Source organism: Passer montanus, unplaced genomic scaffold (assembly GCF_014805655.1).
Source record: "Passer montanus isolate IOZ18808 unplaced genomic scaffold, ASM1480565v1 scaffold9, whole genome shotgun sequence".
Classification (NCBI taxonomy): domain Eukaryota; kingdom Metazoa; phylum Chordata; class Aves; order Passeriformes; family Passeridae; genus Passer; species Passer montanus.
In genome coordinates, this window is record NW_024374367.1 from 10,461,071 (window position 1) to 10,567,585 (window position 106,515).

Here is a 106,515-nt window from a genome sequence, read left to right on the forward strand (position 1 = left end):
GCCCAGCTTCAGGCTTAGAGCAACCTCACCTACATATGAAGCTGGCTCTACTCTGGGCAGGAGGTGGGACTGGAGACCTCCAAAATTTCTTTTCAGCTGAAATAATTGCATGATCCTACCAGGCCAGTTTAGGTACCTTACTTTCACATGTGAGCTAAGAGAAGCAAAGAGGAGCAGATGCAGGAGGGGATGTGGGGACGTGCAGCATCCACACAGCAAGTGTGGGAGCTGGCAGGAGCCAGGAGCTGCTGTGGAGCCCCAGGAGCAGACAGCTCAGTGTGACTCAGTGTCTTTCTGGCTGGAGCACACCATCCACGGAGCTTTACAGCTTTTAGCAAACAAACAAAACCTGCTGCCATTTCACGCCCTGGGGACGGCTGCTGGAATTAATGAGCAGGAGGAGGACGGGGTGCTGAACCCAGCCTGCTGAGTCTGACGTGGTTAATCACAGGCACGGGGACTGGCAGGGAGCAATTTGGAAATGACACAACTGGGGATGTTTCTTGCCTCATTTGCGCTGATGCATCCATGCAATCAGAACATTTCGGTCGGGTGCTATTATTTCTCAGCGAAATTGCAGCTCTCTGCTCCACGTGCCCAGTCTCCCTCCCGCTGCTCCTCCAGGGGATGAGCAATTGTAAAGCAAACAGGAGGAGGAAGTTTGACAATGGGTGGTAACAGGGCAATGTGAAACAGCAAGGTAGCTGAACTTTCCAGTGCTTCCCCAAGTGTCAAGACAAACAATACCAAGTATTTACTCCTCCACAGTGGCTCTGTGTTTCTATTGTTGGTGGGAGCGTGGGAGTGGAGGCAGCAGAGGGGACTCTGGGCTGGCTGGATTGAGAAGCTGTGGTAGTGATGGGTGTGTGTGAGGCTGTGAGCTACTGTCAGAGAAACTGGGAGTCACTGAGACGTGTGTTGATTTAATCAATTTAAGCTTTCAGATGTGCTTTGTACAGTGTACCCAGCAATCTGCAAGGTTTCCAGTTGCAGGAGGTGTGTGTGTTTGGAAATGCACACATATTGTCTGCATATATTCACACAGAGAGGATGTAGATGTTGTCCTGGAGCGGGAACAAGGAATGGACAACCAGCTCACACTTAATTGGCTTTGCTTTTCCTTTCTTTTTCCTTCCTTTCTGCTCTTCCAAGACAACCAGCCTGCTGCTCACATCCCTTCCATGGTCACTCCCTGCAGGCAGCTCGGTGGTTTGATGCTGCAGCCTGTCTTTGAGCACTCTGCCCTGAGCATTTGTTGTGCTCTAGCTGCTTGTCCCTGTGGCGCTGTATCCCGTGGTTTCTGCTTGCCCCCAGCCAGACTTGGTCTGCAGCTGACTACATGCAGGTTACAAGGGTTTTGAAATCCTCTGCTTGCTACTTGTATTAGCAGGAGAAAGTAAATATTCCCACTGCTTTTTAGCAATTCCCCTCCTCAGGCACTGTTAGTGGCATAAACCATCTATCAGCTGGCACCAGGCTGCAGCAGCAACTGGCACACTTGAGAAGCCCGTGACATTGGATTTAAAAGGATCCACAGGCCAAGTAAACACTGTCAGGGCCTGGGCCTGTGGGAGCAGGGAGCAGGCAGCCCTGGGCAGAGCCTGCAGTCCCTGGCTGTGTCACCAAGGCTGGGCTTGCACAGCACAGCCTCGCTGCTGCTCCTGCAGCCCAAACTGAGCTGCCAAACAACCCTGCTGCTTCCCTCAGGATTTTGGTCTCTAACTATGCCGTGATGTTTTTCTTCTTTCTTACTTTTTTTTTTTTTTTTTTAATCTGAATAGTTTTGCAAACTCCCTGCACCATTTTCTGCACAGCCCCTTACCCAGATTGCAGGAGATGTGTGATTTCCTTCCTAAAACATTGTTGGGTGATGGCTGCAGCCCTTACATGTTATCTAGCAAATTAGCATCATGTGAGAGGCCTGAGATAGAGGTGAACAGTTTTGTGTCATTGATTTGGTGTAGGATGGCACAGTGTTAGCTGATGTTCTTGTAGGATTAGGGTCTGGGTTTAGTCCTGACAAGCTTAGGGAATGTCTCTACCTGCATCTTGAGAGATGATGCAGTGGAGCACAAATCCCCTTTTTACCTTTCTACATTCGGTAAATATGCTGGCTATTTATTGTATTGGAACAAGATTTCACAAGGGTTTTCCCCCTGTGCCTTGAGATCCTTTGCCATCCCTTGGTGTGCTTAGTGCAGCAGCTGGCAGGTTTGGTGGGTTAGGCAGTAAAGAAGAGAAAGGGAGAGAAACCATCACAAGGTAAATACAAATATAAGCTGTCTTTTCAAAGAGGGATTTGACTATTATGCCATCATTCTGAATAGGTAGTACTGGCAAGTCAAACCCAAACACATCCCAAATGTGCCTCTCTGCTCCCCCAGCTCCTCAGCACTGCTGTGCTGCTCAGGCAGGTCTTGCAGAGCAGTGCCCACCTGGCCAGGGCAGTTCCTGTCCCCCCTCACTGCCACCCTGTCTACACAAGCAAAGGCACCCACGGGCATTGCCAGAGCCCACACAGAAAAAGATTTCCTTCACTTTGCTGAGTGTTGTGGGCTGGGAAAGGTTGGTTGAAGTGCTGGGAAGAACCTGTTTTTCTGTATAAGATATTGAATGAATATGTGCCCCTGACAAGCTGAATCCTGAGGTGCAGAAGTTCTCTCACTGCTCCAGTGAATCCTGCTGCTGTTACACACCAGCAAATAATTTTGCTGCTCATGTTTTATTTGACTGAGGCACAGCTCTCCCAAGGAAGGTTTCTGTCATCAAAACCACCAGTTTGCCTTCAATCACTCCCCAAGTCACCTCAATAACATGACATGCCAGTATGTCAGAAGGGCACAAATCTCACACAGATGTGCAAGCTTTGAAAAATAACCAGCACGTGTCAGCCAGTGAGGGAAAATCTCCAGCACAACGAGTCTCCTGACACCAGGGCATTCGTGGTGTGTGGGCAGGTACTGAGTATGCTCCCACTGCAGGAGATGTCCCCACTCTAGGTTTGCACCTTGCTGGGCACAGGGGACACTGATAACAGTGTCCAGTACTCCATGACCCTTCCCACCCCTTGCAGCCACAATAACAGAGCAGAAGAGAATTGATCTGAAAGCTCTCAGTTAACTCATGCAGAGTGAGTCTGAAGATACTGACATCAATGGGAACTAAGAAAAAAACAAACAAGACTTTTTTCCCCCATGTTTTCTCTCATATAAGTTAAAACATCCTCACCTCTGAATTTCCAGTAGGTTGTCCAAGTTTGCTTACTGTAACTGGGAGAAGCTGCACTGGGCAGTGGTGGTTGTTTCCATGTGTTGTGTCTAAATTTGTGTCTTATGCTTGGTAATCTACCAGAGGCTTCTCTTTTCAGCTTTGAAGCTTAGTGTTGTTTGAGCGATTTTAGTAACAATACAGCACTTTTGGGAAGATACATGGTTTGAAATAGGAGCTCATGGACAAGATTTTGGTGCAGCAAATGTAAATGTGAATTTCATTTAAGCTCCTGGAAGATTTAAGTGTAGTAATATTTTATGTAAGTCTTTGGGAAGGTGTCTACAGTCAGCTTGCCCTGCCATATCATAAATTATATGTTTTGTTTTTATTCCAAATGGGCTCCTAGTGGGGCCTATTTGTTACATGCAGCACACACTGTTATTTCCAGCATACACTTCTGATGAAACTTTTATGTTGAGAACCAAATCCTTTCCTCCTTGGAGATAAATCATCCTTTTAAATTCTCCTGATGGTGAATTTTCATGGTCAGCAAACTGACAAAACATGAAAAAAACTTGTTTAGGTAGTTTACTTTTTATTTTCCCTTTATTGTGAAAGCAATTTAAAAACACGTCTTTGCTGTTAAATATTTTAGGAACTCTTATGCATTATACTGCTTTTAGCAAACTTTTGCCAAGTTTCTCACTATGATGATGCAAATTCAGCACAAATCAGTATGTAATGATCCTGAAACAACTCTTGCCCTGGTTTCAGAGTGATGGGGCTGGATGTGCTGGAGGCAGCAGAATCTTGCATGCCAGAGGTGCTTTGTTGCTGCTGCAAACACTGCCAGACTGCTCTTCCAGCCCTTGCATGGGGGAGGCAGTGTGGAGGGTTTGGGATCTGTCACCAGCAGCAGCAAAATGAAGTATTGGATACACTTGTGTTGCATCACGTGGTATCCTAAAGAGTGGAGGTTTTGGGATTGCACCTTCTGCTCCTTGGCAGTATTTTATGTGTTCTGGGACATTTTAGAGAGAGGCTTTGAGAATCAGGGTAGTTCAGCAAGACAATGAAAACCAAGTGTGGGGGTGAGCAGGGAAAACCCTCTTGGGGCTGTGCTGTGCAGGCCCAGGACTCGGGCTCCATGAACATTGTGGTTCACTCCAACTCAGGATATTCCATGATTCTCCAAGGTTTTAACCCCTCCAGACAGTGGCAGGACTGGCTGCTCATGGAAAACAGTAGCAAAATGAAAAAGAAAATGTCTGAAAAGGGCTCACAAGGCCCCCAGGACTCGGGCTCCATGAACATTGTGGTTCACTCCAACTCAGGATATTCCATGATTCTCCAGACAGTGGTAGAACTGGCTGTGCGTGGAAAACAGCAGCAAAATGGAAAAGGAAATGTCTGAAAAGGGCTCACAAGCCTGGGAAGCACTGGGAACAGGGCCAGTGGGATGGATGGATCCTGGAAAAGGATGGGTAGGATAGGATGGGATGTATGGATTCCAGGAACGGTCCGGTGGGATGTATGGATCCCAGGAATGGGCTGGTGGGATGCAGGAATGGATGCAGGGATCCTGGGAAAGGACTGATGGGATGCAGGGATGTTCGCAGGGATGGATGATGGATCCAGGGATGGATGTTTGCAGGGATGGATGTTTGAAAGGGCTCACAAGCCTGGGAAGCACTGGGAACAGGGCCAGTGGGATGGATGGATCCTGGAAAACGATGGGTAGGATGAGATGGGATGTATGGATCCCAGGAACGGTCCAGTGGGATGGGATGGGATGGGGTGCGTGGATGGATGCACGGATCCCAGGAAAGGACCGATGGGATGCAGGGATGGATTATGGATGCAGGGATGGGACGCAGGGATGGATGATGTTTGCAGGGATGGATGGATGATGGATGCAGGGATGTTTGCAGGGATGTTTGCTGGGATGGATGATGGATACAGGGATGGATGTTTGCAGGGATGGATACAGGGTTGGATACAGGGATTGATGATGTTTGCAGGGATGTTTGCAGGGATGGATGTTCGCAGGGATGGTTGCAGGGATGTTTGCAGGGATGGATCCAGGGATGGATATTTGCAGGGATGTTCGCAGGGATGGTTTGCATGGGTGGATGTTTGCAGGGATGTTCGCAGGGATGTTCGCAGGGATGGATGATGGATACAGGGATGTTTGCAGGGATGGATCCAGGGATGGATATTTGCAGGGATGTTCGCAGGGATGGATGATGGATGCAGGGATATTTGCAGGGATGTTCTCTGGGATGTTTGTTTGCAGGGATATTCGCAGGGATGTTCGCAGGGATGGATGATGGATACAGGGATATCTGCAGGGATATTCGCAGGGATGTTCTCAGGGATGGATGATGGATGCAGGGATGTTTGCAGGGATATTTGCAGGGATATTTGCAGGGATATTCGCAGGGATGTTCTCAGGGATGGATGATGGATGCAGGGATATTTGCAGGGATATTTACAGGGATGTTCTCAGGGATGCCCGCGCGGATCCCGGCCCGGCCTCTGCTGCCCCCTGCCGGCCCCGCCGCCGCTCGCGGCCCCTCACAAAAGCCACACGGACACAAACCTAACAACTGTGGAAAAACGAGTCTGTTCCCAAGCTCTTTCCTCGTGGGTTCTTTGAGTAAGTCCAGTTCCTGCCCCTCAGCCAGCAATGGCTGCCCAACACAGGCAGCGCAGCCCCTGGCCAGGACAGGTCCAGAGGTGCTCTTGCCGTTGAACAAGCCCTGCACCATTTCACCTGGCACAGAGCTGTAAGCACTCATCCTTCCCTTCAGGACTCTGCTAGCCCAGGCAAAGTCCATGTCATACTGCATCCCTGGCTTTAGGGTTACTCTTGAATATCTGGGAAGCTCCTTGTTACAGGGATGCTGAGCTTCCTTGGCTGGGATGTCCTGGTGTCCCATTCCCCAGGTGCCTTTGGCACATCGCTGAACAGCCTCACACTGCCGTGCCGTGCCATGCCAGCTCCTGCTGGATACTTTCCTGCTGCCAGGTGAATCAAAAGAAGCCAGAAGGACACAAGCCAAAGCCAAACCTGGCTTTGCCTCCTGGCTGCTGTGGCACTGCCCAGCACACAGAACACTTTCTCTTCTACATTTGCACAGTGCCCAGCAACACACAGCTCTGGGTTGTGTTGCATAGCTCTGGGCTGTGAGTGCAGGCAATTCTGCAGCAGTGCTAACAACCTTTATCAAAACAGACTTGGGAAATGAAGGCTGAGGTAACCCAAGAACACATTTGACAATTGGAGTGAAGCAGAAAAGGTGGAGCACTTCTCTGTTGCTAAATTGCTTTCCCCCAGGGTCTGTTGCATACAGATCTATAAAGTGGTTCATACACTGGATGTGTCCCTAATGCAGCTAGTCTAGAAAGAAAAAGCCACACAGGTTCCCAGAGCAGAACTATCAGTACTTGCCTGCATTTCTGAATTTTTTTCTTAGCTTTTTTAACTCATGTGAAAAGGTAACCCACCTGAGCCTTGAGTAAAGGAAGGAAAGCATGGTGCAAGCCAGCTGTGGCATCTGAAAAACAAGTATCTCAAATAACTCATAATTTCTAGCTCATAAATCTTTGGGATTCTTTTTTTTCTCAAAAAAAATTTCTTTGCTGGCAACAACTTTCTTCAAATTAACATGGTTTCAGAGATATCCCATCATTTGACAGTGTGACATTCTTTCTCCTCCTTCTTCCATCCCTTCATGAAGCTTGCCAAATATGTCTTAGCAAGTCCTGCCCAAGCTGCCAATTCTGTCCAATGTTCCACTCTCCCTCTGCTGCTCTCCTTTGGACAGGACAGAAAAACAAGTCCTGGCACTGAAAATGTCAGTTTATCACTTCAGCAACTCTCTTTCTGCTTGCATTTTTGCATCCACATGACAAGGGCACTGAGATGGACCACTTAGGCATATAATAATTTTTCAGCTTAGATAGGGTCAAGGAAAATCATAAACCCAGGAAACAGCTTTTTGAAATAGTGTGGTTGTTGAGATTCTGAATTTATGTACCTAGGTTTTTATACATGTACATTTGGAGTCAATGCAGGTAAGCAGCATGACAGAGGAGAGCTTTCTAGGCAGGGATGTAACAGTGACCATCATGTGTGCCCTGCAAAAATGACACACAAAAAACTTCTGGAACAGAAGATTAAAGGACATGCAGAATTATACATTTCCAGCATATGCAGGGCAGATTCAAAGCTGGAACCTGAGTCTTAGTAATAAAGCAGGTTAAATAACGGCTGGTATATGAATTGCATTTGGTTTTCTTTTTTGGTACAAATCTAATGTTCAAGAGGTTAGAGGTATAAATATTGATGAAATAGGAGCAAATATTGTGGATGTTGCACTGGGGCTGTGTTTGCAATGAATTGATGTTACTTTTTTCTTTGATTGGCCTGGTGACATAATTTTCTTCCTGCCACATTGACTAGGGCAACTTGATTTTCCAGGGCAGTAATTTATTTTCAAGATTGTATCACTGTAATTTGAACTAGAATATATTCCTTTGCCATGCATTTGTATTGCTTCTCTGGTGTACAACTCTTACTTCTCTGTAAATATTCCTTACCAGAGGGACAGACTTAGACTGATCCAAGTAATTTCCAAAGGATTATGTAAAACAATGAATGGAAAAATGTGAGATTCTCACTGTTACAGAGACGGTTTTTAACTGGTAAATACTTCATCAAAATACAGTCCAGATAGCTCATGGAGGCCAATTTAACCACAAAAAAAATAATATGCTTTAAAATTGTCCTTGAGTCCTTGTCACTTATGATCTTCATAATTCATACATTCATGACCATGACTCCTCCCTGATTTGGCAATAATTCAGTGTTGCTGCTTTACAAAATATCTTACCATTCCCTGTTGTTATGAGGGGGAAAATGCTGTACAGTTAATACTTTTTGGTGGTGTACTTCTACTAAATGCCTGTTGTTTGCTTAGCCACCCCTCAAGCTGCCAAATTCAGAGAATGAGAAGCACTGCATGTCTGTACAGGCTCCATCAGACAAACCTGAGCTTCCCCTGTGTTCTGAGCTGACCAGCTGTGAACTAGAAGACTTTTGACAGCTTTGTGTACAACCCTTATTTCTCTGTAAATATTCCTTCCCAGGACAGACTTAGGTGTTGGCATGTTTCTGGTCAGCTTCTATACAGAGCAGTGCAAGTTCTGAGATAAGATACTTGATGATCCAAATAATTTCCAAATGCTTATGTAAAACAATGAATGGAAAAATTTGAGATTCTCACTGTTACAAACTGTTTTTAACTGGTGAATATTGCATCAAAATAGTCCAGAGAGCTCATGGAGGCCATTTTGACCACAAAAAAAATTAATATGCTTTAAAATTGTCCTTGAGTCCTTGTCACTTATGATCTTCATAATTCATACATTCACGACCATGACTCCTCCCTGATTTGGCAATAATTCAGTGTTGCTGCTTTACAAAATATCTTACCATTCCCTGTTGTTATGAGGGGAAAAATGCTGTACAGTTAATACTTTTTGGTGGTGTACTTCTACTAAATGCCTGTTGTTTGCTTAGCCACCCCTCCAGCTGCCAAATTCAGAGTGCACGAGAAGCACTGCATGTCTGTACAGGCTCCATCAGACAAACCTGAGCTTCCCCTGTGTTCTGAGCTGACCAGCTGTGAACTAGAAGACTTTTGACAGCTTATTAGTTCAGGGCTGCACTGTGCTACTGAAGCTGTGTGACTTCTTATTCAGCTGGCTTGCCTTTAGCAAACTTGGAATGTGAACAAAACAAGCTCAGATTTGTCTGCTCAGCCCAATCCACACAGATCCACAGCCACTGAGAGTGGGAATTACACAGCATCTAGGTTATACATGTCTGAAGTGGAAATCCCCCTCAGCTGTCACCCAGTGAGACAGCAGCTCTGTTCCATGTGACACTGTTATTTCACCTGAACCAGGTATGCTTATGGCACAGCCCGAGTGAGATCCAAAGTGTTTTCCTTTACCCAGATCATTGGAAGGCTCCATTTTAGTGAGTGTTTTCAGAACACGACTTACTACTGCCCCTTGTTCCTTCCTCCCTGCCTTACAAAAGCACAGAGCATATTCCATTCTCTTCTCTTTTGGGAAGGTTGAAACTTTTCTTACTTCCCAACAGATTGCTCAGACAGCAGGATGATCCAGGTGGATGGATAGATTCCACTTTGACTACTAATAACAAAAGTATCTCTGCTTCTTTAACATCATGATTATTGCTCTACTGCTTCAGTTTTTCATCATGAGAAAAGAAGGGTTCACCATCTGTTTCAGAAATTATGATGTATTTTGATAATAGTCAATTGACAGATAAAATTCAGAAGCAGATTATAAATGGTACTGGGATTAGATTCCTGGTTCTTCAAGAACAAAGCTTTTAAATTGAAGTTTTAAATGTGCCATTTGAAAATGTGACTTTTGATGTGGTACAACAAACACAGCAGAGCAAGGCTGGGATCACTGCAGTTCTCTGCATCACTTAGAAAAAAAAATTAAAGCTAGTACAGTATCAGTTTTGGTTTTTTATAAGGCTTAACAAGCATTAATTCTATAGAAGTAGTTTATTTTATATGAAATGATCAAATTCTAGTCTAGTCACAGTGAGTTGTAAATGGCAGCTACTTTAAAAAACTAAGAGCCTACTTAGCTCAGATTTAGGTCCCATCTAGAACAGGGTATGGAAGCTGGGACTTATGAAAAAATGCACTGCCCTCAGTCTGACGTCATGTAAGAAAAGGAGTCCTTATTATAAGGTTCAATCCCTACTAAAAATAGGAAAATCTGTGAAAACACCTTTTATTGGCAAAGTTTTACAAACACCTCAGTTCACAAGTATGGTGTAAAAGCTTCATCCTTTGTGAAACAAAGTATATTTGTCACAAATTACAAAGTTTGTGGATTAACACTGAGTGCCTGCCTGCAAACATCTGCAACTCTTTTCCCCTGAAACATATGCAAAACACGTACTTTTGTATAAAAATTCACAGAAGCAGTAGAAAACTATTTCCAGCTTCCTCTCTCTTACTGTTGATTTCAACAGAAAGTGAAGATACTTGGACTTTCTTAAGTAGTAATTCAGTCTTCATATGACATCTACTGCTTGGCCTCTGCTTCCATCTGAGTTTCTTGTGATTCCTCAGCTTCTGAAAGTTTTTCATCATCTAAAATTCAATATTACTGTTAGTCAGACATGCTTGGTCATATATACAGACTATATTGCAGAACTTTGTCCCACTGAAATATTTTATTTTGATTGCCTTAAGTGTGTAGTTGAGTATCTCATTCTAAAAAATGCTATGTTCAAACAAACAAAATAATCCTTCAGTTTGTCAGGATGTTATCTCTAACAGCTGTTACTGGAAATATGGGGTAAATTCTATAGTGTCAATTGAACCAAATTGTACCAGATTGCTTCTAACCCCTTCTTTCTCTTTGTCTACTAATGGTTTATTTATTTTATCCTGAAGCTGTGCTTTTGACTAAACTGCTACTTCCTTCACAAAATCCTGAAGATTAATCTATATATTCATATGAAAATGCACTTTCAAGACTAATACTTAAGCAAGTGTTAGTAACACATATTAACAATAACCTTCTGCTAAAGTGCACCTAGGATTAACAGTTCATTCTGCTTAAGAAGATCTAGATGGCCTTAGAGAATGAGAGTCTGCTCTTAGAGCCATCTCTGCATTTAATCAGGTCATGCTCAAAGGCTGTACCAATTGTTCTGTCTTTGAAAGACAGGCAAATACACAGCAAATATTTAAAACAATATTACCCATATTAGAGCACAAAACGTTAGTGCTGATTTGAAAATATTAAGTACTTGTATGAGAAAAGATGAGTACGACTAATTCCTGAATTTAGTTCTCGTGTCTGACAGTTTTAGTCTCTGCTCTACCACAGCTTCACAGTCTGAGTAGGTTGTCATTTACCTTCCTTGTATTTAAATTATTTTTTAGTAAAGCCTCAAATGATACCATGGTAGCAGTGACATGTTCAAAACTACTGAAATAGGAATTATAAAATGAAATTCAGAAATAAGCACAAGAATAACTTTCTGTAAGAAATACTTTGTTAAAAAAAACCAAACCTCAAATGATTATTCTCTATCCTCACATTTTAAAGAATTCTTCTGCCTACAAATTAACCTGAAGCTAGTAAGGAAATGGCACAGTGGGTAGCTTGTAGAAGAAAAAAAACTTGGAGCAGTCTCAGGCTCTGGACTACTACTGGGAAAAAATTCTGCCAATGCAAGAGGTCACCAGCCTCAGTTGCACAGAGCTATCCCCCTGCTGGAAGTTGTGATTCCTTTTGATCTGCTGAAACACAACCCAGTTATACCTATTAGCAAAGAACAGCACTTACTCTCCAGGGTTTGCTGAAGTTCATGGATGGTGCTCAGGAGAACATGGAACTGCTTCCTTCTCAGCTCCAACTGGAACGATAAAATACATGTTGTAGGAAACAGAGAGCACATACAGCCAAACAACCCATAGCAGACTCTACATTAACTGTATTCCTAATAAATTATTATATAACCATCTCTATGAAAAACCTACCTTATCTTCAACGTTTTCTTTAATGTGAGAAAGATTTTGCAGCTCTTTTCCCAAAGCTTCTAGCTGCCTGAAAAGAGATTGTCAGAGCATTCTTTAAAAATTCTGTAAAATTCTTGCAAAACAGATTTGCCCTAAGTAAAGGAGAAACAGTATATAAAACATACCATTTATGTAAACAAAACAAATGAAACAATTTAGAGGTAAGGTCACTTCATGTAATTTTAAACTATTATGTTCTAGACTTGTAATTTCAGGACTTTGACAAAAAATTAGGCCTCCAAGCTGGAATACAGTTGTACCCTGGGCATTTGTAACAATTCAGTGCTGACACAACATGTTATTTACTTGACCCTACAATACAAGTCAAAGAAGCAGATTCATAGAATCTTAGAATATCCTGAGCCAGAACAGACCCACAAGGAATATCAACTCCAATTCCTGGCCCTGCACAGGACACCCCAAGAGTAATGCCCTGTGCCTGACAGCATTGTCCAAATGCTCCTTGAACTCTGTCAGGATTGTGCTGTGACCACTTCCTGGGGAGTCTCTTCAGTGCCCAACCACCCTCAGGGGGAAGAACTTTCTGCTCTCACTTGAGCTCACCATGGACCACCACAATCCTTTTTGAGGCCAAGAACAGCAGGTACCATAATATACCTTTCAAATGAGGATGGAGCACCAACTCTTACAGCCAAACCTCCAGTTTGGTCCTTCTACTTCTAATGCCTATCATAATTTATGCACCATGCAATGAGAGCAAACTGCTCCTTTAAAGGTGAAGTGGATTGAGGCTGATCACCCCTGATTAATTAGCAGGCAGAGTCATAGAGGGGTCAGCAAGGAAACCAACCTTTTTTCCTGAAGCCATTGACAGCTGGTGCAACTAGTCTGGGTAGGGAACCACAAAAAGCCCTCCAGTCCTAAGTACCTCCCTGTGGATGGGAAAAGGTCTATTTTAATGCTACCTGAGGGCTTTGTCTTTTTTTGAGCCAGCATGCTTGGCACCTCAATGGGAATACCTGAGAGAGTTGTGTGTGACATTACCCCTTTCTTCAGCTTATAGGCTCATACACTGATTCTGGAAGCACTTGGTTTCTAGTTTCTGAAAAACTTGCAAAGATTTGGCCAAATCTTGCTGTTAACATTGTGCTGTCAGGTGTAAGCAGACTGTGAGAGGACAGACTTTTTTTTCTAGTAACATCCGAGCTACATCTGGAATTTTGCTCCTTTTACTTTACATTCCAGATAATCTTTGCTTAGCCTTCTTACCTTCATATCTCCTTTTCTAAGGCTGTGTCATTTCTTGGTTCTCTGAACAGCTCTTCTGATACTGCATCTAATTACACTGTGGGCACTGTTGTTCAGTACTTCTGCTCCTATCATTTCCTGAATTGGCTCCTGTGCACTACTTGTGACTAAGCTGTTAACAGCTTCTTTTGTGCTCTATGACTCGTTGTTCCAAGAAACAGACTCTTAAAAGCACAAAGAAAGTATTTTTCTAAACTTTGTCCTATTGTGCCAGATATCCTGCAAAAGCTACTCTTGCAATAAAACCCTTCTCTTTCTTCTCACAAGAAGTTTTCTAGAGTGTTTTTAGTGATTAAGAGTTTCATGAAAAGATTGACATTGTTAGTGAGGCTTCCTCTATTATGAATTAAGGGTGGCCTTTGGTTCATTGTATCATTTTCTGTGTACTTTCCTACAGACTGCATTCTTACCAGCTATAACTTAACACTCTTTCTAGCTTTGCTTAAGAAACTTATGCTTGGATGTGTTAAGCAAAACTAGAATAATTCCTCCAAACCTAAACAATGCAGCATCCTCTAAGATAAAAAGTATCATTTATCACAGAATTATAGAATAGTTTGGGTTAGAAAGACCACAAAGATCATCTAGTTCCAGCCCTCTGCCAAGGGGAGGGACATCTTTCACTTAGACCAGATTGCTCAGAGCCCCATCCAAACTGGCCTTGAACACTTCCAGGGATGGGACAGTCACAAGTTCTCTCATTTAGTTGTTTCTATTATTAACTGACTTATCTGAAAAACTGCATTTTTGGTAGCTCTTTACTAAAGCCTCACTTGATAAATATCACATGCTGACTAATGAAGTAAGTAGTCAAGCCTCATGAGAATTGCCTGTAATTATCAAAGCTGGGGTATTGAAATCAAGGCACAGAAAAACAACGTACAAGAAAGAAATGTGTGAAATATTGTCAGTGGCTTATAGCTACAAAAATGCTATTATTAGGGTAATAGTATAACCAAATCACTTCCATTTGCTATGAAAGACTATGGAATATGAAAAGACAGCCTCCCCTGGCAATTTCACTGAAAGTGGGAAGAGGATAAATGTACAGCTGCACTTATATGGGAACAGTAATCCCACACCACATCTTTAATCAGTTTAAGAACAACAAACTCATAGATGCAACAAATCCTGGAATGTTTGTATGGCTCAATAGAGTTAATCTCCCCACAACTGCCCCAAAAGCACAGACAGTGATGCAAACCCAGAATGTGACAAGCAGCACTGTGAGTTACACACAAGACAGGTTGGACAACAGGGAGGTCTGCCCTGCATGCCAGGGCAGGTTACGTGTGGCACACCACACAGCCATTTATAACTGGGCATGCAGGAACAACAACCAGAAGGAAAACATAAAAAAGAACCCTCGGAGCTTTCTCCTGTTCTCTCTCATTCCACCTTACTTGCTTGTGTGTTATACATTTTGAGTGCCTACTGAATCTGGCTGGTGCCAAGTTAAAGGACTTCCCACCATCTCCCTTTTCTGAGCAACTCACTGACATCAGATGTGCATTTACATCTCAGTTCACTTATTCACCTTAACGATGGGAAAATTTCAACTACAGAACAATTAACAATGATTCTGACCCTAATAGATGGGAGATAAAGGAAAGCTCATAAGGGTACAGAAATACAAGTTTTTATTGTGTCAAAGAAATTCTATAAATGTGAGGAAAAGTCAAACTAAAATCAAGGAAATGTCAAGTCTGGGGACTTCAAGTTTACTGCTCTTTTATAATTTAATGTTGTTTTATACTTACTTCAGTGTTTCATGTCTGTCTGGGTGATGCTGTATGACTTTGGCCAATGCATCATATTCTGAAAGACATTTCAATAGTTAATCTAAATACTTCTGAAAATACGGATTCAAGAACCCAAACTCAGGTATCATAGAATGGCAGATTCTTTTTCCTTGAAAATGTTTTTGAAATCTTTCTGTTTCAATGTTTTTCAAAACCTCTTGAGATAGCTTGGCATTGCTGCACACTTAGTCTTTTGTGTCTGATTCATAAACGTTTGGTTTAGATAAAATCAAATATATATGTACAGAAAACGGTGCTGATGTTACACATGAACATTAAAGATTTTTAGAAAAAAGCATAAAATGATGCATGGATTTTTTTTCATTTTTAGGATTTTTAAAAAAACTATTACACATTAAGAATAATATTATGGTTATGCAGGCAACTAACACAGCCATTTCCTGATAGTAAGACTATACATATGACAACTACTTCATTCACCTGGAAAAATTTGTGCTGCAGACTGGACAGAACATACTAAAAAAGCAAACACTTCAGACCTATGTTTGTGAAGATGTAAGAACTCCACATTCCTACTGGTTAAGGTTATTCTAATTTCCAGTTGAGTTCAAAATTATCCACAGCATTGTTCAAACAGTTGTACTTAAAACCTTTCACGTAATATTTCTAAAATTTCTTTTTGGCATTTCATTTATCATGAAAAAAACATTTTTTGATCCTTCTCAACTGTTCTTCAATGAATTATGAGTGTACAATTTTAAAAGTAGGGTAAAAAAACACCTCTTAAAACAGGTGTTCAGAAAGAACACTGTTTTAGGTTTTCCTGATGTTGCATGTCATTGAGAGCTGGTTCAATCTTGCCTGTGTCACCACCCAAAACTTTCAGTAGTCACTGGAACCCACCAGGCTGAATATGGTAATCATGATGCCTTGCACTTTCAAAAAATTAGAATCTATTTTCCAATACAATGTATTCTAAAAGATAACAAACCAATGAAGCCCACCACTGTAAATACAGATATGGCACCTTACCCTGGCGATTTTTTCGAATCCTTTTTGCTTGCAGGATTTGTTTTTTGCATTCAGAGATCTTCTCATGGGCTGCAGCTATACTGTTTTCTTTAGGAAAAAAATAATAAGAAAGATATAGAGTTACATTGATACATGTCAATAAGCTATTATCCTAAACTATAAAAGAGCTGCTTGTGACATGGTGGCTTGTTAGCTCCATCACCTTAAAAACTATATACACATCAATAGGTTAAAAAAGCTCTTGTTTGTATGTAATCTACATAATTACAAGATGCTCATAGCACATATGTAAGTGCTGTCTAGTAAGGAAAAAAAAAACAACCCCAAAAAACCTCCACATCACTCATCAGATGTGTATATTACGCTCACCAGAACTGGCTTGAGCTTGTTCATAAGAGAAACTGTCAAACAGAAACCAGTAACATTTTCTCATGTTTACCTATATCCTTATAGATTTTTTCGTAATTTTCCATCTCTCTCAGGTTCATGTCATACACCAGCAGAGTCTTTCCCATTGAAAATTCACACTGGGATAAAGTACTCAGCATCCGTTGGTACTGGCTGTATCTGAAAACAGACAAGACATTTGCTCTCAAGCAGCATAAAAACAGTTCCTCACTTCACAGAGCAAGCAAACAAAGGTTCAGGTAGCTTAAGGGACAGCTAAACAGCAATTATTCAATAAAGAAAACACTTCAAAGAGTCAGTGTGTAATTTTTTGGAGGCGCAGTTAAAAACACTACACATTAATTCCAGCATCATGCCCTTATCAGTGTAAAGTGAGTATTAAAGCAGTGAGCAGTTTGACACAGGGCTTATAAATTTTCCAGCTCGGGTTGGCTCTGTGACCACCAAATTAGTATTTTAATAGTGCAGTGCTTCTCTGTATACACACTGGTAGTATTGTGATTTATATCCATTACTAACAGAGACCCCACAGAAGGCTGTCACTCGTACCTTACTAATTTAGACTTAAAAAAAAAAAAAGAAAAAGAGAGAACGACAGCAACAGAAATACCAGCAGTATTTCCCTTCCGTAACAGAACAAAGGCAGAACTGCCAAGTAAAATATCCGAGCCGTGATGTGTTACAAGAGCGGGGCTCCCGGCTGGATCACGCAGCAGGCACAGCAATCCTGGGGGCATTGGAGCGGTGCTGGCAGATTTCACGAGCCAGCCCGCAGCCCTCAGTGATTCCTGACCCGTCTGCAGCCCTCCTCTCCCTGCACAGCGCTTGTCCTGGAAGCACCACAGAGCCAAGGAAAGGCAGCTGTGCACATTTTAACGCGGATCTCTTCCAAATGGATAGAGCCCCGCTTTCCACTGAAACGCCAGCTAAGCAGTTCCAAGACTTAATAAACCAAAGCAAAACAACAAGATACCCTTCCTCCTGAGATCCGGAATTACACCACTTAATGAAACTCTTCACCAACAAATTGATCCGCCTGTCGTCGCCAGCTCCATCGCCATCGATCAGCAGCCGCTTGCGGATAACTTCATCTGAGGAAAAACTCCGGTTAAAGCCTCACGCCATGGCAGCCGCCGCCCGGCGCCGCGCGCGGCTCTCTCCGGGCCCGTCAGGGAGCCATTCCCGGAGCCACAGCGGGCGGATCCGCTGAGCCGCGGGGCCGGGGCCGCGATGGAGGCCCGGCTGCGGGGTGAGCGGCCCCGGGCGCCGCTGCGGGCAGCCCCGGCGGGGGTCGCGGCGCGGGGCGGGAGGAAGGAGAGGAGGATGGAGAAAGGGAGGGAGGGAGGTCTCACCGTCGGTCACGGCCCCCATGGCGGCGAGTGCCGGAGCCGGCGGGGCGGCGGCAGCAGCGAGTGAGGTCAGCTTCCCACAATGCAGCCGGCGAGAGCGGCGGCCATGGAGGGGGAGGCGGCGGCTGCTGGGGCCTGAGCCGGCGGGCGGCGGACGCGCGGCCCGGGGAGGGCCGGCACATGGTGCCGCGCCATCGAGGCCGCTGGGGCCGGGGGCGCCTCGCCTGCGCTCCCGCCACGGCCCTGGCTCGGGGTGTCCTCCCCGGGGTGCCATCACCATCGCCCTCGGGGGTCCCGAGCTGCCCTGCGGGGCACCGCGGCGGTGTTTGCCAGGCGCAGCGATGGCGGTGACGGCACAAGGCAGCGGGCGGGCGTTCCCGCCGCGGTGGCGGTGACCCAGCGGGCAGGGGGACGGTCCCGTCGCGGTGCCCGGTGTCACTGGCACGGCACCACGGGGGTGGTGGGATCCCCCGTGGGAGGATGGAGCGGCAGCGCTGGCTCCTCGGTGCCTTTCCCTGGTGAGGGTGTGGAGGACGTGCCCGTGGCGCGGCTGGAGGGAGCTGGGCTGGCCTCCCCTGGCTGCCCTTGGGCTCATCCCCACTCGATGCTGGCAGGACAAGCGGCAGGGCCTGGGGCGTGCCAAAAATTATTCCGATGTTTCCTGGTGCGTTTGACAATGATCAGCAGATAGGAACAATAGTTGTTTCTTCCTGTCCTGGCAAACTAAGCTGGTGATGGAAAAAGTGGCTGGAGGGGTCTGGAGAAAAGAGATGTTAAGGTGTTACCATGTGTTGAGTTTTAGGCTTTTGGTCCATAGGCTTGGATGCTTGGGCAGTGCTGGTGATGCTACTGTAGTGTATATTACGGAGCTTGACACCTTTCTATTCCCTCTTCATTTTGGTTTGGACAGTTAAGTGGCTCACTGTCTTGTTCTGCTTAGCACTATTCATTGACAGTTTTAGGGTGGTGGGGAAAATCAGGGTGAGAAGAGAACGAAGTTAATATGTGCAGTAATCTGTTAGTTCCTGGTTTCAGTGCTGTGAGAGATTAAAAGGCGCTTTTTTGTTCTGGATAGAGGCATTTAACAGCTCTTTACGGATTTGTAGATTGTTTCAAGTCAGTACTTTGTCTTCAATAGGCAACTGATCAGGCCCTTTGGAAGGTGCTATTAGGGAAGAATTACTGGGAGTGGTCATTAAAATTCCGCCAGAACTCTTAGGAATAAAGCGTTTCCAACATGGGAAACTTGGATAAGTGGCTTCTGTTCTTGAAGTTTTTATGGACTTTTATGTGATATCATTTTATATGAAAACATAACGATCTATCCAGTTACCCACGTTTGGGCCAAAGAATGGGCCATGCATTCATGAACTATGTAAGCTGTACTGAAGGTGCTCACTTCTATGAACTCTGATATGTTGCCATTTAGTTGGTTTGACCAAAAACTTTGTTTTTCCAAAGGCTTTGGTCACTATGGTGCAGCCTAGTATTTTGCCAAAGGGTGAGAAGAAGAGCTAGCTGAACTTCTCTATGCAAATTTTGTAGAGTTACTGCCTTTCTCTCTTCATCCACTTATTTCCTTTTGGAAGTCTTAAGAATCTTGAAACATCCCATTTAATCAAGACTTAATATTTTTTCTTACACCTCTCTGAGCTCTTTCCATTTTCTGAGCCATTTGGTTTTTATCACAAGGAGAAGTTGGTCAGAACTGAAGACTATTTTAGGTGAAAATCCACAATTATTTATTTAATCATCTCAGAACTTCTGTGTAATTTTCTGCCATTTAATCCAATACAATCTTTTCTCACTTTTTGTTCATCATTCCACTCTTGGTCAGATAGTCTTATTAAGCTCTCCAAAATGACAAATAGATAGTCCTTGAGTAATTAATTTAGAATACAGCAGTACATATGACTAGTTAATAATATTTAATGACTTTTGTTCCATTCTTCATATAAGCTACTAATTAGGAGCTTCTCTGAATTTTTTTATTCTGGGTCTTAAGCTCATAAGAACAACTTTGAGAACAAAGCCATTATTTTTCTTTTTAAGACAGGGCTTTCAGGCACCATCAATGTTCATTAACTTTTCTCCTTTAGAATGGAAGTTGAACTTGGTAAATACACCATCAAGAATCTCACTAAGGCTAGGTATTGATGCAACAGCCTGTTCTCTCTCCTGTTCTAATTTGACATATTAAATATCCATGGGGTTTTTGCTTGGGAAGGCAGTTCCAGCTTGCTGGGTTCCTGTATGTGTTTGAGAATTCACTGTGTCTTAGGAGTTTTTGTTTTGCTTTGCTCCATTACCAAGCAGAATTCTTCATCCTGTAAGTGTGAAAAAACCCTCGGTTCTCGTGTGTGGAGGGTGTTGCACTGGGCTGTATACCCAAAGCCATGTCTTTGCCTTTAATTCAGTGTGATGTATGGTGTAGATCTCTGGAACAGGGTTGACTTACTCTTATTTATTTGTCCTTCACCACTTTGGGTACTCTGTGCAGATTTTATCAGCTACGGTCTTTTATGTAATCCTTCAACTGAGTAGCACTGAACCTTCCCTAAAACATCAGCAGTGAAGATTCACACAGTAGGAAAAAGTTCTTGCACAGGGGATGGCACCTTACTCTGCCAGTTCTTTTGGAATCAGTACCTGTGTGTGCTTTCAACCAAGCTAAAATGTCATGCAGTTTTCCCTCTTTCCTTGAATTCTTTTATGTGTGCCATATGGTAAGACCCTGGAGCAGCTTATACGTAATAATTTGTTGCACATCTGTCCTTGTCAAAAGTGTTAAATAATCCTCTGTAATGTTTCCAGGTGACTCTGGATGCAAGAAGTATCGCCTAGGTAAGTTTAGTGCTGCAAGATGTTACACGTGTGTGGAGCTGGCTTTGATTTTTCATAAGTATACCTTTTTTTTTTGTTCCTGAAAATATGGCTTTTAAGTGCACTGATGGTTTTTTTATTGAGGAAATCTGTTAATGCTGAAGTTTTCTCTCCTGAGAAACAATCTATGAGAGCAAAAGTTTAAAGTGACTGTATACCTCCTCCCTTTTTCTTTAACTGTGTGTGTATATGATTTTTTTTCCCAACCACACAAAAAGTTAAATAGGAAGAAGCTTTTTATAGTATTGCAGCCTATAATGAGCTATGATTTTTAAGAGCTAAGAAAACAGCTTTAACTATTGACAAGGTGGATTTAAAATATTTTTCTTTAGCCTCGCTAATAATTTATGAGGTGGTTTTAGATTCCAGGTTTTCTTCATGTTGACTAACTTCTAAATCAGACTTTTGTGTAGCACTAAATCTTACAGAGATCTAAGTATAGTAGGTCAGAAACTGCAGGGTATTTTTATCCAGTCCAACCTATATTCTTGTCAGAAAGCCATACCAAATTTATTTAGCGAGACCTATTTTCTGTAAGTCTATGTTTAGCATTACTTTTTACCATCATCCTTTATTTTCCTGTTGATTATATACCAGGATTCTGTGCAAGGCTGATACCAAGCTAACCTATCAGACTGATGTTCTCATTTTAAATTATGTTAGAGTTTTATTATGTTCTCATTTTAAATTATGTTAGAGTTTTATTTTCTTTGCAGTCTTCTGTAGCCTCAGCATTTACTGAAAATTAGCATCAGTGTTCCAAGAGCTTGTCATCTCGTTCTGTAAAAATTCTAATACATTGGCTGTCTAATTCTGCAGATATTAAAATAGTCATTCTTGGCAGATAAACCAGAAATCTTTCAACCCACTGATTGAGGTATAAAAAGTGAGTGGTTCTTAGCCTCTAAGTAAAAAGCTTTCCTGACACGGACCCTTGTATTTCTGCAGAGCCAGCCCATTTTCACAGAATTACAGCAGAATGGGCGAAGGGAGGAAAATACTTGTTGTGACTGTACTGATAATACCAATAGTTTTAAAATGCAACATTTTATTATCTGAACAGTAATCAATTTTGCTGTCTACTCCCTGTGTTACCAAGATTGATTAAATGCACTGTTAATCCCATACATTAAAAACCTGGCTCCTATCAGGTAATAGTGTAACCACAAGTTGTGGTCTACAGTACTAGTTTTATTTGTTATTTTTTATTTTGTAACTGAAAGAAGCCTGTAAAATTCCAGAAGTTTTGATGGAAGCACCTTGCAAAATATTAGTCCTGGAAATATTTTGTTCATTGGAAAGATATTTAATTACTGCTACTTTTCTCCTGAAGGGAGAAAACCTTATTTTAGTCAAACAAAAAATAGTGCTGCATGGTCCTTTGAAATATTTTTTTTCCTAAGTAAGGGCTCTGTGTCTTAGTTAATCTCAATTACACAGGTGGCATTCTGATATTGTCCTCTTTCAGCAATCTTCACAGGAATTATGTAACAGCTTTCCAGATTTCATATCCAGATCCTACTGAATATTTATGCAGCTTGAGGATCAATTATTGTACATTTTAGGATGATCTGTGACTAATTTATTAAAGCTTGTCAAACTCAGCTTGAAATTTCATGATACTGGAGGTATCGAGTGTAGGAGCCAGAGCTTTCAGGTGCAGGGATGAAAGGAAATTGTGCCTTGTGTGTGTGCCAAAAGGGGCTCTGTTTGAGGACTGGGATCAGCAGGAGTGGCACCCTGGGTCATGATACCCATTCCCAGGGACTTGGTAGGTTCCCACTTAGCAAGAAAGTCAAGGTGTTTTAACAGGTGTCTCAAGAAACTCTGTGTCATGAAGATTAGCTGGTTAGAATTTTCTTTTAATCTAAAAATCATTAACACTGTTGACTGCCTGTGCAGTGGCTCAGAGATGCCACATGATGTCTGCATTCTGTGATTTAAAGTGACTCAGGTAATTTTGGGGTGGCATTTCATGTGTTCTGTGATTCTGTTTCATGTGTTTTGTAAGAAAGCAGACATTTAGTATTTTGGAGGGTTTTTGACAGGATTAGTCAGTTGTCTAGCATTCTGTTAATTTGTTGGTAGGATGTTTTCACTTTATTTTATTTTACTAAGGAAAGAGAGCATATTTTTGGTTTTTCCTTCCTCAGTCCTTCAGTTCATGGCTGTGGTAGTGATCAGTGTTGTGCCAGGACTTTCAGAGGAAGAGGTGGATGTTTAATGAGGTTTTACCACTGACTTAGAAGAATTTGTCTTCACTGGCATCGGGCCAGGTGGTAAATATTTTTATTTAACTGTGGTTTGAAACATTGCATGAACAATAAGAGAGCTGTGAATATCATATTTACTTGTATCAAGTTTAAATAAATAACTGTTAGTGCTACCAAGGAAGCTTTGCACAACACTTACAAGGAAAGGCAGGCATTTCCTCCTTTGGAAAGAGCTCTTGCCCGACTTCAGAGCGGTGTTTTCTGAATCACGTGGCCAGATGCTTTGACTCAGCTAAGAAAGCTGAATCAGAGCTATTGCACAGCTTCTGAGTCAGCTTTTTGAAGTTTAAAAAAATTGGTTGGTTAAGTTTGTTTTCTTTATTTTTTAAAAGCAGTCCCAAACTGTAAAAGAAGACATAAAAATATTACAAGGCTTTGAGCTTGGCCACATCATGGGGAGATGTTGAAAGAAAGGCTTCTGTCTCAGGAGATGGAGAAAGAGTATCAGGTCTATTGATAAACATCTGCTTCTTGTTTTAAATTGGGTTTATATTTTGCTTTGGATTATTTAATGGTTTATTTTCTTGTAATAGAGAAACTCTGCCAGTGGGTAGTGTTCAAACACAGCTACAATTTGCAGTTCCCATTGAACATGATACACTGGCACACGTTCTCACCCCTGATTTCTGAAGTACAAGCCTGAGCAGAGAAATAGAAATAATTGGAGGCATGAGTACGTGCTTGGGTGATGCCTGCTCAGGTTTTCATTTGTAAAATGTTGAATGAAGTACAGGTGGCACTGGCTGGGCACTGGAGCAGGGAATGGTCATGGCTCTAAACCTGCCAGGGCTCAAGGAGTGTTTGGACAATGCTCTCAGGCACAGGGGGGATTGTTGGGGTGTCCTGAGCAGGGCCTGGAGTTGGGGTTCAGTGATCCTTATGGGTTTCTTCCAGCTCATAATATTCCGTGGTTCTAAGATTCCATAATCCTGTGAAAACACTGAACTTTGTTGTCTTACCAATAAGGACTGGAAACAGTGTAAAACCCCAAAGTGAAGTTGTGGCCTTGGGAAGATGGCACATTGTCTTCACTTTCTTTTTCTGGTGTGCCAAATGCAGCTTCTAAACTTGCCTCAAATGCTGTCTAAACAGATGGTTTAAACAAATATTTCAAGAGAAATGTGATGAGAGGATAACTGGGCATTTCCAGCAGAGACTGTCAGACCCAGCAGGGGCAGATCCAGGTTGTGGCTCAAGCTGGTCAAAAAGGGAAGGCTGGTCTGCCTGAGGCCAGTTGGGTCATGTTTCCATGAAGGTGGGGGAGCCAAATTCTTTAGTGTTTGTTGGTGTTTTGTTAAAATTATACCAGCCAGAAAGGCTTGAAGGAGATGATGAATCTGCACATTTTCTATGCAGCAGCTGAAGTAGGAGTGTGCTTAAATCCTGCCTCTTGCTAGGGCTAAGCACCTTTCTCCAGGGAGCATTTTGGATTCATGCTCTCTTGAAATTAGGATCATAAGCCCTTTCTTTCAAAAAGGGAGCAAAGGTCAATCTTTGCTTTCAAAACCCAGGAGGAGGTGGTGGTTCTGGTTCCCTTTTCATCATTAGCAGAGCTGTTATCTGCTGGACTGCTCGCCACATGTGTGGGAGACTTCAACCCAGCTATCCTCCTTCCTGAGGGGATTAATTCTTTCCATCAGAGTGAATTTTGTAATCACCAGACTGTTGACTAGTACGAGGTGGTGTTGCTGTCAGAATGATAGACTGAACACAGCAGTGAAACCAAACACAAAAGATATTCAGTGACTGAGGACTAAGGTGTTTAGGGGAGTAATTCATAAAAGCAAACCAGTAATTTCAGAAGTGCAAGAAAAGAACAATCAAGATAATTTCTGCATTGCAAGTCAGATTTTATTTGAAGATGTATGAGTGCCTCCCTGGTGATTTCTGTACTTTATTTCCACCAGGGATAGAATTTGAGCTTGAAAAGTATAAGGAACAGGAAAAAAAACCCCAACAAATTGTGGAATAAAATAATCTGCTTCATAAAATGTTTTGGTGAGTTATAAAAGGTAAATAGACAAGCTAATGTCAAACATCAGGAAATAGAGGAATTGGACACAAAATGCATTATCTGTAAAGTATGTGTGTATCCATATGTGTGTATACATACATGTACATTTTCAGTTGAGATATGGAAGTGGCTATAGGTATACCCAAAACATTAAGCCCAAAATGTTATTTATTTTAGTAATAGTTATGAAAGGAGGTAACAATGTATCTATTCTTGCAATGTTTTATTTCATGCAGGTTACAAGGTAACCTTTTCTTATAATGTTTTATAAACAAGCATCCAGATTCGCTTGTTGCGTGCTTTGGGTTTTTTTTTTTTTTTGCAAAATATTAGTGCAGAATGCTTGAAAATCACAAGTTCTTTTTGATCCAGTGCTTTTCACTTTTATTTTAATAAAAAAATTAAATTTTGATTATACATAGAGAGAATTGAACTAATAAAACAGGCAAGGCAGATAAACTGGATTTTATAACTTAGATTAATAAAGATTGGCTTGTAGGAGATCAGAGTGAAACAAAGCCATGCTATTAATAAGTATGCACCTGTGATTTTGTGGCTCATGGTAAATATTTTCACTTCAGTTTCATTCCAGTGTCACTTTGGCAGTTATGGGTTGGTGGTTTGGGGTTTTTTTTTCATTTTTGAGAACTGCTTGTGGTTTTTGCTCTCTCTGTGTGTATATATATAAAGTTAGGATGATGTTGAACAATAACATATCCTGAAATAAAATTGGGCACACACATATTAAAATGAAACATATGAGATTTTTTTTTTAATGTCATTAGTTTGAAATTTAATTTTAGATGTACCCAAATTGCACTTGAGCTGCAGCCACTTTGTCTGGATTGGAATAGGAGGATATTTATTGTCAGATTTTCTGGTGGAGCTTTTCTATCCTGTTGTTATGTGAAAAGCTTGCACAAGGAGTGACTGACTGTAACTGTAGTTCATGTCATCAAACAAATGGAAGGAAATAGCTCAAGAGCTGTTGTTTTCAAATGTTTCAAGAAGTCTTTCCTGGTCTTGCAAGCCCTTGAAGGGATTTTGAACTTTAATCATCTTCTTAAATGTTGGTGTTGACTTATGATGGTAATACAGGTAACAAATTTCCCAATGGCTGGATTGTTCTTATCAAATCTTAATTTGTAACTGCCTCCCAGTCTTTCTAGGACTAGCCTACTAAATTTGGCCCAGAGTTTAAACTCTAAGACAGCCATTTTGCAACCTACATTTTCTTCTCTTTCTGCTAGTAGCAGTGAGTGAAATTGCTGCTCTGTATCTTCTTTTGAGATGGATGCTATGAGAATGTGTTGCTTTTTTACAAAGGCCTCTAAAAGTTAAGTTGTCTTTGAATAAGCAGTTGTTCTCTGCTGGCTTCTGTGCAGGTGGTGTCTTTTAGGCAGCTGCAATAACTGTCATGGCTTGGAGAAAAACAGGTAACAGGCAGCCCCAGCACAGGGCACCTTCTGGGAGGTGTGGGTAGGATACAGCACCGTGTGTTGTGGTTAAGAAATGTACAGCAATTCACAACAAAATGTAATTTTTTTTACAAAGAAATAGAAAAATATCACCTTAACTATGTATCAGTGCAGTTAAAGGAATGGTTTGTGCTAATCCAGTTGTCAGCAGGGCCCAAATTTGGCTATGCTCCATTATCCCTTGGTTGAGGAAGGAGTAACTGGAAATTCCATGATCTCTGGAGTCAAAGATCTTCCCAGGCAAGTGTCTCATCGAGAGCAATGTTGATATGAGATACAGTTGTCTGTTGTCATCAGAGAATTTAAAGTTTAAGAGTGATATTTGCCTTAGAAAAAGAAATACTTCAAAAAGAGAAAACATAACTGTTGAGATTTTGCATACATAAATATAGTACTGGAAGATATATAAAAGAAAAACCTTGCTTTCATGTGGTCATATTTTGCGAAGATTTACTTTGAAGCTTTCAGATCAATTTATGACTTTTTATTTTTCTTGCCATTTGATGAGTATTTTTCTGTGTTCCTGGTTTTTCACAGCTTTTCTTTGAGCACCATCTTTGATAGCAAAGGGGAACTGCATAGTTTTGTTGCAGGGCAATGGGGCCAACCTTTTTTTTATATTTGTGCTCCCACTATAATAGTGACATTTTATTAACTCATGAACAGGTCTTGAATTGTTTAAGTGATAGGAATATCATCTATGCTTTTATTTGTTTTACTTATATGTAAATCCCTGCATAGAGTAGAGGTGCATGCTGTGTTCTAGCTGAGCTTCCTAAACTTCCTTAGACAAAAAACCCAAAGTAAATCTATATAATATTAAGGATCCTGATTTTGTGAAAATAAGTCTGCTTGATCAGCTTTAGTTTTGAAATAAAGTATTCATTAACTGCACACATGGGGGACATCAGGTCTGTATTGAATGAAATTAGGAAAGAGGAGGTGTGGAGATGCCAGTGCAGTTGCTTGAAGATTTAAAAAACCACGATGCATGAACAATATGTGCCTGCCACAAGAATGCAATTCCTTACAGTAAAAAAGAGGAGAATAGAGGGTGAGAACACAGATCTGTTGAAGGGCATTGCAAAGCAGGGGGCTTGTGGCAGGTGGAGAAATAAATAGGTCACATTCGAGCAATGAAGATTGATCATGGACAAACACAATTCTCTAGTGGAAGTATTGAAAGGCTGGAATAATCACCCGTGGGACAGCGGCTTATCCATTGCCCCAGGTCTTTAAGAACAGGTTTGATTACTTGTATTGTTCCCACCAGGTAGCTTAGTTATCATGCCTTGGGGCTGAGGGATGGACTGGCTGACCTTTGGAGGTTCCTTCTATCTCTCCTTTGGATAATAGATCTCTAACTGGAGACATTTTTACTGGATCATGCTGAAAGCTATTCTCCAGCTCTGTAACCTGTTCATCAGTTCTATTTCAAGTGGAATTTGTTTTATCTGTGAGAAAAGCTGTGGTAGTTGTCAAGGAAAGATTGTTTTTTCAACAGGTTTGGGTTTTTTGCCAGTGTTTCTTTCATGTCATCTTCCAGGACAATTCTACAGTGAGTCCCTGTCATCCTTCTGTTTAAATATTCTTTGCTGCAGTGTTGCATCTAGGCCAGTTGCAGAATTGTTATTCTGCTTGGAAAAATGATGGGGATTCGTGGAGTGCCTCGTGGGGGAAAGCATGTCCTGAGTGTGGATCAGAATGAGCAATTTTTCCAGCTGGCTGCATTCAAACTGTTGCTTTCAGTAACTACAGCTTGACATTTAGTTCATATGTAGGTAGCTGTGTTCAACAGTGAGATTTGTAATTCCATTTAATTTCATTTTATCTGTGAACATGTATCCCCTTGGGAAAAATTAATTTCTTCATGGGACTAGCAGTAAAGGGAGGGATAGTGTGGAACCTGGAGGTTGTGTATCTAATGGAATGATAAATGTGAGAAGAAATCTGGTTTTCTAATGCTCTGTTACCAGTCTGCCTATCCATGAGCAGAAGAGTGAGAAAACTGGAGAACTGATTTCTTCACAAGGCATTATTAGTCATAGCTAATAAATTATTTTAATAGCTTAAGAATATGCTAACACTCACATAGCTTTGGCTTTGCAGAATGTATAGTTTGCAGAGAAGGGAACTGCTACTGGGAATATTTTAAAATGCAAATTATTATATTCTCCAGGTAAATGATAACAAAAAAATCCTTTTATTCTGTTAAAGAGTATCTAGTGATTGTTTGACTAATGCTTGGGAATTAGGCACCTTATTAATAGTTACATAAGTAGTAGTTAGAAAAAGATATGATTTTATACAGTCAGCAGCTGTGAATTAATACAATTTATAAATATGTGTTAAGCTTATAGTGTGTCAGAAGTGCTGTTTGCTTGGGTGGGCCTTTGTAGACATTTAAGCCACTGGTGTATTTGGGTCAGTGTGAGTATGTTTCTTAAATTGAAAATATTAGGGTTTTTTAATTAAGTTTCATGCCACTAAAAAGACATTTCTTGTCTTATTAATATCACTGATGTCATGAATGTTAAAGCCTTGTCAGCATTTTAACACAGGTCGTCTTTGAAATGTCACTGTTGCATGTTCAGCTGATGATGAGATTCTGTAGTCAGTTTCCTAGCGTGGGCCAGCACATTTATTCCCAAACAAACTGAAACACAGGATTTACTTGAAAAGCAGTATAGTGCTATTTTATATATATTTTCCCACATATGTGACTTAAATATGTATAAAACAGCAGTTTTCAGAGAAAAACAGGGAGACATGGGCCAAATGCTTATTATTCAGAAGGCATGTTAAGAAGAGAAACGTAACTATTTTAATCTTTTCAGTTGGATGTAACTTTCTAGAGTGTGAGTTCTTGGTTTGTTTTTTATTTTGGCTGGGGCTGACGTTTCTGTTGTTGCTGTAACATTTCTGTCCTGCTTGGTGCACTCTGGCTCTAGGTGGCAGTCACTGGTAGGCAAAGGGAAGAGTCGTTCTGGGATGGATGCTGGGCTTGCTGCCTGCACTGATTGGCTTCTCCAGCTGAAATTTTTATGGTGTTGGACAGCAATAAAAGTGCCACTTCTGCTTCTTTCCCTTCTTAACTGCGACAGAGATACCATGAAGAAAGGAAAAAAGGATAGAAAATATTGAATTGAAAGATTCACAAAAGAGAGCTTTAGTAATGCTGACAATATGGAAGAGATTTCTATGTCCTAGATTAGCATAAATAAGTTTGTTTGTAATGGAAGAAATACCAGTTTTTCACTAAATTCAGTTTCAAAGACTAAAATAGATTGACCAAAGTGCAGTCAGGGTTAATAGAAGTGGAGAAATGTGTGATTGTAATTTCATTTAATTGAGTGAGGATTTCTCCACAGTCTTATGGGCAAGTGTTGAAGGAGAAATAATTCTCTTTTTTGCTTAAGACCTTGTGTCTTCCACACTACCCCCTGCACCTCATCCTCCCTTTGCAGTGTCCATCCTTTCTCAATTTCCAAGCTTTTTCCCATCATGTTACAGGTATTTCCTTCATATTTGGTAGCTATCTGTCTCTTGATTCTCCACTGTCTCTTCTCTGTAAATCAGGATGGGCTTTAAGGTTTTTCTTTCTCACTCTTGGTTCAGGTGCTGTTTGCCTCCCTAACTCCTCACTGCTAAACAGTTTGATGGAAAGTTGCTGTTGGAAAAGGCAGAAGCACTCGAGCAAATGAGCAACAGTTTCTCACCCCTTGCTGTGTAGGGCTGATTGCACTTCATGAGATGAATGCTGCTTGATAAGAAAGCTGCTGTTATCATAAAATCACAGCTCAAACCCGGGATTAGTCTATACATTTTATTGATCTCTGGTTTCAAATACCATGCCAAATTATAGTCTTGTTTATCTGTGTGCAAATCCCAAGAATCTCTCTGGAAAGATCTGAAGTAATTCTGGATGTACAGAGATATACTTAAGATCATGTTTTGGCTTTCAGTTTTAAAGATAAAGAAATTACTTACTATTATTTTGCATATTTTATTAACTACAATATGTGCTTTGCAGATATTCTGCAGGATATTCTTGCCCTAAAGAAGAATAACCAAAACCCAAAATATCTTGATTTTTGTTTAATACAAACCTAGCAACAAGCTTTTAATCTATTAAATACTAGTTTTAACTGTGGAAAACTACAGATTTTTGAAAAGAAAGTTGCTTTAGCTGCAGAATAATAAAAAACCCAAACCACCAAAAAAACACCCAAAGATTTAATTAGTTCTATATTTTCACATGTTTATAATGAAAAAGACCATTAACATTTCCAGAGCTGATTTTTACAGCTCAGTCAAGCACATTTCTAGAGCCAGTTTGAGAAATGTGGACCATCATTTGTGAGGGAAAGCTTTCTGAGAGTTAGGATTATTAATAATAATTTAGTACAGATTTCTGTGTGAAGTTCATGTGCGAGAAATACAAGATAGAGATAATTCTGGTATTATGTCAAGATTATATATTAGGGTGACAGGTATCACAGTCCCTAATAGATTGCAGAGGACAGAGATAATGAAGAGTGATGCTTTGTGTTCCCAAGCCTGCCTTAGGCCTGGTATGTAACTGTAGGCAAATCACTCCTTCTTCAATTCCTCTCTCTGTAAAAATGATGATAATGATGTGGATTATTTTGTGTTTTGTTTCGACATCTTAAGGGAATACATGGAAATGAAGTGGTAGGGAACATGAGAGGAAATGCAAGGTAGTAAAATATGCATCTGTATTGCAGACAGCTTTGTTCTGGTAATTGATTATAAAATTATTGATTCTGCTGTTCTTTCCTATTGAGGGTGTCACTATGTACTTGTTCACAGGATTGAGGAAAAAATCTTGCTGTTTCTTACACTTGCCTATCTTTCAGCTTCTCATTCAGAATTTGTGATAAGGTTATTCTGCTTTTATTCTTGCACATTACTACCCCCATGAGGGCCAGTTAAAGCTGTAGTTGGTAGGGGATAAGGACAGCAAAGGTCTGTCTGTCTTTATTTTCTCTATCTCCTCCCTTTCTATCTCTCTGTCTCTCTTTGGCCGTTGAAAATGTAGGTCATATTGCATCACCATAAAATGGAACAGTCAGAAAGGTGTCTGAAAAATGCTGACATCCTTAGCCTGGGGTGCATGCCAGTGTCCTTTGTTTACATTGGGAATAGTGTTGTACCTGGGTAGGAACCAGCATCTCTCTTCAGGTTAGTGGTATGGGACCTGAATTATGAGTCAGATTTTAGGATGACTTTCATCTGCCTGCAGTAATTTAAAATTAGACAGATAAAATGCAGCTACTCAAAATAATGATATACACAAGGAGCTAATTTGAAATCCTTAATCTGCAATAACTGTGACGGTGTCATTTGAATAATGTTACCTTTAACAGAGAAGCTCAGTAATAAATTTTGCAAATCTTATTATTCATGTACTCTCAATTGCCTTGATTAGCTGTGCCTTTCTGTCTTAAAAAGTGTGTTTATATTATATGTTTGTATATTCTTTGTAGGTTTTTTACTTCATTATTGTTTTACTTCATGCACCCTTTTAAATGATCCAATCAGGGTTTTTTTAATTTTAAAAATGGAAAATCCTGATGTCCAGTGCCTTACTGCTAGCTACCAGGCTTTCATTGTTTGTGTTTCTGATGTAATACAAGTTGTAATTGGTATGAAATATTCCTGTGTTGTGGCTTAAAGTGCATATCTTTTTCTTCTCTAGAGACATATATAAATACCATTTTTAAGGAAATGTATAAATAGAATTTCAACTATCCATATTTATCTTAGTTTGCTGCAACAAGATAATGTGTTTTAGAGATTGAACTTTGAAATAAATAATGGCATAAATAATGCTGCAAGATGTGGGTGTTTTGAAATATAGGACAAAATACTTGCTTGTAGAAAATCTTGCGTTATTTCTAAAATGAGGTATGTTTTTTGCCTTTCTGTTCAATGCTTTGTGTGGTTTTACTTAAATTGCTGAGGTGGAATATGCAAAGGTTTCTTATGACTTTGTGAATCTTGATGCTGAAGAAGACTTCTAAGTTAAAAGAGAAATTGTTGGAAGATAAAATCAGTGATGACATGATTTGTTGAGGAAGATAATGAATGCTGGTCTTTGCCTGTTGTCATTAGACAAAGGAAAATTACAGTAGTCAAAGTTAAGACCCATCAAGTGCACTTTGCTGTGCATAATCATTTTGCAATTTTTGTCAATTATCCAAAAGATGTTATTGCTTCTCCATTGATTAAGGTATTAGTTATGTAGTAACTAAAAGATTAGTTATTAAATTTGATCCTCCTCATTATTGATTAAGACACCTATGTTTGAAATAGTTTCAGAATAACTTGTATCATTATTATATTTTCCACCAAATATTCTGTTACATTTGCACAAATGATAGTAAGTATTTAGGTAATTCTGAGAAGCACTTGCTATTGGTATACATAGGAAATACATGAAATCTTGAGAAGCTGTAATTTTGTAATTGGTGTTTACGGAAGTTTGGTATTTAATCTCTGAATGGAGCTGATAGTTCTTTCTCAGTCTGTGAGGACGTGAAGCATTGTGTCTCCTGCAGAGCCTAGCAGGGCCAATTATGCAACTGGTGGTTCTGATAGCATCTTTGACCCCCTGAGATTCTGCACTTGCTGGGTTCAGAGTCAGTCTCCAGCACAGGCAGGATGAGCCTGGGAGCTGCTGGGCTTTGCCCTTGGATTCCAGCTGGCCATGAGAGCAGCCCCTGGCCTGCTGCTGCCCTGCTCCTGCCTCTCCAAGGGGCACACTGACACCTCCTGAGGTTATCCTCAGACTTTTACAGCTTGGTGTAGTTATACCCTGCATGTCCACATCTTTGTTTATATAAATATAGCCTTTGTGTTTTCTCTTAAATGTGAATATTTAGTAGGTAACATAGGGGAAAGAGTGTTCCAAAATTTTGGCACATTCTTTGGTGGATATTTCTGGCACCTGAAAAGAAAGAGAGTTAAAGGACCTTGGGTAGCTGAGACATTAGTTTTGATGCTTTCAAAAGTTAGGGATGCTCTATCACATACATTTCCATTTTCTGTATTTTAGTGAGTTGATTTGCAATTACAATTTTCATGTAAATGTGTTTCCCCTTAAATGGATAATATGCATTTGTAATTGTAACTCTGCCTATATTATATGTAATCTGTGTAGATACAGTTTTGGCTGGGATATATAGCTTTTGCTCTGCCAGGCTGTGGTTCCCTGCCTTGCATATCAGTAACTCCCCAAAATATCAAACAGCAATTTTGTCCAAGTTTCTTTGATAGTCAGGCAACCAGAGTGACATAATGCTTCACTGGTTTGGAAATGCAGGCCTTTTGCTGGATGGCTGCTTTGGCTTTTTTTGTCATTTTTCCACCTTTCAAGTAGCTCTCCCTTTTCCAGGGTACCAAGGAGAGAGCTCCACCTGGCTTGTTCTCAATCATCCCATGACTTCCTTGTGTTACTCTCTGCTGACAGTTGTGGTTGTAATTGACCTGCTGTAAATTCTCAGCAAGAATCATTCCTGTTCTCTGCCACCCATTATCCAGAGAAAGAGTTCTCTTTAAAGGGTCATTAAGCTGTCATTTTATTCTTTTGAGATTTACTCTTTTAACTTCTTTCAAATTCAACTGCAGGTGTAATCCCTACAGCAAAATTCACAGGTGGTGGCATAGTGTGCTCTGATCTTTCATACACAGGAATAAAATTTTTGCTGTTCCTTCCTTCACCCTTGTCTTGTCCATTTCTTTGCTACCCTATTTTTAGATTTGTAAGTGTTTGGAGATGTCTTCTGCTTTATAGTTTTTGTTTTCAGTTTTGCATGAAGCAACAGAACTTTTTTGATAAAGTAACATTTACATAAGGATAAAAGAATGTTTTGCATGCAAAGCTCTCATATAAAAAAAAATTGGACTTGCTCTGAAGTCTTGTCCATTGAAAACAAGAGAAATTTAGATTTCCCCTAAAGAAAATGGGGTAGAAATGGAGGAGTGAATTACTTCTGCAGCAGGTAGGTCAGATGCTCAAAGGGCTTGGGACTTTGAGGCTAAACATTGAATGGTCTGCTGGGAAGGGAATGATCCATATCAATTCAGAGTCTCCTGTCCTAAACTACTAAAGGACAAAAAGGATTTTTGCTAAACACTGCATTGCATTTTCCTAGTTAGCAGCAGCAGGAGTTGAGGAGAAAGTTTTATACTGTAGTATTCAGTGAGATTTGTATGTGTAACATACACACATTGTATGTGTTTCATTTTCTGAGACTTCTACTAGTGTAGAAATTTACTAAGAAGCACTTCTCTTAAGCATAAAGCAAAACAGTGCCTGCAGAGGGGAGAAAAAAATATTGGACTTGCTCTGAAGTCTTGTCCATTGAAAACAAGAGAAATTTAGATTTTATGCAGTAACTAGAATATAATTAAGTTAGGATGTTCTTCTTAGGATCAGCTATGTCACTGAGCAGAGTCAATCTCAGAAATAGCAAATATATCTCTAGAGGATCTTAGTCAAGGTAATATTAGCTGCTTTGTTGCAGTTTAAAGGAAAAGATGAAAAAAGGTTTTATCCTCAGTGCATAAAAAGACTTTAAAGATATAAACTTGGTTGGCAGACATCTTCCCAGAGGAGCAGCCAGAAGGCAGGAAAAGCTTCATTTGGCACCTTCCACTGGAGCAGAGCCCTGCAGGCTGGGGACAGCTTGGGTGCCCTCGTGGACTGCATTCCTCTTGTCTGTACTTTACTCCTTTGAGAGGAAAAAAATAGTTTTCTCTGAAGTGTCATCCAGTCCCAGTGCTAGGTTGGCTAATTAATATGTATCTTCATGGCTTTTTAGACATGAAAAAAAAATCACCAGTTTAATTTCAAAGCACTTGTAAAAATCAATTAATTGATATTAAATATAACCTGTGCACAAAAATAGTTGTACTTTTTTCTGTGTTTTAACAGGGCTTTGGTTTAGCTTTAACCAGTTTGGCATTGATTTATGCTAAACCAAAGCAAACTGGGATTAAGTTTAGTTTATATAAACAAGTTTATAAGCATTGAATGAAAGGATCTTAAAAACCTGAGCTTGAGATGATAAAGGTCCTGTTTGTGGGAAGGCCTCAGTCTGTACATTTCTCTGAATTCTTCATCAGTGGTGCAGTGACAGTCCCTGATGTGAGGGATCATTTTTACCTCTCCATGCTCTGTGGCATGGTGGTGAAGCTGCCAGTGGCTGCATGCTGAGAGCCCCTGTTGTTGGAGTCGTGCTGTATTTTAGAAAAACCCCGTGCAGAAACCCCAGCCCTGTTGCATTTCCAGTGTGTGGCACAGACACAGCCACGTGCTCGGGACCTGCTCAGCGAGCGTCGGTGCGAGTGCGGTAACTGGGCTGAAGATTGAGGTTTCATCCGATGCATGCCTTTGTGCTAATGTCAGGCTGCCATTTAGAGAGCTGCTCTGTGCAGAACACACCATAACAGCTCCCTGCTTACCTTTCAGTTTGAAATCCATTGCACAAACTCTGTTTGTAAAATTGATAAAGTGGTTCGTATTTGTTTTTAAATAGACACGCTCATCGTAAGGAAACGGAGTTAAGGTTTCAAATGCTTTAGTGCTGTACTCTTTTCCTTTTCTTTTCTTTCAGAATTAATCAGGTACAAGTTAGGAAAAGCTTCCAAAATCTGAACAGATGAAGATCAATTGATAAATCAACCCAGCGATTCACCATACTTTCAAGGTACTGTGACATGCTTAACCAATATTTTCCTTAAGCATAAGATTCTCAATCTCTAGATGTGAGAAACGTAGAAAGCAGAATTTAGCAGGGTTGCAGAGCAAGTCTGAAGTGTTACCAGATGCAGTGGGGAGACTTTTTTAAAATGCGGGTGTTTAATGTATGTTTCAGTGGGAAATGAAGTGATGTTGCAGTCAGCCTAGGAGGAGTTCAACTTGGCGTGCAACTGCCAAACTTAAAAACATAATCTAAGCTGGATTATATCTTTCAATCAATTAGGTGATTTGGAAAAGGAAATTGTGGCAGATAAGGAGTATAGTAGAATCAATATTTTAAATTAATATATTTTTTATATTTTAGAAGAAGTAATCTTCCTTTTCTGTATAACTATTATTTTTTTTATTTACATGTTTCCATGATATATTAAAGCATTGGAAGGCTGTTTAGGCTCTGGTATATGCCGTAGCCTACCAGCTGCATCAGTCCTATTATTTTACAAGTTCAGAAAGTGGAATTGTAATCTGAGATTAAACTGTACAGTTGTCTACCACAGTGGGTTTATTCTGCATGACTAGTGTTCATTGCAGAATGTTGGAAAAAAGAGAAAATTATGATAATAAATGGAAATTTTGTCTGAAGGGCTGCTAGTGCAGATTATTATATCAGGTACTGCTAATTCATTGAAAGATTATCTGTTTCTTTCTCTGTTTCCCTTACATTTATCTTTACTCTTTGTCATCACGTGCATTTCACCATTTTGTATATTTTTGCTTAACTCCATGAAGAAAAAGACTTCAATCTTATGCACAGATATGAAGAATCCAGACTATTACAGCCTGGCCAGTATTTGCTGGCCAAATCATCTTTTAATGAACTTTAAAATAGATTGCAGCAGAAAGGGCCATTATGGCTAGCATGGATCTGGCCTGCAGAACGTATTTAAGTGGGAGAGTTAACCCGGGCTCAAGAGTTGTGAGGAATGTTTGTTACTGTCTGGATCTTGCAAGAGGTAACATTTGAAGTTGTAATACCTGAAGGTTTTATAGCAAAATGCTTCCCTGGATTTTCCTGCAACCTGAGAGGTGGCTGTCTTAGTGAACCCAGAGTGTCTGGGTGCAAAAACTGGCTTTGTTCTTTCTACTTCCTTGCTCCTCATCACTGAATAGGGTCACAACATCTATCAGGCTTTCATATAATCCTGGGAAAGTCTAGATTGGAACAATCCTCAGGACATCATCTGGTCCAACCTTCTGTTTAAGGCACGTTATCTGAGGCCTGGTCAAGCTAAGGATTAAATATTTTTGGCAAGAGAAAGTTCACAATTTCTCTGGGCAGCCTGTTCCAATATGAAATTGTCCTGACAGTAGATATTTTGTTGTTGCATCTAGACAGAACTTCAGAACCAACTTGTGCCTGTTGCCTCTTGCACTGACACCTTGTTCCTTGTGAAGAGAGTTACCTCCATCTACAATTATCTTTTATTTCTTGGAAGACTGTGGTTACATCTCACCTGAATCTTCTCTTCTTTAGGTTGAACCCAATTCCTTTAATTTTTTTCACAAAGTTTTCCAACCTTCTGATCACTTTGTTGTCTCTCTGCTGGACCCTGTCCAGTTTTTTAATGTGTCTCTTGAAGTGGCTCAGTCTTCCAGGCTGTCACAATCTCTGTGCATAGGAACACTTTGGTTGCATCTATTTGTTTTCCAAGTTTTTATGTCACCTACAAACTTGACAATGTATTTATTCCAATAATCCAGATAATTCTAAAAGATACTGGATAGTAATGAGCCCAATATTGATCCCCAAGGATCTGTTTGTGACTGACTGCCATTTGATTTGGAGCCATTCCCACCCTTTGAGCACAGCAGTTTGGGCAGATTGCTGGCAATGTCATGATCCCCTGTGACCTTTCAAACTAATTCTCTTAGCACCCTCATGTGCATCCTGTCAAGTCCCACAGACCTGCCCATGTCCAATTTGTGTAATATTTTGTTATTGACTTACTGAGCATGTGGTCAGAGCAGGTAGCATCAGCAAAGCATCAGCAGCCAGCAGTCAAACATGAGAAGAAAGTTTAAATTTAAATTTTCTTGTGCCAGGGTTCTTAGGATCCTTGGTTTGATGTTTAAAGCACATCAGAGGTTATGGGGTCGGCAGCTTCCCTTCAAGAAACTCAAGTCCTGTGAGCTGTGCTTGGACCCAGAGTCATGAACTGGCAAGAAACCAGGCAGGGTTATGAAACCTTGCATGGCAGTTCGCTTCCAGCAGATCAGTAGTACCAAGTTGTGCTTTGGTTTCAATAAATGGAAATTCAGCACTGATGTTTTGTTGCAATTGGCCTGAACAGCTGTGTGCTTGAGTAATTCTAAGTTGTAATATCATATTCTCTGTGTATAAACGAGAATCTAAAAGGTCATACCTGCTTGATTCCTCTGAATAAAATGATTCATCTGCACAGTTATGTTGCTGAAATAGTTTTAACATTTCCAAACTCAAAAGGTAATTGCAATACCTTCTGTAAAATTAGTAAACATTAGTTTGATTTCCAGATCATTAACTGGGTGTATTTTGTGCAGTTTTGCCTATTTACCTTTAACACTTGGAAACTTTGTATCACTACAGAGTGTTTTCTCTGTAAATTTCCCTTCACGAATTGACAGTATGTGGTGTCATTAAGCAGGGCAAAGATCTGTGCTCTTCTATTCATTATTCTGCTTTAGATCACTGTGTCGTCAATTCTTGCAGACATATTTGAAAGTTAACTAAAGAAGGAAGTGGTTGTAGTCTTTTGCTAAGTTCTTAATGCATGATAATAACATTGTTTGATAATTGGGGTGTAAAAGTGTTATTGTGATGTTTGGATAAACATATAAGGGCATCTGTTGCATTCTCACCCTAATGCAGAATTCTTTGCAGATATACTTATTAACCTCCATTCCCCAATTCTTCCTTCTCAGAAAAGGATACCTTAAGTTAGTCTTCTAATCTTAATCATATTGTTCTTTCCCCTGGTACAGGTGGTTTATAGTCGATGCACAATAATTTATATTCCAGCATTTAAAGTAGCTGTATTCCAATGCTTCTGAGCACCTCCAGTTTGATCTTTGAAGTGTTACTCATAAATAAAATTATACACATCAACCTGTTCCCGGGATCTGTGGGAAAAAGGATAATAAACTAGCATAATTCCTTATATAATTTTTTTATTGTGTGCTGCTTATGATTAGTATTATTTTGCAGGATCACAATCCTGTGAGTAGTAAAGGGAGAAGCTGCTGATTTCCTGGATGTCAGGGTGAACTACAGATAACCATAATGTGTTTTTCTTAGTGTATTAATATTTTGCCATAATGGGGCTTAAATTAAATGGCTATTTGTTATGGCTAGGTAGTTCTGTCTTCATCTGGATGTTCTGATTTATGTGAACTTTTTATCTCTTGCTTCCATACTTGCCCAATTATAATCTTACATTTCTCATACTGGAGATACATTTTAAAATGAATAGAATGTGCTCCCCATTCCAGCGTTTTCAGCAGGAGGTGATGGGAGGGTCAGGACTTCAGCATGTCAGCTTCTTGAGTTGTCACTTCATCCTGAATCCCACCTACCAACAAATATTGACATTTCTTCTTAGTTTTTATGCCCTTCTTGGTCATGTCATACCTTTGGCTAGAATTAACTTACTTGATTTCGTTTAGTGCCATAATGCCCCTCAGAGCTTCTCCTTGACAGACTTTTTGTGAATTCACTATTTTCCTTTCTTCTGAGTACTGACAAAGTGACACCCCCGTGGATTCTCCCTGTCTCTCCCTTTGCACTTCAGCTCTCACATCCTTTCACTTCCATTGTGGAAAATCATCGGTGAATCCTATCATTGTACTTCTGCTCTTAAAAGAGTTCGGCTGCAGATTCATCCTTCCTTTTTCATTCCAGTTGAGAGTTGTCATATCTCAGGTCCTATACAGAGGCTGTCATACAGATTCTAACTGAACAGCTGAAGTAGGTGTTCCCTGTTTGAACGGCTTTCCTGGACCACCTGGCTAAAGAATGAAACCTGCTGGTACAGGTGAAAAAATGCCTGCAGTGTCATGCCATGAAACAACCATCCGCTGCAGTTTCCAGCAGTTGCATGCTGTTTGTAGGCATACATTTAATCACAGTGTTGCCAGCCATGTTTAATCTGTTGTTAAATCTACTTAGTGAGCTTTAAAACTGTAAGTTTTCCTTTTCTGTATGTTTTGTTTCCTATTTTACTCTCCTTTCTTTGCTTTTGCAGGCTGTGTTATATGTTTTGTTTATGCTTTCTTCACATCGTTATTTGACTGTTTTCTCTACATCATATCATCCACTGTTTTCTGCTGTTTTCCTGCCTCGTATTTTTCCTTCTCTACTTTCTCTTTGAGCTTAACTTAACTCCTCTTTGTGCTTTCTCTCTGTTCTCCCAATACTTGTTCTCATTCACAGGTATGAGCAGTTCATGGTTTTTCACACATTGTCTGATTCCCAATGCTACTGCTTGGGCTATTTTGCTTCCTCAGATAAGTCCTTAGAACCAGTGGCATTTCCAAGCTCCATTTTGTTCTGTTAAAGAGAAGTATTGGCTTCTAGGCAGTTTTACACACTTAAATAAATGTTCTCCCCTCTCCTGGCCAGGTTCACCCCACTTAACCCTGGATGTCTAATGCAGGTGCCTAATTTATGTGTGTGGTCATCCATGGCTACTTCTGTGGTCGGTGGGAAGAGAAGGGCTTCTTCAAGTAGTGGTTTGCACCAGGAGGGACCAAACTGATCCCAGAAGTATTCCTTCCTCTCTGCTGACCACCAAGGGAGCTTTGGATTGCTGCTCTTCTAGCCGGATGTCTCAGATTTGTAACAGTCACCTCTGTTAAAGTCTGCTGCTTGTACATGTGTTTTCAATTCTGATCTCCTTCTAACATGATGGATTTTCAGGGGTTTCCCTATTTTTACTTAAAATAATCAATGCATCCATGTACAGCATTATGGAAACAATGTAAGAAAATTGAACTAGTGTGCTTTAAAGAGCCCAAACAATGTATTCAGCCTAACGACTTTGTGGGGAAAGAAAGTTCTCACCATTTCCAGCCCCTGTAAAGCGAGTTTTTCATCTGCCCCTATTCCTGCTGTCTGACTAATCGGTCTTGTGCACTTGAACTGATGAACTGATCCTTCTGCTGCCACTTCCCTCCCTCTGCTGGAATACTGATGCACTCACGGCACAGTGAGAAAATATTGCAGCAGCGGAAGGTTTACTAAAGGACAGCCTGGGGCCCAGACTGCAGAATTAGATCTTGAGTGGGAATATATAGGCAGAGAAGAAAAGCTGTGAAAGAGGGAGGCTAAAAATGCAACAGCCAGATTGAAAGAGCAGAGAAGAGCCATAAAGGGGATAATCAGAGCTGTATGAAATAACAGTGGCATGTGCTTTTACCTGTGTGGCTGGCACTTCTGAAGCAAGAGGCACTCCTGAGTGTCAGCTTTAGAAACTAAGAAGTTGATAATCTATTTGCTTGTTAATGTAGTTAGTTAATTGATGTAATTTTGCCAATTTTTGCATAATTTGACAAATACAGTGGTAATGTTTAAAGAAAGGAATCATGTGATGTGTGAACATGAAATTGATCTGCCATGGTAAATTCTGTCGCTGTTAAAGGGTAGGTGATGGTGTTCTATGACTCTGTTCTATGACTCTGTTTATGAAAGTAAATAATAGAAAAACCCTTTATGAATTTGAGGGACACTTGGACATATCAAGGTTTCTTTTTCAATCTGCAGCTGAGGCAGCTTTCTGACAGCTTACTCCAGGACAAAGGAAAGCTGCATGAAAAGTTTGTAATATAAATGAGAATATTTGACACAGAGAATATAGATCTGTAACTTGCTTTATCCTGTGCCTGGAGTCTGCATTCAGCTATGGATAATGTCTTAGACTCCATTTGTGAAGCACTGTTGAAGAACTAAGTTGAAAGAAATCAGGCATAGGCTTTTTTCCTATCTGGCTTTTACACCACAAAAAAAGCTGAGGTTCTGTTCAGAAGCTGTTCAGCACCTGACAGACATTTTTCTTCCAGTGATGTTCTTAGCTTTAATTATCAGTAGTGTTCTATGTTATAAAGCATGCTAATTGATAATTAATCAAACAATAATGCACTCCATTCATCTTTAGACTCTGGTTCCATGAACACCTTTCTTCATGCTCAGACTAAGATGAAGAGTTTTGGGAGGCTACAGGCAGAGCAGTGTAACTGTCTGAAACATCTGGGCCCAGCTCAAGAGGCTGATGGCCTTTGATAATTAATCCTGCTGCAAATGTCTGCAGTAGAAGTCAGTGTAGCTCTCTTTACCTAAATTTTATGGTGTTGGCCTTTTATGAGGGAGCTAAGTTAGACTTCAAGTTGATCAGGAGAGAAAAATCATGCTAGCTGCTCTGTATTAGATCTGCAATTTTACGAGATACGTTCTGAGTGTGACATAAATTATCAGTTGGGTGGAACACTGAAACTATTCTTATAATTACAGCCTATGCTATTCCATGTGATGAGCTTGAATTTATAGGTCTTTTATATGCATAAATTTAGAAAGAAACATCTCTAGCTTGTATAGTCCCACACTTCAAATAGAAAATGAAAATTGCGTGTATATGCACCTCTGCAGGTTAAACAAATTTATTTACAGTTCTGCTTTCTGCTGTGTGGTTTTGCAAATACATGTATGGGATCTGTCAGCAGTTCCACTGACAGTGCCAGTCCCGTGCTCTCGAGCACCTGTAGAGGAGGCAGCACATCAGATTTACATATTTTTAGCTGTTCTTCAAGGATGTTGTTGTTGACAGTGACATCAAGCATGGCCAGAAATTGTTGCAGATCATGGCCTGACAGTTTGACATTGGTACTTGAACACTAGTGGAGAAAACTTTGTAAATAAATTAATTCTAAACCCAGGGCTTGATTTTGCGAAGCTTAGACTTTATTACTTGGAGTTAGCAGGTACGACAGCATCCTTTAATCCTCGCTTTTGACACGGCACGACGTCATCGCAAAGTTTAGGCAAGGGGAAAAAAAAATTTAAAAAAGGCAAAAAAAAAAAAAAAGCTGTTTAAGAAAGAAATGTGGAATAACACTGAGAAGGGCCTCTCGCTGGGAGACAGGTTACGGGTGTGACGAACCTCGCTCGGTGTCCCCCCTGTGCCGCGGGCGAGGGGCGGAGGGCGCCGGGCACGGGGGCGCGCCCGCCCGGAGCGCGCTTCCTGCTCGCCGCTGCCTTTAAGGAGGCGCCGGGTTTAAGGTGGACCGGCGCTGAGGGCGGGGCGCGCCCGCCCGGCTCCGCCCGCCGCGTCGCCCTCCGGTCCGCCCCCCTCGCCGGGGCAGCGGGTGCCAGGCGGGGTTGTGATGCGGCCGTTGTTTTCGTAGGGTCGCGGGGCCGCGGTGCGGAGGTAGCCAGGCGGCCCATGGAGCTGGGGTACGCCGGGCAGGCGGCGTAGCCCTGCTCGCCCCCGCTCCCTTCCGCCGCTTTGTTAGCGCCAACACAAGCGCGCCTCACCTACACGGTGGAGAGGAAGGCAGCGCTCCCCGCACAATAATGGGCAGCCGGGCGCTGCCCCCCGGGCCGCCGCAGAGGTGAGTCGGCGCCGCCGCAGGGCCGCAGGTTCCCCGCGGGGAGGAAGCCGAGCGAGCGGGGCGGGCTGACAGCGCCGCGGCGCTGCCTTAAGAGCGGGGCGCCACCTTAAGCGGCCGCTGACTTTTCTCGTTACATTGTAGCAGCGGAAAGAATGTCGGCGCGGGCCGCGGGTGACGTCAGGAGGGAGCAGCGCGGCGCGGCCGCCAGGCAGCGGCAGCGGCGGCCCCGCCACGGCGAGGGAGGAGGCGGAGGAGGCGGGAGCGGCGCCGGCCCCGCCGCCACCGCAGCGGCAATGGCGGCCGTCGGGGAGCGCAGGTCCCTGCCCAGCCCCGAGGCGATGTTGGGGCAGCCCTGGAGCCACTGGGTCGACGCTGCTAAACTTCACGGGAACGACGGTGAGTGGCCGCCACCCCCTCCCCCCCGCTCGTCCCCAGCGCGCCCCGCGGCTGCCCCGGGACGGCACGGCACGGCACGGCGCGGTGCCGGGCTTGGCGGGCGGCTCGGGTCCGCTCGCAGCCCCAGCTCGGCGGCCGAGTTCGTTGTGCGGTGCGCGCCCCCGGCCGCGCTCGGGAGCGGCAGCGCCTGCCCCAGTTCTGTAATCCGGGACACGGAGCCAGCGGCCGGTCCCCGGAGCCCGGCACCTCCCGCCCTGGATTCAGCCTGGGCGTGGGGCGGGCAGCTCCCGCCGCAGGTGAGGCATCCCCGGCGCTGACAGCGGGGCTCGGTGCCGCTGCCCCGTGTGCGCTGCCGTGACCCCGCGGCGGAGCCGGCGCAGGGCACGGGCGGGGGGCACGCCTCCCCTCTGCCCCTGCCCTGCATTCAAATCGTGTGGCTTTTCGGTTTCAGGAACAGCATTAGAAGAAAGTTTCAAGGAATACGGGAGAAACCGAGAAGCAATGCGACTTTGCCGAGAAGGTGAGTGCGATTCATTCCTGAAGAAAAGTTTTCTTCTTCACAGCTACTTAGCAGAGGAGCAGGCATGGGAAAGAGAAAGGATCAAAGTTTCTTCTCGGTTTGCATTTAGGACTGGTGGCCTGTCAGTGACTGGTGTATTAGCATTATTATTAAATTATTACGTATTTTGAAAACTACAACTTAGGGCATAGACTGTTCTTACTGTGTTTCTATATGTTGTTGTTGTTTTTTTTTTTCTTTAGACTATAAATAGTCCTAAAGAAGCTCTGTGACCAGCACTGATAAAATCTTCTCTTGAGTTACGATATTTTTTGTTCTTGGTATAATCCATGTCAGTATTTCAATACCAATCCCTTCCTCTGTCATGTCATTGTGTTATGTTTATTGCTTGTTACTCTGCTAAATGAGAGTGACCTTTCACCTGTGATTAGCAAAAGCCCATTACGGCCTAGTTTCTTGCAAGAGTAGCAATGCTACTTGGAGTTGTAAGCAGATGATGAATGAAAGCTATAGATTATTATTATTTACTTTTTAACAGGCAGTGAAAAAAGGAAGCGATGAGTGTGATTTGCTATGTTAATTTTTGTTTATTTGTTTTTCTAGTTTAGTGATAGGTTCTAAAACTTTCTCTGTTCTAAATCATTCTTAATATTGCTGGTTCTTGGTTCCCTCTGAGTACCTGAGACGTGTGCCAGAGAACAGGCCCAGCTGTTTTAAACACTAGAGCAGTTAGACCCAAGTCATTTATTTGATGTTGTTAGAAATGGAAGGCTGAGTTTGTAGACATGGTTTACAATCATGGGAAGCAGAACTTGCCAGAGACCTTAGGAGATGATCTGATTCAGCACCTGCTGACTTGTGAGCTGCAAGCAGCAAATGAAACCTAAAGCAAGGTGGCACAGGCTGGCAGGATTGGGAGGCAGGGATCCATACTGAGTCTGGCTATATTTTGTACAGTTCTCAATGTTGCTAAAATTTGGAAAATACAGTTTCTAGGGTCAGAGTCAGTGGCATGGAAGAAAGATGAAATAGGCAGCTGTGCTGTGGCGTGCAGATTCACTTGTGGTGTTTTTCCATCTTCTTAAGTGTATCTGTGAGTTCTTAGGCACTTGAAAAAGCACTTCATTACTTCATTGCCAAGTTCCAGTCTAATCATTGTGCTGGATATGTAATTCATTTTTCTGAATAAGCAAATCATTCAAATGCTAAAAAAGCATTTACAACAATAAATACACACATTATCTTTGTCAAGATTTTACCAATAAGGATTTTCAAACATTTGCTCTTATTTCTACTTCTTAAAATGCAAGCATCTAAGGTTTCCAGATTCTAAAGATTAGCTGGCAGGGTAAAGAATAATCCATCCTATTTTTTTCCCCACTGGAGAGAGATCATGAAACTGGTTTTGTGCAGGCTGATCACTGAGACACGGTGACTGCACTGACTCCAACCATGTGAATGATTTGCAGGGTTGTGAGTTGAAGGAATTTCATAAAATACTTTGAGAATTAAAAGTGAAACTTAGTAGCCCTGTCAGGCTCCAGAAGTCTGTTTATTTTGTTTGCTTTATGACATACGAATGAGACACTGACTTGGCATATACCTGTGGCTGGCCTGTAGGGAGCTTGGCCTGCTGCAAAATAGACCTAAAATAGTACTAATTAAGTTTAGATTAACTTAAGGAACTAGGGGAGCAGCAAACACGCCAGCATACGTATGTGTTATCAAATAAAACTTCGAAAATGCTGTAAATTCATTTTCCCAGGAAGAATTTTGCATTCAAAACTGAGGAACAAACATGTATAAAGTAATTGGACTTTCTAAACCTTGGTTCTTACCAGAGAAAGGTGAACCAAAAGTATAAATTTTGTTAAATCCACTTTAACCTCAAGACTTTTGTCGTGGTACCCCACAGTATTTTAAATACAAGTAACAACAGAACTCCTTGTGTAAGAAAGTTATTTCTCTACAGATTGGGAGTTGACTCTGAGGCCCAACTTCTTAAAAGGATTTCAAGGTTATTTAGGCTAATTTAACCTTGCATTGCAACTCTTCCAGTTTGCATAAAATAATTAAATATTCATGCCTTGGAGAGGGAGCAAAAGAAGGAACATGACTTTACAGCCCACATATTAGGATTGGGTTCAAAACCAAGAACCATTTTCTTTATTTAACAATTGTCAGGCTCCCACTGGCCTGTGTCCCCACTGGGCTGTGGGTGGTAGTTGTTCCTTTTCCCACGTGCTGTTCTCTGCATCTCCTGGTGGGAATGGCCTCATCCTCAGCATGCCTGCTGGCAGGAGGTGGATTTCAGCCTCACAGGCAGTTGAGTTTGAGGCTCATGAATGAAGGGTGAGTGTTCCTCTTGTTGTAACACTGTATTAGAAGAGGGGCTTCACATTGCCAGCTTTCTTTTTTAACATTCTCCTTTCGTTAAACTTTAAAGGTAAAGAATGATGTATGCTATTTTAAAGGAATAAAGGAGGATGTAACTCTGTAATTCCAGGACAATATTTGCAAGCAGCGGAGAGAGGGAGGATTTCAGACACACCTTTGTCAGTGGCACTTTCTATTTGCTGATCAGGCAGCTCCTCTCTCAGCATTTTAGTGGTTGTGAAGCCTGATGAGTCCTTAATACCTGTTAATGGTGCTAGTTCCATGCAGGGATCAGGAAACATGTTTTTTTCTGTATCTAACCCTCCTTGGTCATAACCAAGCTCACACTGAAATAAGAAGTAGAATTTGAGTTTGGGCTGCCCAAACTCCCAGTGTTTGTGTCTCATACTTCCACGTTTCTTTTTCACTGCTCTTACATGCCTTCTGTTCTGCCAATACATAATATTAAATCATTCCTGCTGGGATCCTCACTGACCTTCATCAAAGTGAGAAACTCGCTGGATACTTCCCTATATGTTGCTTTTTGAGACAGTAACAGTCTACACTGAGCTTTGATGTAGAAATCAGCTGCAGGAATAAGGTATGGGCCAAATGAACTGGACTTGCTCTTGGTATGGAAAATCCCCAGGAGATGGAAGTGAGGGAGGGATACCCAATGGGATGGGAAGATTTTACTTTAAAATAAGTCTTAAACTTTACTTTGACTTTGTACACTGAAACCTTCCTCTGCTGAGCAATCCTATCAAGGTAAGAACATGTTAGAAGCAATTGTGCTCATTAGTTATTTTCATATGTAATTGATGTGACAGAATCTTTTGGCTCATGCAGTCACTTAATTACTTACTGCTTTGTGAACGAGCTAAAGGTGTGAATCCCCTGCCACTCACTTGTGCTGTGATGAAGCAAGGATAGCATGTTGCATTGTAATATGTAGATGAATTCCAAAACAGCGAGGCAGAAAATCTCATCCTCTTCTTGCATTTTTCCTGTATTTTCAAATGAAACTTTGCTGAGGTGCATCTTCCAAACTTGTGTGATAGTGGGAGTGAGTGCCATCAGATGCAGCCAGAATGTTTTCAGTCACTCAGTTCATCTTGGAGGTGCAGTAGATCTTAAAAGGAGTTTGATGTGTCTGTAGTACCTGACACTGTTTGATTTGGAAAAAAATGATTCTTCATATCAAACCTCATAATAAGTGCTTGAAACGGTTTTTCAGGAGATCCTTGCTAACTTGTGCTGAATTTAGTTGCTTTTAAGGATTTTTCTAGCCCATTGTTGCAAAGAGGATCTTGAAATAGAACTGTGCCTGTGAGTGTAGAGTTCATGCGTGGTACCTTTGACAAGCTTCAACAGAGGCAACTGTTGCTTCTTGCAAAATTTAACAACAGGTTGGCTCATTTTGCTCTGTGGAAGAGTGGAGAAGCTGTCAATAGAAACAGTGAGACCAAAGTTGTTTATTGGGGCTGAGGGCCTAACCCTCTCTCACCACCAAAGAACTCTTGACTCTCTCCACAGTAAATTTTCAATTGCTAAAGGTTGTCATGTTCCTTTAAATAAAGCAAACACATGGGGAAAAATCCAAAATGAGAAACCCAAAACCAAGCCATCCCCACCCCCAAATCTATATTTGAGAGTCAGAGAGATACAACCTATGTACATCATCATTGAATACACCATTACTTATTAATTTGTGCAACCCTTTTGAAGTGGTTGGGATAAAAGTCTCTTATATTCTCATACTGACTCATAAAATAAATTTGAAATACTTAAAATTATAAAGAAGTTAACTATGACATCTCAGATAGGAAAATAAAAGCATGGGGAGCAGAAAAAGAGATTTGGCTAGATAATTTAAAATTGAATGGGTTTTTTGAAGTGTATTTGGTGCATGGTGTCTTTACTAGAGCTTAAGCACCTCATTCTTTCAGTTACACATACAGCCCCTTTTTTTAGTTTGTTTGGGTATTTTTGTGTGTGTTACATCCTTTGAGAGGTGAATCCCTTGCTGTTGTCTATTTCAGGCACTTCACTCATACTGCCACCATAGCTCAGAGTTAACTGCCAGCAAAGTGGAGGAGGAGGACAGAACATCTGTAACTTGTGTCCCAGTCTGAATTGGTGTTGGCTGTGGGGTGATGTAGCACAGCACCAGTCTTACAGCTTTTAGAATATTTTGTCTTAGTAAAGCAAGCAGTGAGTTTTCTGTCTGAATGCAGATTGTCAGTTTTTGGTGGGCACCTTCAGAAGACACTCTGGAAGGTTTAGTGACAGCAGGAATTAGTCAGGAGAGCAGGTGGGAGCAAACTCTGCTCAGTGTTGTGTCACCTGGTAACAGCTGAACTTCTGGTCTTTGACAGTTAATATATAATAAAAAAAAAAGGCTCTGTGAACCTCCAGGGCATTCAGCAGAAGCTTTGAGGTTTGATTATATTAATTGCTATTAATGGAAGGTACCAGAGCTGTGACAGTATTAAGAGCCATGTGATGAACTCTTTTTCTTCTTGAGCTCTTTCTGGGCAGGGTTGAGCATTAAAATCCAGGCCTGGGAGGCTCAATAGATGCATCTTTATCACACAGACCCAAGGTCTAGAATTTTCCCAGCAGCAGGTTCCATAAATAATTAAAGCACTGCTGAAACTTCTGTTCCAATATTAAGTTGTAAATACAAGTAAGAGACAGCATCTTATTTCAAATTTAAATTTGTTTTTATTCAGCCTTGGGAGGTGCTTAGTTGAGTTGATTTTTTTTGTTGTGTCAGATCATATCACAGAGATGCTTAGAGGACTCTGTAATCCTTGACTACCTGCAAATACATTTGTGAGAATTTTTAATAATTTGAAATAAATATTTTAAGGTAGCAGTACAAGGTGCTATGCTTCTTTTTTTACATTCTGCATAGCTGTTCACAGTCTGTAATCAGATAAATCTCTTCTTCATTTCATTGCATTTTAATTAACTATTTACACAAATTGTTTTAAAGTTTTGTGGACTGGTTATTGTAAAACAATTACAGGGAGACTTTAAAATTGCATTGAACTGTTTAGGAAAACTGTTGAGGTTTTATGAGATTGCTTGAAAAACATGCAGTTTGAAAGGATGTTACTTCTGAAATTGTCTGCAGTGATTGGCCCTAATTTTTTTGGTTTTTTTCCTTTAAATTCAAGTTCTGTTTACAATATTTAATTATTTCTGATAGGATGAGTCAGGTGTTATAAATAGAATTTTGTGATGTTAGACTGCAAGTTAGAACTGTGTCATATGTTTTAAAGATACTTGGCAGGTTTTAGGTATTACCATAATATTAGCATGGTATTGCAAGGCCTTGGGGACTTTGGCTGGAAGTGCAGCCACAAGACTGTCTTGATCTGTCCATAATATGTGAGGAGGCAGGATATTTTCTTTTTTATAAGAACCTTTTGAAATAGTTGTCTGTACACATACATAACAGTCAGGAATTCACTTTATCTAATCCTTCTTAAGTGGTATGTATGATTAGCTAGGTTATCCCTGTGAGGAAGAGGTGATGTCTTGATAATACTTAGGTAAAGGTTGGTTTTTGTAGTGTTTCTGTGCTATATTTGACAACAAAAACTCAGTGAGAGAAGAACAATGCAATAAATATGTAGAAATGTGACTTTCATACAAGGTGGTAACTTTGTCATCTAAGTAGAGCAGGAAAGACAAAAAGGCTTAGTGAAGGATACTTTTAAATAAATTGGGTTAAGAGGATGCAGATTACTCTCTCTAAGGTAACTATTTTAAAAGGTATTTCTTCCATTGCAGCAGATCTATAAAAGTGAATATCTGTAGTTATTACAGCTCTCCTGGCTAGGCTGGAACTGCTGAAGGTTGTCTGGGAATAGGTGTGGTCTCTTGTCTCTTACAAGACAGAAAAGATTTCATCTTTCACAAACCATTGTAATATTTGACTTGTAATTAACTACTCTAAATAATCTCTAGGATGCTTGAAAATTGTTTTTCTTCCTGTATAATGAATGAAATAATCCACAGCTGTGGAACTTGCCCATATGTATAATATTCAACGTTATTTCCTAGGCATTCTCACAATGTAGGTGACAGCACAGAGATGAATAGAGCTTTGTACTTACACTTCAAGATTTTTAGCAGCAAGTGTTAAAATCTGACAAAGGGAATTCAAAGTCTAATGTAGCAGAGAAGCATGATTATAAAAGCAGTTGTCACAGAAGGCAGTAAATTTATTGTAATCTGTGTTCCCACTGCTAGAAGGCTTTGCTCAGTGAAAATCTTTCCCTGCTTGGGCAGGCTGTGTGCAGCTGTGAGCCAGGACTGGTGCTGGTGGCTCTCACCCTGGTTCTTGTGGCCAGTCAAACACCGTGGTAAGCCCAGGTACTACAGGGTATGACAGGATGTGACTTCATCAGAGTAAACTGCACACACAGCTGCTCCCACATTGCTTGGAGTCATGATTGCTGGGTTTGGAAATGGCAAATACTCTGGGCTCTTGGCTCAGGTAGATTAGAAATACTCAAATGCTCAGTTAGTTGTGTGTGCACGTGCCCATCAGCTCTGTGGAATAAGCTGGTTTGTGGTGTTCCAAATGAGGAAGATGGTTTATTTACAAGCTCACTCCCACCCTGATCTCCACTTCTGGTACCTTTGGCAAAGCCCATGGATAAACTTCATTGATAACATAAGGGGAAAAGGATAATTGGTTATGCCTTGTTTTTCTGCTGGGGGGATTATAATAGGCAGAAAACATGCAGTGTTCTTGATCTGCTCTTCCTTCTGTTGCTAAGCAGGACTTGAATCTTCATCAACTGTCTGTAATGCAACAGCAAATGCAGCTTTCTCAACTGGCACTGAAAAAAATATGTACAAAGGAGCTGAAGGACTAAAATCCTGTAGGGAGCAATTTTGAGGTTAAGTTCATATTACTTTGGTTCTGAAATCTAGAGCTCTCATTGTTTTCTTTGCAAGCAATATGGTTGGATGCTTTCTCATTGATACAGTTGCCTGGAAGTCCTATAGCAACTTGCCTTAAAATGAAGAGTGGAGGCTTTAAAGAGTTAAATTTTAAAATCAACTCCTATGATGAATACACAGTAAATTGAATGTTTCCTTTCCACGGACATCAAATTCTGTTGTATTTTACCCTTCATAAATTTAACTTTCAGTCTATAGTTCTGTTCATTGACTGCATAAGTGGCATAGTAGATGCTGTGAGTAGGAAGATGAGAGTTCTGGTGGTTTATTAAGTGTTACCTGGGGATGTGGGGTCCTGCTGTGAGCCACTGAAATCAGCAGAGCTTTTCTTGTGACTGGAAGGAGAATGTAGGACCAGGTTGAGGGGCTCAGTGGGTGAGAGAGGAGACAGCCATATTCAGTGCAACCTCACAATCAGACACCAGAGGTACTTCACTTTGCAAACATTTAATTGTCAGTCCCTACATATTACAGCCATGGCTTTGTCAAGGTGTATATACCCTAAATTACACCCTCTGGCTATTGTTTCAGGCAAAACTACAGAGGAAAATCTGTATCAGTTTACACCTAGGGTGTGGTTCTACAATCTTTTTTTTTTCCTCCTAGTAATGCTGGATTAAGCAGCTCCTGTCTCTGCTGAGTGAAACACTTGTGAAATAATAGTTGTAGTCTAACTGTAAAGTTGTTTCCAAAACAAGGTGATGGCTGATTAAAGGAGAACCTTAATCTAGAATCCATTGGACTGTGCTTGATTATGTATCTTTTCAGAGTGAACCTGATCTGATTTTTGCATGTTTGCCTACAAGACTGTATAGCATAATAGATCTTGAGTCTTGGATATCTTTGAGTGTTAAAGATGCCATATCAGTGAATAACCAAGGTGTAAATCAGGACCAGTTTAAGTGGTGTATTGTGAAAACTAAACAAGTAAGAGCTAGTTGTTGTTGTTACTATTATTGTTTAGTATTATTTTACAAAACTCCTTTATCATGATTAGTTATGTCAGAAGACCAGGTAATAGAAATTGGAAGTTTTTCTAACATTCTTGAGGTGGTTCCCAGTAACTTTGTGAACTGGAGAAAATGCCATTTGAATTTGTGTTGCTATGCTGAACAAGACATACAGCATCATTTATCTTCATCTTTTACTGGAGATCTGCATCCCCATGGATCTCTGCATCCCCTGTGGATCCCCACGGGCTGTGAGTGGATCTCTGCATTCCCCAGGGATCTCTGCATCCTCCATGGATCCCCAGGGGCTGTGAGTGGATCTCTGCATCCCCATGGATCTCTGCATTCCCTGTGGATCCCCACGGGCTGTGAGTGGATCTCTGCATTCCCCAGGGATCTCTGCATCCCCCATGGATCCCCACGGGCTGGGAGTGGATCCCTCCATCCCCCCATAGCCCCATGGGCTGCAGGGGCTCAGCTGCTCCACCCTGGTCTCACCATGGCTGCAGAGGAATCTCAGCTCTGGCACCTGCAGCACCTCCTCCCCCTCCTTCTCCACTGGCCGTGGGGTCTCCATGTTGTTTCCCTCACATGTTCTCACCTCCTCCTCTTCTCTGGCAGGGAAAAAACTGTGTCCCACTTTGTTTTGATTTTCTTCTCAAATCTGTTATCACAGAGGCATTACCATCCTCTGTAACTGGCCCAGCTTTGGCCAGCAGCTGTCCATCCTCAGAGCCATCAGGGACTGGCTCTGCTGGGCATGGGGGAAGCTTCCAGCAGCTTCTCACAGGAGTCACCTCTGTGGGCCCCCCACTACCATAACCAGGCTGTGCAAAGCCAACACAGATATTCAGATAATTTGTTTTTTAAAACAGAATCTGTGTTTGAATGTGTCTGTTCTGCTCAGCTAAGAGAGAAGGCAGTCATCCTGCTCTCACTGGTACTAAATAAAAGTATTTGAGAGGAAAGGCCTAAATTAATTTCCTGATAGGCAGCATTTACTTCATGAAAGTACTTAAAGATGAATTCCCAAAAGCAGTTTTGTTTTTCACTTCTGTGAAGTTGTGTTACTCAAATCAACTGTCTAGAATTCCTGCTTGTTCAGGAGCTTCTGTTCCATGTTGTAGTTTGTAATTTATAGAGAAGTTTTGAGCCAAATTCAATACATCTGTGTCACCTACCAAAAGCAGTGTAATGTGTGCTTATGGTTCTTGTCCTAAATACAGGGTTGGGGCTTTTTGTGGCCATTTGATTGAGGGAAGACTTTTTCTGCCAGTTGTGTTGTGACATTTTAGGGGAAGTAGTCTGAGCTGTACCTGATATGGTTTGATTATGGTTTGTATCTAGGCTGGACAGAGCCCTCTCCTTGTCTGATATTTCTTCTGTAGAAGCTGCTTTGACAGCCAGCTGACTGTGCCTGGCTGTTTCAGCACCACTATTTCCATGGGATGTTTGGAGAAGTCCTAAACACATCAGTCCTTGTTTGAGAAGTTTCCTTTTGGTTCTGCCTGACTCCCACCTTGTGCCCTGAAATGTAGGGGCACAGACCATTGTGTCATTTGCTGGAATAAAACTTGTACGTTTATTTTCTTGTTTTTATGGCCTGAATTTAATGATCTGAAGTGTTAGCTTGATAGTCTTGGAGATAAGAATACTATTTTTATCCTCAGAGTAGAGCACAGGAGTAAAATCTTCAGTGTGCTGTCAACATGTCTCATCTGAGGCTTGTTTACAACTGCTTGGGATGCAAAAGGGGTTCCCTGTGCAACAGTGCAATTCCCTGTCTCCTGCTGACACCATCCAAAATTCTCATGGATAACCAAAACAATGTGAGGAAAGGCCCCCTGTCCCAGGAAAGGACAAAAATCACAGCCTGGGTAGATGGTGCTCTTCATTATGAAATAGGCAGACATGATGGCAAGGTGCAGCATCAGCTGTTTTATTTATAATTTAATCCCTGCAGGATTTTTCCTGCACTTGGTGACCGAGGTCTTGCAGGAAGGCGTCGTTTGTCACCGGGGTGATGTCACTGACTCACGGGAGCATTTGGGGTGTCCCTGCTGTTATGGTGGCCTGGCACTACCCTTTCTTGGACTCCTTTGGCATTTTTCCCCACGTGTTCCACACTGTTGCTGGAAGCAAAAGCTTTTGAGCCATTTCCAAGCCCAAAGCAGTGCATTGTGGGCCAGCACTGGGAGGACTGGATCAACAAGTTTGGCAGCAGCAGCTTTGGCTTCCTGCCTACCCTGGATAGGCACCAGTAGGGATTGCCTAAGTCTCCCAGTGAGTTTGAGCTGAAGATCCCAGCCTAGGTCCTGAAAGTCATGTGTGTACAACTGCTGTGCCTGGCAGAGGAGCTGCCTCTGTTGTAAACCGTGGTTTTGTTATCCTGGATGTGTTTGCAGTAGTTATCTTTTATCTGCTTTAGGAAGGTGAATGTTCTATTTGTTTTCAGTGTACTGGAGGGTGGTAAACTCTACAAATTCGTTAAAATATCAGAGGATCCTGTTTACCTTTCAGTTTTCTGTTGTCTATTTAATCCTACTGTTTTCATCCTGAGTCATCCAGGGGCAGTTAAATGGTGCTCTGAAGTGTCTTTTTCTGTGTGTTTTTGAAATACCAACTCCGTGTTCTTTGTTGTGCCTGTTCCTTAAACCCCGTGTGTCTTCTGTGACTTCCCCTTTACAGATAGGCTTCATCTTGTAACACAATACATCAGGAGCACCACTTGAGGTCTGGGGGTTTTCTGGGGGAGCAGGACACCACTTGCCTGTGTCTCATTGCACAGTTGTGCTCTGAATATGTCTAATCTTGAATCTGCATAAGGATGACTTTGTCGTGCTGCTTATATAATCAGGTTTATTGGTTTTATGTCCTTTTTGACATGAGATGTCTAAAAATTAAAGCTGGTGCCTATTTCAGTACTTTTTCCTTAGAGTAGAGCATTTTGCTCCCTAGCTGGTCTAAGAAAGGGAGAAAAGTTCTTTTTTTCACCTCCTACTGTGTGTTTAGGTCTGTTCATACATATCCAATATCTTCTTCCCAAGAGTGATGTTATCTGGAGAGAGACCAGAGGAGGGAAGTAGTCTTAGAAGTATCTGTCAAAAATGTGAGTAGGACCAAACCAACCAAATCAAAACATTAAGTAGTCTGAGCAAATTCTTTCTCCTTCCTTTTTATTGTGTTCTGCTGAAGGTGTTACTTTCTGTGTACATCACAAGTGGGCTGGTGTTCTGGTTATGTTAAAGAGGCCCAGACCATGAAAGAGCAGAAAAACTACTTTAAAACAGTTCATTCCTTTCAGATCTTCTGCATGTATAATATAATCTAAATTATCTAAATTTTTAATACATTTTAATTTGAAAATATTACAAGTTGCAGTCCTTCCCAACCCATTTCTGCTGAAGAGTGAAGTGAGTGATTTCAGTAGTGGAGAGCTAGTGCTAGATATGTTGAAGAATAATACCTGATGCAGATTTGTTCACCCAGTGTTTTCAAAATATCTTTTTTTTTTCTTTCTCTGAACACACGTATCGTGTATTTTATGTGTAATGTTTGGAGATGGAATTCTGGAAGATTTTGTGAAGACAGGCTCCGAAAATAAGGCAAATATCTCCTAACAGTGAAGAAATACATCTTGGAATGAGAATAGCAATGGGTTTATTCTAAAGAGGAGGTGACATGCAAAGGCAAAACCTAAATTTCTTCTTTAGAGCAATTCAAAATTCCATAACAATAAAAAAAATTCACTTCCATAAAGATTTTTTTAGGTGGAACTGTGTTTGTATTATATCACAAATAACCAGCAGTGAAATTACTGACCTTGTTCTGTGAATGGGTAGCCTGATTTTCCTTCCCTGTTTGCCTATTTAATTCATATAACTGTGTGTCAGAGGGCAGCTAGCACAGGTTTAAAGCCTAACCCTTCTGAACAGGTGGGTCCCCTCTTGGAAGGAAATCTCTGATGACAGTAGCTCTGTATGTGCTGGAATATGTCCACTGTAAGAAGTAAAGACTCAGGCTTTACCAGTTCTCAGCTAGATAATTGAAATAGTCATATTTCTTTGTCTAAAGGTATGCAATAGCCAAGTTCAAAATACTTTGTGTAACTACATGTGTGTTCAAATACATAACAAGTAGGTTAGCCCTTTTACTGCACTATAACAACAAAAACACTGGTTTATTTTACATTTTATCTTCTGAACTTATGAACTATCACAGTGTTGTTGGGTTTTTTTCCTATAGTACATTTATATGCCTGTTGCTGTGCAACTTACTATTTTTTTAATTGTATCAAATCAAGTCCCAGTAAATCTGCAAAGCAAAGGAAGTAAATTTTACTGGGAAAACTAATAGTGCCTGCCAGATTGAGAGAAGTGAAGAAGTGTAAGCTGGTATGTGAAAATCAACAGGCATCAGTTTCTTTATGGCTACATGAGGCATGATTGAAACAGTCTTATTTTTGAGGTGGATGTTCCAGTGCATGGAGAAGATGGGAGTGGCAGGGGTGGGGTGGTTTTAGGTAGTTGGCTTGCCTAATAAAAGAAAATATTGATATACAATTCAGTTGACAGGTCTTGTGTATTGTTTTCTTAGGTTTTTTTTTGAATATGCTGATTTGCTCCCTCAGGTATCAGATGCATGGTGTGAAAACCCAGAGTGTTCTTTGCACAATTAAGGAATTAACACCACGCTGCTGTCACACAGGAGTTGGGGCTGTGGTCAGCAGGGAGGTGGTGGAAAGATAAACACTGTGCATGTCCCAGGTAGCAGGAAGATGTGTTGTCTTTGCACAATTAAGGAGTTAACACCATGCTGCTGTCACACAGGAGTTGGGGCTGTGGTCAGCAGGGAGGTGGTGGAAAGATAAACACTGTGCATGTCCCAGGTAGCAGGAAAAAGGTGCCCTTCATTATTGCTAAATTTTGGGGTGTTCTATCACAAGAGATGGAGTCACTGGCACATTGTGTTCCTCCAGCTCCCACTAGAAAGAAAATGTGCAAATGGAAGTGGCTGTTACTGCTGTGCTCTGTCACTGAGGACAGCCAGCACCCAGTCACAAGGCTGCATGTGGACAGTCACACAGCAAAGTGGCAAAAACGCCACACGTACGCCAGGTTTGTTTTCCCTTAAAAGCGTGTCTAGGTAGGAGATGGGCGAGGCTGAGAAGCCTGGAACATGTTCACCATTTGTAGTCACGTCGTATCAAAATACTTCTGCTGCGTGGAGCAGCTTTATGTAAACTGTGAGTTTAGGTTTAAATAAAACAAACTTCCTTTTTCCTACTCCAGAAGTACAGCTGCTGCAGAGTACACGGAGTGCTGTGTGTAAAACAGGAGAAAAATACCAAACCTGTTGATGTTAGAACAATTCATAATTGCAGTGTGCTTCAGGCTGTGACTTAAGATACATTTTAGAATATTCTATGGGTGATTTATTTCAGTTTAATTGAGGGTGTGTTTGACTAGTGGCTTATCCAGAACTTTTCTCCCCCCTCATGGTAGGTTTTCTGTATAATAATTGAAGTGTTTCTGTGTACACTTTCATATTAGCTTAATCCAGATTTTAATTTTACTGTTCAAATTATAGGGTTTTTATTCCCTGAATCCAGTTTCATTTTTGTGTCATAATTGCAAAACTCAATTAATTTTTGAGGATTCCTTAAGCTATTTTAGAATTATTTGAGTTTTTTTACAGAAAAACATAAATAATAGTTTGCTGGCTTTCCCAAAACAGCAGTGGCACTATGAGATCATGCCAACTAAAAATAATGCGTGACTTTGAGTGAAGATATCTTACATGACAAATTATGTGTTCAACATTTGTGTAATATACAAATTGGTTAGAGAAATTAAAAATATCCTTAGGTCTGAAAACTCATTAAAAAGTAAATGGGAATGGTTTTTGTAGATGACTGACTTGAATCAAGTTGCCGATGAAAAATTGATGTAACAGGATACGATGTGAGTGGGGAGACTTAGAAAGCTTTTCAGATTAAAATATGCTACTTGTGTTTCATTGAGAAATTTACTCATCAGTCTTTCTACAGACAATCTTCTGTAAGCTTCTTCACTGAAATTATTTATTATTCTGTACAATCAACTTAGAAAACCTGTTTAATAGCTTGAATGAAGAATGTGATGTGTTTTGCATTAGATTTTCAAAGAAATTAATTGTGTGTAGATGAATTCATATAGAAAGAATTTAACTAAATACTTAGATGTCTACTTTAATATGCTTTATATATAATTACAGGAACACTGAAATCTTGGGAGCCTAAAATTAGAACTCCCAGCTGTGCAGTGGTGCAGGTGCACGAGTGCATGACATGCTTCTCTTTGGTATCTGTTGCTCAGTTTTTATCCTTGGGTAGAAGACACAGACATTTCCCAGAGCTGTTAAATTTTAGAGAACTAAAATTTAGTGTTTCATTCTGCATCCTGGCGGAGAGAGGGAGGGAGGGCTCTGGGGGAGCTGCTGTGCCTGTAGCCTTGCACAAGGAGGGCTGTTTGGATTTGTGTGTGCGCAGAGGAGTGCTGCTGCCTGCAGCAAACCTTCCTGCTGGAGGTGAAGCTCAAGGGGATGCTGCAGGGGATGGGGTTTTGGGAATGCAACACAGCTGCACCCGTGGAAAAGAGGTAGGTCATCCTTTGCCCCTTCAGCAGGGCAATCTGAATTTGGGAAAAGCCAAGTAAAATATAAGGAGCTGTAGCTTTGAAAAGACAGACTGTCCTGAGTTTTGAAAGGACACCAAACAGGATGGTTCATCCCTTTTAGAGATGAACCAAATATTCTAACACTAGTAGAGATCTATGACAGTGATCAAATCGTGTAATGCAGCTCCTGTGCCTAGTTAAACCAGATTGTGGGGTTTTTTGGTCTTGAACTGGAAGTCATTTCTCTGAGCCAAAACTCTGAGGTTTGAGTATTCAATAAAATGCTGGGTAATTGCTGTATTTGCTGAAGTGGAAAACACAGTCAAAACAGTTAATCAAGTCTTCAGCTGTTCTGCCTTCAGCTGATCAATCAGCAGCTACTCAGTGAAACAAAGTTCATGCACTGTGCTCAGAACCCAAGGAGAGCTCTGCCTTTCAAATGTCCCCTCAAGTACAGCTGGACTTCCAAAGCTGTATGTGCAGGAAATGCAAGTTATTTAATGTACAGAGTGGAGCTGGCAGGAATTTTCAAGATGGGAAACCTTGAAGAAAATAGTTCAGCAATGCTTCCCTCTGAACCTAAATGAAACAGCTCAGATATGGGAATGTGCATTTGGTTTGTTTTATTTTGTATTAAAAGGCTGTTTTGTAGCTGAGGCAACATGAGCATAAACCTTATGGGTGAGATTTTTTTTTAAAAACAGTGTTTCTGAGTGTATATTTGATCATTTTATGTTTTGTTCATTTGATTATATGTATGTTCTCTGCAGTCACAAATTGGTTAGGCCTGCACATATGGTTCATAAAATACTTGTGTTCTATTAATACCTAAGTGTTCATTACTTGAAATTTTGCAGAATACCCTCAAGTATATTTTGCTAGAATCTCTTACTTTGGTTCCACACTTGTGTAAACCAGAGCACTCTAATTTCTATATGGGTTTAGTTATTTTGTTCACAATATCTGTTTAGAAATATTCTTTTGTTATCATCTTGCATGGTACACAGTAAAAAAAGTGCAGTAGTTTAATTTTACGTCAGCATTGATAAGTATACAAAAACACATCTGTTCCTGAATGATAAGCACTTGAGTGTTTCTCCAAAATAGTTTGGAAGATATTGTTTAGAAAATAATGGTTTAGTTGCAGAAAATGAAGTATCTGTGTATAAAAGGGACTTTGACTTTTTGAAGCCTTAACTTGGATCACTTAATTTTTTTAATGAAACGTTTATATCAGTTAACTAAGGACCTATATTACTTTAAATAGATGGAAGCTTTACTTAAGATAACCAGGTTAGTTAAGATACATTGCAGTGCTGTTTGTAGCTGCCTCAGTTTGCAGCCAAGATTCTCCTTCTGCCTGCAGAGCACTTGGTATTGACAATTACTGTCAGCACCAGACTCAGCAGTGAATCCATTGCTTACCTGCTGTGCAGATTTCTTGGCAGAAATCTCATTTTTTGGGCTGATTGCAAGTCTGGTGGTAAAAGAGCTGAGCTTTCTGTCTGAAGTTTGCCTGGTTTTGGTACAGTCTGTTTCATGTGGTTCTCAGGGCTGGTTAGTTGCCTTCCTTTCCCTCCTTGTGCCTCTTCCTCAGATCACAAGCTCTTAAAAACAGTAATTTGGGAGGTTTTGTCTGTCACATACTAAATGACATGTTCACCACAGCCATAAAGGGTAAAACAATATAAATATTTTTATTACTTTATCAGGATCTGACAGTACCTGAGACACGAGTTACAAGCAAAATATGGGAGTTATCACAAAATTTATTTTCCTCCAAGATGTCAACTACTTTGTTACTACAACTGTGCTGTTTTCTCCCCTTTTCAAAAATTTTTCAGATATTAGTGGAGAGTTGTGTTGTCTTAAATAAAAGTTCTACTACAAGTCTGCTTGTAGAGAAAGAGATCTACCAGTTAAGTTAAAACAAGGTGCACTTGCATATTTTTTACCTTAGTGTGATCAAGACTAATTACCTTCTAATGAGAAGACAAAACCCAGCTAGTACAGAGCAAATGTATTCAAGATAGCTGTTGGTGGACATAATTTAAACTTAGTTGGTCCGTGAAGTAAATAGTTCAAGCAATCCATATTTTGTCAACATTTCAAAATAATGGGCTTTATTTACAATTTCCTTATATAGTACTAGAAGCAGTTCCCTGATGTCTTAATGTAAAACGTAGTAAATTGATAAGTTGGTGCATTTACTTAAGGTGGATTTGGATCAGACTCCACTAAAAACAAATTCGGTGTTTGGGAGGTTGTAGAGATAATAGGAAATTATATCTGGACTGTCAGTGTAAATTTGATAGTGTAGGGCACTGTAATTTTAATACCTCTAATATTAACTATAGTGATTAAAATTTTTCAAGAAGTATAACCAGGTTGGTGTAGTGTTGAAGACATGTTATGCTGTTCTGTGGAATCTTTGTATACAAAACATTTTACTGTTCACATCAGGCATCAGCCTACAATGTCCGTTGTCAAATTACACTTAGTGGTGAGTAGTATGTACATCCTTGTTGTAAATCAGGCTTGGACTTTAAAAACTAATCTTAATAAGCAGATGCTTATGCTGAGAATGGATAGGGGAGAATGAGCATTAGCAATGTCCTGGCTTTAAAATGTTTCTGCAGAGCTTTCACATATTCCTTTGCTCTTTTTGATCAAGCTTTCTGTTCTTTTGTCATAACCTTGATAGTTTGTTCTTTGCCCTTTCACGTCTTGGTAGTTTTGCTTTCTCTTTCTCTGATTAAGTTTTCATTCTCCTCCTCCTTTGAATTGCAATAAGCAGACTTCTGGCAAATAGGAAACTGCTGTTCTGGTCTCTGCACACAGGCTGCCTTTACTCTTTTCCTCCAGCAGCTGCTGTTCTGGGGATGATCTTAACCTCACTTTTTTTTTTTGTTGATATTTAATTTCATTTCTAGAAGGGATGTTGTCTTATTAGATACTGGAATAGGTGGACTGTGCAATGGTCCCAGTCTGAAAAGATACAGGATTTGTAGGACATTTGATACATTTGGGGAGTTAGAAAAGAAAAATCCAATTAAAATACATAGCTGTGGTAGTCACTGAAATCTAGTGGGTAATTAAATGGAAGCTGCTGGCCTGTTCTCTGAGGTAGTTTTGGCCTGTTTTATGTGTTCTGTTATGTGTGATATTAAGTAATAGAAATGAGGGATTGAGAGTATGCAGGCACAGTTAGTTTTAATGAGCATGAGTTTCTTCAGTGTGTCTGTCCTGAAAGAGAATGCTGGAAATACTAAGAAATTATTCAATCATTTGTGTGTTTCCACAATGTGTTTTAGAGAAAAAGATGGCAGCTTAGTGTAAGAAAACTTTCCAGATGAGGCATGCTGAGCTCCATTTTACTTGATGTACAGTATGCCAAATTATCCATTATTGCTTTTTCTTTTTGTGTTAGAAAATGATGCTACATTGACCTTTTCCAAGTAAGAAGCATTTTCCTTATTACATGCTCAGCAACTCATGCAGTTATCTCAGAATTGTGTATGGCATGGGCTTGTTCTGGTCTTGGTAAAGGGTGCAGTAATGCATCATTTAAAGTTATTTTTCCAAAAACTCAGTTACATTTGAAAGGAGAAGTGAATTTTGGAGATCAGTGTCCAGTGGCTTCCTATTACGGAGGTAAATGAAGTTGTTTTTCTTTCTGGTGTTAATAGAATTAATGTAACTAACAGCTCTTATAATAGTATCTGTATGTTGATACAATGAATACAGTATTAATGGGAAAATACATTGAAAGTTTGAGTCTTGATTTAAATTTTTAGTTTGACCTTGAAAAATATTCCCAGATGGAGAGAGTTAAATGAGCCCAGCTTTGAAAGAGGAACATATGAATCACAGTTGCCAGGCTCTTCCTTGAGAGGCACAGGCTTTACATAGTGAAGTATTTAAAAAAATAATCTTCAATCCAGAGTAACAGTGCATTGAGATGACACTGGTGAAATTCTAGAAACTTCATTAGACTTCTAAATAGGGAATGTGCATGTCATGAAGTGGCTCAAGTAGAAAGTATTAGATGTTAGAATACCAACTGCACGATATATGTGAACTTCCCTAAGTGGCTGATAGGGAACAGAAAAATTGGGCATCCATCACCTACTCCTGGAGCATGCTTACTATATAAATTTTGTTAATCTCTTCTGTATGCTGTTCTCTGAAATTGTCATGGTCTTAATTTGTCACTCCCTAACAGTGCCACATAGTGTTTGTCCTGTTGGAACACAGAAAGAGAAGTAAGATTTCCCTGAAACCTGCTCTTGCCCTGCTCAGCTAATGGCATGAGGCACATTAAAGATGTGAGAGTTTACCTTCCTAAAAATGAGGTTCCTGGATTGGGAAGTATGGACTCAGGTCTCTTCCAGTTGCCTTAAATTATCTTGGTTGGGTCAAAGTCCTTACAGTTTCAAAGCCATTGTTAAATTGCATTTAGGCTTCTTACCTTTGCTACTCCCTCCCTGTTTGTGTTGAGATGTTGTTCTGATATCAGTGCTGTAGGAGACCACTGTGGGGTGCAAGACCTTTTGCATTGATTTGTGTGATCTGGCTGGAGTCTTGTGAATGACTTCCTTTGAAATCAGTTGTGATTTGGTGTGCAGCGAATTTTTTTCTCTGTGTCAAGTGGTTTTACTCTTAGAATGGTCCTTTGTGAGTTTGTGTATTTCCTGGCATTCTGTCACTTGGAGCTAGGATTTTAAAACTGAAGGTATTCCACAGTGTAAAGGACCTTTGTAAATTATTCAGATTTCTTGGGATCCTCAAACTGAACTAGGAAAACACTTTTGTTTGCATCAATTTCTGTCAGTTGGTCTCAGTTGCCATTTAAAATGGCAGTTCTGTATTGCCAGCAAATATTCATGGAAGGTTTCTTAGAGCAATGGCACACGGATGTGGTGTCTCTGACTGATGTGAAGGAGTGCTTTATCTTGCAGTCCTCTCTTGTTAACAATTCCTTCTGTATTCAGTACAAGCTGGTGTGAAGTCTGGGATGCAGCACAGTCTGAAGGCACAGCTATGGGAACAGGTTCCCGGGTGTGGATTTACAGTTGCCTCAGCATCACACAGCCTCTCTGTGGGCTATTAACAATGTAAATATCAGGCACTGCATGCTGTTCCTGTCCCATTCATCTCAGCTGCTGGTGAAAGTGACCCTGGAGTATTTGCTTGTGTGTATAAACTTTGATACATGGGCATACCCAAAGAGAATACTCCTACATGAAATATTAGCAATGACATTTAAGCTTATGCTTGTTTTCATACATAGCTTAATATTACATCACAGAAAGTAGATATTGAAAAATAGAAGCTTATTCCTACCTGATTTTTCCCCCCTCAGCATATATTTACAATTTTGTCTGGCTTGCAGTAGTTGGGCGTGTCACAGGTTTTCATGCTTTTTTCAATAAATTTTATATAAATAAATAAGCAAGAGTTGCTATTTAAAGTGCAGATGAGATTATTTGTTTACTTGATGTAACCTCAGTTGTGTAAAGGTGTCTGTGATTTAGGTGAGGGTAGCTGTGATCTCAGCCAAGTTAGATGTCTTTGGTCATTGCATTTGCATCCAACTGCAAAATCCAGTTGGGGCTGTTATTGCAGGTGTCATGCTTAATTTTGATGTAGCACTAGCAAGATGTGTGGAAAATGGGATAAACCTTATATCTTCTAAATAATTTTTTTGCATTTTTTTATTATGAAGATACATACTAATTCTGGAAGTAGTTTTGGTGTGGTTATATTCTCTGTCTGTGAGGAACAAAGTGGACAGGGCTGATGGTGTCTTTCTGTGAGCAGTTGCCTTGAATTATGGCACACTTAATGTGCAACACTCAATTTATTTCATAATTGCTGTTCTATTAATGAACAAAGCAGTGGATGTTGCTAAAAGTATACATAGGCAAATTAGTAGCTGTAAAACAAAACTGTGGGGTCAGTTCTAGCACAAGAGTAAACAAGTTTAACTAATTTTCTAAGTTTCTATTAAAATAAATCTATTACTTGAGAGTTTTTATAAGAAAATAAGTTTACGTATGTCAATTTTTAACCTTTAAATAGTGTTACAGATCCTTAGGCACATTATGTTTGCAGTTTGGATTTTTTGTCTTTTAATGATTGAATAACATTTTTAGATTATAAATGTAATATACTTTTAAGTTTTGTAGTGAATGCTGAATTTATTGCTCCAGTAGTCTCTGAATGCAATTAAAACTGTTAAATATATTCTTAACAAACTGTGTTCTTCAAAGTAAAATTGTAGAAACTAATTTTATTTGTAAAAGTCTCCAAGTATGTGTGTTATCTCCGCAATCCACACATGCTCTGACATACTGTTATCTCTGGTTCTGTCTCCTGTGTAGCTGTTCCATGGATCTCTGGCAGCAGATGGCTGGACTATAATGCACTGTTAAACAAATAAAACCATTAGGCATGTAATTCAGCCCGGTGAATGACTGTGTGTTTAAAATGGTTTAAAAAAATTAAATAGCAAATGAAGTTCACTTTTGAATTCATTTAATGACGTTGGAATAAAATCTAAAGCCCTTTTCAGAATACATAAAACATCCCCTCTTGTGTTTTGTTTGTCTCAATTGAAGTCAGTCATTTTTTATTGCATTATTGCATCTGGTATAAAATAATCAGTCCTAAATCAGTTTTCTAATAGATGTTTTCTACAAGTAATCACTCATTTTACATTTATCTTTGTAGTAAGATTTTTGCTTTTGTAATACTCCAGCACAAAATTATCTCTTGCATTATATGCTCTTTTTTCCTCATTTTCAAATTTGATACAAATGTCTCTAAAATTTTGATTCAACACTAGTGTCATGGCTCTGTAATTAAACTGTTTTTCTATAATTGTCAGCAGCTGAGAGATGCCATTTTGTCTTTTTGTTTTTAGATATGCCAATATTTGGTCTTTGCCCGGCTCATGATGATTTCTATTTGGTGATGTGTAACCACTGTAATCAGGTCGTAAAACCACAGGCATTTCAATCACATTATGGTAAGTGCTTAACTATTTTTAATAATTAAGGGTGAGGTTAAATCAGGATTAAGCCTGGCAATTTTTTTTTAAATTGATGGTAAATAGATCATTAAATTATAAAAAATGTCAAAGAACATAACCTTTATTTAATAATTTTATGTACATTGTAATGCAGTTACATAAAGATCTTGGTTTTTTAGTTTTTTGTTTTCTTGAAATGCTGCATAGCTACAGTTCAGTTCCAAAATGACATATCTCGTGTATTTCACAGCCAATATGTGTAGTGTGTTTGTGTCTCTGTGTGTCATTTCTCTTTGTGTATTTAAACAGATTATTTTTGCATGGGTTCTGGTACAGTGTGAACTTGAACTGAAAACTAAACTTACAGTGAAATTTATAAAATGTAGTAAGCTTCCAATAGCCAGTAAGCTTATTTATTTATTTTCAGAATTATCAATTTGTATTTGTTTTACTGGTCCAGTGGTTTTGTATATAAACTGTATAAGGAAACTGTTGTTGTGTTGGCTGGCCGATGTTTAGAGAGGACTGAGAAAATGTGAAGTGCTATGCCAGTTCAAGTGCTTGGTTACTTCCTCCAAGCCTGACTGGGGGTGGTTGGCAGTTCTGCTTTTCCATGCTCCTCTCAAGACTAGAAATTAACCTCAAACAGTTTAATGCAAATATTTGGATAGGAGGTTTTTTGGAATTCAGCTTTTTGTTTCTTACATGAGGGGTTTTCTGGCCAACTCCTAATAAACATGATGGACAAAGCATCTTCTGAGCTGGTCCTTCCTCCCCATGTGTGCATGTATTTGTACACTGTCTCTTTTCTCCAGGCCAGTGTCCCTGCTGGGTGGCTTGGTGTTTATAGGATACAAGCTGGGTATGGGCAGGGAACCTCTTCTAGTGTTGAGAAAAAGGGATAACCTTTTGTGCATCTTAAATAATCCAATGCTTTGGCAAGAAAAGATAAGCTCACTTGTGCTTCCTCGAGACTGGAGAAGGGCCATTCTGGACTGTGCAGAGGGTGAACTTCTTATCCTTTCTCCCTCTAACTTGGCTTTGTGTTATATTGCCTTATGGATTATATAGCCCTGCCCTTGCTGCTGGATCCTGCAGTAGTGTCACACAGCGTGACTCAGAAAATAACCTGAGTAGGTTTTGTGTCATAATTCTTCATAGTTTGCTTGTTACTCTGTGGATGGCTGTACTAATAATTCTTTTTAAACCCACGGTTTTGTGGCTATTAGTCTCCAGAGCTGTTGGGAGCCAGAAGAAGAAAAGACCATCTTGCTTTTCTTGCTCTGGTTGCTGTAAGCCTTTCCACTAGCCAAGAGCAAGTGTACCCCTTGCCAGTGAGATTCCTCACGTGTCACTGAATATCAACTTAAGATGTCCAACAACTCCTTCTAAAATATCATATTAAACTGATTCTGACAGCTAAAAATAAATTTATGGGGGAGGACTGGATGATACTGAGTGATGGCATATTGAATATTCCATCTTGAGGTCAGTAATATTGTAGTGATGGGGAGCTGTGGATAGCTGCAGACACTTAAGGTTGTCTTTATGAAATGAGCAGGCGATTTCCAAACTCTGTCTGACAAACAGGTGTCTGGTAGGAAGCAGCAGTGTGTTTGTCCTTATGGACAGGGGGCAGAAGCAGCTCAGGAGCTGCAGAGGTGCAGCATTGTGTCTTGAGCACAGACATGGAAACATGGCATGTTGTAATGCTGCTTGTACTGCTGTTAGACTTGTCATGTGAAGTTAATTCCAGCTCTTCTGTAAGCACTGTTTGCAATTTAAAAGGCACAGAGTGAGCAGGGAACTGCAAAATGAAGGTATGGAAAGTATTTTTAAAAGTCGTGATAAATGCTAACATAATGTTTCGATTCTGTATCACTTTGTAGAAGTGTGATCCCTAAATGTGAAAATTTCTCTAATACAAGCTTTACATCAGTGGCACACTCATACTTTAGGAGCAGTGTAGAAGGAGCAGATAGAAATGATGAGGTTATTCTTAGTGTTTCTTAAGCCTGTTCTGAACAATGAAGAGTCTTGGCGTGGGCTGTGGCGTGCAGAGGAAACAGGCGGGGTCATTCTGATGAGAAAAACAGGCTTGGGTGGGGTGAACATCATTAAAGGACCTTAGTTTGCCAATCTCATAGCCTCAGAAAGGTAAGAAGGCTGACTTGGTGATTTTGTGTAGTACTAGTTCTATCAGCCTTCCCATTTTTTAAATCCTTGCACATTTGTCCCTTAATTAAAAAAATTAAATATAGCAGGTGATTGATTACCAGGCAATGATCTATTTTTTTAAACAGTATAGGTCAGGAGAAGGAAATTGCTGAAGTCCTCAAAACATGGTTATTTTAAAACAAAATGGGTATTATCATGATAACAAGAAGGTAAAGCACTCTTTGGATTCACCACAGTCAATTCACCCTGAACTAAATTTTTTATTGATGGTATGATTTCAGGAATTGAAAAATTCTGAAAATTTGCAGTCCATCAATGTATCTTTTTGTTATGTTCTTAGGGTATTTTATTTTTTATTGTTGCCAGAGAAGTATTAATCTTTTAAAATATTCTATAGCTCCTGGTGGTGTGTGTTGCTGTACTTGGTGTTCTTTGAAATTTGTCATGTGAAATTTTGTTTTCTGAAGTAGTAGAAATGCTCTGTTAAAATGCCACTTTTGTCAAAGGAAAGCTAAACAAACTATTAGTTAAACCTAATGAGCTAATTAATTTCTTCCAAAGCATATTTGTGATAAATTACTTAACTAGGTAGGCTGAAAGTGTTTTGCAGGACATATGCTGGCTTTTTTCTCTGGACCATAAGAAGTCAGAAATAATTTTAATGTAACCTGATTAATTAGAATATATAACCTTTTTAGTAAAATAATTTATTGATACAAATGACAGATTTGTTTATGTAACTGATTCTTTTCTATTTCATGCATTTGACCAGAAAATATATTAATATAAAATAAAATTCTATTTGTTTAGTCAATCCAAGCATGTGTCTGGGCTATGAATTTCCATTTTAATAATTTATGCAGTGGTGTTGATATATTACTATGCTTGATTTGTAAAGCTGGTATGTGTAACACCAATGCAGGCTTGTTTTTAAGAGCAATCTAATATAGTGAGATATCTTTAGTCGCTTGTGGCATTCCTTCTAGCCTGTGTACAGTAGCTGGCTGGCAGGGCAGTCCAGTGGCTTTAGCCCCTTGGCTTGGGGACATGGTGGGGCAGGAGCAAGCCAGCCAGCCAAGGAAAAGTTGTTTCAAGACAAATCCTCTGTTCTGTCAGATCACAGCTGTTTTCATTTGGGGGGCCAGGCAAGTGATTGCAGCCCTTTATTGCTCCTGTTCCTGCTGTTGCTTTGTGAATGGCTACACTTTCATGGTATCAGCATCTTCCTTAGATGAGTCAAGATCAGTTCAGAGGTGAAAGATAGAAAAAAGATAAAATGTTCAGGCACCGAATCTTGTGGGTGAAGCACCTGGGATCACTTATCATGATGACCTATTCCCAGAAAGTGTTTTTCTCCAGGAGTGTTTCTCTACACCCTGGATGATGGTGTGCCAGCTGTCACGTTCCTCAGGACAGGGATGTGCCCGTCCCTCTTTGATTTGTTCTTTCCTCTCCAGAGACATGGTAGATACAGGTCTTGATCTGCACCCAAAGGCTGCTCTTTGAGGAAGCCATTGTGACAGTTATTTCAGGTTGTTCGTGGAAGCCCTGAAGTGCCGTGGTTTTCAGGCTGTGTGACCTTTTGTTGGCATTTCAGCTGTTCCACAGGTTTATCTCATCTCCCTGTGGTTATCAGCCTCCTGGCTAATGAGAGCTGCTTCTCTGCCCTGGCTGGGCTGCTCTGTGCCTAAGAGAGAGCTCAGCAGTGTGAAAGGAGCATCAGCATAGAGATTTGTGGGGTTTCTTCCTCCTTTCTTTTTTTTTTTTCCAGAGGTTTTTTTCCTCTTCTGTGCCTCAGTTTCCATGAATACAAAGTAGGGTTAAACTCTCAGCAATAATAATGAAGGCTACCTGTAAAACTTACACTGAGAGTGCCTGTGACTCACGTAGTGATTGTGAAAACCATGAACACAGTACATGTTGGAAAGAGATGATGATAGTGTGTTGGGCTGTTGAGTCATTAAAAAGCTATGTCAAGTGTTTTGATTAACTTCCATGGGTTTGGCACGGTGGCAAAGGTGAGCAGCCACCGTGAGCTTTGCCTGCTGCTGTCCTGAGAGCTGATGGGGAATTGCTTAAACATTTTGGTTTCCAATCAGTGCAGGTTTAAACCTGAAGTGTATGAATCAGAAGTGGGGTTGCTATACATCTGTTGTGGTTTCTAGGAAGTTGTGGAATTGGAATAGAGCATCACACAACCTTATATTGGGAGGACAGATCCTGGCAATAGAGAAAGAGATGTTTGCTGGTTACTTGGGTCCATCCTCCAAGTCTCTTCCAGGTCTTTTGTGCTTCTCCTTCACCTGATTGTGTAAACCGAGGTCCTTCCTCCCTCAGCCAGGACCCACACCCACCTTTCATCTGCAGGTCTCCCAGAGTCCTAAAAGGGTTTTTTTGTGTAGGTGTTAAGTGCCTGGATTCAGACACAACACGTGATACTTGTGATTTTAATTGAGAAAAATGATCTGTTAACTACCTCTGTTGGAGCGCTGATGTATTTTGGATGTGTATCATACATAACTGAAGTATTACAGTCCCTGCAGCGTTACCTGTTTGGGTTCTTCTCACACTATGAATTGAATATAAATTTGTCCTACTGTATTTTTGTTAAATGTGGCAGCAGCTAATTGTTCTGAAAAATCTGTCAGTATTTGATGTTTTTAAGTTGTTGTGGATGTATTGTTTGTTTAGTGTAGAATAGGAGAGTGTGTTTAGCATGGATTCATGGATTACAAAGTCAAAGATAAAGTGTCTGTACAAGACAGCATTTGAAGCTGATAAGAAAAGAAAGGAATGTACTGAATCTTGTTCCAAAGCCATTGGACCTGAGGACTGGGTTGTTTGTTGCTTCATTTTTAGGTTGGTTGGGTTTTGTTGTTTTTGTGTGTGTGGTATTTTTTCTCATGGGAGATTTCTTGAGCTCATCCTCATTTTGGAGGGATAAGCCTTCATTATGGCCTGCATACTTTTTGCAATTGCAGCAAGCAATTTGTTTCAGTAATTAATGTCCACTGTTCACTAAAGTCTTTTTAAAGCAGTGTGAAAAGGTTTTTTTATAAATCATAAGAATTTTCTTGGGTATCAGTGATCTTCTGTAGAAGGGTAACAGCCAAAATAAACCTGAATATTCTGTGGTGTGTTACAGATGTGCTGGAGCAATCTGCCAAGCATATTGCCAAACACACACAGGTGGCATTTGGCATATTATGGCTTCAGTTAATGTATATGTTTTAACAAATTATCATTGGCAGCTTCTGTTTGAATGCACAGTCCTCTCACAGTCCAAGTTCCAGCAGCTGGATCTTAACTTGTGAATCCAGCAACAACTAGTTTAATTTCTTAGTAGAAATTTGTGAAATTCTCTATCTTTTGCAAGAATCGTTTTGGCATATAGCAGGGAATGTGCTCAGGGGTCAGCAGAGGATTCATTTCAGAAGGAAAAGTTTCAGCTGGCTATTTAGTAATTTTTAAATAATGCATCATTAAAAAAGAAATTATAATAATGTGAAAAGAAACTCTGTAAACATATTTTGAGCTTTGAAATGTGCACCCCCAAGCCATTAGCTGAATACCAAATGTGCCATGCAGATTTTACAGAGTGGTGGAATTCGGTGCTGTGGTTACTTGTATCATCACAGACTGTTCACATGCAGAAGATTATTTTTGTACACAGAATGGCTGTGGTCTTTGTTTAGTACATGAAAGCACAGGGAGTCTGTTTGAGAAGTTGATGGCAGTTTTCTAGTACAACTTCCTCCTTTTTTGTGAGGAGGAGGTACATGAGTTTGTCGAGCTCTGGTTGAAGACATAAAGGAGTTTTTAAGTATTGGCTAAGAAAAAAGGTGATGTTCAGCTTCAGAGTTAGGAGATACTGATTATTCAGTTTGTTGCTTACCATGTAACTCATGTTATTCTCTTTACAGCACTGTGTGTGCTAAAATACTACAAACTTCAAGTGCTTGGTGTGCTTTAGGCTATTCATACCTTGGGTTAATGCGAAAATGATTTTATGCTGTTCTGCCATAGCAGAAGATCTAGATGCAGAAGTCCTTTTGGTTTAATATTGTCTTTTAAAAATCCTTTGGTTTAATACTGAAGAGAGAGTATATTTTTTTTTATTCTATGCTTACTGAAATGTTAAAATATTTAAAACTAGTCAAACATACAAAATCATGCAAAGGTTCCGTAAGAACCCTGCTCCTTTAAAAAAAAAAGTGATTTCCTTGCTGGGTATTTGCTTGGACACTGGGACTGACTGCTCTCTTTTCAAAACAAATGTTGATGGGGAAGAATAAATGGAAAGAAAGAAAGAAAAACAAATATTTATCTTTGTGGGAAAAGAAGAAGCAGTGCCATGTTCACTATCACAGAAACAGTAGTTCAGCAAGAGGGAGACAGCATGTTGATCAATAGATTAGAATAAGATCTGAAGAGAACAAGTAATTGCAATAAAATGTTGCTATCGAGTGTATATGACTACAGCTTCACTTTGAGGGTAGCCAGGTGGGATAGTTTCATCAGGTCTGCAATTAAAAATGACTGACAATGAGAGGACTTGACCAATCTAGAATCAAGGTTGAGTTTCATCACTCAGAACTCATTTTGTGAGAGGAAACGGTGCATGGAGCAGGACACAGCTCTCCCAGCCATCATTGCTGACTTTCTGCAGGGTCAGGGAAGGCCATTCTGCATCAGCTTACGTGATCCACATCCTTGGAAGGTTTCCTTCTCAGCTAAAAGGGTTCTTTCTACTGCCTAAGCCACTCCTCCAGGCTGGAGCTCAGCCAGGGGAGGTGGCACACGCTGAGGGCAGGCCATGGGCACACAGGTCTGGCACACTGCCCTAAGCTGGGTGCAGGAGAAGGAAGCTGCAACCTATTTAAGAGCTGGGGAGACGGAAGAAAACTAATTTGAAGAAAAAAAAAAAAAAAAAAAAGGGAAAAAGGGCGAGCTGGGGAGGCGGAAGAAAACTGATTTGAAAAAAAAAAAAAAAAAAGACTAATTTCTGCTGTTCTGGAGAGATGGGAATGTGTCAGAGCCATGGAGATACAAACTTGGTGTTGGAGGGTGGGGCTAGTAGTAGTTTAATTTCAAAAGCTAACCGCATGCAGATGAATTATTTATAAGGACTTTCTCATTTGTTTTTTGGGGAGAAGTGTGTTCTCATGAGCTGTGCAGATTATTCCAAGAACTGCAAACCTCAGTGAATACCACAGCGCTTTGTGATTCCAGGGAGGAGTATTCTGGGAAGCTTGTAAAATTGTTTTGAGTATTGAACTGTCATGAAGAAAATAATTTTTGGTTTTTTGCCCTTTCCCCCCCCCCCATGAAAGTACATAGTTTCCAGTTGCACAGACTGTACCCTCTCATCCCAGCATCTGACTCTTGAACAACTGCTGTGTTTGGGATGGTCTCTTCTCTGCAAGCACAACTTCACAGGTCAGATAGGAAATCCCATCAGTAACCTTCATTTACATTGCTTCTTTTGAAAATACCAGTGCACCCAGTACAGCTGGCTCTGCAGTACTGCCTGGGGCAGTGGTGCCCAGCTTTGGCAGGGCTGCCTCAGCACAGCTGGAATTAAGTGGTTTGCAGTCTGTGTGTGTGTGTGAGTGTGTCCGAGGAGGGGAAAGAGAGGACACTGGGGAATAGCTAAAAAGGGAAATGTAAAACAAAGAACTTGAGTAAAATACATGTAAAAAGAAACAGATGAAGACAATAAGGAGGAAGCTAAATAAGGAAGGTAGGACAAAATTACCTAGGAGGAGGGAGAATGCAGTAGGTACAGTGCTGGTTTTATTACTCTGTAACAAAGGGTAAAAGTGGTAGAAAGGAGAAGAGGCTAAACAGGGCAAAACAAACAAAAGCTTTTTCACAAGTTTTTCCTCTCTCAATGTTTTGGCAGCAATGCTATTAATGTGGTTTGTGTAATGCTGTGATGTTCTTGGATTTTGCACATTTTGGTGGGGGATGAGGGCAACAAGAATGTGTCCTGCTGGCGACACATCTCCTGGCTTTATCAGGCGCTGAGCATCAAGGGAAGAGATGGATATATGCATATGTGTGCATTTAGTAATAGTGCACCTTTTAGTTTCTTTTGCATTGCTTTTACTGTTTCTGTTTGGACTTCTTAATGTTATTCCACAATTCTCATTTTCTATACCATTTTTTTAGACATTGGATGTATGTATGTATGTAGCCTTCAGCAGCTTTTGCTGTTAGAAGAATCCCTGCCAGGGAAGATGAGGTATAGTGTGCTAGGTGGAAAAAAGTTATCCATACTGGACCAACATAAAAACAATGTTTTGTAGGAACTTCACCTGCCACCTCTGAAAAATTAGAGGCGGCATTTTAAAATCTGTATTCTCACCTACAGCAATAGTGCACAGAAGGGTAACCAGGCATTAGGCACGAGTCAGGCCTTTGGAAAGACTTGGGCAATATTTTTCTTAGCAAGTTAAAAGAAATCTATAACATTCTGGTTTTAGGCTCAGCTAAAAAGTAGCTGCTACTTACTTTAGTTGGGCATTATCTCAAGTAGTTTTCACCTGTTATTTATTTGGTTTTGATCACCAGTTTGCTGGCTTTTTAAAAAGAAACATGATACTGCCTTGAGGGTTTTTTTCCTTCCAAGCAATATGATACACTTAAAAACTAACATATGATACACTTTAAGTCTAGAAACTGTGTTTTTAAGATATAACCAGAAGAGGGAGTGTATAGCACTTTCTATACAATGAAAGCTTTAAGTTTATTGATGAAGAGCAATCAATAACCACATGGCTTTTTTTAAAGTTAATAAATATGCAAGGTCAAATTCACTTTCAAAATAATACAATTATTGCCACCTTTTTAAGCTTCTCATTAGGCTTAATTCAGTTTAACACTAAATAATTATATCCAAGTAATGTAAATGGCCTGGAAGGCAATTCAGCTTTCTAAGTGGTGTGCTGTGTCTACCTGTAACAAATATTCAAACAGCTTTTCAGTAGCAGTCTTTGATTAGGTCTTGCATTATCCAAGTCTGAGAGCTCCATAACAATATGGATCAAATAAAAATATATTTTTAAAATGTAGAAAATAAACAGGAATGGACAAATATTATATGTAATTTTATGTAAGTTTGTGATATTATTGTCTAATAGGCCATCATTAGCTATCTCAGGCTGTAACAGCGAAAATACTTCCAAACCTTATTATCTCATATTGATGAAACAAATACAAAATGTAGTGTTTGTATAGAAAATAGTAATTTTTACTGTGTGTAGATGTTCCTGCAGTTGTTATACAGCTGGGAAGCAGGTTAATCCTTTTCAACAATACAAAAAAATGTAGGAAAAACATTTGTACCTTATGCAAGTTCTGTGGTGTCAGAATGCTGCTGGCCCCAAAGGCAGCGATCCTGTTTTGTTTCACCAAGTTGCATTATAGAAAGAAGGACCACTGTCAAGAGATTCTTGTCCTATTTTCTGTTCTCTCTTCCCCCGATAACGAGTTGCCCAGGTTGGTGTGACACTCTCCCTCTGCACTGCTTTGTAAAGGATGCAATTAGGCCAGGCTCCTGCAGGGCTGAAGCAGTTCCTACATAACTGAGTTTTTCCTTGTTGTTTGGCAAGTTTGTCAGAAAACCTTTAATTCACAATTCTATATGAAGTAGCTTTCCAAAAGGAAGCCTTCTCTTTTAGCCAGATCACCCTCTTATGTTTCTACCCCACGGGATTTTCTCCCTCTGCCAGGTCAGGAGTGGTTTTATGCTGTGTCCTCCCTGTCTGACCCTGCTGGTTGCAAAGAACCTGTTTGTCATGTCTGGCTCTTGGAAAAGCCCTGGTTTCTGTGGAGCATTGGGTGAATTCTGTGCATTAGGTAGAAGGTGTGTCCCTGTCAGGGCCTAAAACTTTCTGATGTGTGTAGATTATTTGTAGAGCTGGGTTGGAGTCATTTTTATGTGATGTGCACTGAGTGTTTTAAGAGTTGTTCATCACTGTGTGATGGTACATATGGTGCTCACATGGAACTCATGGCTCTTCTCCTTGCTAAGAGGAAAATTGGCTGAAGTTGTCACCTGGGTTCTTAAGCATTTTGGTTTTCTGCTGTATGAGGGTGGGCTTCATGAAGTAATTGTTTGTACTTCTTTCACTTTTCTAGATTATAATGAGAATAATGTAGTACTCTGTAAAAGCTCTGGCCCTGCTCATCATTGGCATGGGACTAGCTAGCACTCATTTTCTTCAGTTTCATTTTGGCTTGCAGCCTCTGCCAAGCCACATGTAACCATGTATATGCCTGGAAACATGCCACACTGGCTGTCTCCTGGCCTCTAAGGTCAGAGGAAAGGTTTTAAAACTGCCACAGTTCAGTCCCCTCCCCATCACAGTAACATGTACTATTTGACCAAAGGTCATCATGTGGGTCACGAAGCAATCCACCAGCTAGCTTCTAAAAATACCTGGGACTGCTTTAACAGCCATAGAAATTATATAAACTTATATATGTGTGTGGTATTGCAAGGCTGGATGCTCACATCTTGCTTGCCACAGACTGAGAATGACACCTAGGAACTGGTCAGTGCCACGTTTGTATCTCTGTAGGATTGGTCTCTATTCAGACTGAGGATAGGCACTGACCTTTGGGGCCATACTTATCTTCTTTTCCTGTGATTGCAAGAACATATCTAGGAAGGCTGGAGTTGGCAGATGGTTAGGATGTGGTGAAAGCCCTGCAGAGCTCCTGGACTGTTTTGCTATTTCCTCTGCCCTGTCCCAGTTGTCCAGGTGGCAGAGATTCACAATAGCTGTGGCTGTACACTTGAAATCTAATGGACTCGATGTCCTTTCCTGATTTTAGTCCCTGGAAATGACATAATTCTGTACAGAAACCTTCATTCTATGTGTGCACATGAGCTGCATGAGTAGCAGTTATATTTTGTTTTCTGGTGTAAACAAGCATGTTGTGTAAGTGGAGTTGATACTAAGGCATAAAATGCTGTCACTTGATTGTGCACCAACAAGCCTGTCAAGTTGTTCCTCTGTACTCAGTCATCTATTTTATTTTGGACTTGCTCCAGTTTTCTGAAACCTGAGGAACTTCTAAGCTTGCTCACTTGGAAAAGAAAACATCAAAACCAGTAATCTTGCCCAATATATTTGTTTTGTTCTGCAGCATGTAAAACACTCCAGCTGCTAGTGAAAAAAAAATCCACGTATTTAAAAAGCCATTGCCTTCTGTTTCTGGAGGTTCTGGGAATTTAATTCATGCTGGTACTTCAGAGCACTCTTTTCCAAATACTAGGCAGTAGCACTACTTTTTTTTTGTGATTTTGCTGCTCTTTTACTAAGGCTGGCTTTGTGGTGTCATCTAGCAAATCAAGGGGCTCTTTCCATGCACCCCCCACAGCAGCAAAGTTGATTTTCTAAGTAACCATGCTGGAGTCCTCAATTGATCAACTTTAAGATGTTCCATGTTGGCTCAAGGCCCATTATTCTCTTCCTTCCAGGAAGCATAATAATAGTAGCCAGTAACCAAACAATCTCTGTAAAGCAAAATATTTACAACAAAATCATCTTAGACAGTACTAAATGTAAATATAAGCAGGCTGCAGTGTAAGCAAGCCCAGCTTATGCACTGTTGATATCAATCAGATTAAATTCCTTGGAAGTTTTATTTTTTTCTATGTACCCCTCAAAGCTTCTAGGAACTGGCAAACTTATCATTACTGCAGTTCACAGCCCAGTTGGTTTTTGTGCCCAGTTCTTACGCCTGCAGCCCTCTCCCTGGGATCAAGTCACACTTTAATTCTTGCTAGTCCTCGCTCAGTTCACTGCCAGCTTTGGCACAAGCAGGCATTCGGTTTGTGACACTGTCAGGCTCTGCTCTTTGTTGTGGACAGAGCAGATGGTGCAGAGGCTCAGGCTGAGTGGTCAGGGTTGGGGGAGAGGGCAGGAATGCTCTTTGCCTGTGGCAGTATTAGCTCGCACCAGCCAGTTCAAAGTGGTTGTGAAACTGGTGCCTGAGTTTGCTGAATTTTGAGAAAGGATAAGTGAGTCTTAATGTGAAGACAGTGAAGCCTGGTTGTCTGTGGCTTTGTCCTGTGTGTTTTGCCATCATTCTCCCATTGCAGCACCTCCTGCTCTGTGCACACACAGAGCTTCAGGTTTCATGTCGTGTTTTGCTTTTTTTTTTTTTTTTTCCTGGGCAATTTAATAAGACGTGTGCACGACTGGGCTGGAATGTGCTCATGGTGTCCAGCCAGCAAAGATCTTCCTGCCTTCCTTCTGTGACAGTACCAAGAAGTCCTACCTTTGCTGTCTGAATGCTGCTTTTGTTGTTAATGATAAACACCAGTATCTTCAGAACATCTCCCAGCAGGGCGTGGGAGGGCACCATTTCAAATCCAGCTCTTCAGTTTTACTACAATCAGCCTGATTTTGAAATACAGAACACTGTAATGTAGACAAGTGTAAGGAGATGTGATAGAGCTGTATTTATCTCACTTAACAAAACCAGACAAGAAATGTAATGCAAGTAAAAGATTGGTCAGAGAATTTTCATTCTTAAAATAAATTTTCCTGGCAATGCAAAATGTGCAGGATACTTCAACTTCTGGATTCTCTCCACTCCCCCAGTTCTATTCTTGTTTGTTTGTTTTCAGTTCCTTGACATTCTGCAGTACTCATTCATAGAAGGGAGCTGCTGTATGTGTGTGTGTAGTGATAGCATCACAAATTATATAAATACCTTTTTGTGTTTCATGTGTTCTGTGAGAAAATAAAAAAAAAAAGAGGGAGTTGATGCTGTTCTTTATCTGGAGTGGTAGGAAGCAAACTTTCTTCCATTGCAATGGTTTTGGCACAGTTCAAGTTGTCCTTGGGTGATTGTGTAACACCAAAGACCGGGAAATGAGGTTCTCTGCAGTGATTCATATCAAACTGCTTCTCTCCCTCGTGCCCTGTCCCGATGGCAGAGCAGGAGTCTCCTCTCTGCAGCATGTGCAGGTGGGTGTTCTGTGTGTGTGGATCTGCACAGTGCATTATCACAGCTTGCTAATTTTAGCTTTCTGAACTCAGGTATTAACTGATGGTACGAGTGTTTCTATTGAATCTAACATTGTTGATGTTTTGGCGATTTTTTTTCAATGGCTTTAAGTATTGTTGATAGAAAATAAAACCTCTTGCAATATTTAGTACCAGGAAAAGAACTTAGTAATTTCATTGCCTTACATAATGGGTTGCTTTTACTACGTTAAGTAAAATCATTTTTGCATTTGTCACAGTACACTGGCAGCACATGATTTCACTGTGCCACTCAATTTCAAGGTGAAACCTTGTGAATATTTACTGCTTAGTATTACTCAGAAGCCTTTAGGCATTGGGAAATAGTAGGTAAAAATGCCTGGATCGAGGCAGTTGGCATATATACTCCTGCTATAACATAAGCAGGCAAAAATCCCATTGTATTCTCTGTGCCATTGTGTGCCTCCCCGTGGGCCCAGGCTGCTCTCCCTGTGCGAGTGTCCCGTCATGCCTCTCCCTTCCATTCCAGCTCCTGCCTTGATGCCCAGCTGCTGGGGTTTCTTAGCAGTTGGGTTCTTTGTCCTCACTCTTACCCAGAAGGAAAACAGATTTCTGCATTGTTCCATGTGGGAATTATGTTGCCTGATCTTGGTCAGTTTATTTGAGGAACAAGCAACAAAATAAAACTTACTTGCCCTCTTGTCCCTAAAATAAGAATGGGCCAAGTCAAAGACTAAGAATTCTAGTTTCTAACAAATACATCAGTGCTGGTTCCCCACACAGTATTTTGAAGTCAAGAATTTTGTGAACCACTAAAATCTGTTGGAGACTTACCCAGTTTTAATTATGGGTGTGAAGTGGAGGGTGTACTGTAGAAACAAATCCTTCCAAAACACTGGTACTAATTTGGTGGTGGAAGGAGTAGTGTTTTAAAAAGAGCATAATCCAAGGAAATGTCATGTATCCCCCATGTCATTAACAATGTCATGTCATTAATGGGTAGGTGACATGAGCTGTCAACTTCTTGAAATTTGGAGCCACAGAGGAGCTGGTTGCTGTCTAGTATTCTGAGTGCATAGACATGGGAATGTTAGTATTTAGTATCTGTGGTTTAGGATTTAGTATTAATTTCTAAGCTTGGTAATAGGAGCAGTTAACTCCAGGTTTCTGCAAGTTTCTTTAAATAAAGAAAAAAAAACAACCCCAGCCCTAGCAAAGCCCAGTCTGCTGAAGTGGTACTCCCTTCTTGTTTAAACCTTCTTAATGAAGAAAAGTAGTATTATAACACACTGATGCTAATACACAAAGGTGTTTGTACAAGGCAGCTGCCTCTCTTCTTGGCAAACTTCTTGTTTTAGTGAAAAAGTAATTTGCTTGGTTTTAAAAATGAATTTGTGTGTAATTTGATAAGTGAGGGAAGACCAAAAATTTCAGCTTGGATTATGGTTACTTAAAATAAGAGCAAAAGCCACAAACTGGTTTTTCCTATTCCTTTCGTCAGCAGATATGCTGTAATTTTTATAAGTGATTACTTAGGAAATGGTCCAGAAATTAATCATTTGGTAAAAATCACATTTTAATGTCCATGTCCTGGCTTTGGGTGGAAATCCGACCTTGACAGTCAGACCTCAGAGCATGGAGATTTGGGATGTGGAGACCCATCTGGAAATCCAGTAAACAGCGGAGTGCATTTTTGCTGCTGGAAAAGCACAGCAGGAGTGTCTGCCAGGGTGGCAGGGGCCGTGTCCCTCAGGGCAGCGCTACCCCAGGGAGCCGCAGCTCTGGGGTGGTGGGTGCCCCCAGGCTGGGCCGTGTCACCCGCGGTGGGGTGGCTGGAGAAATTGTCCTGGAGCCGCTGGCACGGCCTGGCAGCTCTCTGTGGGAATCACAGGAGCATGCACAGAGCCGGGCCTGGCTGTGTCTGACCGGTGCCACCCCCAGAGTGCCTGGCAGCGGGGCTGGGAGAGGTCTGGGGGCCGCGGGGAGCCTGAGGCCGGCCCGGAGCTCCCGAGGCCGGCCCGGATGTGGCCGGCGGCACTGCCTGCGGAGCCGCGGGCCTCGGCCAGCTCCGTGCACGGCGTGGAAAATCCCACAGCGAGGGATTAAACACTGCGAGCGGCCCCGTGAGCCCTTCTGAAATGTCACCGGAGCCGTCTGGCACGGCTCCAAAAGCAGGCGGGCAGCGAGCTGGCCACGGGCAGGGACAAACCCCGAGCCCTTGCCGGCCGGGCACAGGCAGCATCCACCAGACGCTGCTTTGAGTTCATTCCCTGCGGAAACCTGAAAATCCCCAAAAGCCACATCTCTGAGACAGCAAGAGAAAAAAATAGCAATCCAACGTTAGACAGCCGATTGCAGTCCCGTCAGCCCCTCAGATAAATTGGCAGCTGTTAATCAAAATGTTAATTAAAGAAACTAGTAAGAGTGTGTTCATTTTAGCTTGTTTTTCTGAGCGTGCTCACCCGTGTGATGTATAAATCGGAGGGCAAACACACACTGACACTCTGGCTGGCTGTGGGCAGGAGGGTCTGTGCTGATCCTCTGGGCTCCGGAGGAAATGGGAAACGCAGCCTGCATGTGTCAAGTGCAGTCATGTTTTTCATTTAAAAGGTTAAACTGCACAAACATTTTAGTTAGCACATCCTAATTACAGCATTGCTCCATTCTTTCAAAAGGAAGTGTGAAAAGGCTGGTAATATTTAATTTGAAAGACACTATTGTGCAGGCACAGTAGGTCTGTGCCCTCATTTGACTGTATTAGTGATTTCCCTGGGATTTTGCTACAGTAAATTTTTAATTAGTGCAAAGTTTAACGTGGTCAGTGTTTTTAAACATGAAAACCGTTGTTTTATGCCACTTGTGATTGATCAGTGATAATGAAATAAGCAGCAATGATATTTTTTTATCCTTTGAAACTTACTAATGCCCACAAATGTTTAATTGGGGTAAAGCAATTTAAGAATTTGACTTAAAAGAAGAAACCAAGTTATTTGCTTTCCACTGATGTTGCAGATTGCCTGTTTACATTTCAAGAGATTTCAAATTTTGGAAATTTGAAAAATATTGCAATACCACTGATTTGCTTCCCGTCGTCCTTTTCCATTGTGAAAGGGTTAAACATTTTGTGCTTAAAACTGCAGAACAGAAAGAGGGGTGCTAGCTGTGCAGGCAGAACCCCGTGCTGTTCTCATTTGTTGAGTTTTTCCTGCCCCTCAGTTTGGAGTGCCCTCTTTGCCGAAGGGAAGCAGGTGGGCTGTCACATCTGTAGGTGTGACAGGTGAGACAGCGGTGTGACATCAGAGAGAGCCCCAGGAGCTCCCTCCTCACTGCCATCAGCAGAGAGGGGCTTTGAGGTTGGCCAGTTCAAATAGCTATGTACGTGTCTATGTTTAGGTTTTAATCTTACAAAGGTCTTGTATCATGGTAGTGGATGCCACTAGTTAGTCATGCACTACATAAGAAAAATGTTTGTGCTCAGTGTCTTTTTATCCTCCAGTTTCTTAGTGACAAAATCAAAGAATGTGATTTCCTTAGCTGACGTCACTATTTTCATGTACACCCTGTGATATTTCCTCCCATTTCCACGCTCAAAACAAAGTCAATTCCCTCTTGTTGATCTCTTTTGTGTGGAGAGCTTTCCATTTCAAGGCCTTTCTTTTATGCCCATCTTCAGAACTTTGAGTTAGCTGTACCCACTTGGCATTTTGGTTCACTAACAGCTTTTAAGCAAGTTTTCATTGTCAGCACCTTTCCTTTTGTAGCAGAACTGATTCTGACAGTCAACATACAATATGTAAAGTTTGCTAGGTGTAAAGAAATAGCTACAGGGGAAAACCTTTAATTCCCAATCTGGCATGAATAGAAGCATTAGGAAGATGGAAGCCAGGCAAGCTTTTGGGTAGGTGAGCTCATGTGAGGTCATGACACAATATAATATTATGTGATAAGTTCTTGTCCGGAACATTGTTGATGCTGAAGAGGAGGAACATGGTGTTAGAGATGTAAATCTAATTTCTGAGTAGAGAGTGGGCTGAGAGAGAGAAAAGCACAAATTAGGTGGTGGTTCTTCCCTTTTTTATTTGCATCTTTCAACACACTATTCTTTATTAATCTTTTGTTTACCAAAGTTTTTAGTAAACTTTGCAATAATGGTGGGGTGAGGTATTTTGAATTTGCTTTATACTTCTTTTTGAAAAACTGAAGCTTTTCTTTATTGTCATGCAGGGTAAACCATAAACAGCTGGAAAACTGTTGTCTTGTATTTTTAAGAAAGCTGACCCAGAGTGTCAAAGCTGACCCCCAGTGCACCTTGAGGCATTGCTGATCTGTGCTGCTTACCTCTGTTTGATGCTCTTGTTTGTCATCACTGTGGCTTTTCTGAACTTTATTTCCAATAAGTGGAAGAATGACTTACTTAATACCTGCCTTTTAATCAGACAGGTATTGTCATGTCATCCACAGGCTACACAGAGATTAGTGTTCATAGTGTGGATGTTGTAATCCCTCCATGGCCCCATTACCATCTAAGACACTCTACTGTCCTTCCACAATGGCTTGGCCATATTTGTGTGTCAGTGCCTAACAGATTTATAGGGGAGTTACTGACCACACCTCTTGGCAAGTTCATTGGGGAACTGCACCAGGTTTGGGCTTGAATGTTAAAGCCCTTGCATTTGGTGTGACATCAGAGAGAGGATGGGGTGAACATCCTTCTCTGGGTGGTGAGGGGAAATGTTCCAACAGCTGGTCTCCCTGGCTCCATTTTTGCTTGTGGTTTTGCTCCATGAATAATTTAGTGTCCTGCTTCTATCAGTTTTCCCACACTGTTCTCAAGAGTTTTAGTGGTCTGAGGGGGCTCTGAATAGCTCAAACAAGCCTGATGGGAATGTCCTTAATTTCAGTTTGCCACTGCACAGCATAGAAAACCCCAGTCTGTCTGCAGGCTTGGGATGGCACTATGCTTGATGCTTCAAAGGCTATTTTACATCTCTTAGGGGAAAACCCATGTCGTTTATGGAGGAATTTTAAGTCCTGTGGAAATTGATTACAGAACTACTTGTGTGCTGAATACAAGGGGGTTTTGAAAGGATTAGTAACAAATAAGGAGAAATTAAAAAACTGGTTGTGGAGGGGCAGCAGTTGAGAAAGCGAGGCATTTAAGGGTTATTTAATGAAATACATTAATTTATTGTTACATTCCTAATAACTGTGTTTGCAATCTGCTCCTCACTTTCTTTCCTGTGGTGGCAGTCTTGGCTGTTGGGGGGGTGTGCTGGTTTTGGGGCTGTTTTGCAGCAGGTACCCTAGAGGAGATGGCATTTCTGCCCAGGTAGTGTGTGTTACTAGAGAATTAAAACCCATCCTGGCTATGCTGTAGTTATACCATAAAAATCATAATTTGTCCTAAATGATAGTTGCATAATTATCTCCTCTTTGAAGTATTTCCAAATACTGAAGTTGGCATTCACAATCTTACTAGTGAGGATGATCACTTTCCATTTCTGCCTCTCTTTTCTTCAGTGGCAGCAACAAAACTGACCCTGCTAATGCATAATTTAACACACCTTTATTCAACATATTTTGCACAGTGATCACTTGTGAGTGGATTTTAGTTTTCCAAAATAAATGTCTAGGAAAATTATAAAGTTAACTGTGCTGAATATTTCTGAAGTGAGGAAGTGCAAGACATAAGGTTGCCTCAGTATTGCTTGGCCATTACCTGTTTAAAAGATATTATATATGGCTGTTTCTTAGTGCCACAAGCATATGTGACTGTCAGTTGGTTTCTTCTTGTGGTTTTGCTGACACTGATAAAGTAATAATACCTGCTGCCAGATGCAAACCAGTGTTGTTTTTTATGAAACAGTGAGACAAAGCATCTCAGGACGTGACAGATAGTACTGGTGCCCACCAGGCCTTGCTGTTCTGTCATACTGGTTGCTTGGGCTCCAGAAATATTCTGTTTTGTCACCTTCTTGCTGAAGTGAAGATGGCTTTGTTCAGCTGCTCTCTGTTCAGCTAAATGTGCAAGATCAAATACCACACAGTTGGAGCGACCTCATCCTGACTTAGAGTGTGCACAGAATTGATGGCATGATTAAAGGGACATCAGTGGAAGATTAAGGCAGAATCCTTGGTATCTAGGTCCCGTGATTAGAGCAGGATAATGAAGCAGCAATAAGTGAGTGAGCAGTAGATCAAGCTCCTGCACAGCCCAAGCAGCTGCACACTGCCAGGGCAGCAGCAGAAGAAGAGTAATTTGCCCGCCATGTCTGTGATTGTTTTAGTTCCCAGTTTCTCCTGCAAAATGCTCACGGACCAAATTTATTTTATCTTTGTCGTGGTGAGATCAGAGTGCTGGTGGACTAGAGCTGCAAAAGGGATTTAAGTTGCTTGCTGAGTAAAATCTGAAGCTATGTTGAGCTGCACTTCCATAGCAGTGTCTGTGCTCTGCTGTTGTGTCATGGATCTGAGCTTCCTGGAGAAATGAGAAGACCAAGGCAATTAGTTCTCCATTATTCTAGGAATGAAGTACTTAGGTTTTTTATCCTCAGGTAGAAGATGTTTGTTTTATGATGCTTGTCTACATTTCTCAGATGACAAGACACAAAGTAGCTCAGTATGATTGAGAAAAGGACAAGTTTGCTTTAAGTTTCACAATTATTATGCTTACACTTTGTGATACAGGCATGAAATAACAATTGCTTAAGCATAAAGGTTTTTTTATGCTTTGTTTCAATATACACATCTAATCCTATAGTTTGAGGAGTACTCTGCACAATACTCTTAAGCTGTGTTAACTCTTTTTCTGAATGTCAATGAAGTTTAACATGTCTAGCTGAACCAAACTCGTGTGTGTGCTCCTGGGTGTGCTTCATTTGTACTGCAGCTGCACCAGCACTGACACAGGGCACTTTGACTTTTTGCCCAGTACTTATGTAAGGAGTCAGTATAAAAAAAAATGGGTTTATGAAACTTGATCTGTACATCTTGTATTTGCTGCCCAAAGCTATTAATTGATGCTCAGAGAGAATGAACAGCTCAAAACACTTGCTAGCTTTTGGGAAATAAGCATAAACCTGGGAGGAATGTCTTGAAAATTTTTAAGATTAGTGTTGCTCTTAATTTTTGTCTTAATTTTTTTTTTTGTTAAGAATGTGGCAAATAAAGTGGCATTTTATGAAAAATCAAATGTTTTTTTCTATAAAAGGGTATAATCTTTTAATATAGCAATAAGTTAGGGATCACAGTAAGTCCAACTGTTTGCTCATTGGTAGAAGAATAAGCAGTAGTAACCAAACACAATGAGGAGCTATCTCTTTTTTTTTTTTCCTTATTTTTCTTTACTGCCCCTTCCAGGTTACTTTTTTTGCATTTTGTCAGAGATTGCTGCATTTTTAGTAGGAAATAGACAATTAAAACCAGGATTTTTAAACCAAACAAAATTGGCAGCCAGACTAAGGGTCAGGTAAAGCTTTTTTTAAGCTCTGGAAGAGATCTATAGTATCAATATCTATTTTATCAGGAAGTGTGGTGTCCTTTGGCCTGATGGATATATATTGCTTGCTCAGCTATTGCACAGAGATGCTGTGTTTTTCCAAGTGGATAGTTAGCAGTTATCCTGGTCATGGAGCAGAGACAGTGTTTGCTGGGATGCCATCTCTCTTTCCACAGCTGTCTCACTCTGTGCAGCCCTTCTCCACAGTGTCACAATCCTGTTGTATAAATGCAAAGGTGTTTAAGGAAGAGTTTATCTGTTAAAGTTTAGTGTTGAACACAGCTGTCAGTTTAGATCAGATTCTTTCCAGTGCTGTGGCATCAAGGAAGACTTTATGGTTCTTTGTCCAAAGCCAAAACTTACATTTTTCTGATATTTAAAAAACAAAATAAACCAACAACAAAAAAATCAACATAAAAACCCAAGCAACAACAATAAAACCCATCCGTCCCCTAAATGTTAGAGTTTAGAATCATCATACACAGATGCTTAAATGGAACTTTGATCTGCTATGTAAGCAATCATGACATTAAAAAACTGTTTTCCTCTCAAGGGTTATGTGAAGGGAAGGGATGTGAGTGCCAGCCTTTAAAATTTGAACAGTGAACACCTGGAGATACTTATATTTTTAAATGTTTTCGGGCTGAGACAGAATTAATGACAAATGGGAACTATGTTAAATTGGCAGAAGATTAGTAGAATTTATTATTGTAATATGCTTAGCATGAAAAGCATGGTGGTCTTGATTATTCCGTGACAGTTTTTGTAGTAATTTTTCCAGTAAAAACTGTGTCAGTCTGTCTGTAACTGTATTCATTAGATCAAATATGCAATTCTTAACACGTCTGGTTTCAAAAATAATATTAGCTTTCTCTGTTAAGATGAGACTTCAGTGCTCTTCACATGGTTTGCAAAACAGTTCTTAAGTTTCATTTAAAACCATGAATGTTATAAAAAGACTGAAACATTTAATATAAGCAAATTGTAGTAGCAGCCCTACCTCAATTTGTTTGTATGTCAACAAAAAAATAGGTCTAGGCAGGTTATGAAAAATGAGCTGAAAATTCTTCTTGTTTTGTTGATAGACAACATAAGTCATGGTTATGCACAGAAGCGGTGAAGATTTCACAGCCCTGCAGCATTACAATATCTCTTTCAGAAATTGTCCCAGAATTCTAGAAAAAGTTAATTTGATGGGTTTTTTTCTGGGTGTGTGTGTCTGTATATGGAAATCCTCTCTGACAGGTAGACTGTAAATTTGTGTGTGATCAGCCATTAGCATTTGCTCTCTTAGTGTTTTTGGTTTTTTTTGTTATCACCAGTTTAACTTTCTGTTAAACTCACTTGGTTGAGCCTGGTACTGTTGAACATTTATGCAAATAGCAGTAGCATCTCAGTTTGCAGTTGCCAGAAGAGAAATACTCCTATCATCCAGATAAACAGCTGAGATTACTATTTTGTCTAGTTTCTTCCTAACTGGTGGCATGCAAGGAGGTTGTCAGTTTTATTCTAGTCCCTTCTTCTCATCTAGGTTTTTCTCAAGAAAGTAATATGCTCACTTCCTTCAGAAAGACAACGTCATCATAACAAACTCCCAAGGATTGCATTAGTCATCCACTGGCTTATTGGAGATTATTTGTGACTGTCATAAGCACTTGGATTTTGAATTTTCTAAATATACAGAATGGGGAAGAGTATTGAGTAATGTTTCTCATTATCTCACAGGGTGTAGCATCACTGAACTCTAAAGTCCTGAAATAGTAACAGAGCTGCTCAGGGATTCTTGCCGTTGCTATAAAAAGCCATTTGGCAATAAGCACTGCGTCATACTAGCAGCACAGGCATTTACTAGAGCATAAATGTGCTAAAATATTTCATTTACAGACTCTTCAGTGGCAGCTGGTTCTAGAAAGCTAAGTGGATGATTTTGATAACTAATTGTTTTAAATACTACAATTTTAAAGCAGTTGTTCCTTGAGATGAATGATAAATTATTGAATTTGTTTGGTATTTTTAGCGGGCATTTCACACTTGACTTCTCCACTTCTTGGTAATTACCAATCCAGAAGCGATGAGTATTTTGTAAAATTTTGCAGAAGATTTATTAGGTAGTTTGCACCAATTGTTGCAGTTAAAGAGAGAAACACACAGTTTCTTTCTTAGTCCAAGCTCTATATTCATTCATTACTTTTATTTTTCTAAGCCAATGAACACATTTCAAGTGCTACTTCCAAATAGGTCATAGAAGCAGAACACAGATGTACTAATTTACATTTCCCAGAGCATTACAGGCTTCTGCACAGGTTGACTGGACTTGGCTGTCACTCTTGGCTCTATTTGTAGCCTGCTGCTTCCACAGTTCACTCAAGTCAAAATGTGTAAGGTGATCCTGAGATTGATCGGTGGTGGATTTGGGCACCTCTAACAATACTTGGCTGCAAAAGAGGTGTTACCACTGCCTTTGCACTCCCCTGACAGATCTCTTTCTTGTGTCTCTTAGATCTGTGGTTTTCATTTACTTGATTGCCAGAAGTGTCTCTAAGTAGTTGTTGGTGACACAGATCCTCGAGGAATCACAGGTGTCCATGTGTCAGTGAGCACACTGACATTACCTGTCTGTGGAGGCAGAGCTGGAAGCTGCCAGGTGTTTTGAGAATCCGTGGTTCTAAAGAACTACCTGTAAAATAATAGACTGTTTTACCTGAAATGGTGCTAGCAACCTAGAAGTTTTCATGGTTTGGTGTTAATTAAAAATCATGTCCATTGATAGAATCTGACCTCTCTAAATTCAGATACTCAGGTTTCTGTAGTTTTTGGTGGTGCTGCTGCTAAATAGAAACGAGAGGAAAAACCCAACCAAACAAAAACCAAGAATGCTCAAAAAACCCAGTGTAGGTCAATATTTGGGCTGATGTTCTCAGAGGTTTTCCATGCTGGAGGTCTCTGATAGATTGTACCAGAAGTTTGTCATGAAGTAATAGTGAAAATGTTGGATTCAATATAATTTTGACAATTAGGAGACTTACTTGCGGATAATTCTTATCCTTTAAGGGAATGTGATATTTAAGCTTGCTTGGGCTGAGGACGGGGTTCTCTTGGCTTGGTGTGTCTGAGGTCCAGAGCTGGTTGTTTGAGATGCAGGGAGAGCTAAGCTTTAGTGGCTGAGATGTGCAGCTCCCAAAGCTCAAAGAGATTCCAGTAACCCTCTGGAGACCAGCATTGAGTGGAACCTCATGGATTACAGAGAGGCTTGAGTCCTCTGTGCTCTGTGTGTGGCAGGGAACCTCCCAAGACAATAAAGGAAAAATGTTAATGGAGTAAATGACATGAAGTATTTACAAATGCCTTCTATATGGGAGCTTAAAACCTCTTTTCACTCTTTCAGAAAGAAGACACAGCTCCTCCAGCAAGCCACCTTTGACTCCTCCCTCCTCTTCAGTATTTTCCCTCATTTCATCTTTCCCTTCAAAAAACAAAGGTAGCAGTGGAAGTGGGAGCAGTCGTTCATCCAGTGGAGGTACTAGTGCATCATCATCAAATTCCAAGTTGTTGAAATCACCCAAAGACAAGCTGCAGATCAGCGGAAACAACAGGTTAATGCATTCGGTACAGCACAGCAAAGTTCCCCATGACAAAATGTGAGTGTGCCTTTTGAAAGAGAGTTCAATGTCATTGCCTGCATAGACACTGCTATGTCAAGAAAGTTTCCTTTTGTTTCAGAGCATTTTTGGTTTAGAAGATAATAAGTTTAAACTCCTCCAGATCTTCACACAGCCTAGTCAAAGATTACAGTTAATGCTCATATCTGTGTTGAGGACGAACTCTTGCAAAGCTGCATCTTAAATCACCATGAATAAAGGTCATTTTACTAGAGGCTCCTAATTCTTTGATGTAATCTGCATACTTTGATCATAAGGGAGTTTTAGCTCTGATTCAGGTGATTTTCAACCTGCACATGGGGGATGACAGCAATGCTGGTGAAATTTACTGCTACAGAATGGTGCATTTCTCACTGGATGTAATGGGTCCATTGCACTTGCTTTGGACAGTTTGCAGTGATGCTCTCTGTCCATGAATGCAAATAATGGTTTCTGAACCATTCTGGACACTCTGATGTGTCAGGGAAAAAAGAACGGGAGAGATTATGGATATCATAAGAAATGTGATATTAGAAAATTAGAATTAGAAAAATAGTAGGAGGAAGGTTTACATTTATATTGCAAATAGATCAGAGTGTTGTTAAATAATAACATATTTTGGCTTATTTTTTCCCAATTTTTCTCTCTTTGTTTTTCATAAATAACAGTATGACTCCATCTGTCAAAGTGGAAAAGATTCATCCAAAGATAGATGGTGCCCAACTGAAAGCTGCTGTTGGTCCAACTTGTTCTACTACTGTGAGTTCCTCAATAAAGACTGGCCTTAATTGTCCCTCAATACCAAAGCCACCCTTGCCTTCCCCTGGACAGATACTGAATGGTAAAGGTCTTCTCTCTGTGCCTCCATTTTTGGAAAAGAAACCTGAAGAAAATACGAATAATAGGAAATTTTTACATAAAAGATTGTCAGGTAATTTTTTATTCCTATATTCCTTTTACTAGAAATATATATGTGCAAATAAGTTCAAGAAGTAAATAAAAACTCCTATAATGCTGTAAATTGTAGGAAGAGTTTTTAAATATTATAATTTAAATCTATAATTTGACAGACACTTTAAGGATACAAACACCTTGAAATTGGCTTTTCCTTTCAGAAACCTGTACAGATCTCAAATGCCTGTCAGTTCTAACAGTTTTAAAATTACACTGTTTTACTATCTCTAAAGATTTTAGTTTCCTTCTTTTTATATGGAAGTATACAAATGTACACAGAAAACACAAAAACTAGCACCTGATAAACTGAAAAACCCCAGTCTGTTCTTTACACTTTTTAAAACAATTATTTTAAGTGTTAGTAGAATGGTAGAAAAGTTCCTGACACCAAAGCCAACAAACAGGTGATCTCTGCTCCTAAAAGGGAGCATCACATCCTCCTTTGAGGACACCTACAGGTATTTGTGGACTTGAGATCTGTATTTTAGCACACCCTAAGCTTCCTGAGAGTGTAAAAAAATTCATTTGTACAATTTTAATGTGCATTTTTATTTGTATGTTTGCCTGTGTCATATTTGAAAAGTTTCCAATATGATTAATTTTTATGATGAATCTAAATGTTAGTATTTCAAAATGTCTTTTGCTAACTTTTCAATTCTGTGTCTTTGACAGAGAGAGAATTTGATCCTGATATATACTGTGGTGTCATTGATGTGGAAACCAGGAAACCTTGTACTAGGTCTTTAACATGCAAGGTAGGATATCTGAATCAGGATAAGATTATCTGAAGTTTTTATTCAAATTCTTGAGGAACATGATAAAAAACTGAGAACTGCAATTTTTTGCTGTTGGTAATTACCACTGTAAGTGGTACCTCTCAAAACGTGTTGCTCAGAACCAAGAAGAAATTGTTTTTGAAGTTCAGTTAATTATTTATTCAGGAAGCATTTCTCAAAGTAACCTGGAGATTTGTATTTTTGTATAAACCCTTCAAACATGGATCTAACATGGGACAGACTGTGTCACTCCACATGTAGGTAGCAGGGGGCAGCATTCCTCTTTTTGGGGGTAAGCTTGTGGTGGTAGATCATGATTTTAAAATTCCTCGTAAGCATTGAAAATATTGCTTGTGCAACGTTTAAATAATTCAAGCTCTTCCCTTCTCACACTCTTTCCTCTCCCCCCAGCAGTCTGCAGCAGGTTCTTGGTAGGAATTTGTGTAAATGCTAATGCTGCTGGATGCACTGCTGCAGCCAGCTCCTGAAAGAGCCATGCAGCACGCCTAGAGGTCAAACTCTAAATTAAACAATCATAAAACCTTTTGCTCTGACAAAATGTATCCTCTGGCTCCAAAACCCTGGGGGGACAGAGGGCTGTCACTTGCTCCCAAGGAAGCAAGAATCCAGATGCCCTGCACTTGTGTAATATTTTGGTGCTTTCCTGCAAAGCTGTTCTTCCCTCAGTTTGGGAAACTCTGGTAAATAAACCACCTACAGAACAAAGGTACGTGAAGCTGGCACTAATGACCCAGAGGAACTGAACTTGAACACATTGCCCTTTTGGAATTACTGAGGGGAGGAAATTGTTTTGCTAATAGAGGAGGGAAAAGCTGCAACATTTTACGAGAGAAATAGGCAAATCAAAAGTGAAAAAGAAAGAGTAAAATAATTTCTCAGTACTTCTTTAGGATATACTACTCAAAGTAATTTTTGGAATTGCTATTTGTGTCTGAATTATGTAACAAAAATTTTTACCTACTTAAAAGAACCAAATCAAACCTTTTGTGCAATATTAAAAAGGTATTGTGTGTGACTTCAACAGTTCAGAAAAATAGCTTCCATTTACTTCACCTTACTTAGAATTGGTGCTGTTTATACACATACACCTCTTACTGTCTGTAGTGTTCAGGACACTCAAAGAACTTTGAGTTCTGACTCTGGATTCTGCTGGATGTTTTGAATTCCTCAATATCTATTTGATTACATTTGTTTTCAAGGAATATGTTAGTTTATAGAAGGCAGCACAGTACTTTTCTAAATATTTTTCAAGTCTCCCATTAGAAGTCTGATTTTAAATATTATTTTGTTGAATATTTTTTGAAATGGAAGTAAATATTTTCCCTTCTTAATTTTGAAGGAGTTGGCAGTTGAAATATCAATGTAAAAAAAGGTTTTTAGTTCTAGTCTTAACCTTATTAAAAATTTGGCAGTTTGGTTTTTAAAAAGAAGTTTGAAAAAAGCCTTTTACCAGATTGCTGAGTTTGTTATTCTGTATCAGACCAAGGATATAATCATCCACCAAGCGATTTTAAAGTTTGTTTTCTAAGTCGTATTTCCATTTGTTTACTAAACCAGGACTGTGATGATTTTCTCTGTTTTGGAGCTCTTGACACATGTTTTGAGTGTTTGACTTCCACAAATGTCATAGCCTGGGATTAATGATTTATTCCTGGTTCTGCAGACACATTCCTTAACCCAGCGGAGGGCTGTACAGGGTCGAAGAAAACGATTTGATGTGTTGTTAGCTGAGCACAAAAGCAAAACCAGGGAAAAGGAACTTCTTCGACATTCGGATCATCATCAGCAGATGCCCCCTCTCAGGGAACCACATCCCTCACCTACTAAAACTTCCCAGGAGCTGCACCAAAATTCTCATGGAGTTACTCTTACAGAATCAAAGCCTTTATTACCTAATAAACCCAAACCTCACCCCCCCAGTCTTCCAAGGTAAGGAAGATCTGCAGATGCAGTGGTATGAAATGGGCACTGGGAGCTTGATGAGGTGGATTTTGAGGGAGTGATATGGATCTGTTGGATGGGGCAGTGTGTTTGCTGCAGGCCTGGTGCCTGTCTGCAATTAGCAATTACCTGCTGAGGGCAACTCCTGGCGAGGAGGGAGTAGTAAAACTACTGTTTGAGGTAGTAAAAGCTGACTGGCAATCAGTGGAAGCAGTTGAGCAACAATGGGGCAACGCTGCTTTTCCAGGGGTACCACCACACTGTCCTTGCCCTTGGCAGGTTACAAGACCGTGGACAGCACCAGGGATCTGTTAATGTGGATTTCTTTCTCTCAGCAATAATAAGCACTTAAAGGGTGGAATTTTTATGTGGACTGGGTTCAATAACACCTGGTTACTGCTTGTCTTGCCCAGGCCTCCAGGCTGTCCAGCCCAGCACAGTGGAAATGCCCCCAGTGAGTCTCCTTCTGTCCACGAGTCCCCACACCCTCCCTTGCCTGCAGCTGAGCCAGCATCTCGGTTATCCAGTGATGAGGGAGAATGTGATGAAAAAGAAGAGCCTGTTGAAAAACTGGATTGTCATTATTCAGGTCATCATCCTCAACCAGCCGCTGTACGTTTGCAAAGTTAACCTCAGTCTGTCTCTGGCTCTAATTGTGTAAACAAGCTACTTTGGGGTTTTAGGGGTGGTTTTCTGTGGCCTATGTGATACTTTTTTCTTCTTTTATTTTTTTTCCCCCTCCCTGTATTTTGAGAAAATTATTTTGTGGCCTACTAGGCAGCGAAGGTTTAACTAGTTGCAAAATAAACACGCTAAAAAAATGTGTTCATAGCTCACTTCCCCAGTCTAAAAGAAAACAAAATGCCAGAATACTAAAGATGAAATTGCTAACTGCTCTAAAGGGCTGTGGTTTTGGAATAAGTAAACAGTGTCTTTTTGGTGCAGTTTTCTTATTGGACTCCCTCCTCCACACCCACATACATTTTTTTACTCAAGTTACCAACATCATGTTAAAGATAGCAGTAAGGTATTTTAATATTTAAATTTTGACAAAAGTTAGTTAAATAACTAAAAGCAAATGTATTGCCCTGGATGTCAAATTATATTATTTTTAGAAACAGACTTCTAGCTGATAGCTAGTAGGTCCTCAGAAGCAGATGTTGCATAAATATGTGTCTGTGTGTATAATGGTTATAAGTAAACAGACATACTGCTAACCTTCTCTTTTTAATCAAAAGATTTGATTAAAGTCAAATTTGACTTCTTCTATTAAGTATGGGAGTATCAGAAGACAAGAAAATTATCTCAATATACCAAGGCCACAAATTTAAAATAGTTGTTGGACCACAGACATAAAAACTCTAATTTTTATTTTTTATCCTCTACTTAAACAGCTAAAAGCATATTTATCATAAACTGTTATTCAGAGAGTTGTCACTGAAAGTAGAAAGCACCAATAAAAATTATGTCTTTTCAGTTTTGCACATTTGGTAGTCAGCAAATTGGAAGAGGTTATTACGTCTTTGACAAGCGGTGGAACCATATTCGATGTGCACTTGACTTCATGTTGGAGAAGCATCTTAACTCACAGATGTGGAAGTGAGTAGACGTGAAAGATTCTTATTCTTCTTGGTGTTTTTAGAAGAACATGGAACCTTTTGATTCTAGTTAACAAAAGTAATCTTGTGTTCAGACTGAAGGTTGATGGTCTGTGCTTTGCATTTTTTGCAACAATTAACTATCAGTTTAATATAATCAGAGGCATTAATCAACCCAGGATACAATAATTTTAAGGTAGCATTATTAGTATATAGGGGTATTAGTCTGCAGAATGGTGGCGATGTGAGCTTTTATCTTTGTTTTCCTGTTCACCTGCAGGAAAATTCCTCCAGCATCCAGTAACACAGCATCAGTGCGTGCCCCGCATCGGACAAACGCGATGCCTGCCTCCCAGCACGGTGTCAGTGCAGCAGGGTTCCTCTTGCCCACCACGGTGATGTCATCGCCGGCGCTGGTCTCCCCCTCCTGCGTGTCTCTGAGCAGCAAAGCGGTGCCATCCCACGGGACCACGCTGACCGCCAACCCCGCTGCCGCGCTGGGGGCCGTGGATCCCGTCTGCAGTATGCAATCCAGACAAGTGTCTTCTTCCCCTTCAACACCTACAGTGCTTTCCTCTGTACCTTCACCTATGGCCAGCAAACCTCAGAAAATGAAATCCAGCAAATCTTTTAAACCTAAGGAATCTCCTGCTGGCAGTGGCACCTGTAACAGCAGCGGCAGCGTCAGTAGCAGCGGCGGCTCAGGAAAGAAGCGTAAAAACAGTTCCGCACTGCTCGCACCTTCTCATTCCACAGAGTCCTTCAGAAAAAACTGCGTGGTTAACTCTGGAAACTCTGGGACCTCCTATCATCCGTCAGTGACAGCTTCGTCCCACAGCGTTGGCCTCAACTGTATGACTAGCAAAGCTAACTCTGTTAGCCTCAAACATGACCAATCAGGGAGGGGTCCTCCAACAGGGAGCCCTGCAGAATCCATAAAGAGAATGAGTGTGATGATGAACAGCAGCGACTCCACGCTCTCCTTAGGGCCCTTTGTTCATCAGTCTAGTGAGCTGACTGTAAATTCACACAGCAGTTTTTCACATTCACATACTTCCCTTGACAAATTAATAGGAAAGAAAAGAAAGTGCTCACCTGGTTCAAGCAGCATCAACAGCAGCAGCAGCAAATCAAACAAAGTTGCCAAATTGACATCGGTGAACAATGTTCATGCAAAACACACTGGTGCAATCCCAGGGACGCAAGGACTGATGAACAACTCTCTGTTTCATCAGGTAGGAAATCTTGTCTCAAACTAAGCCAGCATGAAATGCCTCTTCACAGAATTATAATTCATGTGTTCTCTTTAATATTAAATAGATAGCCACTTCCAGATCCTGCTCAAGTAAAAGGTAGTTCTTCTCTTTGTCCAGTACTCATTTTGAGTGTTCTTATGGTACATTTACTCAAGACTTTTATAAATGCTCTAAATAAAAAAGCTACACTTTAGGAAAGAAACCTTCAATGGGATATTTCAAATTCTTTAGATGCTGTTGCCTGTGAATTGCTTTCAGATAAAATTCATTCCTCTTATTTTATAATTTTAAAAGTGGTTTAAAATCTTGCCAGCCTGCCGTGGAGCTGAGCTGTGTGCCTCAGTCTGACTCCTTGTTTCTGTGTCAGGAATAAACATTCTACAAAGTGGAACATACTGATGCTGATAACAGAACTGTGATAAAATAAGCCTATTATCCCAAGATGTCATTGACTAACTTCTTAGTAATAATGAAATTAAATGTAATAAATCAGATAATAAACCTTTTTAGTTGGTAAGGCAAATAGATATGCTATAAAGGAAGCAGATCTCATGAGTATGTAAGATCCCATTTCAAAAATTAGTTTGGAGTTTTGGGGTTTTTTAAAAATATATCTCACTGGAAAAGTAGGGTGTTCAGGATCAAAAATCCAAGAAACTTGGTTTCCTCTGCTGCTAAAAACTGAAATCTCTGTAGCTGGAGAGTCAGGAGGTCAGTAGGAACTTTTTGAGGGTGTTTTCTTAATTTTCAGTTTCAGCCACAGAGGAAGATTTTCACCTTTTTCTGTGTTTACTTAAGAAAAAAGCCTTCAGATGGCTGAATTTATTTTTGGACTTACCTAATAATTACTATTTCAAATATGCAATATAAGTAAAGAAGAAATATAATTTGAGTGAAATAAGAAGGAAAGCATGCTTGAAACTATTATAACTTTGAAGAGGTTTAGTTGAGGATTTTCAAGTCTCAGAGAGGCCATCCTCGTGTTATCAAGGTTGCTTTTTGCTTGAGATTTTTCCCCCAGATATGCTCTTGTTAGCCACAAAATAATGTGTTTTCAGTGCCTCCACTGATGGTTCTCTCCTTTCTTGCCCCCAAGCCGAAGGCCCGTCCCTGATAGCTGAGAGCACCACGGTGAGAAACAAACTGGACAGTTTTCACTACAAGCAAAACCTCCATCTGGATTTCTGGACTCCAAGATGCCTTGAGTTTTCCCAACTTCCCATGGTCCTCAGGTGTGGAAATCTACTGGACTGTCACTTAAACAAGGAATTTCCCTGAAGCCATGTCTGTAGCAGTGAATATACTAGAAATGGACACTGGATGAAGTTCAGCCACATAATTGCTCTTATCAGTGTTAACAGTGGTCTGGACTGTTTGCTACAAATCTGTGAGATTTTCCTTACAGGAGTACATCATCTTGCCACTATTTGACATAGTTTGGCTGGGCAAACGAATGTTTTCTGGGGGGAAATAAACATTACTGTGGACTTATTTTTATACTGATGGTGTCTTTTGTAGGTGATAGCTAACCAGACAGACACCCTCAATGGGGAGGACCCCGTGACAAGGGGAAAAATGTGTGAGGCACAATGGAAAGAAGCCCTCAAGAAGGGAATATGGCTTTAGTGTTTTTATAGCAATGTTCCTTTAATGGAATATAAAAAATAGCACAATTCAAAAAATAGTCTGTTTTGCCCAGCCTTTTGCAGGTAATTTGGGATAAGAAGCTATCAGGAGTTTAAAACAAAACAAACCCAACAAAACCAGAAAAACTTGTTTGAGGCCACTGCTCAGAAAACAAGTATAAAAATGCCGTATTTATGTGATATGAAACCTATTTTCTATTCTTTTGAATGAGATTTTATTGTGGAAGAAACTTAATTTTGTTCTTTAAAAATTCCAAAAATATCAAACAGACAAAGGCAAATAACCTCTAAAACTCTATGCCCAAAGAACCTATTTATTGACCTATACTGTATACCACAGGCCTTTGTTTTTTTTAAAAGAAAAACTGTATTGATGAAATTAGGCTGGATTTGTCTTCCTCTTCCAGCACATGAAGTTAGCCCTTTTAAAAATGAGTTTTTAAGATATTTAACTATTTTCTAATAACCATAAAAGTCAGTTTCTTTCTGCCTTGTTTGTGTAACAAAATTGTTGATGTGTGACATCTTCTACCACTCAGTAAGATTTTATTTTTTTTCCTAGTCAAAATTCTGGAATAAATGCCAATTTGACAGCAGAGTTCACTGTGAAGCACTGGTTTGGGCATCACAGTCATCCCAGGCCCACCCAAGCTTTATGAGCATGGGGGGCTTTACAGTTTTGTATAATCCAGCCAATTTTTATGAAATATTTTGTCTTGCTTCAAAACACCTCAAAAATTAATTCCGCCAAAGGGCTCATTGTGTTATGGTTTGACTCATCTGGATGCTTTTGTTAAGTTTTTAAACATCAGGTAAAGGCTCAAAACTGACTATACTTTTATTAAGGGGGCAAAGCAAAGGAAGATGAAATCCTAACAAAGAAGATTTTTATTTTCTGCCTTAAAGGGGCATCAGCTATTGCTGAGAAGAGACAATCTGAGCCTGTCCAGCTGTTCACATAGCCCAGCCTTCTCCCCATTCTGGTGGCAAGTAGTAAGTACATCAGGGAATCCAAAGCCACTCTGAGTAGCAGTTGCTTAGTTGTTTACCTAACAATGCTTTCAGTTTCTCCTGAACTTCCTATGAAATCATTGTTATACAGCAAAACAACAAGAAGCCTCTATGCAGACACTTTAGCTTTGAATTGATACAAAAGATCACACTGAGAAAGCAATGTACTAGAGACTCTTATTATGCAAACTTTAAAAAAAAAAAAGTAGACAACTTTTCAGGAACAAAAGGATTTGTATTTAATAGGATACCCTGTTGAAAGGATTGTTAGAACTGCAGTTGGTTTAATGTAAAAGGAACCAAAGCAAAATGCCACAAAAAGAAATCCAAGTGTATCAAATCCTGCACGTTTGGAGAGAAATCCATGCTCTGATGAAAGTCCCTGGGGCAGAGCTTCCACTTCAGGATAGCATCAGTCACAAGTGCAATTTGACTCTTGGTAGAAACAAAGGTGTAAAGGAAACAAAAATTTGGCAAGATTGGACACTGGTGAGTTTGTGATTGAACTGTCCTCTGGTTTTTAAGGTTCTGTTGATCTGAAAGCAAAATGGCAAATTTGTGCTCCTTCAGTAGCATGCAGATGTACAAAGTGAATTCCTGATGGCTGCTCCTCCAGAGCCATGGGTGCAGCCCCCTGCACCATGTGGGCTTGAGCCACTGGAGCAGAGAGTCTGAGCATAAATTCTGCCTGCCCTAGACCTGCTCTAAGTATTATGTTTTAGATCTTGGTTATAAGCAGAACATTGTTCCTGAAGCTTTTATTGTCACATAGTTCTTACTGTAAATAATTAAGGAAGCTTAAAATTAATTTTCCTTGCAAAATTGAATTTGCAGTGGCTGGGTTGTTTCTAGACAGATTTTGGTATTAATTTAAGAGATACAGTTTTTATAGTCTTTCCAACTTCTCGTTATGACTCCTGCAGTTTTCTTAACCTAAAAAATTGCTGCAATGATGAACAAAGAATTATACAAGAAAAAAAACATACTTTTGTATCTTTATTTTGGAATTTCTTGTTCTATTATAAATATTGAAGTATCCCTATTTCAGAAGACATATTTTGTTAATTGATTGTACATATTTAAATATGTATTTTTGCACAGGTCTTTTTTTCTTATATCCAGTTTTGGTACAATTGAGATCATCTAGTATTTATTTATTAATTAATTAAAAAAAAAAAAAGCAAATACCTTTTTATAATTTGAAGTGGTTCACTGCCAAGCCAATAGTTAACATGCCTACTTTGCAACGTAAGGGATGCCTCCGTTTTGTGAAAGCCGTGTCCCTTTTCCCTGTCCTGGGAGCGGGCGGATCCGCGCCGAGCCCGGAGCCCTCGTGGCTGGTGTGGCATTGCTGATCAGCTGCCTGGCTCCCAGCACATCCATTAGTTCAGTGACACTCTGCTTCTCCTTTCTAGTGTTGGTGTGCGTGTGTGTGCGTGCGCATCCGTGTGGGTCTCATGTGGTTTAAAACTAACGGAAAAACTGAAAGTGCCTGATAAAACTAGTTTTAAGCTTGGACTGTTTAGACAGCTTCTCCTTAAAAGACTTGAATGTTCAGTTGAAATTTTGGAGCTTGCTTTTTCCACCTATATATAATGTATATGTGTGTGTGTGTGTGTATACACACGCATGCATATATCTGTATATCTGAAATTAATGAGATGGGTTGACAAAAGAAAGCAAATTATGCTGGTAGCTTTTGTAAAATCTTTTAATTTGAGTACCTTATGTTGGAACAATCCCATTGATAACTCATATTTAGTATAATGCCAAGAGTTTGAAATATGGTTTTAACCAGCATTTTATTTAACTGTCTCATTTTGGGAAGGGGGGGAGCAATATACATTAGTCAAATAATTTAGAAAATGTTCCAAATTTTTGGTATTCCAAAACAAAGAAAAAACCCCAAGTAAGTACCTCTTAAAACCATGAAAAAAATAAAGATGTGATTTCCAGATGACATTTCTAAGGCAGTTGTCTTCCTGTAAGAGTTCTCTTGCCAAGGAATCTCTCGTCTTTTACTCATTCTGTCCTGGAGGAGGGAATTGGGCTTAGAAAGATTCTTAAATGTTTCACTGTTCAGCAGAAAATAATCATTTTTACCTTTTGTGCGAGATATTTTATGTTTTAAAGATAATTTTGAAATGAGCACTACATAATGTCAATGTGAATGTAGGCCTTGGAAGCATCTTGCTCGGTGTTGAGCCTGGTTCTAAAAGCAATCTCCTGTGTAAAATGTGTGAATAGTTTGATAATTTGTATACATAATCAAGAGCATCTGATCAGCTGAACTCTGTGTTGGCTGCTGTATAGTACATGAACAAATGTCATGGGATAGAAAAATTACTTTGGATATTTAAAAGAAAAATAAATATATAGTCTATTTGTTTTGTAACAAGTTTCTGTAAATAAAATAATTTATACTATTTATAAGAAAAAGTTGTGCTTTGCTTCATGAAAAAGATTAGTTTGTTGAACAAACATGTTACTAAACAAGGCAATAAAATTAGGACTTTTCAATAAATGAGGTTGGTTGCATGGAATATATTATATGTTTCTGCTTCATTATAAAATCCTTCGCTATTAAAGGAAAACATTATCTGTATCAGTGCCTATGTGAACTAATTTCAGAGAATTGGATGTGGTCAAATTCTGTCATTGTCCCTCAGCATTGTGAGTCAGCCTGGTAGGTTTGGAGCTTTCCACCCTACAGGGGCTGGTACCTGGTTTGGAGCAGTGCCTGTGTCACCTCTGCAGCATTTTCCTTCTGTGCAAAGGATCTTCTCTTAATTAAGGTTCACACTTTATATGATTTTCTAATCAGAATAATGAGCAGCAGCCTTTACTGCCCCAGGTGTGGTTTTGTTGAGTCGTCGTGTTTCCTGGATTTTTTTTTTTCCTCCTGAAAAATGTCTTCTGTGTTTTCACAGTTTGAAGATCCAGTGTGTGGATTCAGCAGGTTAAACACTCCTGCAGGGCTTTTCTCTGCACGTGACTCGGGACTCGTGTGTCGTGGGTGATTTCAGAGCACTTTGTAAAACCGGTAAAACTCCTGTTAGTGGAACAGGACTTCACAGTGACATCTGTGGCAAAGCTTCCTTTATTCTGTCTCTATTTTATTTTGGTTTGGGTTTTTTTCCCCCTCTTAAAAAAAGTTTTTCTTAATATTTGGAATAAATGCTGCAAGATACAAACGGGGTTCAGACAACAGGCAAGTTCTGCTTTGTCTTTTTATAATAAGCACCTCAAGTAGTTCTGTTTACTTTCTGCGTTACTCAGTATTTTAATTTCTTTTTTTGTCTTGCCTTCTTGCAAACCCTTTTCCTTCCTAGTAGCAATTTTTGCCACCTGTGCCACCCTGCACGAGCTGCTGGTTCTGCAGAGCTGTACCGGTGACCACAGCCCGGAGTTCGGCGTTTGCACCGAGCAGAGCTCTGTGCTTGGCATCGTGTTCAGGCAGGTTCGTGACTCTGCTTCAACACTGAGGGAATAACTGCATTTTACTGCATTTAATACAGCTTCAGTGTCCTCTGAAACTGGCAAGGTGAAGAAAGGAGATGAAGGTGCGTTCACCCTGTGTAACCCTGAGCTCTGTGGAATTGGAGCATTCTCCCTCTCCCCTTCCTTTGCTGCATTTGGTGCCGTGCAGTGCCAGGGAGCCCTGACCTGGCCAGAGCAGAGCTCCTCCTTGGGTTCTCTCTTCTGGTGGCTGTTCACTAAAGGATTTAGTGATGAAAAATGGTTCTGACCAGGTGCTGAAGTGGAACCCAGTAAGCACAGATGTCCCTGAAGCAGGTGGAAAAGTTTCCCTCCATCAGCGAGTGCCTCATAGGAAAACACTCCAGTTTATATTCGGGACAGATACTTGATGATGTAGGAAACTGCCATTGCATGCAATGAAAGGCCAGGGTCAGAGGTTCCCTGTGTGTAGGGTTTGTGTATCTGTACATCTCGTCAGTGCCCTTTGCACTCAGTATCAGCTGGGAGCTGTGAAGCTGTCTGGCTCTCCCGGTGCAGCAGCGCTGGCTCAAGGCTGCAGCCGTGCCGGGCTGTGCGGCTCGGGATGAGGGGTGGGGAGCTGGCCCGGTGCCCTCAGGCTCTCCCAGCGCCTTCTTCACACCGACTACAAACAACCCAAAGGAGGGCTTGCCCTGGCTTTTTAAAATGCAAATTCCTGTTGGTGCATTATTATCACGTTCTGCTGCAACAAATAATCAAACACATGTGGCTTGTAGGATCCACCATGGGACTTTTTATTTTGACTGGATGCTTTTTTCAGTGCGTTGGCTCAGAGCTGTGTTAGCCCCTGGACTCGTTCCTAACAAGCAGCATGGGAGCTTTGTCATGGAAAAGTGACATATGCTTGGGGTTTTTTCTGACCCAACAAACTTCAAAAACCTTTAAGGAACTTGTTCAAGCTAATGTGGATTGAAACTTTATTGCCAAGGAGGGAAAACAGCCTGAGAAATGAAGTAAAAAAGCTTTGTCTAAGCCCATGAGAAATAGCTGGTGTTGATATTTGTGCCCCAATTGATACAAAAGTTTTCTTCAGCATCAGCAGGGACTGTGTTGCTGCTTGGGTTTGGTGGTCTCTGACAATGCTGGAAGTTTTTAGTCCTCCACTTTGCAGTTTAGGTCCCTTCACCTGAGTACTTTCCTGTCCATAACAGGTGACTTTTTCCTAAAGCCAGTGCCTTGTCCCTTGCCTGCAAGGCTGGACCTTGAGCTCTGGAGCCCAGTGTTCAGTGAGAGAAGCACCAAAGGTGTTGGCAGGTGAGCCAGAAACTGCACAGAAATGACATTTCACCTGTTTTGTAGCACAGCTTTACTGATAAATCCTAAACCCCCCATGCCCTGCCCTTCCCACCTGCTCTCCCACCATTAATGCAGGGAATGAACTGCAGAGAGAAGTTCAAGCTGTGGCTTGAAATCTCTGTGTGGTTCTGGCTGCCTTGTAGAGAGGGTGAAGTCAGCCTTGCAAAGCGAAATTGGAGAATGGCATTAGCTCAAGGAACTGCCCAAGCTTAAATTACAAGAGAGAATGTACAACTTTGGCATGTGGACTATAAATCCATGGAAAGGTGTCAAAAGCGACGAAGGCCTGTGTCTGGAGTGCTGCTGACAATCAGAGTTAAATAAAGGGAAATGATGAGATCAGATAAACAGAATATAAAACTAACATCATCATGGGACAGTAAAAATCAACTGGAAATTACTTCAGGAAGTAGACATTCTAATGCTTCTGATTTGACATAGAGATGGAAGAAGGTATTTTAGAACAGACAAAATTATGCCCTTGATCAGGTCAAGATCTGACCACCCTGGACCCCTCAGCATTCCTACTCTTTGGAAAACCTGTGTATCAGATTGCTTTTTTTTATTCAGAACAATGTGAGCAGCCACGCTGGCTAAACTGTATGCCTCCAGCTGTGGGCTTCAGGAGGTGCTGCCTTTCACCTCTCCCAGAATTTTATCCCATCACTATCTGGCACGGCTGAGAGCCTGAACTGCTGCACAAAGCCTTAAAAGGTTCAGCTAAAATTGCTGTGACTCTTTCCTGCCAGGCTGTGGCACAAAAATCTTTGTCCAAAAGATTTCTCTTCTTTAAAGGGGGCCTTTGCTATAGTGGGATTGTGTACTTCTGCTTGGAACATTATTTTTCACCCACCTGAGCAGAGAACACCAGATTCTGAAGTGCTTGGTTCCCACAGGATGATGGCCAAGGTTAGGATAAAATAACTGATAGCTCTGCAAGTATCTTAGAGCACTAAAACTCTCTAGCAATGCTTTTATTTTCTACACAGAGTGGGGATTTCCATTTCTTTTTCTGCTGCTCTACACTAAGAGAGCAGCAAGATGTCTCTAGGATGCATGAAGCCTCTGTCAGCCAGATTTTTCTTGAGTAGGTTTCTATTCTCTTTACAGTTAAAGAAATACATGGTAATACATATGCTGAATGGAAACTTTGATGTAGTTGATTAAGGCCACTTCATGTATAAATATGCTGGAAAGGAAAATTTATTTATGCACCAAACAGAAATTCCTCAAGTCAGTGAAGACATGAATACAGTATGGTTTTCTGATAGGCTTCACATCTGCACCTATGGAAGGTGGAGATACTCCCAAAAGTCAGACTGATTAAAGCCTTCCTAGCTACCTCTACTTATCTGGAATGGAACAGATGGAGAAAAACAAGAGGTTATTGCAGGTCTGAAAACTCTGACTATTGGGTTTTATCAATTAAAACTTAATAGGAAATTTTATCTATGTGAACACACAAAACAGACTCAGAGCTGAACAAATGGTAAATTAGAGTTCTTGTTTATTACTCTGCCTAATCTGAAGAAGGATCAGAATTTTCTTCTAAT

At 40.5% G+C, this 106,515-nt stretch overlaps 2 protein-coding genes across 4 annotated transcripts; one reads left to right on the plus strand and one right to left on the minus strand.

Moving 5' to 3' along the window:
* Window positions 1-9,805: 9,805 nt before the first annotated feature.
* THOC7 (THO complex 7) lies at window positions 9,806-17,857 on the minus strand. Its single transcript, XM_039695310.1, has 8 exons — window positions 17,689-17,857; window positions 17,310-17,427; window positions 16,368-16,495; window positions 15,929-16,015; window positions 14,894-14,951; window positions 11,826-11,892; window positions 11,632-11,701; window positions 9,806-10,424 (listed from the first exon to the last, which is right to left on the minus strand). Exons 1-8 carry the CDS (start codon window positions 17,705-17,707, stop codon window positions 10,357-10,359), a joined length of 615 nt encoding a protein of 204 aa, XP_039551244.1. The 5' UTR covers window positions 17,708-17,857; the 3' UTR covers window positions 9,806-10,356.
* Window positions 17,858-35,968: 18,111 nt separating this feature from the next.
* Window positions 35,969-106,001, plus strand: ATXN7 (ataxin 7). 3 transcript variants are annotated; one of them, XM_039695306.1, is made up of 12 exons: window positions 35,969-36,070; window positions 43,843-44,097; window positions 44,549-44,617; window positions 66,514-66,618; window positions 90,692-90,944; window positions 91,613-91,875; window positions 92,571-92,653; window positions 94,359-94,624; window positions 95,050-95,248; window positions 96,114-96,235; window positions 96,515-97,469; window positions 98,587-106,001. In XM_039695306.1, the coding sequence occupies exons 2-12, from the start codon at window positions 43,854-43,856 to the stop codon at window positions 98,602-98,604; spliced, it is 2,577 nt and encodes an 858-aa protein (XP_039551240.1). In that variant the 5' UTR covers window positions 35,969-36,070; window positions 43,843-43,853; the 3' UTR covers window positions 98,605-106,001. The 3 variants fall into 3 exon arrangements, with proteins under 3 accessions (XP_039551240.1, XP_039551241.1, XP_039551239.1); XM_039695305.1 differs by lacking the exon at window positions 35,969-36,070 and adding an exon at window positions 43,416-43,701; XM_039695307.1 differs by lacking the exons at window positions 35,969-36,070; window positions 66,514-66,618 and adding an exon at window positions 43,415-43,701.
* The last annotated feature ends 514 nt before the right edge of the window (window positions 106,002-106,515 follow it).

What these genes read in the sequence shown, in the direction of transcription:
- THOC7 (XM_039695310.1), bottom strand. An exon ending in TCCGGATCTCAGGAGGAAGG is followed by an intron (nt 16,496 to 17,309) that starts GTATCTTGTTGT and finishes GTCTGTTTTCAG; the next exon opens with ATACAGCCAGTACCAACGGA. An exon ending in GACAGACATGAAACACTGAA is followed by an intron (nt 11,893 to 14,893) that starts GTAAGTATAAAA and finishes ATCTCTTTTCAG; the next exon opens with GCAGCTAGAAGCTTTGGGAA.
- ATXN7 (XM_039695306.1), top strand. Translation starts at nt 43,854, where the DNA reads ATGTCGGCGCGGGCCGCGGGTGACGTCAGGAGGGAGCAGCGCGGCGCG. An exon ending in AATGCGACTTTGCCGAGAAG is followed by an intron (nt 44,618 to 66,513) that starts GTGAGTGCGATT and finishes TTTTGTTTTTAG; the next exon opens with ATATGCCAATATTTGGTCTT. An exon ending in ATCATCCTCAACCAGCCGCT is followed by an intron (nt 95,249 to 96,113) that starts GTACGTTTGCAA and finishes ATGTCTTTTCAG; the next exon opens with TTTTGCACATTTGGTAGTCA.